The 144,179-nt window shown below is 41.5% G+C and overlaps 3 protein-coding genes across 3 annotated transcripts in view; 1 reads left to right on the forward strand and 2 right to left on the reverse strand.

Moving 5' to 3' along the window:
• Window positions 1-41,127: 41,127 nt before the first annotated feature.
• PTER (phosphotriesterase related) lies at window positions 41,128-69,898 on the forward strand. The gene is given in 7 exon segments (XM_065871804.1): window positions 41,128-41,466; window positions 41,469-41,561; window positions 43,032-43,272; window positions 44,170-44,255; window positions 47,869-47,954; window positions 63,244-63,384; window positions 69,688-69,898. Coding segments are annotated over 7 exon segments (1,197 nt in total).
• A 2,321-nt stretch (window positions 69,899-72,219) lies between these two features.
• C1QL3 (complement C1q like 3) lies at window positions 72,220-79,899 on the reverse strand. Its single transcript, XM_065872294.1, has 2 exons — window positions 79,289-79,899; window positions 72,220-73,308 (listed from the first exon to the last, which is right to left on the reverse strand). The coding sequence occupies exons 1-2, from the start codon at window positions 79,874-79,876 to the stop codon at window positions 73,129-73,131; spliced, it is 768 nt and encodes a 255-aa protein (XP_065728366.1). The 5' UTR covers window positions 79,877-79,899; the 3' UTR covers window positions 72,220-73,128.
• A 64,048-nt stretch (window positions 79,900-143,947) lies between these two features.
• RSU1 (Ras suppressor protein 1) overlaps window positions 143,948-144,179 on the reverse strand; it is a 208,856-nt gene continuing 208,624 nt past the window's right edge. Inside the window, exon 9 of the mRNA XM_065871300.1 lies at window positions 143,948-144,179. This exon is cut by the window's right edge and continues 359 nt beyond it. The gene's annotated coding sequence lies outside the window, so the exon portion shown is untranslated.

Raw genomic sequence — 144,179 nt, forward strand, 5'->3', positions numbered from 1 at the left:
TCTGGAGATGCGTTCCAACAGAAGGCGCTCATTCCCCCTCTTATTCTAGAAGATGGAAGTAAACTCTTCTCTTCAGTTATTTTAGCCACAACGTGATTTTTACATACCCTAGTATATTGTTACTTCTCTTAACAATATTTACTAAGATTTTGCCAAGTACTCACAGGAAAGAGTTCTTCAGCGCAAGGTTGCACAGGCTGTGTTCCTTACATAGCACAAAGTATTTAAAACCAGTATTTAAACAAGGTTTCTAGAAAGCAATTTTAACTAACTCTGTGGCAAAAAAACTACACACACAGACACACAAAATTTTAAAAGATCCTGAAATAAAAACACAGAAATTATTCATATTACTTAAAGGGGAAAAAAAATGTCGAGTTATTTGAATTATACATTCAAGTCATCCTTTTAATGTTTGCTTCAAACCCACATTGTTCTGTTTTTCAACACTGAGAAAACTACCATTTGGCGTTCTTCACAGACACACATGCCTGGACTTCGAGTTAATGAAGAGCTTCCGTGCTGAGGTTTTTGTTTTTTTTTTTTGAGCTGGGGGAGTGGGGTTTAATATCATTCTGTTTCTCTCAAGGCTGTATTTAATATTAGAGATCAATAATCACATTATCCTGTGCTGATAGATGCCTCTAACACAAATAATTCTCTAAAGGATTTGGAAACCATCATGGAAGGCATTTCATAAATGGCTGGCTAAATGAGGGTGCTTTTCAATTTGCATATGGAATCTCCTCTTACCAGGACAAATACTGCATTAATCAGGGTGGGCTATCTGCTAAACAAATAAACCAATCTCAGTGGTTTAAGACATCAAAAGGACACTTTTCACTCACATTTCCTCATAGTTAAGGGTGGTAGGAGGGCTCTGCTTCACATGGCCATTCAGATACAGCCCCCTTCTCGCCTGGGGCTCCACTCTGCAGGTTCCAGAAATTCTCTCCATCCTGCCCATGAGTGGAGAAAGAGTGGAGGATGTTGGGTAGGTGGGAGGTTTTTGAGAGGCCACTTCTAGAAGGCATGCCACATCCTATTGGCTGGCACTCAGTGGCAGGACCGCATCTAACTGCAGGGGAGCTTGGGAAATGTAGTGTAGTGATGTGTCCAGCAGGTAGAGGATTAGAAGGAAATGGGTTTAGTGAGCACCTAACCACCAAACATCACTGAGACTCTGTCACAAATACCAAAAGAAATTGCTAGGCGAGGAAAAAGAAAAAAAACCCAACCTCCCTCCCACAAAAAAAAAAAAAAAAAACCTAAAGAAACCCCCAGGCAGTTCACTTTAAAAGTTTTATTTTTTTAACTAATGATGATACAATTAAAAATTATGACCTTTTATTTATACTAGCAAATTGAGTGAGAGTAACAGGTGTTCTAAATTCAAGTCAACTTTTATAAGTTATTTACAAACAGCTGTCTGAAATCAAGTCTTTTTCTGCTGTGGTAAAATATTCACAACATAAAATTTACCATTTTAACCATTTTTAAGTGTACAGTTCAGTGGCATTAAGTACGCTCACATTGTTGAGCAACTATTACCACTATCCATCGCCACAATTTTTACATCTTCCCAAGTTGAAACTCCGTACCCATCGAACACTGACTCCCCGTTCCCCCTTCCTCAGCCCCTGGCAACCACTATTCTACTTCCTGTCTCTATGAATGACACTAGTCTAGGCGCCTCATATAAGTGAAATCATACAGTGTTTGTCCTTTTCTGTCCAGCTTGCTTCACTTAGCGTAATGTCTTCAGGTTCATCCAAGTTGTAGCACTGTCAGAATTTCATTCCTTTTCAAGGCTGAATAATATTCTATTGTACGTATAGACCACATTTTGTGTATCCACTCATCAGTGAACATGTGGATTGTTTCCACCTTTTGGCTATTGTGAATAAGACTGCTATGAACATAGGGGTACAAATATCTGTTTGGTTTTTTGCTTTCACTTCTTCTGGATCTATACCCAGAAGTGGGGCTGCTGGATCATTTGCTAACACTAGTTTTTGATGACCTGATCTACTGTTTTCCACAGGGGCTGTAAAGTCATAATAGTTTTTGAAGACAAATTTGTGATTGGCTTCTACAAATGGTTGTAATGACTCCTTTGTAAAGGTATAGTCCCTATTAAAAAGTTCCTTGGATGGGGGGGGGTTACGTGTTTTCAACTTAGCTCTTTAAGAACTAGAATATTTTAATTTCACTTTTCCTTTTGCCACTAAGTAATAAAATACATTGAATAGTTAGTTGTATTCTCTGGGAGGTATAAAGAATAGGAATTTGATACAAAAATGTGTGTTGAAAGCTCTGTCCTACCTCTATTGTGACACTGGTATCTAATAGATTTCCCAGAAATGATGGGACTAGTTTGTCACACCATGACTAAAAATTAATCTGAGAAAATCTCTGGAGCACCGTAAATTTTAACTTCCAATTAACAGTTAAAACCTGACAGCAACACCATTTAAGACTTGATATCATCAGCTGTGTTCTTCCCCTGCTGCCCCTCGGACAAGCATCTGGATAACTTTATATTTTGTCTTCTCCAGATTTTTTTCTATAGTTCATTTCTGCATAAGTATTTAAAAAATTAACTAGGGTGATGAAAACCTGAGCGCCTTCCAGGAGTTTAACCCAAACAGCAAGGGGTACTGGATGTTTGGGTTTGATTTTATTCTCTCTGCCAATTTGGTGTTTCTGAGTACAGGTACTGTCAAAATTCAAAGATACTATGAAAATGAAAAGCAGGTACTGTGGAAATGAGAGTGCATTTGAACTAAACCCTTAACAGGGAGATTGATTTGGAAATCTTTCAGATGATGGTACGGTAATATTCTAGGTTTCAAAAAATATCTGCAAGTTAAGCTTTTCCAGGAAGAAAGGCTGGAAAATGACACTGGGTACAAGGTTTGTTGGCAGATTATTATATTTGACGGCAGGACATAGTAAAAGATGTCTTTTACCCCTTCGTGTCTACCTACCGTCAGGGCTAGTAGATTTCCGGGCCAGTTCTGAAGCATGTTTATTTTAATTATTTTTATTTATTTTTTTAAGTTTTTGGCCTCACTGCCCAGCATGTGGGAATCTCAGTTCCCCGACCAGGGATCGAACCTGTGACCCCTGCATTGGAAGTGCAGAGTCTTAACCACTGGACCGCCAGGGAAGTCCCTATTTTAATTATTTTTAAATAGGATAGCATTTGGTGCTTAACCAACAGGAGTGCTTACATCACGTATGATGTGAAATGGAATTATAGTCTATACTCAAATGCCATACACTATCAAGGTTTTTCAATGTTGTACCTTGAATTTGCATGGATTTCTCTCCCTGTGTTTGAACACACGTATTCACAATAGTTTGATAAAGTTCCTGAAATAAAACTCCTACCTATTAATTTGACGTTTCCTTGAAGCTACTTCTTTCAAAGAGAAATAAAATCTAGAGTAGTTTCTCTTTGACACTATCTGTTTAAGGTGTAAAGCCCTAGAAAGAAGAGCCTGCGTGTGAAATCCATCACAAACCTTGCACAATGGGTGTAATGTGGACAGTGGAGAATTTAGTAACTTCCATAAAGGAAAACTGAAGTCATTTTTTTTTTTTTTTTTTTGTGGTACGCGGGCCTCTCACTACTGTGGCCTCTCCCGTTGCGGAGCACAGGCTCCAGACGCGCAGGCTCATTGGCCATGGCTCACGGGCCCAGCTGCTCTGCAGCATGTGGGATCTTCCGGGACCGGGGCACGAACCCGTATCCCCTGCATCAGCAGGCGGACTCTCAACCACTGCGCCACCAGGAAAGCCCAGAAGTCATTTTTTAACATGAATCTTGTGTATAATTTCATGTCTGGCAGCATGGACTAGTAAAATATGTAACATTGTAAATAATGGACTTTTAGGCCTCACCTTAACAACCATTGTCAGGTACACATTTATATGGCTTCAGGGTTGCCGTACAGGCAATCAAAGTAGCAGGCAGCACTGAAATCACTTTAGAAGCTTCCCTTGACCCATCTATTCATTATACAATCTCAGTATGAGCCCCAGTCACTCTTAGGAATATTCAACTGTCCCAATACTCATGCCCCTGGAGTTCTTAACCTGTACATTTATTCTTGTCTCTCCCACTCCTGGGTGCTATTTTTATCCCCTTCCCTGTTCTTAGGATTAAAGCAGCCACCATCTTTAAGGACCACTGCTTTCCTAGTATTTTCTCCCTGCCTATCCCTTACCAACCAACTTCTGATACTTTTACCCTCCTTGTAAAACAAAAACAACCCCCCCCATTATTTCCTTTTCTCCTCTTTTTCTCACTTAAATATATTACTGTATTTCCTGGCATCCTATGGAAGTCCCCTGCTCTCTGCTAGGGGACTGGGTTCTAGCCCCGGCCTTGCACAAGGCACTTCTCTGTTTTCTTATCTGTAATCAGAGGAGAAATTGATCCTAACACATATAGATTGTTCTAAAAATTAAGATAACAGAGGCAGGTATCTAGAGCAGCAGAGGAGGCCTCAGGAAACATCTTCTATTATTTTTATTACTCTTCTTAAATGACTTCCTTTCAAATGACACCTGGAGGTTCTTCCCATCTGACTACTCAACTTTTTTCTCAGAATTCAGGATAACATTAATGAAATACACTTAAACACTTAAATTCTGTCCTGCGGCAACGGCTCCTAGCACTGTTTCCTAGGCTGACTCACAGGTATTCAAATAGGCTATTTGTCACATGAATTGCTGGGGCCAGTGCTTATAGTATAGACTCTAATTTTAAAGATGAGAAGCCTCAGGCCCAAGAGTATGAAACAACGAAGCAATAAACTGACGCCAAATATTGTGAATTTACTAAGTACCACCTAACTGTACACCTTAATATGTATAAAATGGTAAATGTTACGTGTATTTTACCACAATTAAAAAAAAATCATCTGGGAGGGAAAAAAGAAAGGCATAAACCGAGAGTTGCCTGTATTCAATCCAAATCCTGTTCGTGCCACCGAATTGGCAGTGCACGCCCTCTGACTTGTTATCCCCGAAGGAAACTAAAATAGCTGCTAAAGCCTCCACGTTGCAGGCTTTTCCATGGAGAACTGAGATCTGGGGAAAAGGCAGCGGCTTCCTTTCTCCCTGGGGGGATCCAGCCCCTAGTCCTTTTGACTCAGCCGCACTCGAAAGAGAAGAGAAACCTCTCCTGCCGGGATATTTGGCGGCTACCTACAACAGACCTGCGCCCAGGAAGTGGGTTCTCAGCCCAGCCGCTGAGTGGATCCTGAGGCTACACGCCTTCTGCCCGCTCAAGTGTAGGGCCAGGCCGCCGGGGCCTGGAGCTCAGACAGCCCGGAGGCGGGCGGGGCGGGGCAGGGGCAGGGGCAGGGGCCCGCTGGGCGTGGCCTAGGGCCGGAGGCGGAGCCTGGCAGGAACCTTCTGGGCGCGGCCGAGTCTAGAGGGATCCGACTGGCGCCTGGCTTGCGCGGCCTAAGGAAGGGGTGGGGCGTGGCCGGGGCCCATGGAGTGTGGCCCTGGGGCCCTAGGGCGCGGAGAACACTAGACCGAAAGGTGAAGTGGGCGGAGACTGGGGAGACGTCAAAGGCCCAGTTCCTGCGGAGGGTCCCCGGGGAGAAGGCGGCGCGCAACGAGTGGAGGGAAGGAGCCCGGGAGCCGGAGCGGGCGCGGGAGCTGTGGGCCCGGTAGGAAGAATGGGGTCGCTGGCGAGCTGGGCGCGTTAACTCCTGCAGGGACCCCGGCGGAGGTCCGCCCTGGGAAGGAGTCTTAAAGCAGTCCCTAAGGCTTTGGCTAGTTGCTGCCTTTCTCCTGGCGCTCGGGGGGAGTTGCAAAGACGGGGATCGTGAGGCTGCGAGGCCTGGGAGGCTGGCCTGGGCCTGCAGCTGGAGGGTTGCCCCGAAGTCTAAGTCCTGCAAAGGCTGACTTGAAGCCCGAGGCTCAGAGTCCGGCGCGGAGCGAGGCCCGAGGGCCCCGCGTGGCTCGAGCTCGGGGTTGCTCGACAGAAATGCTCCGGGGTCGTCGTTGGGCCGCTGTGCTGGGATGACGGGTCGGGGGTGGCACCTACTCCACGCTTGTTCTCCTCTAATAAGCTTTGAAATCAGACCTCTAAGCCTTGGGCCTCAGCTTTCGCCTTGATTTTACCGTCATGGTCCTTCTATTGTAAAGATATTCCAAATACACTTGGGTGCGGATATGATCATGGTATTTACAGCCACGATGTGACATTTGTGAAGACACCTCAGGTGCAGTGACACCTGGGGCGGGGGCTGCGTTTAGAGAACTAACTCCTTGGTTGGACATACGAGTTTATTCGTCCTTAAATCACCTCTCCAGTGGAGGAAACTGGAGATAGGAAGCATTGACTCCTATCCTAAAGGATCGTCACATTCACTGTCATATAGAGTGAACGTCAGTAAGAAAAGAGCCCTAAGACTTAGGACTTGGCCGGTTACATTTTATTTTACATGGGCAGTAGGAGTGTACAGCCATTATCCTGAAGGTCTGATGTAATTCCAGAAATAACCAACCCCCTCTCAAAAAGAAACAGTGCACAGGGCAAAGAGAAAGCGATCAACTTGCTGACTGTTGATAATAAGATAGCAACTTAATTTTAAAGAGGATAATTTGAACAAAGAACTCAGAGTGCTACTTTGTGAAATTCTGTATTCATTCGTGGAGACTAGATGTTGCTTTATTGTTATAAAAGTGACTAAAATGTATGCAATGTAGATTTTTGGAATAGAATAGCAAAATACATTTTATTTCCATTCCTTGATCTTAGAATCATAATAGAAAGCCCCAAGCCTATATTTTTGACAGTTAGTAAAAGCTAATCACCAGGGGTCTTCTCTGAGCTCTGTACATGATAATACTAACTTAAGACAATTTGCAGTGTGCATAGTTAAATTTTGACCCAGACAGGAGCAAAGAGCAACAGATCATTTAGAGTCTTGAAAAGTCTGTGCCAGTGTACTTGCTGCCTTCTCAGTCGGGGGCTTGGCCCTGAGATCCCTGGGATTATAGTAGGTAGAGGACCCCTATGTAAGGCTTACAGAGGTTGCTCTCAGAATTAAGCCTGAAGACAAAATAATGAACTACAGAGAATGGGAGGAGCTACTGAAAATAGAATGGAAAATATCCATTCTTGCTTCCATATGCTTTAAAGTGTTCCTATCTGAGGAATCTTTCATCCTTCTCAAACATCTTAAATACCCCAGTGAACCATACAGTAACATTGCTGAGAAGTCCTTAAGCTGTGTTCTGCTCTATGAACTTCATTGTTAATAGGAGAACCTGAGATGATTGTTGAATATGTTTTTCATATGCCAAACATGACCTCGTTCTTCTGTACTCAGTGGTTCATGTTTTTCTAAAAAAAAGTTTCATTTAAAAAAGCCTTCTCATTCATAGACGTCTCTCCCTCACTTAAATAAAAAAAGGAAGAAGAAAAATAAAATATCTGCTCCCACCTAGTCACCTGGCTCCCACCTCTGTCCCCTTCCAATGAGGCATGGCCATGTGACTTTCTCTGGTCAATGAAATTTAAGTGGAGTGACCTGTGTCACTTCCAGGTGGAAGCTTTAAAACCCAATGAGAGGTGCACCCCACTCTCTTTCCCTCTGCCAGGGTGACCACCAATTGTCTAGGTAGTGGTGTTCTGTTGGCCTGGGTCATGGAATGAAGACGATCGGAAGAGCCCCCATCACTCTGTGTTAGACACATAGTGCAATCCAGAAATCAGCCTCTGTTGTGTTTGGACCCCAGGATTTGGGGACTTGTTTGTTAAAGCAACATAACCTAGCCTATCCTGACTAAGACACTCAGGGTCTGAGCCACACGTCTCCAAGAATTACTGGTCTCCTTGGTAGCCTAAAAGAGGGAGGATGCTCTAAGAAGTGTGCTGTTGTGACCACTGTCCCTCTTACTGTGTGGACTTGTTTCCAGAATGCTCTGGAACATCGCGATTTTAATCAAAGGTGGAAAAAATGGCATTTAGATGTTTAATTATATTCTGTAAGGGCAGCCAGTATTAAAGTGTAAAGTACATAAAGGTTCAATGTCCACAAGGGATAGGAATTAAGGCTCTCATTTTCATTTTGAAAAACACTATCTATCTGTCTGTCTGTCTGCCTGTCTACCTATATTTAAAATTTTCCAACTTCCCTGGTGGTGCAGTGGTTAAGAATCTGCCTGCCAATGCAGGGGACACGGGCTCGAGCCCTGGTCCCGGAAGATCCCACATGCCGCGGAGCAACTAAGCTTGTGCGCCACAACTACCGAGCCTGCGCTCTAGAGCCCGTGAGCCACAAATACTGAGCCCATGTGCCACAACTACTGAAGCCCACATGTCTAGAGCCTGTGCTCTGCAACAAGAGAAGCCACCGTGATGAGAAGCCCGTGCACCGCAACGAAGAGTAGCCCCTGCTCGTCGCAACTAGAGAAAGCCTGCGCGCAGCAATGAAGACCCAATGCAGCCAAAAATAAATAAAATTTAAAAAATAAAACAAAATTTTTGGCATCCTTCCAAGTTTTCCAATATAAAGGAATGTTTATGGATTCATCGTTAAGACACACAATTCTTTCCAGGTGTAGTTATATCAGTGGATGCATTTCAGAAATTACTTTGTCATCAAGGGACACTTGAATCATCCAAACTTACCATTGACTAATATCTAATTTTTTTGGAAAGCAGCTTCGAAGAGTAATTTAAGTATGATTTCTTGGCTTTCTTATTTTGGATCTAAGAGGATCAGACCTAGGTTTTGCTCCACATCCTGGAAGCAATGTGTTCTCTCTTTTCCTCTGACTTAAACAAAAGTGAAGCCACAGCACTTTGCTTAGGGCAGAGCCATGCTGCATTCTTAGGGTTGTTGGCTATAAATCCACTCTCCCTAGAGGTTAACAATCAAAGTTCTCCCCCTCTTACTCAGACGAGTGATATGATAATGATAAATTGCTTGGACATGACTGCCCCGAGCTCTGGTGTGATGAATTATGTTGTTCAGGGCACAACCAAAGATTCTCCATTGTCTGTCGACAACATTGAATGTTGGCAGTTTTCATAAGTAGCTTTCTGCCAATTTTGGTCTCTGCTTTGCATATTAAATTCTCCGTTTTCACAGGTCATGGTTCTTAATTCTTAATCATCTCTGTCTTCCCCTGAATTCACTTAGCGAATCAACCTTTTGTTTTTTCCTGTTCCTACTCACTAAAAGGCTGAGCTGTTCTCACAGTTGTGTTCCGTAAACATTGAGTCTTTCTTCACGGAAACTGTTAAAATAATAATTATTAGTCCTTTCCACTAAATCCAGAGTAATAACAGCTTATCTTGCAATGGCTTAATTGGGTAATTATTTAGTGTTTGAAAGCACTTTGAAAAGACTATTGGTAAATATTATGAATTTAATGCTCTGTTGTATAATTGAAAGTCCACTGCAACCACAAAATCCTTAGTATTATTGTGTACCAACAAAGGTGTGTTTGTTAATATTGCTTACTATTTTCAAAACTGTATATGTATTGATTTTTGAAATATTTAAAGTATTTTCATACACTCTCAAAGTTATCAGGTTTATACTGTCACATTTCTAGGTCTTATGTACTACATTCCTTATGTCTCTGAAAGGTTAGATGTCATTAGTCTTCGACTCTAAAAGTTTGGAGGAAATATAAAGTGGATTCCCCAGTTCAGGGGTATTTCACATCATACAGCTGCCACATCTGTTGTGTGTGGTATCTGCTTACCTTTTCAGCAAGCTTTCCTATCAAGCCCTGACAAATCACTGCAATAATCATTTATTTACTCAGAGTCCATACACTGAGCTGTCACCTCATTGGCATCAACATTTGTCAAAAAGGATTAGATTATATTGCATATGCCCAGCCAGACCCTTCGACAGATTTTCTACTCACTTTATGGACCCAGAGCCCCCTGGTTTAATTAAAGGCCACTTCCGTGGCTTGGACTACACAACCTCTATTACTGACTGTATTAGTTTGCTAGGGCCGCATAACGAAATATCACAGGCTGGGTGACTTAAACACCAGAAATTGATTTTTTTCATCATTCTGGAGGCTAGAAGTCCAAGATCAAGGTGTTGGTAGATTTTGTTTCTTTTGAAGCCTCTCTTTTTGGCTTGCTGATGACCTCCTTCTCCCTGTATCCTCATGTGGTCTTCCCTCTGTGTCCTAATCTTTTCTTATAACTACACAAAATAGTCATGTTAGATTAGGACCTACCCTAACAAACCCATTTTAATATAATTACCTCTTTAAAGATCCTATCTCCAAATACTGTCACATTCTGAGATACGGAGGGTTAGGACATCAACATAAGAATGTTTGGAGGGGGTACAATTCAGCCCATCATACTAGCCTACAATAATAATGGCCTCTAGAAACTATCATTTTGGCAGGGTTTTTTTTTTTTAATCAAATTTGAGCAATCAAGTGATAACTACAAATCTTTTGGAAGGTCTACTCAGTTCAGGAACTTCTTAACATTACTTGGAGAGTTTTATGCTTATGACTTAAAAGATTGAACTAATTAGATTAAAATCAAAGCAACATTATTAAATGAATTCTCTTGGGTTGGCCAAAAAGTTCATTCGGGTTTTCCAAAAGATGTTATTGACAAGCCCGAACGAACTTTTTGGCCAACCCAAATATAAGGTTTATTAGGCTGTTAACCATAAAATGCACATAAGCAAGTTTACCTTGCTGTCTGAACTACAATCGTCCAAATATTTATGATGACAACTCACAAATGTTTCTCACCTAAAATCAAGAAAGTGCCATGACCAGTCTGCATACTTACGCCATCAAAAAGGGCAACAGGATATAAAATACACTCTGGTCCTGTCGCACATCTTCTCCCGAGAGGGTGATACCTTGTGCTCCTGCTGTTCGACGTGTTCTGAATTCCTGCCTCAATATTATCAACTGAAAATGTCTATGAAAGCCAAAGAGTCTCTGAAGAAAGATGATGAGCCCAAGAGGAAGCCAGATAAGCTCTTAAATTTGCAGAAATATTGGGAACGTGAAAGCCTCAAAGACCTCAGTGTGACCTGCCCGTATCTACCATGCAGACTAGAACTGATTCTGGAGAACTTTACAATATTCAGCTTTGGAATAGAATAGTAGTCTTTTTTTTTTTTTTTAACATCTTTATCGGAATATAGTTGCTTTAAAATGATGTGTTAGTTTCTGCTGTATAACAAAGTGAATCAGCTATATGTATACATATATCCCCATATCCCCTCCCTCTTGAGTCTCCGTCCCCACCTCCCTATCCCACCCCTCTAGGGGGTCACAAATCACTGAGCTGATCTCCCTGTGCTATGCAGCTGCTTCCCATATCCACCTCAATACAAGTAACTTAATTTTGTTTCTTTTTATGGCTGAGTAATATTCCATTGTATATATGTGCCACATCTTCTTTATCCATTCATCTCTCGATGGACACTTAGGTTGCTTCCATGTCCTGGCTATCATAAATAGAGCTGCAATGAACATTGTGGTACATGACTCTTTTTGAATTATGGTTTCCTCAGGGTATATGCCCAGTAGTGGGATTGCTGGGTTGTATGGTAGTTCTATTTTTAGTTTTTTAAGGAACCTCCATACTGTTCTCCATAGTGGCTGTATCAATTTCCATTCCCACCAACAGTGCAAGAGGGTTCCCTTTTCTCCACACCCTCTCCAGCATTTGTTGTTTGTAGATTTTTTGATGATGGCCATTCTGACTGGTGTGAGGTGATACCTCATTGTAGTTTTGATTTGCATTTCTCTAATGATTAGTGATGTTGAGCATCTTTTCATGTGTTTGTTGGCAATCTGTTTATCTTCTTTGGAGAAATGTCTATTTAGGTCTCCTGCCCATTTTTGGATTGGGTTGTTTGTTTTTTTGATACTGAGCTGCATGAGCTGCTGGTATATTTTGGAGATTAATCCTTTGTCAGTTGCTTCATTTGCAAATATTTTCTCCCATTCTGAGGGCTGTTTTTCATCTTGTTTACGGTTTCCTTTGCTGTGCAAAAGATTTTCAGTTTCATTAGGTCCCATTTATTTATTTTTGTTTTTATTTCCATTTCTCTAGGAGGTGGGTCAAAAAGGATCTTGCTGTGATTGATGTCATAGAGTGTTCTGCCTATGTTTTTCTCTGAGTTTGATAGTGTCTGGCCTTACATTTAGGTCTTTAATCCATTTTGAGTTTATTTTTGTGTATGGCGTTAGGGAGTGTTCTAATTTCATTCTTCTACATGTAGCTGTCCAGTTTTCCCAGCACCACTTATTGAAGAGGCTGTCTTTTCTCCCTTGTATATTCTTGCCTCCTTTATCAAAGATAAGGTGACCATATGTGCATGGGTTTATCTCTGGGCTTTCTATCCTCTTCCATTGATCTATATTCCTGTTTTTGTGCCAGTACATACTGTCTTGATTACTGTAGCTTTGAAGTACAGTCTGAAGTAGCCTTTTTTAAAAATTATTTTTTAAAATGTCTTTTGCAGTAAACTGAGAGCCAGAAATCCTTAGAGGATTGTTATGTGGGTTTATAAGAGTATGTTCATAATATATGGGATAATTGGCTGATGGCTTGGAATGAACTGCGAAACATTTTTCCCTTCAAAAACTGTTTTTAGTTGGAATTATTGTGGAAGCTGGGTGATGGATACATAGGGGTTCACTATACTACTCTTGACATTTGTGAACATTTTTAGAATGTCCATATTAAAAAAATTAAATAAAAGAATTGATTTTTACAAAGAGAACTGAATTATATATATAATTAGACAAATACAATTATGTAATATAATTATAAATATATATAAAATCCATTTCTTCTTTATATATATAATTTTATATATATACTTCTGTGATGCAAAATTTGATACCATCAGATTTTCAGGGACAGATTAAATGTGAATAATAAGCAAATAAATTTGCATGCATATGTAAGATAATTCACATGTAAGTAGGATGTGGTTTTTCACTCCCAGTCACTCCACAGAAAAGTATTGTTGAAACCTTTCTCTGGGAAAGGCTACAAGGGTGTCTTTGCTATTTTTAACCTAGGTTATTTGACATGATTTTATTTATTGCTCCCTGGTCTACGGCACGTCTATCATTTCATGAGTCAGTGCTTTTCTGCGAGTTATTGAGTTTCCCAGGCGGAGGTTTCTCCAAGTTCAGTCTTTATTTAATTAATTTATTTTTGGCCGCTTTGGGTCTTCATTGTTGCACGTGGGCTTTCTCTAGTTGTGGCGAGCAGGGGCTACTCTTCATTGCAGTGCATGGTCTTCTCATTGCGGTGGCTTCTCTTGTTGTGGAGCACGGGCTCTAGGTGAGTGGGCTTCAGTAGTTGTGGCTCACGGGCTCTAGAGCACAGGCTCAGCAGTTGTGGCGTACGGGCTTAGTTGCTCCATGGCATGTAGCATCTTCCTGGACTGGGGCTCGAACCCGTGTCCCCTGCATCAGCAGGTGGATTCTTAACCACTGTGCCACCAGGGAAGTCCCCAGTCTTTAACTTTAGAGACTTTCCATTTGCCACTGCACAAATCCATTTAACACAGGAATTCCGGAAGAGGCCACTGGCTTCCAAAGCAAATCTAAGGCCTTACATTGATTCCCCTCTGCTTCTGTTGCTTTGAACTTGCCCCCTTATCATCCAGAAAAGAACAAATTCCAAGGGTTCCTGTTTCTGCTGTGGAACTAAATATTTCGGAGCAGCTGAGTGCATACGTAGCAAAGATTCTGCTGTTTTAAATAAGACTGAGACTTTGACCTTACAGCCATATTTGACCTGTTAGGCGTCCAGGGAGAGAGAAGGTTCCGGCAAATTCAGTTGCAGTGCTCCTTTTTGACTTTCTTCATTCCTCCCAGACACTGTCTTTTCACTTTTTGTCTATCAGGATATTTCAGTAGATAAATTAAAATATTTCAGGCTAAGAGATGCGAGTTTAAAATGGTCTCTGTAAAGATTCTGTATAGTTCTATATATTCTTGTCCATTGAATGTCATTTGGTTGTTAGGTTTAAGATATGTAAAAGAATATATATAGTTTCTAGCATTAGGGATACTTCATGGGCCTTTGCTATTACTTATTCTTGCTACAGTGAGGTCAAAAACCATTAGTTTCTAAATTCCTTTGCTTTCTAATAGACCAAATCAGAATTGCAAAAGATTTTTTTGTTTTAATGTGGAGTTTTCATAATGCATTAGGTAGGGATACTGTGTTTTTTTGTGAACCTGTTTCTACTTATTTATTTTTATTTTTGTGTCAGTAATACCTTGGCTAAAATAAGTTTTCATTAGTTATTCCTATATAATGTGGTGATTTTACAACATTGGCACTAAAGGAGAGTTTATTTATATTTTGTTTCTCTAAAAAGAATGATGTATTAAACTTCAGAGTTTTATTCTATAAAAATTTGAAAGCTTACTAAGTAGTTGTACTATGTCCGACCACACTGTCTCAATCCATATTCTTTTACATCATATAATATCATATTTATATTTTTAATCAACATCCTTTAAAATAATGTCAGCAATTATAGTTGTCAGTAAAAAGGTCTGAGAGTTAAAATTGGATAATAGCTTTCTTTGCCTAACTAGAAGTCAAGATTATATTTCTGATGAGTTGGGGATGTTATCCCCAGAACAGGAGTTAGTTCCTTAATAGGCCAGAAAAAATAAATTGTTACAAGACATTGCAGAGATGTTAAATGCCTTTTAGTTTTCATAAACTCAATGTAATATTCATCAGAGTGGATGAATACATTTATCATTCGTTAGTATTCCTCAAATTTGTCAAATTTGATTCATTCTCGTATCATCTTGAAGAGTGTTTGCTATGCCTATGTACTGCCGTCACTACTAATTACTTAATATATTTTCTTAAACCAACCCACTGATTTCCTTCAGCCTCATCCTAAGCAAAACCATTCATGAAATCACAGGCTTGCAATGTTTACTAGTTTTTCTCTGAGACACATTAAAATAAATACTTGTTTAAAACATTTTTAAATGCCCATATATCACCTAAAATCAGTGTGAACACCAGTGGACTATATATCACACCTTCTGAAAACACTGACCAAAAAGAACCAGATCGACTTTTTCTACTTACCTCACTGCCCACTAAAAAATAAAATAGTTCTTGGTTGTAAAGCTGGCACAGACTCATTTTCAGAATAGTTTCTGTACTTGTACTGTGATGATTAGAAACTGTGAAAACACTAGAAAATGCATATACATATATATGTATATGTATCTAAGTACACATATACACAGGTAATGTATCATTTCAGCTTTTATTTAGGAAAGAGGCAAAAGTTTTCAGTTGCTTAGACAATCAGCGTCATGTATTTGAGGCCTAATCACCACCATTATTTTATCCTAGTGCCTCTACTTTGCTTTTAGTCATAAGCAGTATAAAGGGTGATCATAGAAAAGTAATAATCCGGGTAGTGAAATATTTTTCATTCATCTGCTAGTAATAATTTGAAGTTAATAGTAAATACTGTAAGGGACTTCCCTGCTGGTCTAGGGGTTAAGACTCCACGCTCCCAATGCAGGAGGCCGGGGTTCGATCCCTGGTCAGGGAGCTAGATCCCACATGCACACCGCAACTAGGAGTCTGCCTGCCGCAACAAAAGATCCTGCGCGCTGCAACTAAGACCCAGCTGCAGCCAAATAAATAAATAAATAAATATTTTTAAAAGATAGTAAATACTGTAATGTGGTTTGTTAAGGATGGTTTGCCTTGATGGGAGATCAGAATAGAATTAGAAAGATATCAATAGTTTTTACATTCCTTGTATAGCGCCTAATTTTCTACTACGCGTATATCCCCATTTGTTTAGTGTCTAAACTCCTGGGAGTGACTGCAAAACCAGTTGAGAGGTCATTTGATGCCTCTTCCCATAGAATCAGAGAAGTTGTATCTGGAAAGAACGTTACAAATCACCTTGCTTGTTAATTCCTTTGTTTTATTAATGAGAAAACAGGCCCACAGACTAAGTGATTTATGCAAAGACACACTTTGAGCATATCAACTTTTTTTTTTGGTAACGTTTAAGTAGTTGGTAAACTTGTAGCTTTTCCTCCTTTTGGGGAAATAGTGATATTTTCATAAAGTAGGATGCTGTCCCATCTGTGTGCATAATTCCATTTTTAAAACAGTAACTTAACATTAATTTTTGGCGGCACTTAAGGTATTTTATAGCTTCTAGATTTTTTTTTCTTTTTTCTTGCGGTACGCGGGCCTCTCACTGTTGTGGTCTCTCCCGTTGCGGAGCACAGGCTCCGGACGCGCAGGCTCAGCGGCCATGGCTCACGGGCCCAGCCGCTCCACGGCATGTGGGATCTTCCCAGACCGGGGCACGAACCCGCATCCCCTGCATCGGCAGGCGGACTCTCAACCACTGCGCCACCAGGGAAGCCCTAGCTTTTTTTAAAATTGAAGTCTAGCTGATTTACAACGTCGTGTTAATTTCTGCTGTACAGCAAAGTGACTCAGTTATACAGATAGATACATTCTTTTTCACATCCTTTTCCATGATGGTGTATCCCAGGATATTGAATACAATTCCCTGTGCTCTACAGTAGGACCTTGTTGTTTATCCATCCTATAGATACTAGTTTGCATCTGCTCATCCCACACTCCCAGTCCATCCCCCCGCTGCACCCCTCCCCCTTGGCAACCACAAGTCCGTTCTCTATGTCTGTGAGTGTGTTTCTGCTTCGCAGAAATGTTCATTTTTGTCATATTTTAGATTCCACATATAAGTGATATATAGCTTCTAACTTTTGTTTGTATCAAATGAAAGATTAACCTATTGCATATTATCAGGAACGATATCTGTTGCCTTCGGTACATTGGAACAAGAGAGGGAAACTGATATATTTTTAAGCAGCGTCAAGGTCTATTTTCCGTAATAGATAAAACTTCTGTTCTGATGGTTGGTGCTCTTGGATTCAAACCTCCCTGAGTTCTTGATTTTTAATCTATGTCTAATAACAACAAAATAATAGAAAACTCATCATCAGATGTAATAAAAGTAAGTTTTGATATGAATCCATAATGAAAAATGTATGAAGTGAGTTACTGTGAAGAATAGGGCTAAGAAGTGGAAGTTTAATTTCATGTGACGCCCAAGCAAGAACTGGCAGAAGAGTAGGGTAGCAAGGGCCACAGCATTTACTTATGAAATTAAAAATCACTTCTAAAGGAGGAACAGCTAATTTTGTTTATGGAATAAGTTTCTGTCGCTCCACAGCTTGTCGGTAAAAGCATCTTTGAGCACTTAGAAAGCACATCTGTATCCGCATTGTGTTCCAATTAAAAAAGTGTTATTAGTTCTTCTTGGAAACTGAGTCACGGCGTAGTTCTGAGATCTCCCAGGCACACATAATTCGAGAAAGGAAAAATTAGTGACCATTACCCGCTGAATGCCGTGATGTGCCATCACCAAGAACGCAGGCAAGTCTTGATAATACAAGAGACATTTGCCAATTGGTAATTCCTCTGCTGTGAATGCTACCGGAGAGTCCATATTCCAGATCTGCTCCCTGTGGCTTCAGACCTACAGCAGCTCTGAAGCCTGTGCCTTCTCTCCAGTCACGTTAATTGACTTCTCATCCATAAACGTTTCTGGAACGCCCGCCACGGGTCAGTCACGATGCTAAATGCTGGCTGTGACGCGGTTCTCACTTAACACTGAGCAGACAGGAGGCTTCCTTGAGAGTTAGGATAATCCGTTTGCAGTTCTGCTGTGGTGTCTCTAGAGAGTATCAGAGGATTAGAGGGCTCTCCAATGATCACAGCGCCTGGCCAGGCTCTGCAGCATGTGCCATTTGTCACTGACACAACATACTCACTTTACACCACGGCTTCAAACCAAGGAGAGTGTCGGGGGCTGGGCGGTGCTCTTCTGAGCCTTACTCTGACGCTTGCAGAGAGCATCTCCACTCATTCCTCTCTCAGCGATAAAGACCAAGGTGCATGGACATATAGACACTGCATATGTATATGTATAACTGATACACTTTGTTATAAAGCAGAAACTAACACTCCATTGTAAAGCAATTATACTCCAATAGAGATGTTAAAAAAAAAAAAAAAAAAAAGACCAAGGTGCAGCTTCCATGCTCTGCTCAGATCCGAGCAGAGGAGAGGTTTCCTGCCCACAACCTCTTTTTGCTTCGTCCCTGTGTGGGACTCTGGCTGTGTCCCCTACTAGTGTCTTTGGTGGCCTTCCTTCTTCCCAGAGTTAGTGACTACAAAGATGCCAGGCAGACTCTTATGAATACTGATAACCTGGACTCCATTCCTGCCATACAGTCTTTGTTTGGCCCTTTATTAACTGGCAAACATTTTCTTTTCAGGAGCACCTTGTTTGCTTGCTGTCATAGCTATGTAACGCCAGTTACTTCAAAATTTAGCATAAGAGTATTAATTGCGTTTTACCTACATGTTGCATATAATTTGTCGTAAACCTGACTAAATTATAAACTCCTTAAAGACAGGAACCACGTCTGCTTTTCCTTTCTACACCACAGAGAGGGAACTGACCTCCTTTATTACTGCTGTATGAGTCCCAAACAAACAGAAAGAAAAACAAACCACAACAAAAACCTCACATCTTGTGAAAGGACATCTCTTCGATTAAGAGTCGCAAGGCAAACCTTACTGCACGATGCACTGACCTTCTGAGAAGGGAAACGTTTCACTGCTGAGCATCACTTTTTTAAAAAAATATTTTTTAAGCTTTCCTATTACAACAACATGTCTCCATCGCAATTCATCTTATATGGTAATGCAGTGACAATGAGATGATTTCTCTGGAGAATCTATGCTAATACTATTAAAATGCCCTTACAATGTCAAAATGATTGCAGTGGAAGCATGTGGGGACTGTGCTTATGTGATTATGATATTCTAGTGATGGGTGATTACCATAGGAAACTACTAATTCAACTCTGCAGGGACTTGCATTATGAAGCCATTATAACATGAGATTATAATGACACAATAACTTGGATGCACATTAATGATGTGAAAACTAAAAGCTAATTTGAATGCAAGTAGTGTTTCCATTAAATTGTAATTAAACACTGAAAGCAATGCTTGTTTAAATTTAAGACAGAGACATACAATCCAGAAATGAAAATGGTGGGAAAGAAGGCATGCTTAGGAGTGGTTAGAACCATTTACAACTCTGTCCTTTGGTACTTACTTGGGGTGAAAGCTCACCTCAAAGTGGCCTCCCCAGACTTTCTCCCCCTCTTCTGGTCCCCTAAAGTAACCAAAAACTGCATCAGGACACAAGAACCCTGGACCCAACTCCCATTTCTATCACTGCCATCACTTAGCATTTTAAGTGTTCTGGTTTCATTTTTGAAGTGGGCATGATAGTACATTACCTCCCTCAAAACAAGAGACTAAAGCAATTTTTCTTCCATTAAAAGTCATCTTTTTAAATATATGACAAAATTATCTATGTTCAAAATCCAACAAAACAGATAAGCACAGAGGAGAAAAAGAAAAAACAACTAAAAAAAAATTCTGGGCTTCCCTGGTGGCGCAGTGGTTGAGAGTCCGCCTGCCGATGCAGGGGACACGGGTTCGTGCCCCGGTCTGGGAGGATCCCACATGCCGCGGAGCGGCTGGGCCCGTGAGCCATGGCCGCTGAGCCTGCGCGTCCGGAGCCTGTCCTCCGCAACGGGAGAGGCCACGACAGTGAGAGCCCCGCGTAACGCATAAAAAAAAAAAAAAAAAAAAAAAAAAAAAATTCTACCCCTCAAAATGGCCTCTATTAGCATCCCTGGGTATTTTCCTTATTTTCAGACTATTTCCTATGCATAGGGTACACATTTTTTTCCATTAAAACGTTGTATTATACAGTAATAAGTACTATATTATACAGTAATAAGTAAAATCTACTTATTAATTCTCCGCCTCCCTCCAAGTTGAAAGATCTTTCTTTTTTTTTCTAACATCTTTTAGTTTTATTTTTAACAAGCTTTTAGTTTTACTGATCTTTGCTATTGTTTCCTTCATTTCTTTTTCATTTATTTCTGATCTGATCTTTATGATTTCTTTTCTTCTGCTAACTTTGGGGGTTTTTTGTTCTTCTTTCTCTAATTGCTTCAGGTGTAAGGTTAGGTTGTTTATTTGAGATGTTTCTTGTTTCTTGAGGTAGGATTGTACTGCTGTAAACTTCCCTCTTAGAACTGCTTTTGCTGCCTCCCATAGGTTTTGGGTCGTCGTGTTTTCATTGTCATTTGTTTCCAGGTATTTTTTGATTTCCTCTTTGATTTCCTCAGTGATCTCTTGGTTATTTAGTAACGTATTGTTTAGCCTCCACATGTTTGTATTTTTTACAGTTTTTTCCCTGTAATTGATATCTAGTCTCATAGTGTTGTGGTCGGAAAAGATACTTGATATGATTTCAATTTTCTTAAATTTACCAAGGCTTGATTTGTGACCCAAGATATGATCTATCCTGGAGAATGTCCATGAGCACTTGAAAAGAAAGTGTATTCTGTTGTTTTTGGATGGACTGTCCTATAAATATCAATTAAGTCCATCTTGTTTAATGTGTCATTTAAAGCTTGTGTTTCCTTATTTTCATTTTGGGTGATCTGTCCATTGGTGAAAGTGGGGTGTTAAAGTCCCCTACTAGGATTGTGTTACTGTCAATTTCCCCTTTTGTGGCTGTTAGTATTTGCCTTATGTACTGAGGTGCTCCTATGTTGGGTGCATAAATATTTACAATTGTTATCTCTTCTTGGATTGATCCCTTGATCATTATGTAGTGTCCTTCTTTGTCTCTTCTAATAGTCTTTATTTTAAAGTCTAATTTTGTCTGATATGAGAATTGCTACTCCAGCTTTCTTTTGATTTCCATTTGCATGGAATATCTTTTTCCATCCCCTCACTTTCAGTCTGTATGTGTCCCTAGGTCTGAAGTGGGTCTCTTGTAGACAGCATATATATGGGTCTTGTTTTCGTATCCATTCAGCCAGTCTATGTCTTTTGGTTGGAGCATTTCATCCATTTACATTTAAGGTAATTATTGACATGTATGTTCCTATTACCATTTTCTTAATTGTTTTGCATTTGTTTTTGTTAAGTCTTTTTCTTCTCTTGTGTTTCCTGCCTAGAGAAGTTCCTTTAGCATTTGTTGTAAAGCTGGTTTGCTGATGCTGAATTCTCTTAGCTTTTGCTTGTCTGTAAAGGTTTTAATTTCTCCGTCAAATCTGAATGAGATCATTGCTGGGTAGAGTAATTTTGGTTGTAGGTTTTTCCCTTTCATCACTTTAAATATGTCCATCGAGTCCCTTCTGGCTTGCAGAATTTCTGCTGAAAGATCAGCTGTTAACCTTATGGGGTTAACAGGCGGTTCTCTGAATCCCCTCTCTTCACACACCCCAAAACAATGGTCTCTTGCCTCTTAGGCAGTTCCAGACTTTTCCCCGGACTCCCTCCCGGCCAGCCGTGGCGCACTAACCCCCTGCAGGCTGTGTTCACACCGCCAACCCCAGTCCCCTCCCTGCGCTCCGACCGAAGCCCGAGCCTCAGCTCGCAGCCCCACCCGCCCCGGCGGGTGAGCAGACGAGCCTCTCGGCCTGGTGAGTGCCGGTCGGCCCTGAGCCGCTGTGCGGGAATCTCCCCGCTTTGCCCTCCGCACCCCTGTTGCTGTGCTCTCCTCCGTGGCTCCGAAGCTCCCCCCTCCGCCACCCGCAGTCTCCGCCCGCGAAGGGGCTCCTAGTGTGTGGAAACCTTTCCTCCTTCATGGCTCCCTCCCACTGGTGCAGGTCCCGTCCCTATTCTTTTGTCTCTGTTTTTCCTTTTTTGTTTTGCCCTACCCAGGTACGTGGGGAGTTTCTTGCCTTTTGGGAGGTCTGAGGTCTTCTGCCAGCATCCAGTAGGTGTTGTGTAGCAGTTGTTGCATATGTAGATGTATTTTTGATGTATTTGTGGGGAGGAAGGTGATCTCCACGTTCTACCCCTCCGCCATCTTGAAGGTTCCCCCCCTGCAAGATCTGTTTCTTATCCAAGAGAATCCAGTTGATAAGTTTTTGTTTTTTAAAGGTCAGCTCAAGCTGGATGATTTTACATGTCACCCAGGAAACTATATTTTGTTATTAGGGAATAGTATTTGGCAGGGTTTATGCTCTGCACATGTTACAGGATGGTTCTACAGTGTTAACACTACAAATGCTTCATTAACTCTTACGTCTGTTTAGTAACGAGGAGTGCATTTGATAAGCCATGGAGTGCTAGTTTGTTCTTGATTGATAATTACTATATGGCTTAGGTCAACATAAAGACCGATTATGTCTGTTTAGTAACGAGGAGTGCATTTGATAAGTCATGGAGTGCTAGTTTGTTCTTGATTGATAATTACTATATGGCTTAGGTCAACATAAAGACCGATTATGGAAAACTAGGAAAGTTTAGGAGCTGCTGAACTTGTTAGATAAACCCCTGCATTAGCTTGTTCGGATGGCATAAGGACATGCAATAGCTAATATACACTCCCTCCTAATAGTGACTCAAAGTGGTTATTACTGTTTGGTTTAAATATAATTAAGATGAGTTTTTTGTTATTAAGTATTTAGTTCACACTTAGAGATTCTGTATGCTTTGTCATTATTTTTATTACCACTTCTTGCGACAACCAATTTAGGTAGATACATTTAAATTACTCCAGTCCTTTTTTTTTTTTCCAGTTCTTTTTTTATTATTTAGGAAAAGGGAAGCAGAGTGCACTTAAATGGCTTGCTTCATGCCATGCAGTCTACAGTGGAGTTGGGATTCGATTTTCTGGTCCTGGATAATTGTAGCTTCTTCCTTAGGCCAATGAGTGATGTTCCCTCTGAATACTGTTCCCATATAAATGGACACCAGGATAACTTAGTGTGGTGTTTATAGCAAATATCTACGTGGTTAAATAAAGTGAGCACTGGACTAACAAGTTGGGAGACTGCGTTCTGGTCTAGGTTATCTGGCCTTCAAAAAGTAAGGATTCAGTTTTTGCATCTAAAAATGAAGTCTTTGTATTAAGTGAGCTCTGTAGTCCCTTCCAGCTCAAAACGCATATATGTGGAACCTAGAAAAATGGTACAGATGAACCGGTTTGCAGGGGAGAAATTGAGACACAGATGTAGAGAACAAACGTATGGACACCAAGGGGGGAAAACCGCGGTGGGGTGGGGATGGTGGTGTGCTGAATTGGGCGATTGGGTTTGACATGTATGCACTGATGTGTATAAAATTGATGACTAATAAGTACCTGCTGTATAAAAAAATAAAATAAAATTCAAAAACAATATATACATATATCCACTCTTTTTTAGATTCTTTGCCCATATAGGCCATTACAGAGTATTGAGTAGAGTTCCCTGTGCTAAACAGTAGGTCCTTATTTTCTTAAAAAAAAAAAATCTGCAAACAAATAGTATTTAACATTAATTGAAACTTTCATATTTTAATTACAAATGTGCATTTTAATATTTAATATTAATAAAAAAATTTATGTTACCTGCTTCGAAACCATTAACCTAAATTCAAAACCATACCTTATTTAGATGTCTCTAATAATTTGACATGTTCCAGCAGACTTGTAATTTGAGTTAAAATGTTTTTTTATTTAGGAAATTGATGAAAATTATTAAAGTTGCAGATATAAATCTAATCCAAAGAAGAGATTAAAATTATAGTGCTTTGGTATACCTATACTTGTTAAAGTACAGTTAGAACTACAGTGAAAGGAAACTTCTGCTTTCATAATTGTACGAGTACATAGATTAATACTGTGTTGAATAGTACTTCAAATATACAGCTTTCTGTGAATTCTTACGAAGCAAGTAATAGCAGTGACTGAAGTACCAAATTAAAATATAATGTTAGATAACCTTTCTAAATCTTTTAGGGTACCTTATTTTTATGAGGAAAATAAATAAGCATTACATTCCCTTTATATTTAAATACATATATATGACTAGGGACTAGTTAACTAAAACTTTGTTAGTTGGCTGTAGGGAATCTTCCTAATTTTGTGAGGCTTGTTATCTTGAGAATTTAGAATTCCTTTAGAGCATTTTTTTTCTGCCATCTCAAAGACTGGGAGAGAGTGATTATTGCTCTATGACACATGTATTTATTACAGACTTGCCCTTGGTGCCTCTGTCGGAAATCAGTTTTCAGGAGTAGAAATAAGCTGTTTGTTACTTTATTTTTAGTACATCAAATACCTGTCTTTCCCCAAAAGAGGTTTCTGTGTCAGGTGCCACAGTCTCTCAGGACGAGGCAAAATTTGTTACCTTGCCTTCTTTCCTAGACCCATCAGTAAAAATTATCTCTAAAGCAATTTTTCTCAAACTTGAGGAGCCACAAATTCTCAACAAAAATGCTTGATTTTGTGTTTTCATTTTTATGATAATCTAAACAATTGTAAGCATAGTCTGGATCACTATAAGCATCTTACAACCAAATATTGCCATAAAGTTTCATTATTTGTATCCCCATTTGTTTTTCAGACTTCAATGATAAGAAATTACTACCTAAAACCAAGACAGCATCTATCTCTTTTTCTGATTTTTTTCCCCCCAAACTGGGATCTCTGTTTCTCTGGGAGCCATGCCTGTGTTTTGTAGGATGTCAGGAGGTGGTAAGATTGAGACAGTGGTGTCATAGTCTGGTTAAAATGGTTTGGGCCCTTTAATTTCCTTCCTAAGAAGTGGATTTGGTTTATAAACTATATCATGTATGATAACTGCATGTCTGTTTCTTTTTCAGAGCCTCACTTTAGAATCTATACCACTATCCTAAGTATAGAACCAAGAGTCAGGAGTTACCGTTTTCTAGTCTTCTTTTTTCCTAGCTCTTGCAGTTTGTACCGTGTCTTTAACACAATCAACCCCCTTAAGACTGGTACCCACTCATCTCTCTGTTGCTGTGGGAAGGACACGGATACAGGGAAGGCAGCTGTGAGACAACTCAGCCAAGCTCCTGATAAACCAGCCAATGAAAGCTAAGAGATTACATATCATGACACATTGGGATTCTCATCCTGTGTTCTTTTGCAAGAAAAGGGGGATGTCTATTTTCTTTGGTGCGCATTTAGGTGTTCATTAATAAGTGCAGGTTGACTATATGGGAAAAGCATCTAAGAAAGAGTGGATACATGTATATGTATAGCCGACTCACTTTGCTGTACAGCAGAAGCTATCACGACATTGTAAATCTACTCCAATACATAAATAAATAAAGAAAAAAGAAAAAAAGAGTACTGGCTGAATCTCAAAGGAGAAACCTCAGAGATCTTATACTATTTTTAAAGGCCTCCCAAGGGATGCTTACAGAGCCTAGAACGGTGTATTCTGCCTTCAGTGAAAATGGAAGATCCTTGTCTGAATAAACCCTACTTCCTCATTGGTGAAATGGGAACAATAATAGTAATAGCAGATTTCATCTAGAAGTATGTCCCATGGTCCAAAGTCTAGTTGGGTACTTTTCGGTGACTCACATTCACTGGTCCCTTGCTTATTTCACCAGGACATTAGGAGATTTAATTAAAGTGTAAAGAGCGTCCTGAGCTCTTCAGAGAAACACACGATGTTATTATTGTAGATCACACTTTTGATATTCCATAATCTCTTGAAAGTAATGAAACCAGCAATATAGAAAGCTGGGGCTTCAATGCAGTTAGAGTTTTATGAAGACACATTCATACCATGTGATATTCATAGTGGTCATCACTGTGGGGTTTGAGAGTTCAATTACTGTGAACTTTCTAATTGTTCTAAGTATTTTGATTTAATTTTTCCCATCAATAAGTAACATGTTTGAGAGATCAATGAGTATTCAAGTCATGCTATGTTCAGTCAACATTTAAGACTTTCCAATTGTGCTTTCAAACTATGATTGGGAAAAGTACTTTACACAGCTATCATTTTAACACTTCTGTAAGTGAGAGGAGAAAAAAAGAGAATACTCATCCAGGATTCCTTTCCCCTGAGACGCACTCCTGCTCTTAAAATCCCTGAGGAACAATGAAAATACCCTTTTGTTTCCTAACTCATCCTAGCCTCCAGTCTCCAGCATTCAGCCTATACTCACACTGCCCATTTAATTATCATCCTAATACAGGTCTCATCCTTTGGGGCCAGCCCATGCATCAGTATTTTCTACTACGGACCTGCCATGCAATCCATGCATGAGCCTCTAAAGACTGCTTACAAACCCCAAAACATTGCTCATTGCTCCTGCCACCCGAATGCCTCCTTGCGAAAATCCTCTTAATGTTCTGCAGCACTGCCTAAATGTCACCTCCTCCAGGAAGCCCTCGCAGCCCCTCCAGTACTGATGAATGTTGTCAAGACAATACTCCCCAGAGCACTTGCTTTGTACTTCTTTTCAGACATTTACTGCACTCTGCTTTATATCATAGCTGTCCCACCAATACACAGAAAATATCAGTTTGACATTGGAAGCTCACCCTATGTCAGGCACTTGTGTTGGAACGCTTCAGCTTCCTAAGGCAGGAGTGCTCCTTTTTCATCTTTGTTTACCATAGTATCCTCCTCCAAAGGAGATCAGCAGATCCTCAGCAAACGTTTGTAACACCGAATTGAAATGTACTCAGGTGAAATCTGTGGATGCCTGGGAGGCAGGCTCCCTTATGTTGCCTTCCTACGCTCTGAGAATCCAAGGACCAAGTTATCCCCTCAAACCTACAAATCAAAGTTACTTTTCTTAATATTTCAAAAAGAATAACAGTAGCTGGTCACAAGCCTAGAACGAGGCCACGATGCCAATGAGAACATCAGATTGCTTCCGGCTGAAATTACGTTCCATCAGTGTGGAATTGAAGGGTGGCTGGAACTCAAGCTGTTCATTGGTTGAACAGACACTTTCTGAGCATCTGCTTCTTGCCCATAACTAATATAGCTCAGAGGTGGTACCTACTTCTGCATGTGTGGGAAGTAGTGTTCAAAGCAAAAGTAGTTATATGTATAAATCCTCTTCCTCAAGCCTGGGTGGCATTTCTCATATAGGCATCTGGGTAGAAAACAGATCATGTTCTGGAAGTCTCTAGAACAAGACAAGGAGGGCTACAATCAGGTGAAGAGTCCTCTGGCTCTCCTTGACCTTTTTCTGCAGGAGAACTGGCAGGCCTACCACTTTTTACACCGAACAGGCTAAATGTGACAATCTAAAAGCACATACGTGGTACTGATTCTTTTTAAGCTGAGCTAATCCAGCTAAGCAGGATGGTGAAAGTCAAGACTTTTCGAAGACAGGCTACTGTGTGGTCTTCAAAATAAATAACCTGAGATGATTTTGTGGGAAATGCCTTTTAGATAGTAGCTACTCGTGCAGTAGAAAGGCTTTCTGGGATTCCAGGAAAATTATTTTGAAATTAAACTCTCTTAAAAAGAAATTAGGGGGGGATGGTCTATACATTTAAAAAATTAGCTGTAAGAGTCATTATCCAGTTTTACTCCTTATAAAGGAATGGTTACTGCTATGAATCACCTGCAGTAATTTTACTGAGTATTTTTAGTTTCTGGATTTATATTTGGTGGCTACGAATTCAGGTAGGAACTTCCTTGAAGATGAAATCACTTGACATTGTTTCTATATGCTCAAGAGTCTTGCTCTTATTTCGTAAGGGAAAGTTTTTTTGTTTTTGTTTTTAAAGAGCATATGTGGGCTTCCCTGGTGGCGCAGTGGTTGAGAGTCCGCCTGCCGATGCAGGGGACACGGGTTCGTGCCCCGGTCCGGGAAGATCCCACATGCCGCGGAGCGGCTGGGCCCGTGAGCCATGGCCACTGAGCCTGCGCGTCCGGAGCCTGTGCTCCGCAACGGGAGAGGCCACAACAGTGATAGGCCCGCGTACGGCAAAAAAAACACACAAAAAAACAAAAAGAGCATATGTATTCCCATGTAGTACTGCGTTGGGTGCAGAAGGATAAGCTACAATGGCATGTTTACTGTCTTCTGAGAGTTTAGAGTGCAAAGATACAGGAAAGTTGAAAAAACAAACATGGCCTCAAAATCCGTAACCCCAAAACTTTTGGGAAAACAGTTTTCCATGCTTTTAAATAAGTTTTAGTTGTTTTGATTTAGGGAAATAATCTGATGTGCCATAAATGGGACATGCTATGATCTTAGAATTATTTATTGTTAGATGCATATGAATAAATATTCCAGGAAAAATTTTTTAGCCCTTTTCTAACAACCATGAACCTGTTCTTCTTTTCTGGTCCTGATTCTACTTCCGTTTACAATTTCCTTGCTTCCGCTTTAATATTTGTTTGCTTTATGTGTCTTTTGTGTGAGTTACCTCAAATCCTGCGTTGAATAGGGCTGGACTCAAACAAGCAAGCATATAGCTCTTAATTAAGGACTGCTATGTGCCAGGCACTGCCAGGGGCTGAGGACTGAGAGCCAGGACATGGGCTCTGCCCTCAAGGAGCTCAAAGTCTGATGGACAGACATTAACACAAGATGTGAGTTTCAAGGGTAAACTCAGACTATGAGAGCACCTAGAGTGGGCATCTTATCCAGAATGCTTGAGCAACAAGGAGGAACATCATGAAAACCTTCCAGTTAGAAATGACGCCAAGGAACTTCCCTGGCGGTGCAGTGGTAAAGAATCCTCCTTCCAGTGCAGGGGATGCGGGTTCGACCCCTGGTCAGAGAACTAAGGTCCCACAGGCCGCAGGGCAACTAAGCCCGCGCGCCACAACTACTGAGCTCGTGCGCCTCAAGTAGAGCCCGTGTGACGCAAACAACAGAACCCACGTGCCCTGGAGCCTGAGCGCCACAACTAGAGAAGAGAACACCTGCATGCCACAACTAGAGAGAAGCCCGTGCGCCGCAACGAAAGATCCCGCATGCCTCAACAAAGGTCCTGCATGCCGCAACTAAGACCCAAGGCAGCCAAAAATAAATTTAAAAAATTTTTAAATACTTAAAAAAAAAAGGTTGTTATTTTCAGCATTTCAATGTCCTTTTTTTTAGAAAAAAAGAAATGATGCCAAAGCCTCATCCTGAAGGCCTAGTACAAGTTAGCCAGGATAGGAAAAGGCTTGAGGAAATAGAGTGGGAGTAGGTGGGATTTGTTAGCTCAGAAAAAAAGAGGCAGAAACACATTCAGAGACTTGAGACAGGTGCAAGCATGTTGAGTATCTCCCATAGGCTCTACCTGCCAAGCACAGGATCTTACACTTAAGGGATGCTCAAGAAATATTTATGGCTTTTTTTAAAAGGATGGAGAAGCTTTTTTTAAAAGGATGGAGAAGCTGGATGTGAAAGGGTTAATTTGTGGAGGTTTCTGCAGAGAGGCAGATGGGGCTATGGCAGAAGGTACCTGAAGTGCATTGTGACAAGTGGGGAGGGGCGGGCAAGGAGAATGTACTTAGAATCAAGTCTCAGGTGCCCTCAGGACCACACAAGCTTGAAAATAGAGAAAGCTTCTAAGGAAATGGCACTGAGTTGAGAATTTAGCCACAAAATCAGTGGGGCAGAAAACAACACAAACTTTAGAGTCTGTAGGAAGATCGTGAGTTGAAGAGTCTGGCATTTTTGAGTAACTGAAAGGCCAGGGAGGAGAGGGGTCAGGGAGAAAGGGTAGAGTGGAGTGAAATGATAGGAGAAGGAACCAGATCATGCCATGCTTTATAGCTTATGCCAAGTATTTTGGGCTGTATCCCAAGGGCAATGGGAAACTTCTAGGGGATTTTGAAGGAGGGACAGAAATGATCAAATCTATGTTTTATCAGGATCCCTAGTCTATGGAGAACAAGTTGGAGGGGGACCCAGTGGATAGATAACTATGTTTATTTCATCTTTTTGTTTTTCTGCTAACCTGTCAAAGGCTGTTAACCTTCCTTGAAAAAAGATTATTTTATGGTTTTGTCCTTATATGGTTTATCTTTACTTAAAATTTATATCGTTTGATCCCTCTTTTTCACTTATAAATAAATGATGACCCATACTTCATCATTTCTGACATTTCCTATGAAATGACTCATTGACTACCGCCCCCCCCCCCATCTGCATCCCTAACCACAAACAGGAGTGTATTGCATAGTGGGATTTGTGGTCCTTGAGTGGCTTGACTGTGATAACGTTTATTCAGGCTGCTGAAGCTTTTCCAAAACTCTCGTTGGGCTCCAGGACTTCAACGAGAGTCAAGTTCAATCCATGAAGGGCTCGGTCAAAGAGCTTGAATGTAATCAAAGCGAACCATAGCCACTGCAACGGCATGTAATTTGATCAGAAGTATTTGCACATGAATAATATCAAATCTCAGGCTCGACTGGCAGTTAGCAATTCTGTGATAATAAAGAAGAAGCTAAAATCGCTCTTGAGTTAATAAATCTTTGTGTGTCTTAGCTGAGGATTCAAACTCTACATTCTATGAAATAAAGCCATTTGCAGCAACACGGATGGACCCAGAGGTTATCATACTAAGTGAAGTAAGTCAGACAGAGAAAGACAAATACCATATGATATGACTTATACGTGGAATATAAAATATGACACGGATGAACAAATGAACTTACCTACAAAACAGACTCACAGACATAGAGACTTGTGGTTGCCAAGAGGGAGGGGGAAAGGGGGAGGGATGGATTGGGAGTTTAGGATCAGCAAATGCAAACTATTATATATAGAATGGATAAACAACAAGGTCCTACTGTAGAGCACCTGGAACTATATTCAATATCCTGTAATAAACCATAATGGAAAAGATATGAAAAAGAGTATACATATATATGTATAACTGAATCACTTTGCTGTACACCAGGAACTACTACAATCTTGTAAATCAACTATACTTCAATAAAAATAAATACATAAATAAACCAAAATCTATACCCTATTTTTTTTTTTTTTTTTTTTTTTTTTTTTTGCGGTACACGGGCCTCTCACTGTTGCGGCCTCTCCCGTTGCGGAGCACAGGCTCCGGACGCGCAGGCTCAGTGGCCATGGCTCACGGGCCCAGCCGCTCCACGGCATGTGGGATCCTCCCGGACCGGGGCATGAACCCGCGTCCCCTGCATCGGCAGGCGGACTCTCAACCACTGCGCCACCAGGGAAGCCCTATACCCTATTATTTTACAGGTGACAATAGTATAGGCATACGGTAGTATAGGTTTACACTGGTAAGGTTGACCTTTTCTCATTTTACTCCCTTTTAATGATATAAATGAAACAGATATACATTAAAAAACTGGAACATAACATTAAATTGTAATGGAGAAAAAAATTATCTATCTTTACTGTCTATTGCCCAAGATACACAATACATTTTAAGTTCTACTCATATGTAGCCATATACATTCACCATAAATTTACAGTTTTGTATTTTCTTTCACATGTTATGAGAGCATTTTCTTCTATCCCTAAATATTTTTTGAAACTATAACTTGAATGTTTGCATAATGTTCCATCATAGAGGGAAACATTCCTGTATTACTGGATATTTTGGTCACTATTCTAAATAATGCCGAAAAGAAAACTTCGGGCATAAATATTTTTTACAGGTATCTAAATATTTCCTGAAGACAGATCCCCAGCAGCACTAAAACACTGAAAACCTCTAGCTACATATTGCTAAACTGCTTTTCAGAAACGTTGGGCAAGTCGGCACTTTGCTAGGGTTACGTATAGGAGAGCCACATGTCACCATGTTCACTATGCTGTTACCCATCTCTCACAAGCCAGACAGTGAATGAGCCATCTGTGTTTTAACCATCTCCCAACTCATACTTTCTACTGGATCCCCCAAAATGTGCCCACTTCTGCTAACTTTTAGGACTCAGTTGCCATTTAGAATGGAAAGCTTTTTTTTTTTTTTAATGGGAAGCTAGATTTCTATCTATGACAAATTCCAAATGGTTAGCTGTGTTTCAAGTGTAAGTTAAGTTCCTTAAATGTGGTATACGTTTTAAGTACTTTTATTATTAAGCATTGTTTACACAAAATTGAAACCAAGCTCCCCTCTCTGCCACCATGTTTTAGAGCTTACCCGGCAGCAGCAATTCCAAATAAGTATCTTATTTGAAATTTGGACAGTTTTCCATTATGTTGTATCCATTGGCAATTATTTTTAAAAAATACATCATGCTTGAGGTTTAGTTTGTAGGCTTGAGAATTTTATATGTGTGGCCACTTCTGTCTTCATTTCTCACTAAGAAGGCATAATTTAAACTAGACTGTCACATTTGTTTGTATATAAAAGAAGAAGTAACTATTTGTGGGATAATCCATTGGGATTTGGAGTATAGTTGTACATATTATGTGCCCTTTCCACTTGCAAACTTCAACAAAAAGGGGGGGATTTTAATCTTATTGGAATGATAGAGTTATAGTAAATTTTCCTTTTTTCATTTTAGGATGAAACTTTTTGCTCTTTCACTCATTAGGGCATAAACAAATGACTCTATTTAGTTCAGTCCAGTTTCACAGGTGCAAACCAAATGCTAGATACTATGTAAGCATAGGGGAGAAAAGAGAGATTTCCCCCTTTCCCCTCCTACACACACACACACACACACACACACACACAGCACCTAGTCAAATGGAGACAAATCCCTTAATAGATCAATTCAGTACAAAGTGACATTTGCTGGGATATACGTTTAAATTTCACTCTATGATATACTCACTATGAGTGCCCGTCCCCACCATTAAGAGGCTTAGATAAACCAAATCTATGCACTAATGAACTGACCATTCAAAAACTAGTTCCCATTTTAGCATTCCTGTTTCCTTAATCCTAATTTCTGTTCCTGCCTAGCATCTGAGTATCTTTCTCTTCAACTCTGCTGACTGCTGTAAATAGTCATCAGTATCAAGGGATATGATGCAAATAGACTGCAAAGTAAAATTGAAAATTAAAAAAAAAAAAAGATGCAGTTCGTCATGATTGAGAAAAGTGATATTGGAGAAATGCTACAATACATACAAACCCCAAATAAGGATGTGACAGAATTAGACCTTTAACAACCCAAGAGGAGAAATTAACATGGATAGTATCAGGATTAGTGCTTCAAAAGAGAATACGCAGCATAAAACTGGTTAATAGGGGACCTGGGTAAAAAGACAATGATAAAGTCTTCAGAAATATTTTGGCAAAAATAACCTTTTCCATAACTGGGGTGCGAAAGTCAAGTAAAGGATGTCATATCATCTAATTTCATCACAAAAATTATACATTCAGTTAATTTTTAAAAATCCAACATTCAATTAATTTTTTGTTCCAACAATTACGGCACACTGATAATTATGACTTATTTTATAATATTTTATTTTTCTAATTTGAAATTTTAATCAAGTCCTTTAAATATGACTTACTATTCAGCTTTGGTCTCTGTACATTTTGATTACCCACTGCTGTGTAACAAACCATCCCCCCAAACCACAGGTTTCAGATAACAGCCATTTTATTATCTCCCATAATCATAATCCTGTGGGTTGGCCAGACTCTGCTAGGTTAGCTGTAGCTAGGCCTGCAGTCATGTGGGATCTTGGCTGGGTTCAGATGTTCAAGATGACTTACTTGTCTGGTACCTTCCCAGGGACGGCCACAAGGCTGAGCTCAGTGGGGTGACTCGGGAGCCTCTCCCACTATCCATGTAGTCCTAGGGTCCCTCCTTCTCCACATGAGAGGGTAGCCAGACTTCTTACATTGCAGCTCAAGGTTCCCCAAAGCACAAAAGCAGAAGCTACTTCCAAAAATCTGGGTCCCCAACTGACACAGCATCACTACTGGTTAAAGCCAGTCACAGGCTAGCTCAGTCTGGAAAGAGGCTGCTGCCCCAGGACAGGAATATTGGAAAGCACAGTTCACCGAAAGCCAGCTATGGAGACCAGCTAATACACTGTTTGAAGTCCCTTCATTTAAAAAGGCGTTTCCAGTACCAGTTCTCCGTGGATAATGAAGGCCTCCTGTAGCTGTAGTCACTTCAGTGGGTCATTTCCAAAAGTCCAGTGAGTTGTGATGTCAATTGAAACAGTCAATCTGCTTCTAAAAGTCATGGGCCTCAAGTGAAGGAATTCCTTTCTAAGCAAATTAGAGCCTCAGTTTGATTCATCAACTCCAACCCCTTATTGTTAGTTTTTTTTTAGAGTACAAGTTTAGGTTCATTTGCCTAAGGATACTCAGCAAATATTTGGAAAAGAATTCAAAGTTTGGCAAATAATAATAATTCAGGACATTTGTCTGGGGCTTTATAATTTAGGTAACGCTTTTAGGTACTATCTTATTTGCTTTTCGTTTCAAATCTAAAGCAGTAGATCAGGCAGATCTATTGCAGTTTTCAAGTGAGGAAATCAGCTCAACTCACTTAAGCTTTAAAATTTTCCACAATTACACAGGTAGGAAACATTAGAGCCAGAACTTCAAGTTCAGGGTTCTTTCAAACCATCTGTCCCTCCTAGCCTCTTGGAGAGTTCTCTTTTAAGCTTAGAAATAGCTGAAAGTGAAATTCATTCATTCATTCATTCATTCTCTCTTTCTCTGTCTCTCTCTCCATGTATGTAAGTATTCACATGTACATAAAATGTACTTTTTTTTTTTTTTTTTTTTTTTTTGCGGTATGTGGGCCTCTCGCTGTCGTGGTCTCTCCCGTTGCGGAGCACAGGCCTTGGACGCGCAGGCTCAGCGGCCATGGCTCACGGACCCAGCCGCTCTGCGGCATGTGGGATCCTCCCAGACAGGGGCACGAACCCGTGTCCCCTGCATCAGCAGGCGGACTCTCAACCACTGTGCCACCGGGGAAGCCCCAGTTTTTGTTTTTGTTTTTTGTTTTTTTGGCTGCGTGGTTTGCAGGATCTTACTTCCCTGACCAGGGACTGAACCCGGGCCCGCGGCAGTGAAAGCACCAAGTCCTAACCTCTGGACCAGCAGGGAACTCCCTAAAATAGACATTTTAAAAAACATTCTTAAAGTACAGCCTTTATTCATAGTTAATAAGTGAAATTGATATTTAATGGATGAAATTCATTCTGTCTCTCTTATTATATGTACGTATGCATATCTATATAAAATACACATTTTAAAAACTGTTCTTAAAGTACAACCTCCATTGATAATGATTTCTAGAAAGTCAATAATATCCATTTCAAGTTAAAGGCTATCACAGAAGCATGGATGTCATCCAGAAGTCATCTGGTCAACCCCTTCATTTCACAGATGGGAAAACAGCCTCAGAGTGTTAAGTTATTTGCCCAGAGTCACACAGCTGTTTAGAGGAAAAGCCAAGAGCTTTGACTCTGACCGGACCATTCTTCCAACTAAACCAGGCCACCTCAAGAATAGCCTCCCAAATGAAACTGTGTGAGGAATATAGATATTTTGTGGATAAGACATTAATTTGATTTGCCAAGAATTAAAATTAGCACAAAATTTAAGATTCTTAATGACTAAATATAGTTAAGGACCAGCTGTGCAATTTGCTCAAAATATTGTTGTTTCCAGGAGACAACCTATTGCTAGGAATCCATGGAAGAAAAAAAAAACAAAAAAACGCCCTCTATAATAAGCTGAGAACTAACTTCACCTCAGAGAGTTCTTTACGAAGAAAAAGAAGTTTTAATTATTGTATTCAGTAACTTGGTGTATGTTTCTCTTCCAGGACTGCATGTTAGCAAAATCAAAAAGTCTCATCAAACATCCTCAAAGCACTGAGTATGGAACCTTCTTCTGAGAATAAGAAAGGCTAAGATGAGCTAAGATCTTAGCTTTTCAAATGACGGAAAACACGAAGGTCCGTTCAGTTCTGCAGACAGCAGCATTTTGCCAACATTGCACAACGATTACTTATGTTACTATGATAAGTAGCAAGCAGTATTGTATTTTGACCTCCATAGAAAGAAATGTTGCTTTTTCCCCCTCTCTTTTCCCCCTACACCCACATCCTTCCTCTCTTTCTTTTATTGAGGAGAAAATATTTACCGTTTGTTGACTAAACACGTAATGGATTCAAGAAGCCAGCAGTACGATTTACCAAAGTTACAGTGTGTATGACTTGAAGGGTTGACTAGTTAGCACATGGTTGACTAAATTAAAGAGTCAACGAAGCCACAAGCTCCATCCCTTCAGTCAAGAGCCCGGTGTAATTTCTGAGTTTAATAAACACTTGAATGACTTGACCTGGCGGTTTAGATGAACCGTTCTCATCAAGGAGCACAGGATGGGGAAGCGCCGAGCTGAGCCAGAGGAGGCGGGGCATTTTCCCAAGCACACCTGCCTGTGACCGCATTTTTCTAGGAATGTCACTTCCTGTGTACATCTCTGCCACCATCTTCATATTTGCTGTTTGAGATTTAGAAATATCCCAAGTTTGTCTCTCTTGCTTCCTTAGTCAAATAGCAAACAAAAAACAAAAAAAAAACAAAAAAACTTGGGGATGAAACCCACCATTTTCCTCTGAATTCCAGATACAAGTTGCTCATTTGTATCTCTGAGTAGTTTTGTTTTATTTATGTCACAGTTTGAAGAGCTTGCTGGGTCCCCATATTGTTCTGTGTACTGAGGTGGCTGGATTTCTTTCTGTTTATTCCGACATGGCTTTTGATCTTTGGACAGTGTTTAATATGAAAAGTTATAAATCTCCACGCAGGAGAACCACTTAGCCATAAATATCTGGGCAAGTGGACATGTGGGGACGTGTGTGAGGAGAAATTCCTTGTGTCACTGTTGTTCGGCCACCGGACGGATGCTGTTGGAGAGAAGGCATGTCAAAGGCTTGAACCTGCACATGACGGAAGTATTCAAACAAGCTTCCAAAAGTATTATGTGGTGTTTAAAATATTTTAGTCACAAATCAAATGTCAGCTTTAAGTGCGGCGTTTATGGAGTACTGGCTGCTCCGTATGATGTAACCCATAAAAAAATAGAAGTGCCCACACATTTCCATGAGACAGCACTTTTTTCTAAGGAGCCCATTTATTTGGGGGATACTACTTTTATAGCACCAGCAAGGCCAGTGAGAAACTTCCATCTGTTGTACTTCTTTCTGCTTCTGCTGTCTCACCATCTCCACTGGCGTCAGGCTCAGACTAAGCCACCACTGGATTTCGTCCAGATTCTAGCAACACCCCGCTGGTCTCTGCAGGCACACTGGCCCCGCTTCTGTCCATTCTCCGCACAGTTGCCAGGTTATTCAGATCATATCTTCTCCTGCATAAAACTCTGAAATGCTTTCCCATTTTTTAATCTGTCAGGGTTTGATTAGGGAAAGGAAACAACCATAAGTGAAATGGACCAAGGGATTTATTGCAGAGCTTAGAACTTACACAGTTGTTGAACAAGTGAACTGAAAATCAATTCATCCAACATCAACTTGCCAATTTCACCATTGCTTCTAAAATTATAAATTGTGTATCTCCAATCTGGTCTAGGACCTGGTACAGCAGATGTAGGGGCAGGAAGAGGGCTTATGTCTATGAAATTGGACAGTATATTGCTGTTAAAGAAATTCCACACATTCATATGTAGAATATTCAGAGGTTCAGAAGTCCTACTCTCTGAAATATAATTGAGATGGATCTCCACCCTAGGTAGACAGAAAAAACTCTTAAGAGTAATGGCTAGGGTGAAATAGCTGTGGCACAATTTCAGTGAAATGAAACTAAAATTGCTCCCAAACTACCTACTCACCACCCAACTCCAGTAATTTATCCAATTTGCTAAACTTTTTTTTCTTTGCGGTACGCGGGCCTCTCACTGTGTGGCCTCTCCCGTTGCGGAGCACAGGCTCCTGACGCGCAGGCCCAGCGGCCATGGCTCATGGGCCCAGCCGCTCTGCAGCATGTGGGATCCTCCCGGACCGGGGCACGAACCCGCGTCCCCTGCATCAGCAGGCGGACTCTCAACCACTGCGCCAGCAGGGAAGCCCTGCTATACATTTTATAAAAGTTCATTTATGCATATTTTTTCCGAAAAGACCAATCCTGCATATTGTCTCTTGTTGCCAGCTCAGTGGTATAGTAGTGCTGTTCTCTGATTCTGTTCCTCTTTTTTTCTTTAAATTTCTATGTTCTTTTTTTTTTTTAAATTCCATACCCATTGGAATTGGAAGAGTTGTTTCCCCTGGTCAGGCTGTCATAGTAATTGAAGATTGTCCTCAGTCTCTCTGACTGCTGAGATTTCATACCTGAAGTACAACAAAGCTTGTGGCCGATGTGTTTACAGCTCTGGCTAACCCTCTTCCTGCTACCTTCTGTGCAGGTGTACACAGTGTGCAGGTTGCCACAGATGCTCTGTAAAATGCCTGAAGCCTCCTTTTTGCATGGGGTGGGGGGTCACTCCTGCTTGCAAAGCTGTGCACTGCAGCTTTCACTGCCCACTTACTGTCTGTATTCTGTGCACTCTCTCTATGGAGGAGGGCCATTAATAGCCCCTTGCCTGCTGACTGAGAAGAGAACAAGTTCCAGGGTGAATATAGACCCAAAAGGGCTCCCTCACTGCAGAGGAACCAGGAAATCTACCTGCATATTTTAATCCACTAAAAGATACATTCTAGCATAGAGTGGTGTTGGCTATAGTTTGTTCTTTAATCTTTTATCTTTCAAGTGTGGGTTACATTGTATATGATCACAGAAAGCACCAACTAGCTGTGCCTGAGAGTGTTAGAGGAATTTCCCAGAGGAGATGACATTTCCTAGGTGATGTTTTTTTCACGAAGACTCACAGCTTGTGAGTTTGAAACTTACCAACATTGCTCTTTCAAATCTATATCAATTAAATATGCAGTGTGGTGCTTTTCTAGTAAAAGTGATAGTGTTTGGTCAGTTTATCCAAGTTTCTGGCCCCTGGCGATTCTCTAGGAACACACCGGTGAGGCCATCAGCCAGAAGGAGGGAAAGAACAAATGAACCCACATGGGATATTGAGTCTATTATTAATGGTACTTTGATTTCAGAACTAGCTACAGTAGCAAGGAATAAGGCATCGAACACTGAGTCCTTAGACATCATCCATGGAAAATATTGCTGTCTGTAGTGACTGGTAGCTACAGATTGATTCTCTAAATAGATACGATCTTCTTCTGCTATGCCCGCCACGTGAAATATTTAGCTTTTGGAAGCCTGGCTTGCAGACGAGCACTCTCAAACAGAAATTAATGGCCATGCTAGCCACAAGTCCTAAAGTTCTCTGTCAAACAGTCTAAATCAATCATCTATGCATTGCACCCTAGTATATATCAAACACCTGCATTCCAGATAATCGTAGTGGCTTGATGTAAAGTGGCCCCATAACTCAGTATTCCTCTTTCTCCACCCTTGATTTATTTTCACCTTGTCTTATGTATGCGCTACACCCATTACAAACTTGTGCTATACCCATTGCTTCTCTAGTCAACCACTTCCTCTAGAAAGAAATAACCCAGGACATATATAATAGTTTCCAGAAGGAGCATAACAAAGCTACTATTTTCTTGAAGGTGTGTGCTGGGTGCCAGACACTTTTACAGGTCTTTTTACCTGTGCTATGTAATTTAATTCCTATGGCAGCCTATGAAATGTGCATTGTTGTTCTAATTTACAGATGGGAAAACTGATTCTCAGAAAGTCAGAGAAGGCCATCAGAGGGATGTGCCTCCCCCATCAAAGGGGGAAAATGGTCACAGAATGTCTTTTAAAGGAACAACGTGAAAGAACAAATATTTAATGAAATATCTAAAAGAGGTAAATTCATAGGGACAGAAAGTAAATTGGTAGTTACCAGAGCCTTGGGGAAAGAGAGAATGGAGAATCATTGCTTAATGTTTACAGAGTTTCTGTCTGGAGTGATGAAAAAAGTTTTGGAAACAGATACTGGTGATGGTTGCATAACACCGTGAATGTAATTAATGCCACTGAATTGTACATTTAAAAATTGTTAAAATGGCAAATTGTATGCTATGTATATCTTACCACAATTAAAAAGAGGGGAGAGGAGGAAAAAAGAAAAAGGAACAATGTGAGAGCTTCGAAAGACACTGTTTTACTCAGTTCCCAGCAGACTGTTTTCCACTGTCCGTTTGGGTGTGTCTGATTGGTGCTCCAGTGGGACACTGTCTCTGGCCGTGGTTTTGCCCTTGACTATGTACCTTCACCACTTTCAGGATCGTCTTTTTTCTTTCCAAGCCAAATCCCTTCATTTAGGAAATGAAAAGCACTGGAATCGGGTCCTTGCTGTCACTGATAGACACTTGATGCACACTTAACTTGTGTCACAAATGAAAGTAAACAGAGGATAAACAGAGAGGTATTTGCTCTTTTTAGAGACAACAGACTTCAGTTTCAGTAACTCAGAGTCGCTCATTACGCCTAAGAATTTTTGCTTTTCAGTATTTTTGAAGTGTATTTCTGAGGTGTGCCCTAGGCAAAATAAAACATCTAGAATGGAGAGGTTTGTTTTTCTTTTTCATTATTCAACCTAGATGTAGTCCCTCCAGCTGTTTTGGGGGGAATAATCTGTGAAATCGTCATAGTCAGAGATTTTGTCGTATTTCTCTTTATATATCCTATTTCTACATGGTGGACCTTCAAGAGAAATTTGTTCACGTGGATAGTGAATGAGTCATGGAATGATCAGTAGCTTCAGTACATTTAATTTAGCCGAAAAATGACAAATGAAACAGTTCTGATACATGGCTGCTTTTGAGACAAGTTATTGATTATGAAGTTTTTTTTTTTTAACGGAGATTATTTTTGAATTATCCAAGGCAGCATAGCTATGACCAATGAGGTAAAATTAAGCGAAAGAAAAATGTGAACTGAATACCAAGAGATACTTCCAGTAGATGAGTTTGGGGCAGAGGAGTCCCAGTGGAAGTGGTTGGGGGACATTTAACGCCACGCATGTCACTTAGAGCTGCAGTGAACGCAAGCAATTTACAAGCAGCAGACTCTGACTTTGGCAGGATGATAAGTGAGATCGTATCTCTAGTCTCATTGATTCTCTCTCTTATACCGGTATACGTTCACAGCTTCACATCCCCTATGGACAGAATTTATGTGTGTGTTAAATTTTCTGATTACAGTTTTCTTTTTTCCGGAAAACACTCTTTTTAGAGCATCTCCTGGTCCCATCAGAAATGTCTTCCTTAAGTGGGAAAGTGCAAACTGTTCTGGGCCTTGCGGGGCCAAGCAAACTGGGCCGCACCCTGACCCACGAACACTTGACAATGACTTTTGCCTGCTCTTACTACCCACCTCCTCCGTGCCGTAAAGTGATCTCCAATGAACCTATTACAATGAAAAATTTATTTTGGATCCAGAAAAACCCTTATTCCCATAAAGAGAATCTGCAGTTGAATCAGGAGACGGAAGCCATCAAGGAAGAACTGTTGGATTTTAAAGCCCAAGGTGGAGGAGCTTTGGTGGAAAACACAACCACTGGGATCAGCTGAGATGTGCAGACCTTGAAGCGGATTTTGCAGAAGAGACTGGCGTCCACATCACATCCGGAACTGGGTTTTATGTGGATGGAACTCACTCTTCAGAGACCAGAGCCATGTCAGTGGAGCAGGTAAAAAGCCCTAATTTCTTGGACAATATTTGCGTGTAAATTCAGAATCATCAGAACTTCAGACCGTGGATTATCCCTACGTGTCATCTACATTTGGAAATGTCACTGGCTCAGAGGCACGCTGTAGAAATTTGCTAGCTAGCAAAGGCATCCGTCAATGGGACCTAAATTAGGAACATTTCACTTCATAAAGAAAAAGCATCCAGGAAGGAGATCTTAACGCACTGGTCACCGGAAGACCCAATGGGTTAATACTTAGATTCATGTATATCATGGTGTGCAGTAGCGGTGGCACAGTCTGTGTGTAAACCTCAGTTTTCCATTAGAAGCTTCAGTTATGCAACCTCAATTTTCTTTCTGGATTTTATAATAACCAGCAATAAAAATTCACTGTCGGGTGAAACCTGGCAGGCAGAGACTTGGCACAGTTGTGAATATGTTTCCTTCTCCTTTTACAAACCAGGAGGGGTAGAAGAAAATCCATTTTCCTGTTTTTGTCATAATATGATCTTAAGCAAGAATGGGCAGAAGGAAAAGTAAATCTTTCAGGGACAAAAAGAAAGGATAAGCCACGAAGCTTTTTTGTATGTGTGTGTGCTCTCCTTCTATATATACGTATAATATACATTTAGATGTGTGTTTACACACATATGTATATATTTATACGTATCTTCCATTGCCTGTTTCATAGGCATAGAACGTCAGCTGCAGCCTTTGCAAAGAGTCAGTTAATCTTTAAAATACTTAATATCTCAAAACTTTATCTGCATTTTTTTTCCAGTCAGGCCTTTCCCTTTTACACATTTATATTACTTGAAGACTATCCTGATATCAGGGATTACACATTCTTCTAAGCACTCAATATAAGTATTATTGTGTGTGCTGTGAATTTGCTTTGCTGTATAGGATAAAGGACAGAATGAATAAGAGAAAATTAAAGAATTACTTGCTACAGTTGACATAGATTCAGAGGCAGTCTTTTTACATTCTGGGTGCCCCTTAGGTTAAAATACAGATTTTTATCTCAATGAACGAATGTACAATGAATGTACTTCTCATTAAGTCACTTTTTCCCCTGCAGCCTCCTAAAGCCATGAATTTCTTGGTAAATAATCACAGTAAGTTCTATGGACTCTTTGATTTAGAGTAACTTGTGTTTTTGATTTAAAAAACTTTTTGTATTTTATATTGGAGTAGAGTTGATTAACAACGTTGTGTTCGTTTCAGGTGTACAGCAAAGTGACTCAGTTATACATATACATTTATCGATTCTTTTTCCAATTCTTTTACGGTAACTTGCTGAATTTAAGATTTGGTCAGTAAAATGCCTTTCCCATTGACCAATACTAACTGAATGAATGTTGGATACAGTTTTAAAAGGATGAGTGACTGAATGACTAGTTCATTCACATACTGTGGTGACTCGATGTTGATAAAATCCAACCTATCAATTTTCATTCTCTTCCTCAGCTTACCGATGTCCTTGTTCGTGAAATTCTCCATGGAGCTGATGGAACCAGTATCAAGTGTGGCGTTAATGGGGAAACTGGTTGCTCCTGGCCTCTGACTGAGGGTGAAAGAAGGGTTCTACAGGCAACAGCTCACGCCCAGGCTCAGCTTGGCCGTCCTGTTATTATTCACCCGGGAAGGAATCCCACCTCCAAACAAGTTATGTCACACCTCCAAAACAAGTTACGTCACACCTTGACAGGTAAGCAGACCATCTACCAATTAGTGCGAACCATCGCAAGATTCATGAATGATCCAATAAATAAAATCATCAGATCAATAAAGCACTAGAAAAAAACTACGAACTACTTGGAAGATAGTATTTATAAAGTTTTACCATAGACGTTAATAAAAATCACCAGTGCCATTTTTGTGTCCCTACCCCGTGTCAGTATCCTAGGTATTTTGCACAAGGCATTTCTTTTAATTTACTTAATCCTTCCTAATGCTTCACAGTTGGTGTCCCCACTTTGTCTCAGGGTATGATGTCACAGGGGGTGCTAACTCCACATGCTCAGTGTTTGCCAGTAGTTGAGAGTGATACATTTATCTGCAAATATAAAGGGAAGGGGAATTGAATGGCTTTCACCCTGAGAATAAACACACGCATAGAAGTGCTGAGGTGTGTTGTTGTGACTGGTGGTTTGAATCATCTTAATTTTGGAAGATGCACGGCTAAAAAAATAATAGTAATACGTACATTATTTGTTTGGCGGTATTATGTCTTAGTTTCCTATGGCTTCTGTAACAAATTATAAGAAACTGGGAGGCCTCCAACAATAGAAGTGTACTCTCTGACAGCTCTGGAGGCCAGAAGTCTGGAATCAAGGTGTTGGCAGGGCTGCTTCCTCCAGGGATCTACAGGAGGAGGGTCCCTTGCCTCTTCTAGTGTCTGGTTGTTCCAGGTTTTCCTTGGCTTGTAGCCTAACTTCAATTTCTGCTGTCTTCACATGGCCTCCTTCTGCTCGTCTGTGTCTCCTGTCGTGCTTCTTATGAGGACACTTGTCATTAGATTTAGTGCCCACCCAGATCATCCAGAATGAGCTCATCTCAAGACCCTTAACACAATTACGTCTGCAAAGACCCTTTTTCCAAATAGGGTCACTTTCAGAGATTCAGACGGCTGAAACATGGACATGTCTTTCTGAGGTCCACCACTCAACCCTCTCATATTGTATTAGACCCGTAGGGCTCAGCAAAACAACTGACTATATAAATAGACATTGGCTGCAGTTATTTGTATGAAGAAGCCTAACAATGCCGCAAAGGCTAGACATCGGCCTTTACGTTGAATTGATGAAAGAATTAACACGGTACCGACGGGACTGATAATACGTTACAATTAATTCTGTCTTGCAAAGTGGAATACAGCCATGTTAGCAGACTGATAAATCCTGATCATCAGACCCGACAGTCTGTTATTTAATAAACGAATGCTCCTACAGAACGTATTGGTAAAACGCTTCATCTTAATAAAAATACTGTAAAATCCTGTGCAGAAAAAAAATAAAACATATTATAATTGTGGCAGAACAGAGACGCCAGTGTTAACGGGGAACCTGAGGGACCTCAAGGTAAAGGCAGGTGTCCTGGCAGCTGGGTTGCTCTTGAGATCAATACTTGGCTATCTTCAGGAATCTTCTGGTTGTACTGATACAACAGAGGGATGTTTCTGGATACTGGTCACAGAGGTAGTGCACTGTAGTGTGAAGAATAGAATCTTTGGACCCAGAGACATGTGCTTTTAAATCTTGCCTCTGCCATTTGCTATGCAATCCTGGGTAGCTTCATTTGAATTTAAAATAATGTATTTGATAATATACTCCTGTATGATATGGAATATATATAGCACCTTTAATCAATAAGGATGATTCTTTTTAAACAGTGTGAAGTGTATCAGGCATACAAAAGAGTATAGATAATATATATTTTAAAATTTTTTAAATATTTATTAAGTTCTTGAAAACATTGCATTCTGCTGTTATTATATAAATCCTCTCTATATGCCCCTTAGACTACAGTTGTTAATCATGGTGTTCAAATATTCTATATTCCTACTGATTTTTTGACTGCCTGATCTATTGGTTACTATGAGAAGTATGTTAAAATCTCTCATGGTGGATTTTTAGTTTCTGATTGTACATATTTCAGTTTTCGCTTCATATATTTTGAAGCTATGTTATCACATGCATACAAATGATTATATCTTCCTGATGAATTGAAACTTATATCAACATATATGGAGCTGCTTTATCTTGTAATGTAAGTACTAGTGTTTTATTTTATTTTATTTTTTTTTTAAATAAATTTATTCTATTTATTTTTGGCTGCATTGGGTCTTCATTGCTGCATGTGAGCTTTCTCTATCGAGGTGAGCGGGGGCTACTCTTTGTTGAGGTGCGCGGGCTTCTCATTGCGGTGGCTTCTCTTCTTGCAGAGCGCGGACTCTAGGCACGTGGGCTTCAGTAGTTGTGGCACACAGGCTCAGTAGCTGTGGCTCACGGGCTCTAGAGCACAGGCTCAGTAGCTGTGGCACACAGGCTTAGTTGCTCCGCGGCATGTGGGATCTTCCCGGACCAGGGCTCAAACCCGTGTCCCCTGCATTGGCAGGTGCATTCTTAACCACTGCGCCAGCTGGGAAGCCCAGTACTAGAGTTTTGAAAGCTGTTTTATCTGATGTTAATGTGACTGTACCAGTCTTTTTGTGTTTGTCTTTATAATTTACATGTGTCTTGTATAAAAAGCATATGGCTGGGTTTGGAGTTTTACCCATTCTCTTTTTTTATACGCTAAATTCAGTTTATTTGCATTGACTATGTTTACTGATATGCTTATTTCATTTTTTTGTCATAGTTATCATTAAAATTTCTTGATTTCTTTTTATTGGTTTTTTTTTTTTTCACCTCCATATTCTATTTATCCTCTTTACTTCTTTGGAAGGTATGTGTACGATTTATATCCTATTAGTTATAGCAGAAAATTTAACATGTATATTTAACACATCAAATTTAAACATTTTAAAATATAGTAAACAGGGCTTCCCTGGTGGCACAGTGGTTGAGAGTCCGCCTGCCAATGCAGGGGACACGGGTTAGTGCCCCGGTCCGAGAAGATCCCACATGCCACGGAGCGGCTGGGCCCATGAGCCATGGCCGCTGAGCCTGCGCGTCCAAGGCCTGTGCTCCGCAACGGGAGAGGCCACAACAGTGAGAGGCCCGTGTTACTGCAAAAAAAAAAAAAAAAAAAAAAAGTAAACAATTTTACCTTCCTTCCTTCCGAGTAATACAAGAACTTTAGAAACCTCAGTTACTCACCATCTAAGTCTTAGGCTCTATTTTCCAGGATGTGGGGTCTACCTGATTTTTTTTTCTTTTTTTCTTTTTTTGGTCACACTGCACGGCTCGTGGGATCCTAGTTCCCCGACTGGGGACCGAACCCAGGCCCTTGGCAGTGAAAGCGTGGAGTCCTAACCACTGGACCACCAGGGAATTCCCTACTTGATTTTTTTTAATCCCAGTGATAAGAGATTATTTTATTATTAAAAAGCATGGTTAATGTAGATTTAGATTAACTTTTTTGCTTTTTTTCTTGGCTTATCATTTCCTCTCCCATCTCAGACCTTTATCCTTAAATTATTACTTATTTCCTGAGGTCCATCATTTGAAGTTCCTTTACTGAGGGTCTGTTTTGGTAATAAATGCTTAGATTTCATGTGTCTGCAAATGCATTTATTCCTTCATTCATAAGAGATCATTTAATATAATAGATAATTTATAATAGTGAATTAGAATAAATAATTCTATTTAAAAGCTATTCTTTCCAAGCCCTTTCCATTTTTATCTGACATGTATTATTGCTGTTATATCAGTTCAAAGTAATTGTGCTTCCTCTGAAGTAACCTTTTTTTTTTCTGATGACTTGTAGCATCTTTTTCTCTGGTATTCTGTATTTTCCCTATGATCTATCTCAGTGTGAATTTCTTTTTTATTTTGTATGCTTGGAATTCCTCAGTAGAAGGGTATTTTTCATTGTTTCTGGAAAATCTCAGCCATTGTCTCTTCAAATATTGCTTCACCCATATTTCCAGATTATTTACATTGTAAACTATAAGTTGATATAGGTAGGATCTTAATACCTGCACTTCATACTTCCATCCATTTGCATCTTTGAGCTGTAATTTCTTCAGTGCCATCTTCCTATTTACTCCTTCTCTCTCCAGTGGAATCAATCTGCTACTTAGTCTATCAATTTGGTCTATAATATTAAGAACTATAGTTTTTATTTTTTTTTCTGTAAGTTCTATTTGGTTACTTTTCAAATCTCCTTGGTTAATTTTGATAATTTCTTTTTCCTTCAACATGCTTTCAGCTTCATCTTTAAAAAAAAATTAAGCATACAATGTTAACCTTGCACTTAATAAATCTAATTCCCACTGTCTTTTTATTCTGAGTGGATAGTTTGTTGGTTCTTCTGGCCCTCATTCATTATTTCCTTGTAAAATATTACTGTGATCTTAGATTCCTTGGAAATTATTACAAATCCTGGGTGGGAGGGTCTTTTCCTGGCCTTTTGTTTGTTTGCTATGTTTGTTTCTTATAGGCAGTCGGGGGGCATTACCAACCTGAGACTACTTTAAATTTTTAAAAATTAAAAGACAATTTTTACTGTGGTAAAATACACATAAAATTTACCATCTTAGCCATTCCGAAGTGTCAAGTTTGGTTGTGTTCAGTACATTCACGTTGTTGGGCAACTGATATCTAGAACTCTCTTCATTTGCACAACTGAAACTCTATAGCCACTGAACATCAACTCCCCATCCCCCCGACCCCTGGCCCACGGCAACCGCCATTCGATTGTCTGTCTCTACGAATGTGACGACAGGTACGTCATACAAGTGGAATCCTACCGTATTTATCTTTCTGTGACTGTTTAAGCATTTGAGGGTTTTAGAACCACTCAGGTGCTATGAATTCTGGCCCCTAAACTCAGTAAGTGCAGGTTTGTGGTTATAGATTCTCATGGAAGACTTTTTTCCCAACTGCCTCCCCTCCACCAGAAGACAAGACTGAGGAAGACATATAATCTCCAAAGACTCCTCCTGTGGGCCAGATTTGCACTGAGTCCACCCACATGGGTGTTGTTTTGGGTGAGAGGAGTACTCCCTTCATGTGCTGGCAGAGGCTATGTCTCTGACTTATTTCTATTCAGCCCCAGTTCGTTCCCACTTTGTCCTTTAAAACCCCCCAGGCATCAAAAAAACAAACAACCCACTTACAAAATGGCCAGAAGACCTGAACAGACATTTTTCCAAAGAAGACATACAGATGGTCATGAAAAGATGCTCAGTATCGTTAATCATCAGGAAAATGCAAATTACAACCACAATGAGATCTCACCTCACACCTGTCAGAATGGCCACCATCAAAAAGAACACAAATAACAAATGCTGGTGAGGGTGTGGAGAAAAGGGATCCCTTGTGCGCTGTTGGCGGGAGTGTAAGTCGGTTCAGTCATGTGGAAAACAGTACGGAGGTTTCTCAAAAAACTAAAAATAGAACTAGTATATGACCCAGCAATTTCACTCCTAGATATATATCCAAAAAAGCCAAAAACACTGATTCAAAAAGATACATGCAGCATCATTTACAATTGCCGAGATACGGAAGCAACCTAAGTGCCCATCAACAGGTGGGTAAATGGATAAAGAAGATGTGATGTCCAGGCCTACTAGAGAATGGACTTGAGGACACAGGGAGGGGGGAAGGGGAAGCTGGGACAAAGCGAGAGAGTGGCATGGACATGTATACACTACCAAATGTAAAATAGATAGCTAGTGGGAGGCAGCCTCATAGCACAGGGAGATCAGCTCGGTGCTTTGTGACCCCCTAGAGGGGTGGGATAGGGAGGGTGGGAGGGAGACACAAGAGGGAGGGGACATATGTATATGTATAACTGATTCACTCTGTTATAAAGCAGAAAGTAACACACCATTGTAAAGCAATTATACTCCAACAAAGATGTAAAAAAAAAATTTAAAAATTTAAAAAAAAAGATGTGATGTCTATAAACAATGGAATACTACTCAACTGTAAAAAAGAATGAAATTTTGCCATTTGCAACAATATGAATAGATTTGGAGGGTATTATGCTAATGAAATAGAGAAAGACAAATACTGTATGATATCAGTTATATGTGGAACCTAAAAAATACAACAAACTAGTGAATATAACAAAAGAGGAAAGAGACTCACAGATACAGAGAACAAACGAGTGGTTACCAGTGAGGAGAGGGAGCGGGGAGGGGCAAGACAGCAGAAGGGGATTAAGAGGCACAAACTACTATGTATAAAATACATAAACCACAAGGATATATTGTACAACACAGGGAATATAGTCAATATTTTATAATAACTAAAAATGGAATATACGCTTTAAAAATTGTGAATCACTATGCCGTATACCAGAAACTTACATAATATTGTATACCAATTACCTCAATAAAAAACAAACAAACATGCAAATGGCTGCTCTAGGTCACCCCTTACTCCTTATTTTCTCTGCTCTCTCTTTTGTTTCTGCCCCCTGAACAAGTCCTTTACTTTCCTACCAGCTTAGCCAGGCATTTAAAAATAGGATATTTTGTCCCCTTTCATTTTGTTCATTATTTTACATGTACTATGTTGGCAAGGTATCCTGTGAACGTTTAGCCTGCCCTACTGCTTGGACTGGCTCATACTAACTCTTAAAGAAGAATCTTTCTAACTCTATTTGTTTATACTTAGACATGTAGGTAAGTGAGAAAATGAGGCCTGGCATTAATAGAACATAAGCTTTCATTGAAAATTGTGAAATAAACGTTAACTTCTACAACAGTAGGACTTCCTTGTTCATAAAATCAAACTCTACGTGTGTGTGTGTGTGTGTGTGTGTATATATGTTTACTCCTTGCTCATAAAATCAAACATGTATAGGTACATAAAATGTATATACACATATGTATATGTATTTTCTTTTAAACAACAAAGCTACAGTATCTGAGATTCATTGGCTGCCATTTCAATGCCTCCTTTTTTTTTTTTTTTTTTTTTTTTTTTATGCGTTACGCGGGCCTCTCACTGTTGTGGCCTCTCCCGTTGCGGAGGACAGGCTCCGGACGCGCAGGCTCAGCGGCCATGGCTCACGGGCCCAGCCGCTCCGCGGCATGTGGGATCTTCCCAGACCGGGGCACGAACCCGCGTCCCCTGCATCGGCAGGCGGACTCACAACCACTGCGCCACCAGGGAAGCCCCAATGCCTCCTTTTAAAATGGCCCAGGATGGAATGGAGAGCTTGAAGTGACATGAGACAAACTCAGAGCATCCTAGAAAATCCTGAGACCAATCCTAGGACAGCCAGCCATTCTGTCCCTATATTATGGATTATTCAGGGTTCCAGGCCGGAAATACTATACCTAGAAGTATGAACATTTCAGAGGACAGGCGACTAGGGAAAATGGCCTTAGAAAAAGGAGTGCATTTGGAAACACAAACCAAATAAAGTAACAGAAAAAAAAAATTCAGGGAGGCAGAGGCAGGCAACTTTAGCTTTCTGATGTGAGTGTTCACAGCAAGACAGTTGCCAGGCTGGCGTTTGACTAGGTCAGCCTTTCACAGACTCTCTGAGGTCTGCTGGGCTGTACACGCAATCTGGCCTGTACTGAAAGGGCAAGGACTTCAGCTTCTATAATGGGGACAAATCACAAAAGAACATGTATTTCATGCAGCAAAATGCACATACAACACACAAAAAGAAGAGCATCCTGAAAACAAGGCCTCCCGGAAAACAACAGGAAGTTCTAGGCTTGAAAGAGAAGGTTCTGAACCCACAGGCTGCTGTGACTGTGGGTAGCAAGGTAAGATGCTGGCTCTGTCCTGCAACTCTTTTTAGGACACCGTGCTTTCTAGCCGGACTGCCGCTCAGCCTTGACTACCTGTAAAACTGTTCATTCATCCCCCTAAAGGTAGGATTTCTATCATTTGAGAATACAAAATAAAATATCTCCAGGTGTCCACAATCCACTGATGCAATTAAATTTTTTTAAAGTTTTTCTAATCTTTTTTTTTAATTTAATTATTTGGTTGCACCGGTTCTTAGTTGTGACAGGTGGGCTCCTTAGTTGCGGCACGCGGGCTCCTTAGTTGTGGCGTGTGAACTCTCAGTTGCGGCATGCACGTGGGGTCTGGTTTCCTGACCAGGGATTGAACCCAGGCCCCCTGCATCATTGGGAGCATGGAGTCTTATCCACTGCGCCACCAGGGAAGTACCAACAATTAAATATTTTTAAAGATATATAAATCTTCACTAGCATTCATAATAAGGCGTTTTACCTTAAAATAGATGCACACACACGGAAAACAACAACAACAGAACTGCTCTGTGCCTATCCAAAAGAAGCAGGTGAGACCCCGAGAGGGAAGAGTTAAGGAATGGCCAGCGCCTTAGGACACCTCTGAACCACACTGCTGTCATGTGACCACTAGTGACCTGCTTCAGGTCATTTGCCTGGAGAGAACAGCCTGACAAGAGAAATCTGCTTCTGTGTCTGGGCCCCTCCCCTAACCATCTGTTCTCTTTAAGAAATACAGGCCTGTGGAAGTGCCTGTGGACTGCGGTGGATGTAACCCTGGGGAACATTGTAGGGGGCTGCCCTTGACAGTTACAGCCGCCCAAAGTCAACATTTGTCGAAAAATAACACCAGCACTTATGTGTTCCCGTTTGGGCTTTTAATCCACAAAGGCTTTATGCCTTTTAATCACGTATTAAAACTTGACTACCTGTTAAAACTCTAGCCACATTTCCAGGTGGCATATGATCACAGCACTGCCTCTGCCCCTGGTTTGATACAGGGTATATGGGATTGAAGAAGATAACCCATAGAGAGTCTTTTTGCCATCCGCCTCCGAGGAATTTTCTCTGCAATGTACTATAGAGTAGCTGTAGGTATTTTTACGACAGCAAAATTCTGTCATCACCAAGGCAAGCTGGGTAGAGCAACATGGCTGGAAGGTACTTGGGTACTAACTATTTACTGATCAAAGTCGGAGCCACTGGGACGGCCAAAGACAGGTGCCATGCCTCAGTCTTTCTTCTACTTATCGATTTAACAAACCAAAGGGCTTTCATGGAAATCCAGGGCCTAGAGTTTGATTAGAGGCACAATGATAATTAAGTGCAGGGACATAGCACATCTCTCTCTTTGAAAATTTCTCCCCGTGGAAGGGAGAGGAATTTGACCCAAGGGTTTCTGAAAGAGGAGAAGGCAGATTGCAGTGGATGGGCTCTTTACCCCTGATTATTCAGGCCAAATTCGTCCACCTCCTTAAAGGACACAATTTAGATACATTTTTTTTCATGCTCTTAATTAGATAAAGTGAGTGAGTGGAAAATCACTTCATTTATTCATTCATTCAACAAATATTTGTTAAGTGCCTAATTACCATATACCTGACACTAGGATGTAGCAGGGGACAAGACCCATTTTCTGCCTTCAACATGCTTACTTCATTATAATTATGGTGACTTAACCTTAAGGGTGTCTTTGTAAAGGCACCAAAAAATAATCATCTGGTATCCTTTGAACTGTACAGTTTTAATTCCCGTGAATACTAGTGAATTAATGTGAAACCATCCAAAAACAATTCCAGGCAAAAGTTCGGCAAACTTAAAACTGACCAAAATATTTTTATATATTTAAATAGCATGGAGGTACTTTTTTTTTTTTAAAAAAAAAAAAAGAACAATTGGGATGTTTTGCGCATGACATGGTTTATAACACGTAGAATCCTCTGTGTACGGTGCTGTATTTCTTAATAGTTTATTGTCAGGATCGTGTGTATCCATGCATTACGTGCAAAATGCACAGTATGTGGTGAGAGGACTGAGTATGCCTTGTAGAGTATATACTTTGTACATGTTATATACAGTAAAGACAACTTACTTAGTCATATCAGCTCAGATCTAACTACGGAGTGAGAAATTAAAGACATCAATTCAGGCAACAAAGCAGGGGACTGATAAGCACATGAGAATTGTTAAGAGAAAATATTTACTAGTAACACTGCCCTGTTCTCATTTCCTAATATCCACTGACATTTCTTCTGTTACCCGTATGGCATGAGACAGGAAAATGTAAGAAAAACGAGATGTCTTTAAACATACAGTCATGGCTACTGGCATAGAATTAGGTATGACTGTAGCTAAAGTTTACATAAAAGTCTACACTGCAGCCCACAGAACGGGAGAAAATATTTGCAAATGAATGGACAGACAAGGCATTAATTTACAAAATATACAAACAGCTCATGATCAATATCAAAAAACCAACCCAATCAAATATCAAAAAAACACAATCAAAAAATGGGTGAAAGATCTAAACAGACATTTCTTCAAAGAAGACATACAGGTAGCCAAGAGGCACATGAAAAGATGCTCAACGTCACTAATTATTAGAGAAATGCAAATCAAAACTACAATGAGGTATCACCTCACAATAGTCAGAATGGCCATCATCAAAAAAGCTACGAACAACAAATGCTGGAGAGGGTGTGGAGAAAAGGGAACCCTCTTGCACTGTTGGTGGGAATGGAAATTGATACAACCGTTATGCAGGACAGTATGGACGTTCCTTAAAAAACTAAAAACAGAGCTACCATATGATCCAGCAATCCCACTTTTGGGCATATATCCAGAGAAAATCATAAATCGAAAAGATACATGCTCTCCAATGTTCAACGCAGCACTATTCACAATAGCCAGGACACAGAAGCAACCTAAATGCCCATCGACAGAAGAATGGATAAAGAAGATGCGGTACATATATACAATGGAATAGTACTCAGCCATAGAAAGAATGAAATAATGCCACTTGTCGCAACATGGATGGACCTAGAGACTGTCATACCGAGTGAAGTAAGTCAGACAGAGAAAGACAAATACCGTATGATATCACTTATATGTGGGATCTAAAAAAATGGTACAAATGAACTTATTTACAAAACAGAAATAGAGTCACAAATGTGAAAAACAAACTTGTGGTTATGGGGGGAAGGGGGAGAGGGATAAATTGGGGTTGACATATACAAACTACTGTATATAAAACAGATAACTAATAAGGACCTACTGTATAGCACAGGGAACTCTACTCAGTGCTCTATAATGACCTATATGGGAAAAGAATCTCAAAACGAGTGGATATATGTATATGTATAACTGATTCACTTTGCTGTACGGCAGAAACGAACACAACATTGTAAATCAATTATACTCCAATAAAAAAAATTTTTTTTTTAAGTCTACATCGGTTTGTAGAGAGCACTCAGTGACAAAGAAACACAAACCTTAAACACATTTCTGTGTGACGTCGTGTGGTGACATTGGCCACAGCTACTCTTTCATGAATGCAGTGCCTATTCTATGTCTGCCTGGGACAATGGAGAAGGAGGGAGTGCTGGGGTCACAGTGTCTGATTCTATTTCTGACACCAGCACTTACTTGCTAAGTGACCGTCAGCAAGTCATTTAAGCCTCCAGTCTTTTGCTCATCTGTCAAAAGGCATTAAGAAAAATTACTTTTTAACCCTTAATGTGTTAGGCAAATTTCCCCGATTATCGTTTATCATGGTTTTCCTTTCATTGCAAGACTTATTTTAAAAGAAATAGAAAATCCAGGCAAATACTGGACAAACTGAAATGGAGCAAAACTACTTAATATACCTAAAAGTGCCGAATAAAATGCGATTAAGTTATGCTGGTAATTGGTATGTGTTGAGTATCCTAAATCGGACTCTTTAACAAAGACACTTGGGCAAATCAGCCCAATGTCAAGAGCAAACGAAGGCACTAGTCCTGTATTCTCTCTGATCCATTATACCCACCAAAAGCTTCCACAAGTAATTTTTTTCTTCTAGAGACATTTTTCATGACTCTGACACCATTCCCGTGAAATGTGACATTATAACAAAAAGGATTGCCATGTCTATGAGATTTATCTTCACTCTCCTCAATACCGTCATTCCTTGAACTGTGTATCGCTTACATGAAAAACGCAACCTCTTTTGTGCTCTGTGGTAGCTGGAAAGTTCATATGGTAAAAAGCTCTTCCTAGGGCGGATAAACTGTGAAATCCATTTTAAAATGAGGTTTTAATTACATTTCTCAATTCAGAGCCAACTTCTGGTTTTGGTGTAATTTAAACAAGAGTTTTTTTCTCTTGCAGCCATCTGTTCCTTTTCCTCAAGCCTACACTTATGTCATAATATTGAAAATGTGACGTCATTCCCTCCTATGACATCATTAAACATGTCTGTACGATAAAGACCCAAGGAGAGAACTGAATCACGTGGGAGGAAGACGCCTGTTCAAATATAGATAATGAGGAATATGTAAAATAAGTACATTGCAATCGGAATTATTTTTCTATTGCTTTTCATTCCCAGTTACTCTCTACAGTTGAAAAGACTGTGCCATACAAGTAATGCTTTATCACAAAAAAATCCTCTAAAAAAGACAAAAGAATCTTTAAAATACCTACATATATGGGAATAAACTAGTATATTAATGTGAATGCACCATCTGAATTGATGGCTTTGAGTTTGTGTGAAACCAGAGTTCCTGGTAAATATTTAATTGAAATAATAAATTATACTTTCTAGCCACAGACGATGTTTAGGCCGTACATTATAAACTTACTTCATTCTATTCCGTTTCTATTTTTGACATTAAAAAATAAATTAAGTGAAATTCATCAATTAAGAATTTTTCAGATTTTGCAGGTAAGTTGCAACTGCCGTTAATGGTATAGAAATATACGTAGTGTCGTAAAATTATATTAACATTGAATTTCTTAGGTTATAGTAGTTTATATATTAATTTCTTTTAAACATTGTATTACAACTGTTTTAAAAGTTATTTTAGGTTGTTACATCAACAATTCTAGGTGAGTTTAATAATTCTTTTAAGTAGTTGTTGAAGAACTCTCATAAAATTATAAAGAATCCCGCATGACACTATCTGTACAAATACTCATTGGTTTTAAATTAAGAAATTCAGTGAAGAGGGAGACAGGACTTTTTTGGAGTTCTTTTGTGGTAAACAATTTTTATAACAATCAGTCATTGAAATTAAACATTGTTTTAAATAAATCGGTTATATATAAACATCTCGTTATCGTATTTTTAAGTTAAAAAATTTTTTTTAATTACTTGGTCGAGTTCATAAGTTTTGGCACTGAAGATATTCTGTGCTTCTGTATGTGTCAGGCCCTGAGCTAGTCCAGTCTCAGAATACAGCAACACTCACAGCGCTTACCCTCCAGGCCCTGGAATTCACAGACTGGAGTAGCTGATCAATTCCAACAAAGTCACTGCACAGTATAATGGAAAGTGCACTAGCCTAGGAGTTCCTGGAATTCCTGGGTTCTTGATCACTTAAAAGACCCAAGCTTTAGTTTCTTCATTTCTGCAATCGTGTTAATATGCAGCATCAGTATTTCACCGGTTCATTATGAGTTTCAGAACCTGCCCTTTCCATGCTCGTGGTAGCATTTAATGATGCCAACATCTAATGAACTGCCCGTGGCAGGCCCTTGATTCTCCTTCTACACTTCTGTCACTATGGAGACCGTGTCCCACCACTTACTCTTCCTTCTTGCCCTATTCTGGTCAATGACAGTATTATTCGCCCAGATGTTAGTCTAAAGTCCCCTCCCCTCTGCAGCCCCACATGTTAAAACCTGTCTACCACACTAAGATCTCCAAATACAGCCCCTCTGATCTATTCCTCACTTAATTCAGGTCCTCATTGTCACCTGAACTACTATAATTGTCTCCAAACAGGAACCACCCCCTTAGCTTTGCTCCCTAATCTAGCCTCCAAATTGCCATCATTTGGATCTTTGCAAACACAAATCTGATTACATTCCCCCACCCCGATTTACGATCCTTCAGTGGTTCTGTGTCACCTTCAGCACAAAATCCAAACATCTTGGTCATCTGGTCCCCACCCATCTCTCCATCTCATCTCCCACCCTCTCTAGTGCATAGGCAAAATCTGGGCTAAAGCCACACTGCCCGTGACTTTGAGTAACCTATTTCCAACCTAGTCCGTCTGGTGGAAATACCCTATTCTCTGATCTACTAGGCAGAGTCTTTCTTCAATATACAACTCATCAGAGATTTTGTTCTCTACGAAGCTTTTCCTGGATGAGCCAAGCAGTGTTTGATATCTCCTTCTTTGTGTCAACCCAGTTCCTAGTAGTACTTTCTTAGACTTGGTAAGGTCTGAAAAGCCATTCTGTGTTTCCATGTCTCTTTTCCCTAATAGACACTGATCTTCTTGAAGGATGAGACCCTGTATTATTTGTCTTTTTTTCCCAGCTCATACTTCATAGTAAGTAGATGATCAACAATTTCTTATTAGATGGATGGGTGGGTGGGTGGATGGATGGATGGATGGATGGATAGATGTGTCTCCCCTCATGCACTTTAGCTCTGATAAATTACAGCCTTATCTTCTAGAAACGACAAGCTCTTTTACCTCTCAATAGGTGTTCTCCTGGATTATCCATCTGTCACCGGACACTTAAACCCCACCAACCTACATATGAATAGTTTTCTTCAAGACTCAACTCAAAGGAATCACCTCTCTCATTACTCTTTCATAATACTTTGTATGTATTTGTACTATAAAAAGCTTTCAACACATTTAATTGTAATTATTAATTTAGATATCTATCTCCTTCCCTAGACTTTCAGTTCTTTGAGACAGCAGCTTAAATTTCTTATTCATAGGAGTATCCCCAGCACAAAGGCTAGCACGGGGTAGGTGATAGCACAAGACGGTAAATGTTGGCTGAATTAATTCATGAAGGTGTGCCTGAATGTATGAGACGAAATCATGCATTTGCGAGTATCCTGAAACTGTAAAAACCCAAGACAGATGTTAGGTAATGTCATCATCTTGATTGCACCACGTGTTATATCCTTTCCTCTGCTTCTTAGTTCTTGCTTCCCAGAGAGCACAAAGCTCCTTGTCTAAATTATCTCTTCACACAGACTTCCTTGTTCCCACTCAGAGTGCATTTTGACATTAAACTACACCCCTCAGATCTAGAAGATAAAGAGGTTTGAAAAACAGAATCAACTGTCTTGCGTTTTAATACTGGCCTTAAAACATGTATGTACGTGATAACCGTATTCTGAAAATGAAGATAGCCAAATGGCATCAGAGAACCATTTTCTTAGTTAATAGCAATATATTTGTCATAAATATAATAAGCCCGTTCCTTACATAGAGAGAATCTGTTTACTGGTTGAAGAGCAAAAGTGTCAAACATGCAACAAAAGAAATGATATAGTATGAATAACAAGAACAAATACTTGATTCAAACACCTCGTCTTCCTCTTGGGAAATCTCAGGACATTTTACAAACGACATTGCAATCAACTTCATTCACCTGGAAGAAGGGACTTTCTCCAGTGTGAAATGCAGTAGCTCTTCTGCATCTCAAAGTCACCTCATTGACTATTTAGGGCAAGAGGTGAAAGATATGTACCTTAAAGGCTGGGGAAGACTGGAATAAGAGAGAATATAATTATTCATGGCTGTAGAATATGGAATGAGGAAAACTGGCTGCGGTTGGCACCTTCGCTCTTATAAGAAGTGCTATGAGATCACTGAGGGGCAGGACCTCCGTTTAATCCTCTTCTGACAGACGTCAAGCAGAGTACATTTTCCCCTGGTACCATTTTGACATCTGGGGTCAATCCGTTCTCCAAGTGAAAAAAAAGTCACATGCATAAATGCAACTTCAGTAGCACCTTGACAATCCCTGGAAGTCATCCAGCTGAATGTCAGTTTAATGTAGTTAAGTCACCTTGTTAGACATTCACGGTGCAAGGTGAGATGCTTTTGTGATGGGGTGTATTTCTCCATAGGTAAGTGCTGACGTAAGGAATGGAGCAGCTGAGGCGGGTGAATGCTGTCATCACAAAAGGGGCAGCAGGGTCTAAGAACATGGCTTCTGAAGATGAACGCAATTTGCATTTATTCACCACCTCCTCCTTTGGGGAGTTGAGACTTACAAGCTTTTCTGAGACTTAGTTTCCTCATCTATAGAATGGGGATGATCATACTTTTCTCATGTAGTTTTTGTAAAGATTAAATGAGAAAGGGCCGTTTATTTTGCCTGAGGATCATTGTTTTATTTTCTTGCTTCACCTACTTCTCCATCCTACCGCCTCATTAACACCTAATACCAAACTCATTTTATTTTCAGGGCTGTCTTCTGAAAAGTATGTCTGATCATTGACCTACTTTTTCCCGTGGATTTTATACTATGTTTCCTCCTTCAATAGGGAGAATTTAAGTGCACTCATGTCTTAGTTGCCTTCACACTAATGTTTAGTTATCTAGGATGTGTCACATCATCAAATGTCACTACTAATAATAATATGTATATATGTATGTACATACACATATGTATATGTATGTGTATGTGTGTGTGTGTGTGTGTGTGTGAGTGTGTGTGTGTGTGTGTGTATTTATCCTGGCTTTCTAATGACAGCAAGTTTGTCTGCCTCCTTTTTAAACAGCATTCTCCTGATGGTCAAAATCAGCTTAATTGCTTCTTTTCTGAAATCTTCTCGCCTACATATGACTGTGAAATTTTTAAGAGTGTTTTACAGAGGGACCATTTCCCTCAAAGACACACTCCTTTCTACGTGCTGTTCTACAGGGTAAGAATTCCCAGGGATTACATTTGAAACTTCCATGTGTAGATGAATCTTACTGAACATGTCCGTCTTCCTATAGAAAGTGAACCCTGCCTATGGTGCCATTCTTCCGATAACATTTCCAATACAGGCAGGATTTATATATAATTGACATCTGGAGATCTAGATGCCTACGTTCCCCAGCCCTCTCTGAGATGAGGTTTTTGGAAGACCACATCCATGAAGATCACTCAGGGCCTCGTGGGCCACTGTTAAGGCCCTGGCTTTTTCTCGGAGGGAAATGGGGAGCTATTGGTGGGTTGTGAGCGGAGGAGAGACCTGATCTGACTTAGGTGTGTAGATAGATTTTGGTTGCTGTATTGGAATAGACTGTAACAGAGGAAAGGTAGAGAAGTAGGGAGAGTACTTGGGAATCTATTGCAGGGATCCTGCAAGAGAAGATGGTGTTTTGGACCAGGAGGGTAGCAGGGGAGGTGGTGACATATTTGGATTCTGGTCCTGTTTTGAAAGTCAAACCAAAAGTCTATCTTGATGGGCTAGATGTAGAGTGATTCAGAGGAAGAAAGAGGAGAAAGCTCCAAGATTTTTGGCCTGAGCACTGGATGGATGGAGTTGCCATCGACTTAGCTGGAGCAGCTGGTTTGGGGCAGGACATGAGGGGTTTAGTTCAAGTTGCCTATTAGACATCCAAGTAGAGACGGCAATTAGGCATGCAAGTCTGAACTTCAGGAGAGAGGACCTCAGTATAGAAGACCCTTAATATGTGCCACTTAGTATTTGTAAGAGGCTTAGAGCAACATAAGGCTCCTAGTAAGAAAGTAAGCAATGGTCACAATTAATATAGTTCCTTCTCCTCCTCTGACCATATTATTAGAAATATCCAAAATACCTGTAATGGTCAAATCCTGTCTATTACATGTCGTTATGCTTTGAGCTACTGATTGAAGACCTCCACAAACTAAGCCTTTCTTACTTTTTTGGATAACTTCCATTTTTCAAGTGCAGTTTTTGAGGGTACTGCGGGGAGGGAACTACATTTCAAAATAAAAATTAAAACACACAATGTGCACACAAAGTCAACGTAATGCTGGAAAATGTCCTTAGAGGATAAAATATGTAGCACTGGGACTTCCCTGGTGGCACAGTGGTTAAGAAGCACCTGCCAATGCAGGGGACACGGGTTCGATCCCTGGTCCGGGAAGATCCCACATGCCGCGGAGCAACTAAGCCCGTGGGCCACAGCTACTGAGCCTGCGCTCTAGAGCCCACGAGCCACAACTACTGAAGCCCGCGCACCCTAGAGCCCGTGCTCTGCAACAAAGAGAAGCCACCGCAATGAGAAGCCCGCGCACCTCAACGAAGAGTAGCCCCCCCCTCGCCACAACTAGAGAAAGCCCGCGCGCAGCAGTGAAGACCCAACACAGAAAAAAATAATAAAAAATTTTAGAAAAGGAAAAAAATACTAAACTTATCTCTTCCCCCTTATGTTATTTTAATTGTGTATATTTCATTTTTAAGCATGGTTCTTTGGGGAAAACAGAATATGTTTACTATAGTAAAACACATATTCTTTTAGCCTAGTAATTTTGGAAGCAAAAATGGTCTCCATGGTAAGAAGATAGAAAAGGAGTGGTATTAATAGAAGGTAGCACAGAGCTAATGTACATTTTATAGCATAAAGGAAAGACGTTTTTAGCCTCCCTGCCTTAAACAACATCGTGAACTCTAAGTTACGCTAAACTGGTGAACAGAATAAAAAGGAGCCAGCTACGATAGGATGGCTGAGTGAAAGTCAAGACCAACTCTCCGGCAGCAGCCCGGGACAGCAGAGTCCTCTCACACCCGGACACAGAGGCTTAATTGGTCCTCCTAGGGTTTGGAAGAGAGGCTTTGAAAATACTTCTGACCTCTTAGAAGCAGATTTATAGACATACAATAGTGCTTTAATCCTTGCATCCTGGCATTGCCAAAGTAATAGGATATCAGAATGGATAAAACCCTAATAAGACAAGGATTATCTGATGTTGCAACTCCTCTCCAAGCCCATCTCGGATCCCAAACAATCACTTCCTTCCTCTAGGTCGTTAACTCCCTTCACACAATGTTTAATGAGGTGTATTTTTTCCTTCACATTTTTTCCATATTGCCTCCTGGTAGGATTTTTTCTTTCTTTCTTTCCTATTTCTCTCTGTGCTTGAATCTCTACGATGGCATTTTGGGAGTTAATTTTAGGCATCCTTTTTACTTGTTAGAGTCTCAATTTCTTGAGATAATCTACTCATTCCAGACTCAACTCTTCTGTCTGTAGCCTGCACTCATCCTATATTTTTCTCCTTTTCCCATTCATTTACACAGTCTTACAAAGAGTGATATTTTTACTATGATCTCTACTGAAGTGAGAAGATAGCCGTAAAATTATCATAAAATAATAAATTCTGTTTAAAAAATAAACACACCAGAACATAAATATCTGTAGGAGTATTGCCCCTCCTTTTTCTAAAAAAAATTGCAATGATATTCACATACGCTTTGGAATTAATTTTAGAACAGCTGTATGATCCTCACAAGAAAATCGCCCTGTTACCTTACCTTGGCTTCCTGTTTTATCCAGATCAGTATTACTCACCTAATTCTCCAGTCCTGATGCCAAATTTCCTCTGATAGTTACCACAGTTCACAGCAGTCCCACTAAGGATTTTCAAAGGAATACGGAGCATATCCTGAAGACAATTCTGAAAAAGAATTACAAAATTGTTTTGGAGATGACAGCATAATTAAAATGTCTGTAGTTCCCAAGTCCTTGAGATGGGAAAACTCCCTTTTGGATGGGAATTTTCCCTAATTTCTGGTAACAAATTGAACTATTTTATAGTCACATCATAAAAGCCAACTTAAAAGTTCTTTTACTTGATTTCAACTACATTCCAGTACATAGTGTGCTTAAAACTTTGAATCTGTGTATGTGAAAACTATGCTCTTGTTTTTTTGTTTGTTTTTGGCCACACCACGTGGCATGTGGGATCTTAGCTCCCCGACCGACCAGGGATCAAATTGGCGTCCCTGCATTTGGAAGCTTGGAGTCTTAACCCCCCGGGCCACCAGAGAAGCACCTGGAAAATATGCTCTTAAGAGTAACAATATGGGGCTTCCCTGGTGGCGTAGTGGTTGGGAGTCCGCCTGCCGATGCAGGGGACACGGGTTCGTGCCCCGGTCTGGGAAGATCCCACATGCCGCGGAGCGGCTGGACCCGTGAGCCATGGCCGCTGAGCCTGCGCGTCTGGAGCCTGTGCTCCGCGACAGGAGAGGCCACAACAGTGAGAGGCCCGCGTACCGCAAACAAACAAATAAACAAACAAACAAACAAAAAAAGAGTAACAATATGTCTGTCTTATTGTCTCTAGGACTCTCCTTGGCAAGAGGGAACTACTGGAGTTTGCTCAACTTGGCTGTTACTTGGAACATGATCTCTTTAGTTCTGAACTTTTCCATTATCAGTTCAACCCGGAAATTGACATGCCCCATGATAATAAAAGAATTGAAAGGTAAACATGATGAAATCTCTCATGGTATTCCCTTTTACCATCTCTTTTGGATTTTCTTATCTGGGTGGGTATGAGCAAAGATTCAGAAAACAGTAAGCAGGCAGAACCAGGGACTTGCAGAGAAAAATATATCAATGCTGTTTCAGGAAGGCAAATCTCTATATATTATTTTGAGGAGAAAATGAATCAGCCTAAGTAGGCAGAAGCTTCGCAAAGCCTTAGTTCAGTGCAGACGGGCAGCTGATAAGAAATACAGACAATACTCAATCTCTGCTCTGACAATAAAAGAACAAAAGACATTTCCCCCTTTTTTACTCTTAACGAAGTAAGCTGTTTCTTTCTCAGGTTGACCACACCTGAGGTCCTAACCTCCTATAATTAATTTTTGAAATGCTTTACTTAAAATATTCACTAAAGAAGTGACTGCAACGTACAGGCTATAAGTATAATGTCTAAAGGTCAAACAGTATATAAAATCCAACCTCTCAAAATTGTCCAATATTCTGGGGGTGAAAGCAAATAATTGTACAAGTCATTCTCTGCAACCAAGTGGAAAATTTCCGGAGTCAAGGCTGGATGCTACGTGGTTTGTCTTGGTTACATGGTGATATGAAGACTGAATGCACCAAGTTAGGGAATGTGGGAGGAGAAATCGATTGGGGATTGACAGGATGACTTTATCTTGGGAACACCGCGTTGCTATCTGGTGGGGCCCTGGGATAAGGGTGTGAAGCTCAGGACAGAGGCTTGGACATAAATCTAGACATTGTTGGCTTGCCTGTGACAGTTGGAAGCGTGGGAATGAATGAGATCACTCAGAGAAGAGAATGAGGACAGAGCCCTGGTGACCACCAACACTTAAGGGATGAACTCAGGAACAGACCCTCAGAGACAGGTTGAGAAATTTTCAAAGCGTTAAGAATATCAGGGAAATGCATTTTTATGAAAGTTGTTGGAGAAGAATACTTTAAGCAGAAGGGCTTGAACACTTTTAATATGTGGCAGATATCAAGTGAGATAAAGACTGAAAAGTATCCATTGGATTTCACAATCAGGAAGTTGCTTGTTTTTTTTTAATTTTATTTTTGGCTGTGTTGGGTCTTCGTTGCTGGCTGCGGGCTTTCTCTAGTTGCTGCGAGCGGGGGCTACTCTTTGTTGTGGTGCACGGGCTTCTCATTGCGGTGGCTTCTCTTGTTGCGAAGCACAGGCTCTAGGCGCGCAGGCTTCAGTAGTCGTGGCTCGTGGGCTCTAGAGCGTAGGCTCAGTAGTTGTGGCGCACGGGCTTAGTTGCTTGGTGGCACGTGGGATCTTCCTGGACCAGGGCTCGGACCCGTGTCCCCTGCATTGGCAGATGGATTCTTAACCACTGCGCCACCAGGGAAGCCCAGGAAGTTTTTATTTCAGTCAATAAGTGCAGTCTTGGCAGAAAAGGCTTGAGGAACGAGGAGAAGGTGACGAAGAGGACAGAGGCTACTCTTTCAAGAAGCTTGATAGTAAAGGGAAGCAGGGCTGGAGCACTGGAGCTAGAAGTCCAGACAGGACCAAAGGAAGGTTTTGCCAGGGAAGTGGTGCCTAATCTACAGGGTTATTATAGAATTTATATGAAATAAAATATGCGGTTTGTAGCTGAGTGTCTGGGGTAGACTATGGAAGTGGTCAGTCAATGTTAACCTAAAAAAAATCTGGACAGCTAAGAGATATAGAGGAAGGCTCCTAAGGGACAAAGAGATGGAATCTGGGCAGCAAATAGGAAGTTGGTTGAAAGGAGGTATACTTTCTCCATGGAAATGAGAGCAGGTGAGGCAGGTAATGGAGTGAGTGCAGAACGGTGTTTTGGTGAGAGGAACAGGAAACTGAGGACAGATGATCCCGTGTGATCTCTAGGGCGCCTGTGAAGGAGACATGGTCATCTCCTGAGAAGGAAGGAATGGATTCAGGGCAGGACCTTGTAGAGGAGGATAAAGGCTGGGAGTGGATGGTGAATGAATGAGAGAGATACCGCTGTGTGGAAGACCCAGTGGAGGCCAGAGATCATGACTACATGACTGTCTATTGGCACCAATGTCCATGATTTGGTGATTATTTTCCTAAAAAATGTTTTGTGTTTTGGTAATAGGACCAAAGAAATTTTGTGAGTAGAAGTACAAGATGGAGACAGAGAGCTTGAGGGTTGGGGTTCTGTCTGAAAAACGTGGTTGATATTGGGGGGACCATGGAGGGGTTGAGATGAGGGTCACGAGGTCCAAGCTGGAGGGAAGAAAGTGTAGAGAGAGATGGAGAGATGTCCAGGAATAAACATAGCAGGGGAAAATCCCCGGATGCTTGAAGCAAATGGGTGAGTACGGATAGTGGAAGAAGGTGAGCGAAAAAGTAGAAGGATGGAACTCCTGGTCAGAGTGGGGAAAGGAAGGTTGAGTGGAAGTAGTTCTCCATGGCGACACGGAGCAGAACAGGGTTCTGACTGTAGAAAACTGGTTGGAATGGGAGTAAAAGCCAAACTGCAGCAGAGAAGTGATGTCCAGAAACCGTGAGGCTCAAGCAGCAGGAGTTGAACACATGTACATTGGGTTTGAGGGGGAGGTCTTGAGCCAGGGGCCACAGCTGAGACAGCCTTAGGGTCTTTCCCCCGGGAAGTCTATCCTTACATGTATGCCTTCTACTGTCCCTGTGTACTGGCAGACCTCCTTGACGAGCTTATTAACAGTAAAATAGGCTTCAAGTTTAATATCATCACACAGAGTTGACTGACGTTACAGTAGTTTTGTATATAAATATGGAGACACTCAGCTCTACACGAGCAAACTGCTTTGACTGTTCTGACCAGAATCGCTAGGGCTTTTTTTTTTTTTTTTTCCTACTACTCAAACCAGTTCTTTGATAAACAGATTTATTGGTTTGTTTGTTTTGTTTTATGATTTTAATTTCCTTGCCCAGGAGTACCACTCAATACAGGCAAACAGGTTTCCTAAGAGTCCTACTAGCTTGGACCATACTCAGAGGTGAATATTCTCTGGAATTTGAAATGGGGTGCTGTGTAGACCTTCCTCATCTTTCATGACCTCAAAACCATGATTTCCTGATGAATGCCCTCAACACACGTTTTACAATTCATCTCGGAAATAGGAAGTTTGCTCCCAGGACCTGCTTTGTTTCTCTAAGCCCGTTTACGGCAGTGAGCTGTATCTTCTCCGCCCCTATGCTTTCCACGACACTCCTAGACCTGAAATAAAAGAGGGAATCTGCAGAGGGAGGTCTATGGGGATATGAGCTTTCACTGAGCTAAATGTAAACATTCTAGATGTACGGAAATACATCAAAAAGTGTATATGTGTGCGTGTGTGTTTGTGTATATCTATGTATCTGTGGATATATGCATCCTTAATCTTTGTAAATTAAAACCACGCATTAAGTCCCTGGACTCAAGTACAGCTCACGGTAATTACTAAGTGACTTTTGGGTTGTGTGTGGATCCCCTTGTCCCTACCTCCTGGGCACCTGATTTTCATCATTCATCAGCAGTCCTTCTCTGAGCCTCAGTAATCTCAAAGCTTTCAAGTGCAGGAACAGAGAAGCACGCTTCTGCCCACCTCTGGTTTTCAGCACCGGAAATTCTGTGTCTAACACCTGTTTTCAATCTTATGCTCCATTTCTCAATCTTATTATATCTCTGCCTTTTCACACTTTGTCGTCTCTCTCTAATATTTGTTTGCAAAACACGAACTCATTTGTATTTCTATAATTACTGTGATTTTTTGTCTTCTCATCTGTATTGGTTCCTTCCTTCTGGCGGTCTCTCTCTAAATACTGTTCTTCTACACAATGGCGCAGCATATGAGACGATCTCTTATTTTAGGAGTGACCCGGCAGTCTTCCTGATAGTCAGGGTATAATTATGTTTCTAGAGCCAGGACATTCTCTTTTTCATGAAATAACTAGTCTCCAGATTCTTGACTTAATGAGCTCGAAGGGCTCCCATTCTGAAACGAGTATCTTTCCATACTACTGCACTATTCAGCGGCTCTGTGCTTCAGGGTCTGACACAGGCCGCTTACAGGAATCTGTTTACCCCAATGTGCCTCTGTCGTAATAAGATATCTCTTTTTCTCAGACAAGGAAAAGAGACAAAAATGCTCAGAAGAGACACAGGGGAAAGCGTACCCTAAGATTTCCTGTAAGGTGACACTCCTTTCCAGTTGTGGATCAAGGTCTGTCACACTATGTTTCAGCACTGTACATGCATCTGACAAATCTTTCTCTCTTTTCATAAACGATCGCGTAACTGCCTTAAATAATTCCCTTAAAGAGAGTTCGTTCCACAAGTAACTTCAGATCAGGTCTTTTGGACATTATACAAATCTTAGAGAGGCGGGTAGTGCCCTACCCCTAGAGAGGGGTAGGTAGGGATATAGGGAATTCAGAGGTAGGGGATTAAGAGGTATAAACTATTATGTATGAAATAAGCTCCAAGGATCTATTGTACAACATAGGGAATATAGCCAATATTTTATAATAACTATAAATGGAGTATAACCTTTAAAACTTGTGAATCACTATACTGTACATCTGTAACATATACTATCGTACGTCAACTATACTTCAATAAAAAGAAAGAAGCAAATAATGATGGTGGCACAGCTAGCACTCTATTCTTAGGACACACATGAGGTTCGTGTGACGTGAACGCAGATTCCTAGACAAAACACCCAGGTTGGCTCTTTTCTGGCATTCCTTTGGCCTGCACACATAAGATCTAATCTTTAAGTATAATTTCTTTTAAAATGTATGTTCTCAGAGGGCAAGGCTTTGTGCTCGAGGTTTTTGATGCAGTGGCCCACATTTTGCTTGCTGTAGTAGCTATTAAATCTGACTCATGCACTAGAAGGCCGAGAAATGCTACCGAAACAAAAAAGATACCTTTCAAATAATTAGTCCTTGGCAGAAGGCGCTACCCATCCACCTAGATCCATTTGGAAATCTAGGGATCGACAAGACAAGACAGAAAATGCCAGAGAACAGCCATGGTCTCCAACCTGCATCTCCTGCCACCAGAGACCCATGGAAGTCACGGCAGACAATGCCCAGGGTCCAGACCTATACAGATGGTGGCTGTCAGAGGTGACTGACTCACATTACAGATTACAGCACTTAACAAAGCCAAGAGGATTAGATGTTTAGACAATAGGCAGGAAGCCATTCTGTAGTCAACTGACTATAAATTTAAAGGAACAGCTCATTATTTATAGCAATCTTAATGAAATGGAAGGAAGAAAGAGTAAATTTTTATTGGCCAATTTAATCCAATGCTCCCAGACTACTACTAAGTCAAAATTCCCATCGGCTTCAAAAGGACTAGCGCAGAGGGACCGTAACTGACCTTTTAAAAATGACTAGCAATCTAAAATATGACACAAATGAACCTATCTACGAAACGGAAACAGACTCACAGACATAGAGAACAGACTTGTGGTTGCCAAGGGGGTGGCGGGTGGGGGAGGGATGGATTGGGAGTTTGGGGTCAGCAGATGCAAACTATTACACAGAGAATGGATAAACAACAAGGTCCTTCTGTATAGCACAGGGAACTGTATTCAATATCCTGTGATAAACCATAATGGAAAAGAATATGAAAAAGAATATATATATGTATAATGGGGTCACTTTGCTGTACAGCAGAAATTAACACAACACTGTAAACCAACTGTACTTCAATAATAGTTAGTTAAAAATAATTTTTAACTTGATAGTTAAAAATAACTATCAAGCTCATCATATGCCCTTCATTTTCAAACCAACTGATTTTACTTTCAGAATGTTTTACGCGTACAAAGATTCCTTTTGTTTCCCTATTTTAATCACAAACAGTCGCTGATTTTATTTGCTAGGAGAAAAAGGAGAGACAGAGAGAATGAAATCTGAAAAATGGGTCGACTAAGCGAGGCATTTTAGAATGGAGAGCTGGCTACAAATCCAGAATAAAGTTATTTAATAAAATGCTGAAGTGGCCACTTACGCAAACTGGCACATCCTATCAGAAGCTGTCTCTAATGCAGGACTGCCAGGCATCGTCATAAATATCACAGGCTAGGGATTTCTGTGTGCAGGGAATAAGGATCACGTTCCTACTAGGATGCGGTAATATCTTTGTCATCACCACACAGTATTTATTAAGGGTCTCCCGGGACACGTGCCGCAAGGGAAGACGGTATCTTTATGACAACACAATAGGTTTATGAGTAAAAAGTTAAATTGTGAAAACTGTAAACGTGAGACCGGTGCCATATAATGAGTTAACATTTTTCACAGGGTACGTCTTCTGGTGGATGAGGGCTATGAAGATCGAATTCTGATGGCACATGACATACATACGAAGCATCGGCTGACGAAATACGGAGGTCGCGGCTATTCTCATATACTTACCAACATTGTTCCTAAAATGTTGTTTAGAGGTATAACTGAGGCTGCACTTGATAAGATACTGATAGAGAACCCCAAGCAATGGCTAACTTTCAAATAGGACGGTTGTTCTGAATTCATACCTTGAGTATAAAGCTTGCAGGGAACAGACAGGGATTTCAAACCCACTGTGAGATATTAATCAGAGCTACACTGGACTGACAGAGCGTTTCCTTTTTAGGAGAATTAGAAGACTTCTGCCTTCTCAGAAACTGGCTATTACATCTGTACCTTCAGGGAGTTACTGAGCCTAATTAAGCCCTATTGTTTTTCCTTAACGAAGTAAAGACAAAAGTACCCATATCCAAACAACGATTTACAGTCTACATCCCCTTAATGGAGTTTTGCTTCCTTTTGTTTTGTTTTCTTAATCTATCACCAGCACTGCATGAGAAAATTTAAAGTGTTTCTAGTTAAATTACCCCTTTCTGGAGCAATCTAATGTTTCCTGTAATATTGATGACTCTACTAATTATCCTGCTGTCCTTTAATTAATGCTTAATGAATAATATGGCACCTCAAGATAGTTTCTGCAGCGAGGGAAGTTAAATTTTGAGACTTTTTTCTCAAAAGATACTGTAATATAATTACCAATTCACAATGGTAAAAATATTGTGGAAGGTTAATTATATGCTGTTCACCTATCTATATATACTGATAATAAATCAGTTTTGTTGCCTGTGGCTTTCTGGTATCCAGTTTTCCTATAAATTTTGTTGTGTTTTGAAAAATTTGTACAAGGGGACATGAACACATAACATAGTACTCAATTAGAAAAATTCAATCATAAAAGTCAAAATATATTACATAATATAGTTTAATGAATCATTACATTTATAGTAACAAAGGCCACAATTTAATTAATAATATAGAATGCAAAAAAAAAAAAAGAGAAATGTTTGCCTTATATATATTCTCTTTATTTCCTTTACCTTTTATTTGTCTTTCCGTGGGCCTGAACAGAGAAAATAACGCTTACTTATCTGAAGAAAATGTCAGATCTATTGGAAGTGACAGTCTGATTCTAGAGCCAACTCTTTAAAAGACACCCAGCCCTGATGTTTTGTGTAAATAAAGCCTTTTTAAAACTCTCAGTTGACGTGTTCTGCTGTTTATAAGCTAATCTTTTGGTCGAATCCTTTACTATGATTTGTTACCTAAACAAAAATCTCCAAACCCTTACTGCTAATTCCTCTTTGATAAATACATATTGTTAAATGGAAATAAAATCCACTGCAATTCCTTTATGAGTTATCTTACATATTAGAAAGGCCAAATAGAATTAGTCATTATTCTTGATAAACGGGCTTACATGTTTTTAATCATATAAATCACGAGAGTTACTCAGACCAAGGCATTTAAACCAAGCAAACAGCACATTCAGATGGGAACACCAGGCATAACTCTTTTGGAAAGCTGAGGTTGGCTAAATAAAAGATATTTCTGTGGATCAACGATGGTCAAGCTTTCTGTGTATTAGAACAGAAAGTATCCAAGAGAAATGAGCCGAACAGAACAAACTAACTCCTTTAAATGAAAAAAATGCAAATGTCCTTCGCCAGTAAAACAGGCAGATTTTTCAATCTCTGTTTTTGAAATCTACTTCTCAAAGAGTCTTCAAAGGCACCTGAGAGCGGAACAGATTTTTCATTGTAATAGTGGAAGCTGTCTGATAGTTAGGACGTATCAACACGCATTTTAAATCTTTTTCTTAGATTAAAGAGATGGCTTTTGGCAGTGTACTTTAACCAGAGAGGAAGGATTTGCACTACTCTCAAAATCTACTTTACTGTCAGCTTCGGTCCACCTGAGAAAAAAGAAAAACATCGCTCACTCAAATGTATATATTTCATAAACACTGCAAAGGAGAGCTACTTCATCTCTGCAGTCCTAACAGTAACAGTCGGCCACAGAACGCAGTGAAAGTATTGATTGGCATATGGTAATAAAGAAGCCACAGACCTAATTTACAGACACATGATTTCCGGGGCATTTTAACCTAATAAAATTTAATTTTCTGGATAACTCTTAGAAGTCATCTAAATTATTTTGCTACTTCATATATTTTTGTCTTCCAAAATATATTTCAATCCAAGATAAGTCAAATAACTTATACACGTTTGTGTGTGTGCCTACACGTACACTTCTTTAAATTAAATTTTTGGGGCTATACAGCCATTGTGCCTACGGTCTGAAGCCATATATATTTTTCATCTAACATATATATATGTACACATACATATATATATGTAGCAGGTTATTTGTATAAAATATATACACTTTATTGTCGTATTGGTTATATGTGAAATTGTTCACGTCGAAATAACCTCAGGCCATGACTTGTAGGTAACTATTTGAAGGCCTTACTTAGTGTCCCCTTGGTGACGCATGCACCAGCGCAAATTAAACCTATATGCGTTGGGTTACGAATAATCTTTTGTTCCAAAGAAGGCAAAAGCCTCAGTCTGATTTAACACCAAAGAATAAATTTCTCTGACTTTCCAAGTAAACCTAAATGCATTCTATCGACAAACTGGACACAGGGGGATTTTTCTAAATACCATACGTAATTACACATTTACACACTTAGAGGGTAATCCTATGATACAAGTTCAATCTCTACTTTTAAAGACTATCACCCGAAAAGAGAGGAAAGAAGATTCCTAAGAAAAAGAATGTGAAACGTGATCACAGGCTTGGGAATTCCCTCAAATCCAGAAAATTCCAGGTTAAGGCTTAAAGTTGAATCATTCCCAGGTCTAGCTCTAAAGTTAACAGGAGTACAAGGCAGACAATTTCTTTGGGGACAAAGCAGCATTATGTCAACGAGACCTCCTCCTGCGGGGTAAAAATCATTCTTCCCCACGCTATGAATGGACCCCGAGTATCAATAATAAGCAGGTAAACTCACAAGAACCAAAGCTGACATATGGATAAAAGCAGCAAGATCACAGTACACCAAAGTATCGTATATATGGAAGAAATAATTCAGTGTCTTAGATTTTTCTATAAAAATGTGTGATCTATATAGGACTTCATTCACATGGACACGAACAATAGGAATATTTGCTTTGGCGGTAGTGGATCAACATCTGCTTATCTTGCTTTTAATATTTTTTTTTACATAATGTTTCTGAGTATACAGATGTGAGTCAGGTAGCATTTGAATTCCCCACATACACACAGCTGAGGCGCCCCGCATCCGGCATCCCCTGGGGTCCTCGATTCACTGACGTTAGCCATACGAATCCAGTGTCCAAACTCAGAGTAATAAGCTTAGTTTTTGCATGATCAGTCAGCATAGATAATAAATCCAGAAAATGTGCTGTATTTGTTGTTGTTTCCTCCGTGGGCTTTCCCACCGTCTAATTTGATGTAGACTTCGTCTCCTGGCTCCAAATGAAGAACGACGCTATTGCTCGCATAGTCGTAATTCTGATCAGCGTCTTGGGCGATCGCGCTAGCACGCACCTGCGTGAAACAGACAAGAATTAGAATTTGTAAGAGAGAATTCTCAGGCTTTCTTTCTTTTAAAAATATCTTTATTGGAGTATAACTGCTTTACGACGGTGTGTTAGTTTCTGCTTTATAACAAAGTGAAGCAGCTATACATATACATATGTTCCCATATCTCTTCCCTCTTGCGTCTCCCTCCCTCCCACCCTCCCTATCCCACCCCTCTAGGTGGTCACAAAGCTCAGGCTTTCTTTTCTTTCTTTTTTTTTTTGGCATTCACACAGCATCATAAGCAGACTGGCTGCCATGGCACTGAATTTAGCACAGCCAAGTCCACCTTGGCCTTGGGGCTTTATGAGGATATCTTTGTAACAGTTTCGACTATGTTATTGGAAAGGAGAAAATAGTGCTTTCGTGAAGGTGATTCTAACAGTCTTTGTTTCTCTTTTTACTATACGCGGTAAACAATGCATACCACTCTATTCTCTTCCTAAATCATGACTTTTTCTAATTCCTTGTGACTCTGTACCCAATCACTTCTTGAAATGGCCACTTTTTTGCATTTTAATTAAAGCCAGGCAGCGATATCCTAACCAGCTGTTGGAGGACAGAAGTTCAATCCAAACTTCTGTTGGTCCCCATGATTATTAGAAAATTGAGATCCACAGTACGTACAGACTCAAAGAAATCCCACTCCCGTAACTCTACTATACAGGAAGAAAAAAAGAAAAATCATTTTGATTTTGGGCTTTTGAAATCTAATTCAAGGAAAAGCCCCTGTACCCAAAGCTTAACTCAATGAAACATCTTTGGTTTAAAAGTCTTCAGAGTTCTTTTTTCTATTTGTGCCTTTTTATCACTTAATTGTGATGTGTGTACGTAAATAAGCTATTTAATTTCTACACATCTAAAAGTTATAGAAGGAACTACATTTCTATAATTTGAAGTCTCTAAAATTTCTAAATTCTTTTGAATGATCTCATTGAATACCCTTTTATATTGAGGTGATTCTGAATGTGTGGTTTGCTTTGAGGATGGAGGTTTGCTTCTAATCCACTCAGGTTGAGCCTGTGATCTCATTAGTGAGCTGACAGACATTTGCAAACAGTCCAATTGCCCACCCATCATATCAAGTAATATGGACACTCTGTCACATCCTCAACTCCAATTAGGCTTCATATCCGTTTAGCTATATTTTGATTCTGACTTGGAAAAAATTTTTTCAATAGGCAGACGTGTACTTGATTTATTTCAGTAAAACATCTACTTTGTGGCTTGTTTCTCTTCCACTGTAATGATATTTCTCCGAATAACACAGCAAGTGATTTAGTGGTTTTGTAAACCTGCACTACGTAATAATGCGTGACTTGGGGTGCAATATGTGAGATTTTATCACTTGGCAAAATGAGAGAAATGAGACATCAAAATTTAAATGATTGGTTTTCAAATTAAATTTTCATGTGGTATGTTCTCACATTAATGCTGAAATGTTAAAAAAGGAGAAGACTCTTTGACACTGCTGAACTTGTAAAGTAATTTGAGTAGTATTTAAAAAAATTATTCCTGGGTATCATATAGCAAAAGGAGAAAAGGGCTTAAAAGATTCAGAATTTCTTAACATTGCGCTGACACTAATAAAATGAAAGCAAAATATAATTATGCTCACAAGCACTGACTTAAATGTATACACCAACTTGGTGAGTTGATCCGTTTTGACCATTAAGTAATAATACAATTTAATGTCATAATATTTCCTAGGAATTAATCACTAGTTTATAGGAGTTGGATGCTTTGATTCATTTATTTCATCTAGTCATTAGTCCCCAGGGGAAAAAAAAAAATCTACAAGGAGAAAGAACCGTACTCTTAGGACCTGATTTTTTTTTTAATGTGTGGATTTTTAATGGGTGAGAAAAATTAAAATATAAAATACTAATTAGCTATATTAGTAATATATTAATTAATTATCAATCTATGATATACTTCTCACCTATGATTAATAACCAGACACACATTTTTATTTAGTGCTTTAGGTATTTAGTATTAAGTTCTATGGGTATTATGCTTTAACACTGTTTTCTACATGAGGGCATTTGGGAACTGGGGTTCATTAAAATCCCTTGATTTAGAGACAACAGTCTTAAATAAATAAATATAACATGCCATTTTTATTCCGTGGGATATAACCACAAGCCCACAAAATTGTTACCATCTTTATTCAGTAGGTGTTACCACAAAACCCTGCAAATGCATTATTATGATCCCACAGACTGGAAGGTTACCCTTATGGTTTTCACTTCCTTTGTTGGATAAAGCCAGTGTGATTGCTTTTTAATGAAAGTGATTCTCTAAGATTTGAACCATAAGACTCTCCCAATTAAATACCTGCCATACTCCAGAGTGCTTTGCGTGATTCTAGTATGCCCGCTCACCTGATCACACTCTAAAGGTATAATGGGACTTGACATTTCAAGCTGTAGTATCCAGCCCAGTAACTTCCAACAATTCTTCCTTTAAGCCATCAGACTATTGAGGAAAGTAATGCGTCCACCCTGGCGGCTATTTTCAGGTTCCTAAATGTACACAGATTTCAGCATTTTCTCTGACGATATGATGCATCCTTTCCTTAGCCCGATATACCCATTTCTACCTAAATGTACTCTAATACCTTTCCATCTCGTTAAGTTAACTATTTAGATTCTGCTGATCTTTGGTGCACGTTTCACAGCCCCTAAAAAGATAATTCATTTGACATTTCATTAATCTTGCTAATAAATGAATAACAGCCCACAAACTGTCTTGTTTCCAATATATGTCATGTTCAATGGTGCCATAACTAATAAATTCTTAGAGTAAAAACTAGTCTTTAATTATTTTATAGTTCTAACCTTAAGCCAGTTTTAGTTTTTACTAGAGTGGCTTATTAGAGTGGTACTACAGTGACTGGATTCAAATAGCAATATTTTTTATTCAGGTTTCCTGCTAAATGTATACAAACATTTAAAAAAATATTTCCAGTCTCTATGGAAAGCTAGTTGAGTCCAACTTTTGCCTTTAATATGCACTGTCATGGGCTTTTTAGACAGGGTAAGATTAAATTTAGGTTGATGGTTTTCTGGGGAACATGAGAACCGTGATCCTTTTAGTGCTGTGTTTGTGAGGATGTAATAGGCTATTCTGCCTCAGCATTATCTTATTAGGGAGGGTTTATCATTAGAGACAATATTTATGGTAACATTTGCTAATTTAATTAATCGCTACTGATGCTCTCATAATTTCATTTTCATTGTACTTCTGTGGAATCATAAACAAAAGGTTAAGTGGCGCATCAGGTTAATTTACTGGCCTTTGATGTTTCCATCTGTGATCCTGCATTCAAACACAAAGCATAAATAAAATGGTTCTCATGTGGTTAGCGTCCAGAGGCGTTCCTCTATCCTAGAGTGAACTGCATTTTTAGTTTAATTTTTCTGTGCTTCCCAAATCCACTTAATCCATAGAACATTACGCTGACATGGATCTCTGAGTTTCTGTTTTATGAAAACAAATTAGGTCAGCTCAGAGGGGGGAACTGCCTGCCAACTAAGAAGTGATCAGACAAGAGCAAAACTGAAAATCAAGGAAAAACTCTTTCTTTAATATTAATTAGAAAAGGATTTTTAAAGATTTCTCATTTGCAACGCCTGCAGACCAGACTTTACAAAACAGTTCTATTCTAGATATAGAATTCCTTAACAGTAATATTGCAATAACCATTTTGCAAAACAGTCCGTGCTGAACTCGAAAATATATCGTTTTCTACTAGATTTGTTTTTCTGAATAACTTGCTGCTCACCTTTTGTAGAAGTATCGGCTTAATAATGCCAATGCAAAGCATTAGACATTTTAAGGTCAGCTGTTGTGCCTTTTTTTTTTTCTTCCCCCTCCATCCTCATAGAATGTACATGCTAGGATGATACAAAAAAGCATGCTACACTCCAAACAATGAAAAAATTTTTTAAAAAACCAAAATGCACATAGAACACATACTATGGAATGGTTTTCTTGGAATCTTGACCTGGGCCTCAGCATCAACATTTAAACTAATTTAAATGTACTGTTCCCTAGCTTTTCATGCAGTTGCAATTTCCAGATACTTAAAGAAGTGTGTTTTTATACATTGATAAAACTTGAATCTTATTCTATTTGAATTAATACCTCTGAAAACAATCTCTCCAGCCTGATAGTATCTGCCAGACCTAACCTTTGAGTCAGAAGACAGCCAATTTGTAAATAAACGGGTGCCTCATCCCTGCCTGCTGAGGGGCTGCTCACAAGTCCTTTTGTGAGGGTGACACGACAGCTCTATTTTGGTACAATGCGTCATGGCATTTTTAGCCATTTACCTATAACTATCCCACTGCTCGGTGAATAATTTTTATTTATCTTAATATTATCTTCGTGTATAAGAACTACAATAAACAACCCTGTCAGTGCCTCCTGGTGGCCATTTTTCCTCTTTTTGTTCTATGTGACCTTAGGGTCCCTTAAGCTACTTACTTCTGAATTCCTTTAGAAGTGAGGGGTGGTAGGTAGCGGGAGGGACAGGATATTCTGTCCTTCCTCTTATACGTTTAGGGTATTTGTCTTCCACTTTGGAAGAATTCTGACACTGTGAATTAGGACTTTGGAATAAATTCTGCTTTTAATGTTGCTAATAGAAACCTGGGTTACAGCTAGAAAGGTCTGAATTCGAGGGAGAAGTGACCTGAAGCCGGAGAGCCCTTGTAAAATCACAACTGGCCACGGCAGGGTAGCGGGGGCCACTCCCTGGACCACCCAATAAGCAAAGTTGAAGCCCAGGCATTCAACCCAGACTGCAGGCTGCAAGGTCTCCCCCAGCGGCTGCTGATTCAGACCTGCAGAGGGTCTGATTACACTTTGAGGTAATTACAGATATTATTTTCCTCCCCCCATGAAGAGATGGGACACACTTTGGTTTTGCAATGACCGCGAATTTCTCAAGCAAACGGGGAAGTGGCCCCAGCATAACACTGCAGACCAGTGGCCCTTGTGGCAGCGCCGGTCATCTCGGCTCAGGAGAGCAGGTCGTCTGGCCGAGGGCTGATCTGAGGCTATTTCACAGCCAAGGCCAAGGCCACTGCCGCCTGTGAGCAAAAGGCTGGGTTGGAAAGACCCTCACGCAGGCGCCCTGGGGCTCGCTGGCACTGAGGCCCAGAGCCCCGGGGCTGGGCTCTTCCGCCCGGCCTCCCGACCACCTGCCCGTGCGCCCTCCGCCTCCAGCCAGTGGAGTTTGGGTTCTGTGTCTGCGAGCGTGCTTTACGGCACAGACCCAGAGTCTCAACTTTTCCTTTTGTTAGCAGCACTCATTACATCTCCCCCTTCTTCAGCTGAAATCTAAAGCAGAGTTTTTGCATCTCGAATCTGACCATCTGTGAGTTTCCCGGGTCTGGGACGCCGCAGGGACCTTGCGACCGCCGGCCCCGTGGTTCTGCCTCGGCCTTGGACGCGCCCGGCTTGGACTCACTCCGCGCCCCTTCTTTCTCCCTTGGGCCCCGGTCTTTCTCCCCCGGGTTTGTCACCCTGGCACGCCCACTCCTGGCTCCCCCAGCCCTCCCATCCCCGCCAGGGCCTGACAGTGACCCCGCACGGCTGAGAACCCCGCAGCCGGGGGTCGCTCGCTGCTCCGGGACTCCCCGCGGTGCACAAACTGCCCCGGGGACCGAACCCCGGCTTCCACCCCTCGGGGGTCGCGCGCACCAAGTGCAGGTCCCGGGCTCGGGAACCACAGTCTCCAGGCCGCCGGGCGCTCTTTGGCGTACGACCCCAGCCTTCCCGGGGTAGAACGGCGTTGCCCCTCGCTCTCGGCTCCCGGGAGCTGGGCTGCCGCGCCCTTCCTCCGCGGGCTCCCACCCCCGCGCCCGGGGTCTCCTCCCTCTCGCCTGCACCTTCCCGCGCTCCCTCCCCGCCCTCCCCGCCGCCTGCCCGCGCTCACCTGGTTGTTTTTGCAGAGATCGGCCCACATGCTGGTGCCATCCCCTCCGCGCATCAGGACGTGGTAGGTGAAGAAGTAGATGCCCGGGATGGAGCAGGTGAACTTGCCCGTGGTGGGATCGTAGTGGTTACCGAGGTTGGTGACCACGTCGTCGAACTTGAGCACCTCGTAGCCTTCGTGCTGCCGCTTGAGGCCGGCGTAGAAGGCGATCTTGGGCACCGTGCTGTAGGTGGCGGCGCTGATGGCCCCGGCCGCGTTCAGGCCGGGCGCCCCGGGAGGGCCCGGCAGGCCTTGGCGGCCGGGCTCGCCCTTCTCGCCCGGCGGGCCCGCGGGGCCCGGCGGCCCGGGCTCACCGGGGGGCCCCCGCGGGCCCGCCTTCCCGGGCCTGCCTGCCTCGCCTTTGGGGCCCTGGATGAAGGTGGGCAGGGACTGCATGAGGCCGCGGTCGGGCGTGGCGGCCGTGCTGGGCGCCTTGGTGCCCCCGTAAGGGTCGCAGACCATGCGGCAGGTGCCCAGCATCTCGTAGTGCGCCGACGTGCCGGCCGAGCTCACCAGCACCGGGATGAGAACGACCAGCAGAAGCACCATCACCACCCCCAGCGCCCCGGCGGCGATCAGGCGCCTCCTGCTGCCCACCAGCCGGCTCAGCGCGGGGCGATCCTCTTGTCTGCTTTTGGACAAAATTTTGAAGGTTGGGCGGGGACCTCCTCAGAGCCGAAAACAGCCCCCTGCGAACCCCGAGTCCCCTGGGCGGGCGCGCGCGCCGGCCGCTCCTCGCCTGCTCTCGCTCCCCCCCAGCCGAGGCTGCGGCTGGGGAGGGAGCTCGGACGCCCGGCGACTTGCGCGCAAGTCCCCGAGCAGGGGGTGGGGTGCGCGGGGCGCCCTCTCGCCGCCCGCGAGCCCCTTCGCACCTGTGGCTGCCGCCGGCGCCGGCGCGGCCCCCGGGAGGGCAGAGCCGCCGCAGCCCCTCGCGCTCGCCGGGGCCGCTCACACTTTTCCGCCGCCGCCCGCGATCGACTTTGCCGGTTTTGCCGACTGCGCCAGTTCGCACCAACTTTCCGTCTGAAGTTGCCTTTTTCTGCCTCCTCTTCTTTCGCTCGCTGGGATCGCCCTCCTCCTGCCTTTTTTGTTTTTGTTTTCTTCTTTTCCTCCTTGGCAACCACCAGAACTCTAATAGATGCGCATCCCCCAAACCCCGCGCCGGCCGCGCGAGCTCAGGCCAGGCGCCCCCCGGGGGCGCGGAGCGGCGGCGCTGGGCACCGGCGGCTCGGGGAGGCTCCGGGCTGGAGCGGAGGGGCTGGCGGGCAGCGGCGAGCGCCTCACCGCCGGGAGCGGAGCGAGAGAGAGACTGAACGCAGAATTCTGCCTGGGTACCACCTGCCAGGAGAAGAGGAGGCTGACAAACGCGCGCCGGAGCAATTTATAGGCACCCAAGGCGCAGAGGAAGGGGAGCCGCTTTGGCATCTCATTGCGGCATCTGCTCTTCTCATCCCACTCAAAGGGAGTTTGGCATTACTCTGACAATGTGGGATTTTTCCCCCCCTCGGCCTCTCTTCCCCCCCCACCCTCTGCACATGGATGAACAGTGAGATTCTGAATACTCCCTTGCTGAGCCCAGCCGATGGCGGCGCTCTCGCTGGACAGATGGGGGTGGGGAGTGAGACAGACGTGCTGTAGCCTTCAGCACTCAAGAGTCACAGCTAAGTCCCCTGTTTCCCCACTGCAGCCCCAGTCGGAGGGTGCAGCTGGAGGTTGAAAGGAGGATGGCTGGGTCGACAGTATTTCTCTAATGGCTCACCCACCATCAGCGTTTCAGGTGTTTTTTCAAAATGCCACTTTTAACATAAGGAGAGCCCTCTAGAATTTTCCAGATGGTAGATGTGATTTTTTTTTTTTAACCTTATGGTTTTCCTCACCAGCCTTCCAAAATGAAATAAGATGTTTCCCAGAGAACAGTAAGGTGTGTTGAAGAGACAAAGGCCGTTTCTCAATGATTTTAAATGAACGTGCCCACCGCATCAAAGCGGGGGAGGGTTGCTTCTTTTTACTAACGCTGCAGATGGTGGGTGTATACATACGAACTCTTATTTACAGACGTACAATTCCAGCAGCCTTTCGGGAGATTCAGCCACTGACCTAAGCTGCATTTACTTAAAGGTGCCACAGGCATGAGAAATAAGCACTTGTCAAGATGCCTTCAAAAGTCTTCAGATAAAGCAAGCAGCTTTCACCAAAGTACTGAGCAAGATATTTTCCTAAGGTATAGAAAGAGTCCTGTAAGTTTCGGAGCATATCTCCTGCATGTGTCTTGGGGGAGGGGGGAACAGAAGCAAAGTATGAGAGAGGAGAGCTCCCATTTGCCGTGGCAAACAGGAGAAGGAACAGCCTGGATTTATGATATTAACGGAAAGCCCCCGGAGTAGCTGTGAGGCAAGGTATCCCACCAACAAATATATAAGACACACAAGAAGGGCTTTAAATAAACAAGTAGAATTGATTCGTACATCATACTTTTGCATATTCAGGAGCAACGGATGTCAGTCAAATGTGGGTGACATTTGCTTGTCAATACGGGGATGATGGCTGGGAAGATGGTGACTTATTACACACCAGGGCGAGAATTGAAATGAGAAGCAGAAACAAATAAGACTACACAGTAAGCAAACAATAACATCCCCGGCGCCGATCAGGGGCCTGTGGTCTGGTCCGTGGGCTCCACAGCACGGACGGACCTCCCCTCCGCTCAGCCTTCGGCCTAGACCCCTTATCCCCATCCCACCAGTTCAGTTCTTTCTTTCCTCCTTCTCTGTTTCAGAACAAAATAAGGTCAAATGAGGAGGGAGAAGGAAACAAAGATTCATTGATTCTTCTAAGAGAAATGTCAGCAGCTCGTCAGGTCTTTCCTGGGAGAATCACCACTGAGGCGTTGGGCTGTGAGGCACAGCCCAGCCCTGGTCTCCCCCGTCTCCATTCTCCCTCGCTCTGGATGCTGACACAGGCCCTGCTCCTGCTACTGGGACGCAGTCCTTCTCACTTCTCAAACCTTTCACTTTTATTCGAGGGGGGTGCTTTTATAAACATGTGTCTTTACCTTGGGCATAATGACACGTACATTTCACACTATTTTTGTTCACACGAGCTGCATCGTTTTCATGTGTTTAAGCAGCAAACACATAATAAGTTCTCTCCTGGCTACAACACCTGTTTTCCTAAAATCTCTTCCGGGTTGCTTCTCAAAGTCACCTTTCTTTAGGGGGGTACAAAATGGTAACACATGGTGTCAGTGGAGGGTAATATATTAATGAAACGGGCTCTTCCCTGATACACCAAATGATCAAACGTCATAAGACTTCTCTATCGCTAAGGAGAGTTGAGTGGGGATAAAAGGAAAGGTTTTTGAAAGGTAGAATTGTATAAATAAATTCTCATCAAAACCCTCAAGATTCATGGACGAAGAGAGGAACCCATCAAGGCTGAAATAGTTGAGTTAGAATGGACCCTGGAAAGCAAGTCTCTACCTGCTCGCTTGGCAGATGGTGAGACTGAGACCCATACGCCTCGAGTAGAATCAGGGTCATCCCATGCGCTTGCTGGTACACCTTCCTCTACAACACAGTATCAGTACACCGCAGCCCAGCCCAGCCCAAGACCTGCGGTACTGTTCCTAGTAATTCAGGCTCTCCTCCTCCTACTTTCTCTAATGCCAAAGCAGAGCTTGATTTTTCCAAGTGAGGCCTCTAACATCTCAAAGTTCTGCTGAGATTTGGACTTGGTGCTCAATCGTCATCCTTCACAGTGAGGACACCATCCCCCATGTCCCATGGCTGACCCTAGTCTTTCCGTCGAGCGTACACACCTCGACAGCGCATGGGCATTTGGCTTTTTAGTGAAGGAAGTTTAAATGATCCGTCTCCTTCCTTTCCTCTAGAAATGTCCCACCAAGTATTTGTACTCTGGGAGAAACTTCCTTTGTTCCCCCAAGATCTTCAGGGATGCCTGGGTTGTAGATGAACTCATGGCTGGTTCCTGCCACTTTTCACTGCTTGAATTTCCCAGAAGGTTCTTTGGAAAGTTACTCACGCTTCAGCCCTTATTCTGACAGTTTGAATAAACCATCTGATATGGCATATTACTCATCATCTTTATATGTATATAATAATAGAAAATGTGTCAATTAAAAAAATATTTGGTTCTTTTCAGTCCTCATCAGAGGACCAAGTTTTCTCTCACGGTTGATGTTAGCTTTGGAAGCAGGCCCTGGAGTCTAATTTTCACAGAACTTCCCAATCATTTCTCAAGAAAACACCAGGCTCCATCTTCCCATTCCTTCTGCCCCTGGGCCTTTGGGACCATTAAATAATAAAGTCAAATACAGAAACCCAGGGGTTTCCCTGGGTTTACCGCAGTGGTTAAGAATCCGCTTGCCAACGCAGGGGACACAGGTTGGAGCCCTGGTCCGGGAAGATCCCACATGCCGCGGAGCAGCTAAGCCCGTGCGCCACAACTACTGAGCCTGCGCTCTAGAGCCCGCGAGCCACAACTACTGAAGCCCGCGTGCTGCAACTACTGAAGCCTGTGCGCCTACAGCCCGTGCTCCACAACAAGAGAAGCCACCGCAATGAGAAGCCCGCGCACCACAACGAAGAGTAGCCCCCGCTCGCTGCAACTAGAGAAAGCCCGCGCGCAGCAACAAAGACCCAACACAGCCAAAAATAAATAAATAAAAATAAATAAATTTAATAAAAAAAAAACAACAGAAACGCATGATCTGGTTTGGGTGATGCCCCTGTGATTTTCACCTTTCCCACATCATTTCTGTCTCTTTCGCAGAACTGAGCAGATCCTAAACACACGACTTCCACAAAGACGTGCGTGGCCACCCATTAATCTTTATTGAGCACCCACTGGCAGCCCTACACCGGGCTCTTCCAAGGCAAACAAATATTTAGTCATGAGAATGATTTCCAAATCCAGCAGCACTTCAACAGAAATAGTATTTCTTATAACAGGAAAAAAAATAATGAATTCACAGACCCAAGGGCTATCTAAAGAAATAGACATTAAGAATGTAAAAAAAAAAAAAAAAATGGGGGCCGGATCAGCTATTGATCTTTAATTTCTGGGTCTCAAAATTGTATTTCAGGACACACACTCGTTTGACTGAAGAATTGGAGGTTTCCAGCCATACAGGGTCTGCTTGGAGTTATGTAGGGAAGCTTTGGAATCAGAGGAGTCTTAACTTGAATCTTAGTTTCCTGATTTAGTAGCTGGGGAAGTTACTTGTAAACTTCCTGAGGCTTAATTTCCTTTTCTGTGAAATACCTAAATCAGGATTGTTGCGAGGACTGAGTTAGTGCATATAATTACAATGATACTCAATGCCCAAGAAAAGCCCAGTAAATGTCAGCTTTCATCTTAGTATACTGTAGGTCTACTGAGTAGTGTATGTCTACGAACTTGATGGTAGAACACAAGGCTCTCAAGGAAGTTAAAGCAAAGAGTCAGACTTCAAACAAATGACATCCAATGGGCAATAAGTATTACAGACTTAGACAAAACGAGAAAGCACACAGAAGTTCTCCAGGAGAGCAGCCTTCTGTGCTATAAAACAAAGCAAGACACAACTCAAAATAAAGATCACTTTACCCTTCTCCAAAGGAAGAAAACGTTTCATAGCCAGGTCATTTGAATTCACAGCAGTCTGCTAGACCAAGGTTTTAGACTTAGAACCTAGTAGGGAAGCATTAGAACGTGCTTTTTGTCCTCTGGAAAGTTCTCCAAATCCCAAGTGGCAAGTGTATGTAAAAATCACTGAGGCAGTTATTCAGGACCTGAGCCTCTGGAGGGTGACTCTCAACAAAGCAAACATACCCGAGAGGGCGGCTTTGTACAGGCAGCCAGAAGAGCGATCACACTGCTGGGGACCTAAGTCATAAACATACTCAGGAGAGAATTCTCAACACAAAACTCTCCACTGAAGATGGTGAGCTGAACAGCTAGCTTGGCAGATCTACTGTCAGAAAACGGGAGGTAACCAGCACATGACGTAAGACTCCGTTACAATATATGGCTTCAACTTGGTCTCCAATTCTTGCTATATCATTCCATAGAAGGATGAGATATCTAGTATGGATATGATATTTTCGACTTGCCATGGATCAAATATTATGGTCCCTATGACTCTACTTAATGTAGAATTGAAATGTTACAAAGAATGAAATCTAAGAGATCAGCAAGTCCTCCTAAGCTATGCTCAGGACAACTCAGTCATACAAGGTAGATGGATGAACTCAAGAAACTAATAGCACTTATTTACAAAACAGAAACAGACTTACAGATACTGAAAACAAACGTACGGTTACCAAAGGGGAAGCATGGAGGGGGGAAGAGATAAATTAGGAGCTTGGGATGAACATTCACACACTATTATATATAAGATAGATAACCAACAAGGACCTACTACAGGGAATTCTACACAGTATTCTGTGATAGCCTATATGAGAAAAGAATCTGAAACAGAATGAATACATGTATACGTATAACTGAATCACTTTGCTGTACACCTGAAACTAACACAACATTGTAAATCAACTAGACTCCAGTAAAATTTTTAAGAAAAGAAACTAAAAGTGGCTGCCGTTAGACTGCGGGGAACTTTCCAGCAGAAGATACATCCTAGGGACACAGCTCAGAAGCTGTGCACCAGACAGATGAACCGGTCAGGCAGCGATAAGAATTGAGGCAGTCTTGCTGTTTTGTTTTTAAAAATCTAAAGCATCATGCATTCTGAGAGGAGAGCTTCGGATGGAACCAGACCCTGCTGAGAGCAGCCAGTATTCCAGAAACCAGCTCTAAGAGTAATTAGGCTGCAGGGGGCGTGACCATCAAGTGAGGGTGCGCTTGGGCCCACTCCCCACTGCTACTCCTCCCAGGGCAACTGACCTTCAAATATGAACAATGTGTCCTATGAAGAAATACTGTGTCCCTTGGGTATCTGTATGTGAACAGACATATCAGCTTTTCCTTAATGCAGGCAATCTCTTGGGAATAGTTTTAAACGGTGTAAAAATAGAATTTCAAACCGTAATCCTAAAAATAAATTGTGAAGGTAGTTTAGATTTGTAATAAGCTGGAAGGGGAAGAAAAACCAAAATTAACCTATCGGAGGTAGCTGCATGTTCAATAGAAGTAGGTGAATACGCCAATATCTCCCATTGAAAGAACCTGTAATGATTCATAATGCAATTAATTACTTTATCTTTCGCTCTGGAAAGTGGAAAAAGGCAGCAAAAGTCGATCCTACGTAGACCAGGGTTTTGTGATTTTCTTTTTCCTGTATCCACAAAGGCTCTCTGGTTTCGCTCAGGCCCTTCTGACACACACCAGCAGGCAGGAAGGTTCTGAGTGTGATGTTAATCATTCTGGGTGTGTTAGCCGTTTATTGCCCACTGCTGCCTTGTTGGGACCATTCCAGAAAGCCAGTAACTTCACAGAGGTGGGAACACAGACAAGATTGTTCATTTTACTACCAATGGCTGCTTTTGTGAATTTCTGGTAAATTTTCGTGGCGGAAAATTTAAAATTATTGGCTGAATTAGAGGGATTAACTGAAAATGTCTATTATCCAATAGATGCCATTATGTATTTATATTTCTATATATATAAAATCGCAAATATATATATTAAATATGGCACATTTATTATATTATCGTAATACAGGTACATATATTATATATATACATAATACATATATGTATATATATATGATTTATATATCAATATATTTGTGTGTATGTAAATATATATATATATATGATTTTTTTACATTTACTCTTTTTTTTTTTTTTTTTTTTTTTTGCGGTACGCGAGCCCCTCACTGTCGTGGCCTCTGCCGTTGCGGAGCACAGGCTCCGGATGCGCAGGCTCAGCGGCCACGGCTCACGGGCCCAGCCGCTCTGCAGCGTGTGGGATCTTCCCGGACCGGGGCACGAACCCGTGTCCCCTGCATCGGCAGGTGGACTCTCAACCACTGCGCCACCAGGGAAGCCCTACATTTACTCTTAAGGAATTGTTTTCGTGGGTGGGCAGAAGGTCTTCACGGTCAGATAATGAGAGCTAGCTATGGACCACCCATGGTGGTTTCTCTTTGTTGAAAGCCCCAGAACATGACCTTGACACCCCGGGACACATGAGCATTTGTCCTTGTATTACACAGACCACTGGTTGGACCTCTTTACCCATTTCCCTGAGGGTTGAAGGAGGCATCCACATGGTCCTTTTTTTACAAAGGCCTTGGGCAGAAAAGAGAAGAAGAAAAAAGTAGGAGCTAATTAGAAGGAATTTTAGGACAAGTGTGGTCTTTCAGAGAAAATCATGCATTGGGTCTAAGCTACATAATTAACTTTTTCCTCAGAAATTCAGAGCAAGCTCAGAAGGGGCTAATCTAATGTTTTATCTGGTGTTTGATGGCACTAGTTAGAATGAAGTCTCTGGATAAGCCGCTTCTATTATCTTCTCATTAATGTGTTCCATTTAATTCAATTTAATCTAATTGAAAACAAGCCAGAAGAGAGCCGGACTTGGCTGTCCCCTTCCTATGCCTCCAGCCTCTCCCACCTGCAAACTGTTTCACGCACGGCATCTGCAGGCACCTTCCTTCGGCACCTGCTGCGGACCCCACTGCAGAGCCACCTCTGTTCTCCCGACGGCTCCACCACCCACCTCCCCTCCTGCCACGGCATCATTCTCCCAAGCTCCATGAGTCTCCTTCTTCCTGCAGCACTGATCTCATTCTGCTTTGCCAAAGGCCCGTGTCCTTTCTCCCGTGACGGCGAGAGAGTCCAGGTCTTTCATCTTCGGCCTCCCACCCCTCCCCTCCCCCTACCCACATGCACCACAGACACGTTTACTAGGGGCTAAATACATGTTTGTTGATGGGAATTGCTGAATTGGGAATCAGCAGCAGGGTTTGCAAAAGAACTTTTTAAGACTGAGGAAATCTGGATGTACCGAACACGCCTGGACTGGAAATGAGACATTTCCAAGGACTGAACATTCTTTAAACTGCCCAAAATGTTAGATTAAGAACCAGATTAGTATCCATTATGAAAAAAAAAGAAACGACAGAACTGAGAAATAATCTGTACAAGAATTGGGATTCGAAACTCATTAGGGCCTTAGATGTCAGACCTAATATGTGTTTTCTCTGCAGGAAGTGATAATGGTGGACTCACTGACACTTAGCACCAGTTGCAATAGTTTAAAAACACTATTAGGTTTGTTTAACCATCGTATTTTCAAAACACTTTATAACATGTGTATGGTGGGAGCAAAAATTCTCCTGTGATTACCAAAGGGGAACATGCACTCCCCAGGGATTTCTGTCTGAGAGCATGGCCATATGAATCACCTACGCTAAATCCTCCAGTGTATCTTTTTTTTTTTTTTTTTTTTTTTTTTGCGGTACGCAGGCCTCTCACTGCTGCGGCCTCTCCCGTTGCGGAGCACAGGCTCCTGACGCGCAGGCTCAGCGGCCATGGCTCACGGGCCCAGCTGCTCAGCGGCACGTGGGATCTTCCCGGACCGGGGCACGAACCCGCGTCCCCTGCATCGGCAGGCAGACTCTCAACCACTGCGCCACCAGGGAAGCCCCTCCAGTGTATCTTTTATGGGGTTCATCCCCTCCTTTCTTTAAGATGTGTTGAAACATTTTCTGCCTATACCCTGTTTGCTGTCAACAAATAGAGACATACAAAAGAACAAAATAATGCCATTTGCAGCAAGCTGGATGGACCTAGAGATGGTCAATCTGAATGAAGGAAGTCAGACAGAGACAAATCACATGATATCGCTTATATGCGGCATCTAAAAAAATGGTACAAATGAACTTCTTTACAAAACAAAAATAGGCTCAACGGACGTAGAAAACAAACTTACAGTTACTGGGGGTGGGGGGGGGAAAGCAGGGGGAATAAATTGGGAGATTGGGATTGACATATACACACTACTATATAAAAAATAGATAGGTAATAAGGGCCCACTGTATAGCACAGTACTCAATACTCTGTAATGGCCTATCCATAGGGAAAAGAATCTAAAAACGAGTGGATATGTGGATATGTGTAACCGATCCACTTTGCTGTACAGCAGAAACTAACCCGACAATGTAAGTCAACTACAATACAATAAAATTTTTTTAAAAAGAGACAATATATTTCTTCTAAAATACAGATGATCATATCAATTCTTTTAAACTTCAACTGTTTCCAAAGAAGTATTTGAAGTTTCTGACAAGGAAAAAAAAAGACATACAAAATAGTTCCTTTACAATAAAAATATGAGAACTAGAGCTATGTGACTGAAAGAAGGGCTAGGCAAGGGAGAAAAAAACTGCAGCAGAAGTATTACATCCAGGACAGTAGATGCTCTATAGAAAATCAAATACTTCTGTGTTCCCCAATAGCCAAGGCAAAAAGGGAAACACCATGAGTTACCTTTAGCTCATGATTTGTTAAAAGAAACATCAGTCTTTCAGGAGAAAGAGAATGTTTCCTCTCACAGAATTCTAAGAAGAGTTTATCAAGAAGGGGGTATGAACTAATATTATAGATAACAGTCAAGGTGGTTGAAGAACTATTCCCCAAAGAGGAACTAAAGTAGCCCAAATCTTATTCAGCTTACTAGAACATCTTGAAATCCATTCAAAGAAAGCTGACATGTTGAATAAGAGGCAAATACCGCTCCCAGAAAACACATAATTAGCAAGAACAGAATGAATGGGAGAAAGAGCAGAGAGTGGAGTTTCAACCAAAAGAGGTGACGACTTATTTTCAAATAGAAATCAAAAGTGCAGTAAACGTTATCCCTGGAGTGACAAAACTCAGCGAAAACAAACGCAAATAAATTCGACATTTCTGTTTCCTTTTAGTGTGTAATTTGAAAAGATCAGTCAAATGTGATTAGCTACAGAAAAAAAAAAAAAAAGTTAAACCATTTGGCAGATTTGTTCCCAAGCCATGACTACAATATTTTGACCTGTGAATTATGACAGATATAAAAGTGTTACTCGTATTATAAAAACAACTTTGAGCAGATAGGAATTTAACGGAATCACACGTAAATCTCCAATTCTGTAAATAGAAAACGCCCGCATATACTATTTGATAATGATATTCATAAACACCAGGAACTACCCATATAAAAAATTAACAGCTGTATGCACTTGTGAACTGCAAACACTGATCTACTTGCTGCAGATGAAAAAATCACTTTTCTCCCTTCACATTCAACGGGTCATTTTTAAGTAAGCATATTTATTTCAATCCCAACACCTCCTTAATTTAGCCTAGAGTAAGTCACTGGATGTTTACTCACAATCTCTAAGATATGGACAAGTCTACGCAAGGTAAAAGCATCCCAGTACTCCTGAGACAGCCAATGAATTTTCTGAAGATTTTCGAGCATGCAGTATAGTGTGAATTTTAATGATTTTCAGCTCCTCTTAGATCCACACACAAATATAGAAATATGTATCGGGCAATGCAAATGAACTTGAAATGGGTTCAGTGGATGGGAAAGCCAGCCCTGTGCTGAGTGCTTTAATACCCGGGGTTCAGAAACCACTCAGAAGGCAACATTCTCCCATCAGCAAAAGATAAAAGGCAAAAGGCAAACTGCTCTTACAAAGCAATAAACACTATGTAATACAAAGGGGGAGAGTAAATACTCTTCCACAACACAAAAGGGAATGGAGCCAGGGAGATAAAAATGACAGAATAAATACAGGTGGTTTAAACTAGTAAAGGAGAATCTGAACAAGAGAGAAAAATCACTTGCTGGCTTTCTTTCTTGGAGGGCTTTACAAACCAAGCTTTCTTCAGATAACTCAAGTTTCAAATATGGCAGCACGGTTAAGTTCCGCGTTTACCTTTCGTCGTGGTCATGCAAAGCTCTGAAGCAATGTGAGCATTTCCAAAGAACTGGGAACCCTTGGGAAAAGACAATTACGGTATTTATCAGTGCAACTGGAAATAAGGAATTAGAGAGGAGTCAGGAACGGTGGCGATTCGCCATACAGGTGTCTGTTATCTCCTTTACCAAGTCAAAATCCGTTGATGCGCTTAGCACTCTGCCCTCGTGATAAACTGTGGTCCCTCGCATTCATCAGGGACTCGACAGCTGGGAGTGGGCAACTCCAGATTAAAATCTCCCCTGTTTTGTTGGCCAGGAGATTCATTTTTGCTGTCATCAACTCCATATACTCCTCCCTTTGTTTGCTGATTATTAATTTTGGACTCATTAGTGATTTAATTTTTCAACTACAAATGCAATTACTGTAATGATTCATTCGTGTAACGTTTTTTAATTTCAAGTAGGAGAGAATTCAATCTCAACTGAGTTCTTCAAAACGAAGGGGCCTCTTTATGGTAGGAAGCATATTTTAAAGGGGTTTGAAATCTTTGTGTGGAATTTAGCTTCAATGATAGAGCTCAGCGTTGCAGGATGGTTGGGGGATATATATACGATGACTTAAATAAAACATACAGGATTCAAGTCGGAAAACTCTTTTGGAGTAAACTATTCATGAAAATGGAAAATTACAGGATTTTTCTCACTCACATAAAATGTTGGGCTTTGGCAAGATGTCATTACAGCTGATCTTGGCAATGTGAGCTAGTGAAAGTAGATGAGATGGTTGCTTTGGAAGGGAGAGCCTTTGCTTTGAAGGCTGTTTGTTTTGTATGATTTTTCATACTGGTGAAGCCAAAAAAGGATAAAAGTATTTCTTCAGGTTGGTGAAGTAAGAGACCGAGAATCCAGTGAAACCTGCCTCCTTTCAGTTCTCTCACATTACCCAGTTTTGTACAGACGAGTTTGTATTAAGGGACTAGATGTATTTTTAACAAAATATATCCTATTCCTTTTTATATCTCCCATAGCATCCACACCAGCACCTGGGTACCAAGTGAGTCTCCGATAATTGTCAAAACAGGTAAAGAGAACCATCTTATTTGCTGGTTGTGACTTACTGTAAGATCAAAGCATATGCAAGGCTTACTATGCCATGGAAGGTTCTGAATCAACAACTAAAGAGATACCTTTATCCAGAGGACTGGACCCTGATTGGGGTGGTGGTCCCACTCACACTGACTCCTTGTTCCCTGAGATCAAGGGGAAGAAACCAGGGTGGACATCATGTGACCATTGTTTTCCTTAAGGAGCCATCTCTTTACCACCCATGTTTGGCTGAGTAGAACCTTGTCTCAAAATTGGCCACTGAAATGCTTCCCTTTCCTGATTTTTGAGACGTGGAATAGAAAGACATGGAAATTGACAGCACCACTGAAGAAAGGCCCACAAAGGCCTCTTGCAAAACTTGTTAGAGCTGCCCTTGGTTCTTTTATCTGTCCTAGTAATCCTGTGGGATATTTTATATCTTCCAAGAAGGCCCACCACTACCTTCCTATCCCTCTACTCTTTTTTTTTTTTTTTTAACTTATTCTACCTCAAGTGGGATTATTTTGCTCACAATGGAGAGAGTCATAACAAACGCAACCTGGCTGGGGCTTTAAGGGAGGGTTAAGCTCTCTTCTGTACCAGCACTGCTCCAATAGAGCTTACTGTGATGCTAGGAATGTTTGATCTACGTGCTGTCACGTGTGGCCACTGAGCATCTCAAATATGGCTAGTGCAACAGAAAAACTGAATTTTTAAATTTCACTGAATTTTAATTAAGTTGAAATAACCACAGGTGACTAGTGCCTATGGATTGGATGGGTCGGTGTGATGAGAATGTCAGGAATCCTTTTTCTCTATTTAAGGACAGAACAAGTGAAATGGATTTCATTGAAGCAATGAGGCTACACGTGGGCTGTGAGCCAAACCTGAGAAAAAGATGATCCAAGAAGGTCCCTGGAACTCTCGGGCATACTCAGAAGTGGCCACCAGAATAGAATGGTGGATCAGCTCGCTGGGCTACTGTAACCAAGTACCACAGACTGGGTGGCTTAAACAACAGACATTCATTGTCTCCCAGTTCTGGAGGCTGGAAGTCCAAGACCGAGGTGTCAGCAGGGTTGGTTTTTTCTCAGGCCTCTCTCCTTGGCTTGTAGACGGCCGTCTTCTCCCTGTGTCTTCACGTGGTCTTCCCTCTGTGTGTGACTATGCACTGATCTCCTTTACAGGATACCAGTCACACTGGATTAGGGCCCACCCATACGGTCTTATGTTATGTTATTTAGCCCTTTAAAGGCTCTATCTCCAAATACGGTCACATTCTGAGATACTAGGGATTAGGGCTTGGACATATGGATTTTGTGGGGGACGCAGTTCAGTCCATAACTAATGGTCTAGTGCGGATATGCCTAAAAGACAAAGGAACACTGAGAATTCCAATTGTTAGCACAGCCGGGGAACTGCCGTCCCTTGAGACTGGAGACCTATTCAGCATTTCCAATCCAAGCGTGGCTGCATTTTCTTCATTTTAATTGCAGCAACAGATGAACTACAGACATGGGCATAGCTTGACTCTAGGTTACCATTTCCAGGGAGTTTAATGAGTACGACTTCTTTCAAGTAACTATGAGATTTGAATGTCGATTCTGACTCAGTTGATTCTTCTTTAGAAACCATCTCTAATTTTGATTTTTTCTTCCCCCAGTTGCTATCAAAAGCAGGTCTTGATGATCACATACCAGGACCCTCATCACAGCTTCCTGCACGATCTCCTGGCCTTCAGCTTGCCCGGTTCTTGTTCACTGTATGTACCGAGCTTAGATTTTTCTTCCCAAGAGACACCGTTCATTGTTCCTCCCATTGCTTGGAACCTTCAAAGGACTCTCTCTCAGCTTAGCTGTCTCAAGATAAATCCTAAATTCCTAACTTCATGCTAACTGCATGCTTGTGACTTTCATTCCTATTGCTACCAAACCAAACCAAACCAAACCAAACCAAACACCTCTTGTGAATCCCCGCAGATCAATTTCCTCAACTTTCCCCTCACATATCTCACACACATTTCCAAGCCCAAGTCCTTGCTTACATTACTTCATCTGGAATATCTCCAAAGGCCCCAGGTCTCAAGAGACTCATCATTCATTAAAAGAAAACTTGTCAGACAGAGAAAGACAAACATGACATGACATCGCTTATATGCGGAATCTAAAAAAATGGTACAAATGAACTTATTTACAAAACAGAAATAGAGTCACAGATGTAGAAAACAAACTTATGGTTACGGGGGGTGGAAGGCGAAGGGGGAGGATAAATTGGGAGATTAAGGTTCACATATACACACTTCTATATACAAGACAGATAACCAACAAGGACTGTATAGCACAGGGAACTCGACTCAGTACTCTGTAATGACCTATACGGGAAAAGAATTGAAAAAAGAGTCGATATATGTATATGTATAACTAATTCACTTTACTGTATACCTGAAACTAACACAACATTGTAAATCAACTATATTCCAATACAATTTTTTTTTTTTTTTTTTTTTTTTTGCGGTACGCGGGCCTCTCACCGCTGTGGCCTCTCCCGCTGCGGAGCACAGGCCCCGGACGCGCAGGCCCAGCGGCCATGGCCCACGGGTCCAGCCGCTCCGCGGCATGTGGGATCCTCCCGGACCGGGGCACGAACCCGTGTCCCCTGCATCGGCAGGCGGACTCTCAACCACTGCGCCACCAGGGAAGCCCCCAATACAATTTTTTTACAAAAAGAGAGAAAACTTGTATTCAAGTTTTACTTCCTTAGAAATGTTTTCCCTGACCATTCTGTCTACAATGATGTTCCATCCACTGGCATTCTATCATGCTCCTTTGTTTTTCATTACTGGCTGAATTATGTCCCCCCTCAAAAATTCCTGTGTTGAAGTCTTAACCCTCAGTACCTCCAGATGTGGCTGTATTTGGACACTGGGTCTTTACAGATGTGCTAAGGTTAAAATGAGGTCATTAATGTGGGCCCTAATCCAATGTGACAGGTGCCCTTACAGGAAGAAATCAGGACACAGACACACACAGAGGAAAGACTAAGTGAAGACAGAGGGAGAAGACGGCCATTAACAAGCCAAGGGGAGAAGGCCTGAAACAAATTCTCCCCTCATGCCTCTCAGAAGAAACCACCCCTGCAGACACCTTGATTGCAGACTTCCAGCCTCCAGAGCTGTCAGAAAATTTGTTTCTGTTGTTGAAGCCGCCCAGTCCGTAATACTTTGTAATGGCGGCACTGACAATACAGGTGTATACATTACTACCTACTGTTTTGGATCTGTTTCCCTCTACTCGAAAGCCAAGTTCATAAGGGCAGAAACTTAAATTTTGTTCACCACTGTACCTTCATTATCTAGAGCCTAGGGCCTGGCATATAGTAGGTGTTCACATAAATGAAGTTTAGAACTCCATTCTATATGCCCAGCTACACCATCTCTGCCTAATTCTGGGGAAGTCCATTGGCTGGCAGATAACAACTATACCTCCCCAAAACCTAGCCTTTATTGGTAATAAAGGTAGTATTTCAGTCTCTGTTTTCTTTATATTATTTCTCAGTTGGTTTTGAACTTGGGCAGGGAGGAGGGGGTTTAGTACCCTCACTCCCTAACATTCTGTAGCATCTTACAAGTGCAAGTACTCAATGAATATTTTACCCCTACACATGTTTAGTCCTCTTTACATGTTTCCTGACAACTTCCGTACATGTATATTTTGATTCCCGGCTAGATTCCCAGCTTCTAGAGGGCAGGGATTGTTCTCAGTACCTGCAAGTCTGCCCTCTTATAGTAGCAGCTCAATAAATCTTCAATGACTGAATGACCAATATACATGTGCTGTGGAACCCTGGGGGAGTATTAGTCCGGCTCCCAACGACTCCCTTCTCTGAGGATTTTCTCACTTCCCTACCTACCTCTCATCCCTCCCTCACAATGTACAGAGCACGGAGGTGGAAGGAGGCGAGTTTGTACCGTGAGTCTCTGCCCTGTTCCCCTCGGCCACAGATACTGGACCAGAGATGGACACTGTACCACTGAGATGACTTCTCCCAGGAATCTGGATTGAGACTGAGAGACTCATGCTGGCCTCTTGCAGCTGCTAGACTTATTTTTGTCCATTTAGATAACAGAAAGAGGGCAAGTGGTGCCCACCTTGTGACACAGAGAAGGAAAGGCAGTTCGCAGAGAAAGCTAAGGCACAGGCAGCCAGGCAGAGGGGAAGGGAGACAGGGAGCCTTCGGGTACCAGATTCCGTTTCTGCCCATCATTTCCAGGAGACTCCCCCGTGTCTCTGTTACCAACTCCCCCCTCCCCTGCCCCATCTTGGCTAAAATTGTTTTGTTTCTGTTGTTTGTAAAACAAAGCAAAACACACAAGGATAAAACGAAGCAAACAAAAAATAAAACCATTGACGCATTCACCCCGTGATGGTTTTTTGAGATGTAGGGGTAGTTCCCTTCCGAGAATGAGGCATAAAAGTCCCTGAGCCCTCTCCTGTACCTCTTAAATCATCCATTAAAGCCCATTTACTTCCAGGTAATTGAGGAGCTGCTGCCATGCATCAGCTCATCTACAGTGTTGGACAGTATTGCTTTGCAATTCTTTCCAAATAGAAGAAGGTACACCTGTGCTCCAAAGTCTACCAGGAACACTCTGTGTTTTTCAAACGATCTTTTTTTAAATTGCCTCATAAATTCTTGCTGTTCTCAGGATCACCTTTCTCAACTATACCACCTGAGATCAACTCAGGTGGTTACCCTAAGAGTTCCAAGATGTTAAATCTGAAATGCTAAACAAAGATCTTTATGGGAAGAAGGGAATTTATTTATTTATTTATTTTCTTCATGTGTTTCCAGCTACACTGTCCAAGAGAAAACGGTCGGGGGGCGGGAAAATCCTTGTGTGTGAAATTAAATCCAGATCGGACTGAAAGGACAAAATTGTTGGAATCATTTTCAAGGACTCCCACCCATCTTCATTTGTATCTTTTTTTTTTTTTTTTTTTTTTTTTTTGCGGTATGCGGGCCTCTCACTGTTGCGGCCTCTCCCGTCGCGGAGCACAGGCTCAGCGGCCATGGCTCACGGGCCCAGCCGCTCCGCGGCACGTGGGATCTTCCCGGACCGGGACACAAACCCGTGTCCCCTGCATCGGCAGGCGGACTCCCAACCACTGCGCCACCAGGGAAGCCCCATTTGTATCTTATTGATAACCAGTTAGGAGGCTGCTGGAATAGATCAGGTCAGATGGAGGATTGGACCAGGAGGTCTCAGGGTGATAAGAAGTCAGCGAGGGCTCAGTGAGAACCAGAACCTGGGGGCCAAAAAGGAAGGAACAGAGCATAGACACAAGAATATAATGAACCGGGCAAGGATAAATTCTGTGAAGAAGATAAAAGCAGGGAGGTGGGACAGTGCCCTGTGGGCTACCTTAGACGTAGTCTCGGAGGACCTCCCTGAGGAGAAGACAGATAAACTGAGACCGGGAAAATCTGGGGAGAAAAAAAGTTAATCCAGGCTGAGGAGACAACTAGCAAAACACCCTCCCTTGTGAACAAGACTGACAGGCTTGAGAACCACAAGGAAGGTCAGTATGGCTGGAACAGAGGGAAAGGAGGGGAAGAAGGTGGGGGGAAGGGGCAGCGCCCCAAGATCTCTGGTAATTCAAAGGGTCTTTTTCTTGGCTGTTTATATAGGATTTGTCTTTTTTTAAAAAACTGATATTTTTAAGAGCAGTTTTAGGTGTACAGAAAATTAGAGCAGAAAGTACAGAGTTGCTATATATCCTGTCTGTCCTCCATACATGGTTTTGCCTTTTATTAATATCCTTGCATTCGTGTGGTGCATTTGTTACAACTGACGAACCAATACCGATACGTTATTAATAACTGGTCTGCAGTTTACATTAGGATTCACTGTTTCATTAAAGGGGTCTTAGCACAGGCAGGGGGATGGGACTGACATGATCCGATTTACAATTCTGAAAGACTCAGGATCACAAAAGTGTTGTTACTGGTCGTACTGTTTCTCTCCCCAAGATTCATATGCTGAAGTCCTAACACCCAGTGCCTCAGAATGTGACTGTATTTGGAAATCGGCTCTTCATAGAGATAATTAAGGTAAAATGAGGTCACTGGAGTGGGCTTTAATGCAATGTAACTAGTGTCCTTACAAGAGGAGGAGATGAGGACACAGACACAGAGGGAAGACCATGTGAAGACACAGGGAGAAGACGGCCGTCTACAAGCCAAGGAGAGAGGCCTCTTCCTGCCCACATTTGATCTTGGACTTCCAGCCTCCAGAACTATGAGACGATAGATTGCTGTTGTTTAAGCCCCCAGTCTGTGGTAATTTGTTATGGCAGCCCTAACAAACCAATACAGTGGTAAAGACCTGCTATAAGAAAATCTACCTGATTTCATTCAACCAAGTATTTTCCAACATTTAAAATCAGAGGACCCCCTTTCTACTATAGACCACTGACCCTCCACAGACTAGCAGTTTGTAAGTCACACTTCGGGATGCCCTGAACTAGAATATAAGCCCCACGAGGGAAGGGACTTTGTTCTTGTCACTGCTATATCCCCAGCACCTGAAATAATGTCTGGAATTCCGTAAATACTTGTTGAATAAGTGAACTATACCTGTGGCTTTTGGCTGTTCCATGTATGTCTACCTCCTGTCCATTTTCTACTCCCAGTCCCTTTACAAATCTCAGTACCACTTGTCCGCAGGTGAACGGTGAGAATTACCTCATAACTTTCCTTTATTTTTTATGAACAATTCACAGGGAATGGAGGTCAACACCGACCAAAAACAGTCCTACCTAGGTGCCTGTATCTTCCAGTTTTGAAAAATGTCCCATTCTCCCTGAGGTTTCCTTTTCATTGAAATTTTATAATTTTTCTACTTTTATTTTCTCCAATGTTATTTTTTAAAAAACAACACCTAAATAAAAGGAACACCCGTAAGCAAACTGATATTCACTTTTTCTCACCATTCCAAGTATCTATAGGGGCAGCTGGTTGACTAGGTGGTATGTGCCAGGGACCTATATTCTCTGGAGAACTGTTTAATTGTCTGTAGAGGGCAGACAGATTCTACATACAGAAATCAAGTCTACATAGTACCATGTGAAAGTGAAGAGCAGTCATCTTTGTTCTATATAGGTTTAAGAGTATATTTATGAGATATTTAAGAATAACAATAATATCTGTCCTAGGGATTAAACTAGGCTATTTATAATAGTCTGTAGTAGTAGTATCTGTAGTAGTACCTCTCATACTAGGATTATTCTGAAAGAAGGAACTAAGGCTCACCTTAGAAACGGAAGCAAAAGGGCGTATATTATAAAAACATTCATGCACAAGAGCAAAACCCATCAGGAACTAAGATGCCTTCTAAGACTGGCTTGATTTTCTAGTGTCTATGTTCTCTCTTAAGTATCCCTTCTTGTTTTCCTTGTTCTGTGTGTGTGGGCTCAGTTCTCCTCTAGGTCCTAACTGATCATTCTTTTGTGTGTTCTCAGACTCTGGAAGGACCTGGTCTTCTTTGCTTAGTTCATTACTATAGTAACTTTGGGCAGAGTCCTTTGTATGAGGCCATCTCCGGTCATTGGACCCTCTCACAGAGACTCTGGGGCTGCCAGTGGACCACGTGCACACCACTGGTCCAGTCAGAGCCCACTCTTCCATAAGGAGTCATTGGAGAGCCTGTGACCGTGACAGGTATGTCGGGTTGCTTTGCTTTTGCATTCCATTCACGTGAATCTCAGTTGCCACCGAAGTTCTACTTTAAGGCTCACAGTCTGAAATGGTATAAAAGGGTTTGGCCGTACACTTACGATAACAATGGTGATCTCTTTATTGGCTATTTTCATATCTACTAACTGTATTTCATTTACTTTGCCAATTATATATTTGCACATGAGCTAGTATATGTAAAACCCAATCCTGTGTAAAATCTTCAGATGTATCTTGATAGCGATTTTTCAATATTCACCTTAACTTGTAAACTAAAGCCTGACAGCAGATATAAAATGTGACAGCAAATACATGGCTAAAACATTGTCAGGTACACGATGTTTAAGAAACTGACATTGAAAACTGATGTCTCTATTTCCCTTGCCACGTGGGTGAGAGCGTGAAGTTGGCTCATGTGATCTGAGGAAAATGGAAAGTTTCCAGCAACAGTAAGTTTAACTCCCTGCACCTCCAAGCCCTTTTGACTGAAGAAGGATGAATTTGTCGCTACACCTCAGACAAATGCCCTCGTCCCAATTCCTTGGCTTCATCTGAAGGTAGACAAGGAGGAAAGAGTCTGTCTCCTGAAAAACAAATTCTGAAGGTTCCAAAAGTCATCTCAAAGAACCTAATTTATTTTCCAGCAACTTCTTAAAAACCCAAGGGCTACATGGATCTCAGTAAAAAAAGATGTACAAGCCAAAGCATCGGGATAAAAAAAATTATAAAAATATTTAGCCATTAAGGGACTTCCCTGGTGGCGCAGAGGTTAAGAATCCGCCTGCCAGTGCAGGGGACACGGGTTCGAGCCCTGGTCCAGGAAGATCCCACATGCCACGGAGCAACTAAGCCCACGCACCACAACTACTGAGCCTGTGCTCTGGAGCCCACGAGCCACAACTACTGAGCCCGTGTGCCGCAACTACTGAAGCCCACGCACCGCAACGAAGAGTAGCCCCCGCTCGCCACAACTTGAGAAAGCCCACGCTCAGCAGTGAAGACCCAACGCAGACAAAAATAAATAAATAAAAACAAATTACTTAAAAAAAAATTCAGCCATTAAAAAAACCCATACAGATAGTATTTTATAGGTGTACAAACATCTTACATAAAATCTTCTTGCTTATTGGAAAAGAAAGAGGCGCCAAACCTGAGAAATGGCAGCTTCCACCAAACGCGTGAACAGGGAGAAAAGCTGGTTTGTTTCTCACTGTCTTTGGGAATCCTGTTTTCACTGGGAAAAGACTGCCCCGTTTTTCTTTTCACTACACACTTAGCAGCTCTGCAGCCAGATTTCTTTCAGAGGAAGGAGGAGGAAAATTGGTGAGAAGCAAAGTACGAGTTTTCCAGCCATGTGGCTGGCACCATGCTTTTTAAAATGGGTCATATCGCTTCATATTTCCCAAGAACCCCAAATCATTTAAAAAGGAAGATAAAGACAGAGATAAAGCTTTTTTTCCCTCCCCCAAAGGATAACAATAACAAATAGTTGTTTTACATTTTATCTTGAACTTTGACAGTTGAACTTTGATCTTGGATGTCCACCTTAAATTTTGTTTAAAAACACATGGTATATAAACTAGGAATCACGTTGTTTCCTCCTTTCTTTTCTGCTCAGCCTGGATCCCCCTGGCAAAGCATTTTTCTCTTTTCTATTGGCTTGGGTGACAGCATATGCCATCTACGAGGCTTCCTCCCTATTTCCTGGTTGTCAGAAGCCGTGCTGGTGGACTGCATCTTCAAGCATCGGTGTTGTATTAAGGGACAGGGTTGTTGACGGCAAAAAGGAGGCTCCCTCTGCTGGCTGTTTCTCCCTCTGCAGAAACAAATGTCTGAATATCCATTTAGAGGGCGGATTCTTTCATTCCCCTGCCCAGCCAGGAGAGTCTTTCCCACAATGGAGGTAAGGTGAGCCCATGAACGTGAGACCCTGGACAGCCCAACAGGCAAATGCTGGAGTTGATTTCTCTGAGGATGCTCTCTGAGGTTTTACATGCAAAACCTGGGCTTCTGGACAGAGTTAAATTATAAGATTTATAACTCTGAAAGGGACAGATGGCAGACCTACCCTGAAATAGCTTTTCTGGAAGAGTAACACACGGTAAATTGCATTAATTGTAATAATTGCTTTTTATGCCTTGATAAAAACTGGCAAAGACCTTCAAACGTTTTCTAATCATGGCAAATTAGCACAGCTCCCCGTCGCAGTGACAGAGCTAAAGTGCTATGGCTTTGGCTTCAGCTTAGAAGCTACAGGATTAAAAAGAGCATAGGAAACACTGACTCTGGAAAGAGATGCACAGTAGAGGTCCTGGATATGCACAAGCTAGAGAAGTATCTAGTCCCAATGGGGGCCAGATTGTAGGTATTTCTTGTAGGTACATATTTGGTTAATTTCACAGTCATGGTCCATAAGGATTTAGAAAAGCTCCTCCCTTACTATACACTGTGGGTGAAGGTTATGTTGGTGTCACAACTTCCTTCCTTTCAAACCCAACAGAATAGAGGAGGGCAAGCTTTCCTACAACATTTCTATATTTTTCTTCTGTTAAAAAACTACGTAACACACGGAGAATTTCTATTATTTAACAAAAGGTTTCCAGTTGTTCCTTTTCTCTTTCTTCTGTGAAGGCTTTTATGTCTTTGCTTTATTGCCCCTCCTTTAAGTACACTGAGTTATACTTTGGCTTTGTGCGTGGAATCAGTCTACAACTTTGGGTATTTTCTCTTATTTTAAGTCTCCAGGAATATTTATGTTTTTTTTCCCCTTCATTTACTCTTTCAACAAATGCAAGAAACCTTTATGGAGAGAGCACTAGATTTCAGGCACTCTAACAATGAGAGGCATTTGAATGGCATGTGAGATACAAAGATGACTTACAGGTGAACGTTTTTTGTTGCAGACACTATTCAGAGCACTTTTGTAATATCTCATTTAATCCTCATGGCAACCCTGTGAGATTATTATTATTATTATTATTATCCCTGTTCTACCCATGAGAAACCTGAGGATCCAGACAGATGAAGTAATTTTCTCAAGGTCACACGTTTAGGGGCAGAGCTAAAACTTAAAATCAGGCAGTCCATCTCCAGAGCCCCTGTACTTCATGGTCTGTACCTTGAAGGACTAAGACAAAGATGATGTGGGTGAGCAAGCAGGTAAATAAGCAAACAATTTCTGTCCAAGATGGCAAGGACCCTGCTCTATATATGCAAATGTTTTAGGGCAGGGCCAAAGGCCAGATAATGAATATTTAAGCTTTGCGGGTCATACAGTCCCTGTTAGCAATGACTCAACTCTAACACAGTAGCAGGAAAGCAGCCATTGATAATTCAGAAACAAATGAGGTGGCTGTGTTCCAATAAAACTTTATTTATAAAAAAATAGGTGACAGGCTGAATTTGACCCACAGGACTGTAGTTTGCCAACCTCTGTGCTCTGTGTTCGGGGATTACAAGGAATCAGGCACCGACTCCTCTGTCTACAGGTCAGAGGGAGACATTTGAATTAAGTCTTGGCTATCGGGCAATGACAGAGAATGGCATTCGAAGAGGACAGAAACATCTTTGAGAACTGGGGGCATCTGATAGAAAACGGATATTTGGGAAAGATGTGAAATTGTGAGTGTCAAGAGATGTATACGAGGATGGCAGAGAAGAAGCTTGAAAAGAAGGATTTGTGTCTATGGTAACAAAAAGTTTCTTGTGAAATAACCGCTTTCTAAGTGTGTTTTATTTATTTTGTGATGGGCTTTTGCTTTCCTGGGTGAAGAACTTGCTTCTCTTCCCCGATACAACTTTGATATTTTCCATCTTAACTTGTAGCATGGAAAACGTCTTCATTTGTAATTTTATCAGCAAAACAGGAAGAAAAAAAATCACAGAGGGTCTACGTAGATAAACATTGTCACATGGTGTCACAGAACACATGGTGTTCTGGAGATGCTGGACTTAAACATTCTGGGAGAATACTCAGATAGACGATGAGGACAAATTTTTGTCTTTTGTAAAACCCCGTGGGTGTAGTTCTGCCATTGGTCGAGATGGATGTTTCAATGTTGAGATGTGAGAAATCACTGAAACACCAACGGCAGAACAAGAGAGCTGCAGGGAAACAAAGTTGATTCCGTTCCTTTTCTTGGGCTGTAAGTCACCTCAAGTTGCTTCTGACAGCTTGCTGATGAACGATGACTCGTAATGTTCACAGACACTTGTCCAAGTTAATAAGTTTATTAGAATTACTCCATAGTCTGAAAGCTGTTGAGGATGAGGCTGGATTCTCAGCTCTGAAATCAAATGATCTTCCCAGGTGTGTATCTGGGACAGCTTCTCACGATAGTTGAGTCCCTCTATGGGAGAAAAAAGTGGAGGCTGGAAGATAGATCAGTTTCCCTTGAAACATGGGTATGTCCTCTCTATGCAATCTGGGCATTCCCTTGATTTTAAGATTCCCCATCTGGAAAAATAAAGTTTCAAATGAAGCACTGAGTTAATTAGATAATATTCCTAAGTCGGGTGCCAGGCCAAGATGCAAGTTTTCTCAAAAGAGAAAACCAAAAATTGTTACATGATTCTTAAGCCCCTACCCACATCTAAGGAATGAAAGGGTGGAAAAGAGAGCTATTAGGGTGCTTTAAACTCCACTTCACCACACCAACCCAAGGGAGCAGGGGGGCGAGACTGTGCCCTGCACTTCAAGCCTAGTGGGGCTCCATCCAGAACTCCATGGTTAGAATGACATGGTGGGGCTCAGTGGACTTGACTCCGATTCCTCCCCCTGAAGGGTGGAAAGCAGGCTGGCTGGTTCAAGGAAGGGTGGCTGAGCTGAGGATCGCCCTGCCTGTGAGAATCTCTGAGAGCAAAGGATCCACCAGCGTCTCTTGTAACTGGAGAAGGGTCATGTGGGGGGGAGCTGACAAGAGATGGTCTTAATCTAGTCTAAGATGGCCAGATAGCCGGCGAAGGGACTTCAGCACAGAGAGGCTGGAGATGAGTCCAGACTCACAGGGGTTGAGGAAAGAGCCATTAGGGACCAGTGGGAAGAGAGGTCCATCCTCCTTCATTAAGGAACCTGTAGGTGGGACAGTCCTGAAGACGTCTCCACAGAAGCATTCACAAGAGGGAGAAAGTGTTCAACCTCTGTCAGGCCCAGAAAGCGTGAAGCCGACGTTTGACAGCCCCAGACACAGGAGGACATTCCTGCCCGCCTTCCACCCTCACCCTGTGGGCCTCTCTCTCCCCTCTGCTCCAATGGTGGCGGTCTCAGAACCTGCCCTTGGCAACACGGGGAAGAGAAGATGAGCAGAGTAAGGAAACAGAGCAAAGAATGATCCCACCATCTTCCCCAACAGCAGCTTCCAAGCTCCACTGGGCCCAAGTTGGGAGAAGGAAGAGAAGCATCAACTTTGATCAGTTTGAAAAGTACCGACTCTCACTCACAACCGGACCTTCCCATACCCTGAAGTGCCTCGGTGTGTTGACTTCAGAGCGATCCGGGAAGTTACCAGGTCTGCTAACATTGTCACCCCAGGTAAGGAATTCAGGAGTCTCACTAAAAGGAAACTGAAGCGATACGGAAATAAAGTTGCTTTGATTTTTGCATTTGTGCTGGCCCTGGGCGTGGCTTCCCCCAGATCCATTTTCTTGCCCCCTTCCCACTCTGTTTATTATCTCAGGGCTGTGGTAGCAGAATTCTAGAGTGGCCCCCAAATTTCTAACTGCTGGTATATATGCTCTGCACAAAGTCCTCCCCTTGAATGGGGGCAGGATTTGTGAAAGTAATGGGACAGTCGCCTCCTTGATTAGGCCACGTGGTATAAGACTCTGCCTTAGCAGAGTGGAGAGGGAAGAAGGCTGCCATGTCGTGAGAGGACCGGGGAGCTAGGATCTGAGTACGACCTCTAGGGGCCTCTCTAGACCCCACAGCCAGCAAGGAAATTCAGTCCTGCAACCACAAGGAGATTACTTCTGTCAACAACCTGAACAAGCATGGAAGAGAACCAGAGCTTCACATAAGACCACAGCCCTGGCCAACACCATGATTTCAACGTGTGAGCCCATGAGTAGAAGACCCACTCTCCCTATGCCCAGGGAAAGTATGGAATGATAAATGTGTTGTTTGAAGCCTCTAGCTTTGTGGTAATCTGTTACACAGGTATGGAAAATTAATACAAGAGATCTGATTCTGAGAGGCCATTGTCCCAGGTTCCCATGTCAGCTGAGATCTAGCTGGGTTCAGCCAGTGACAGGTGCTGCCGAGAGATGGAAGATCTGAGGGGGAAGAAACCAGGGCACGTTCCTTGTCCCTCTGCCATGGATGGACTCTGAGATAGTCGTTTTGTTTCCTTGGTGGTTCCAGCTGCCAACAGGTGACTTGTCGGGTAAGAACTGTCTTCCCCCACCCATTCCATCCCCTTCTTTCTTTTCCCTTCTAATGGTTAGAGATATCAGAAACTGCTATCAGAAGAGCGGTAGAAAAACAAAGGCGGGGGAATAGAGAAAGATCTCATCACACTTTTCCCTGACTGCAGACTCCGGGAATTCCACTTCCCCTACTGTCCCTCTCACTCCCTGAGGTTGCCAATTTCTCACTCATCTCACCCCCTACCCCGTGGTTTAGCTTCTCCGCCATTCCACGCTTGGATAACCCACTCCCTGCATTAAAGTCCCTCTTTTTAAAAAACTCAAATGGTTTCTGATTCCTGGTGAGACCCTAACTGATAAACCGTCCCATGAGTCATGTGTGTCTGCCTATTTAGCTACCTACTCATGCATGTGTATAGGTATATATATTTATGTATCTGTGTGTATACATATATATGAATACACACATATACATATGAATTTTTTTTAGTAAAAGAATGAGCCAAAGCAGATTCAATGGACTACGCTGGTTAATAAACTTCCTAAAAAACCACATTTGCTTGCATTTAGTAAAATGACACGTTGAGAGCTTTCACAGACAGCTCTTTGATCTAACTGGGAATGCACACTCTAGCCTTGTGGTCTAATTTGTGACATCACACATCTCTGGGTGTCCTTAGTCTTCTGTACTAGAAGCTGAGCCAGTTAAAGGGACTACGAAGAAAAAGTCTACCTCCTCTTCCTCCCCCACCAGCCTCTCATGGCTCCGATACGGACTGACAGCACTGGCCTAAATTCACAAAGCCCAGACTCAGCAAGCACTGGAAGCAAGGTGCAGTCCCCAGGGTGTCCTGGTCATCCAACAACGTAGTTCATCCATAATCACATAAGACATTTCAGAAACCCGCTCATTTTTCGTCATGCTGGCAGATTCTGCTATAAAGTGTAGACACTTTCTCAAAGAGGTGACTTCCTAGACTTTTACAGAATTTCAACTTTCTTGCCCCTTTTATGGCATGCTATGTATGGCTTAAATTCACACACACACACACGTTAAGAGGAAGGGACGCTCGCACAGATGGAGAAAACAAACTTATGGTTACCAAGGGGGAAAGGGCAGAAGAGGGATAAATTGGGAGATTGGGATGGACATATACACACTACTGTATATAAAACAGACAACTAATAAGACCTACTGTAGAGCACAGGGAACTCTACTCACTGCTCTATGACCTATATGGGAAAAGAATCTAAAAAAGAGTGGATACATGTACAACTGATTCACTTTGCTGTACAGCAGAAACTAACACAACACTACGTCAACTATGCTCCAATAAAAAAAAAATTAAAAAAAGAGGAAGAAACACTTAGGTGCAAAGGCTCAAAAACCCAACAAAAGTGAAGCTGCTGCACCACCCCTTTATTTAACATTTGTGTAAGCTTTAAAGAGCCAGTGGGGGCTTCCCTGGTGGCGCAGTGGTTGAGAGTCCGCCTGCCGATGCAGGGGACGCGGGTTCGCGCCCCGGTCCGGGAAGATCCCACATGCCGTGGAGCAGCTGGGCCCGTGAGCCATGGCCGCTGAGCCTGCGCGTCCGGAGCCTGTGCTCCGCAATGGGAGAGGCCGCAACACTGAGAGGCCCACGTACCGCAAAAAAAAAAAAAAAAAAAAAAAAAGAGTCAGTGGGCGGCTGGACTGTGGATTAGGGCTCCATATGGGCTCTCCATCTCTCACAGAGGTAAAGCTGTAATATAAATGCTGACTCAATCACGGGACGTAGTCAGATGTCTCACCCATCAGCAGTCAGCGTTAGCATTAGGCAGACAGAGAAGCGGAGAACGATTCACTGGGATCTAACGTATAATGGAGGATCAGTACAACCACCCCCTGATACGCAAGCTTTATCTTTTTTTAAATTATTTTTATTTTTTAATTTTTTGGTCACGCCTCGTGGCATGTGGGACCTTAGCTCCCCAACCAGGGATCGAACCTGCACCCCCTGCAGTGGAAGCGTGGGGTCTTAACCACTGGACCGCCAGGAGAGTCCCTGCAAGCTTTGTTTTATACTGGCTGGCTACTCAGTGTTGCTACAGAGACTCATTAACACTATTGCATCAATTGGTTTTGCCATTCCCCACCTCGGGCCACGATGATGGAGATGCCCACATGAGAAGATGGTTGGTTACAAATCAACAGGCAACACAGAGCATTTACCTTTCTGACCTTTGATTTTCATGATGCTGTGTATGGAAACAACAAGAATGGATTCAAAAGTGAGGCGACTGTTTGTAGAGAATGCTTTTGTTGACTTCTGATGAATTCTTGTACCTGTAGACAAGCTATGGCCCCAAATGACAAATGAGCAGAGTTCTGACATGAATGTTAGTCGATCTTTTCGTTTATAGTTAATGAGTAAGAAAAACCTGAAATGACGAAGAAGACATACGTTGGAATTTCACTCATTTATCAGTGACATAAGTGACTTCTTTGCTGAATCAGGTAATAATTTTTGAATGTGAGAATACTACCTCCATTTTTTGTGCTATTCACAGTGTAGTAGCTGCAAATATAACAAACCCTTAAGTTCCATCTGCATGGTTGACATTTTCTCCATCACTTAAGTGCAGAAAACCAAGAGAACAATACGTCAAGCTCAGATTGGTTGTGCTTGCCAGTTTCTGTGGTGTAAATCTTACCATGTGATCCTCAAATGTTAATCCCTAAACCAGAAGCTTGATGAGGGCAAGACAGAACCTTATCCACTATGCTAAATGCTGCACCCCCAGAACTTTGTACAGTTCATGGTGCCTGGCAGATGCTCAAAAGATACTTATTGAAAGAATGAGTAAGCCCTCTCCGTGCACGTTATTCTGAAATAAATAGAAAATAGAAGCTCTTCACCTTTGGGGAGCTGTCTTATAAAAATTCCTTGCTCTACAGAGTTTCCTGTTACTTTTTATTCCCAATTTGTGACTGAGGTCTGGCAATTTCAATAGAAGCCTAAAGGTGCCTTCTAACACCTTTCCCTTCCGTGGTCAAGCACAGGGATGGTGGAAGGGAAAAAGTGAATCAGAAAATCGAAACTACATTTCTGCAACTTAGTTCAGTACAAATTCCTGATTGAACACAGACTTGTGTAACGAGGGAGAGATTAGCAATTCATTCTAAACTTGACTTCTTCCTCCTCATATTTTTATCAGTTACAGTTTTTCTTTCCCCCTTTACCATCTTCATCCTGCTCCTAAGTGAATACTGCCTCCTCCAGATCTTTTCCTAAATATCACTGTGATGATATGGCTTTCCTTGGCCAATACATTTCAGCACCCCTTATCTCAGATCACCATAAGCTCTACCTCTTTCTTTATTTTTCTCTGCAATGCTCTACACACTATATTTTTTATATATAAATTATCTACATAAAAATTTATATATATATATTTTTTTTTTCTCTACAATGCTCTAAATACTATATACATTGACTTCCTCATTTTCTGCCTCTCCCCTCCCCCAACATAATGTAAGTTCCATGAGGGTAGGGATTTTTAAATATTTTTAGTCTATTTTACTTACTGCTATATTTCCAGCTCCTCAAAAAATAAACATTTGTTAACTACAATAAAAGAACAAACATACTGAGCACCTATTCTGAGCCATAAAAACTGTGCTAGGAGATATGTCACCACTACCATAAGGCAGACATGAATTTTACCCTTACGATTTACATTGTCTAGGCAGACCATTAAACGAAAATCACACACTTGATTAATTTTAATTTAATTAACTACATTGAATTTAAAGGAAAAGTACAAGGGTATTAACCTCATCTTAAAGTCATGGAAGACCTCACTTAAAAGACACTGAGTTTTAGGCAGGCAGACACAACCAATGACCAAGAACAGTGACGGAAAGCTATGACCAAGCACACAAGAACTCAGGGAGCACATGCCATCAGCCCTTTCAGATCAAAGTTGCTTGCTAACAAGACCCAGCCAGTAATAAATTAATAAAAGTGAAAACTTTAGGACTCAGCCATAAAAAAGAACAAAATAATGCCATGTGCAGTGACATGGATGGACCTAGAGACTGTCATACTGAGTGAAGGAAGTCAAAGACAAGTATCATATGAGATCACTTATACGTAGAATCTAAAAAAAAGCTACAAGTGAACTTATTTACAAAACAGAAATAGAGTCACAGATGTAGAAAACAAACTTATGGTTACCAAAGGGGAAACATGGGGTGAGGGAAGGGATAAATCAGAAGCTTGGGATTAACATACACACACTACTATACATAAAATAGGTAACTAATAAGGACCTACTGTCTAGCACAGGGAACTCTACTCAATACTCTGTCGTGGGAAAAGAATCTAAAAGAGAGTGGATACATGTATGTGTATAACTGAATCACTTTGGTGTACCCCTGAAACGAATACAACATTGTATATCAACTAAACTCCAACAAAAATTAATAATAATAAAAAAACTAGGGAGCCACGGTGGAAGAATTAACCATGAGAATTGAATCTATTTAGATAAAGGACTAAGAATATGTATAGTGGGGATTATGGCTACAGGCCAGAACAAAAATTTTATAAACCTTGACAACATAAAAAATACGAATATAACCACAAAAATAGGAAGAGGAGTGAGAAATCCCAGGAGGAAGTATAAGTGCTAATTTCCTCATCTTTTGTAGGAAGGAGTCAGAAGATTCTGTTAAAATCAAAATATGTTGTTTAAATAATTATAACAAATTGCTTGTTTTCTTGAGTTTTGAGTTGTCTTTCTAGATCCTGGACAAAAGTCCTTTATCAGATATGTGCTTTGCAAATACCTTCTCCTCATCTGTAGCTTTTCTTTTCAGTCTCTTAACATGTCTTTTGAAGAGCAGAAGTTTTACATTGTGATGAAGTCCAATTTACCTTTGTAATAGCCTCAAGTTGGAAACAGCCCTACTGCCTATCACAGGCAGTGATAAACAAACTGCAGTATGTACATACGATGGAATAATAGGCAGTAATAAAAAGTAATACACTGCTGATGTACACAGCAACACAGATGAATCTCAGAATAATTATGCAGAGTGAAAGATGCCAGACAAAAACAGAATACATACTGTAGGATTCCATTTATATAAAACTCTGGAAAATTCAAACTATGACAGAAAGCATATCGTTTTGACTGGGTAAGGAAGTCAGAGAGAGGCAAAAGGAAGGGGCTTGCAAAGGGGCGTGATGAAACTTTTGGGGGTGAAGAACATGTTCACTGTCATGAGTGTGGTCATGGTTTGATGGGTGTGCATACAGGCAAAACTTACCAAATGGTACATTTTAAGTATGTGCGGTTTCTCATCTGTCAATTATACCTCAATAAAGCTGTTTCAAAGCAGCACGATTCTATTACTATTTTGTGCTTTTATTAACTTTAGAAACGTTTTCTAGGAAGTAATATTCCTTATGGGGAAGAAGCCTGTATCTGAAGTTTTGCTCTCCTTTCAGCTTCCTTTTTATGTTTTTAGAAATTCAAATAAATGTAAAAGTCTCAACTTAAAATACTATGGATAATATAATCCCATTTTAATAAAGTTTTAAGACTCTATGCTGTCATTCATGTAAAAAAAATACACGAAGTACATTTTATTTGTGTATATGTATGTATGATATTATAATATTATAGCATATATTATAATATATAGCATACATTATATAATATGCTATATATTATATATAATGTATTATGTTATATATAATACATATTATGTGTATATGATACATGTTTTATAACATAATTACATATTATAACATACCTATTATACACATGTATGTGTATATGTGAACATATATATAGACATATAAAATATGTATTTGTATATATGTGTATATATATAAACAAGGTTTTCAGTAATGTTAAAAGTGAGTAGGTTAGTGGTAGGTTAATTTTTTTTTAATTATATTTTGAACTTCTCTGTATTGCTTGAGTTTATTTCAAGCGTGTATGCTTTTTTGTAAAGACACATAGTTATTATGAAGATGAAGGAGGGTGAGGAGAAGGGTAGGAGGAGGGCCAACTGGATGGAGGTGGGGAGAAACTCTGACACACAGTGGAGAATTCCAGGGAACAGCCTGCAGTAGGAGGGGCTTAGCCTGGAAAGAAAGAAAGAAACAAACGAAAACAATGGACATGAGGGAGTAGCCAGAGATGAGCTGAGGACCAGAGATCGTAATTATATAGGACACTGCCGGCCGCTTTAAGGTTGAGTACTTCATCCAAGTTTGAAGCAGAGAAATACAATGAGATTTCTATAATAAAAAGACCACTCCTCGAAAAGTAAAAAAAATTAAAAATAAAATTAAAAGGGAGGACAGAGTTTAAAAAAAAAAAATCACTCCTTTAAAAATTGACCCCGGTGGCTGCTGTGTTACAGAGGCTTAGTGATAGGAATATAATCATTGTGAGTAAACTTAATTTAAAAGGTAAGTCACAACAAAACCAAAAAGACTACTATATATAAAATAGATAACTAATAAGGACCTAGTGTAGGACCTACCTAGTGTAGGTCCTAGTGTAGGACCTAGGCAACTCTACTCAATACTCTGTAATGGCCTGTATGGGAGAAGAATCTAAAAAAGAGTGAATATAGGTATAACTGGTTCACTCTGCTGTCCAGCAGAAGCTAACACAACACTGTAAATTGACTATACTCCAATAAAAAACCAAAAACCCAAAAAGAACATATCAGCGCTTTCACCTGCAACAAGGTGAATTTCTGCCCCCCCCCACTTGATTCATCTGTGCAGTCAGCATTTCCGCCCTTTGGAAATCGGGCTTTGGTTAGTTATAAAAGATGAGTTCTTCCTTTAAGACAGGCAGAGAGAGAGAGAGGCAGGGAGGGAGGAAGTGGGGAAGGAAGGAAGGAGCAGAAGACAGAGAGGGAGAGAAAGAGGAAGACCGACCTGCAAAAGTAAGCAGAGCTGAAGGAAGCACATATGAAGCTGAAGCCGGAAGAAAAGAGAGAGAAAGTGGAAAAAGAAAGAAGAAAAGGGAAGAAGGAAGGGAGGGAGGGTGGGGAAAGACAAGAAACAAAACAAGATGAAAAGGATCAATACCAGCAGACAGGCGTGGATCCCTTCAGGCCTCGCCGGCTGTAATTATTTAGCTCAATGGTCTGAGGCACCAGGCGATGGCCCCCGAAGGGCTTGGATTAGACCCATCACTGTGGCCAATTAGCTTCACCCCCTTTTCTGCTCTGCCTCAGCCACTTTTCACCACCTCAGGTCACGTACTTCAGTTTTTCAGCTTTTCACACCTCAGATAATTCTTCTATAAAATGGGAGCAGCAATATTTTTTTTTTTCTGCCTTGAAGATTGCTTAAAAAATTTGCATAACTTACTTGATGGAAGCCAGAATGTCAATATTTAAAATAGAATTCTCAATTCAGAGCTAACGTTTTTGCTTTTCCCACTTTGTCAATAAACAAAGGTTCACTAAGGGTCTACTTTTGTGTCCAAAATGCTCTATTCAAAGTTCAAAGTGGTGACAGAGAACAGGCAGGTATTAAAAAGAGTCCCTTTTCATCAAAATTCACAACTTCTGGTCTTCAAATGACAATGTTAAGAAAATGAAAAGGCAAGCCACAGACTGGAGAAAATATCTATATCTAAAAATATAAAGTATAAAAATACAAAATATAAAAAACTTTTACAAGATGAACAACCCCATTTTAAAAAATAAGCTAAAGATATGAATAGACACTTCACAAGTGGAGATATATGCATGGCCAGTAAGCATATGAAATGATGCTCAACATCATTAGTCATCATCCACAATGAGATTTCACTACATACCCATTAGAATGACCAAAATTAAACAGACTTGACAATACCAAGTGTTGGCAAATATATAGAACAACTGGTGGTGGGAGTATAAAATTGTTCAACCCCTTTTGAAAACAGTTTGACAGTTTCTTATAAAGTTAAATATACACCTACTAGGCAACCAGCACATACTACTACCGCATATTTACCCAAGAGAAATAAAAACATATGTTCACACAAAGACTTATTCATGAACGTATAAAGCAGCTTCATTTATCATAGCCAAAAAGTGGAAACAAACCAAATGTCCATCATCAAGTGTATGGAGAATGGATACACACATATGCTAACTTCATAGACTAGAATAATAACAAGCCCCCCCAAAAATGAATGGATTACTGATATATGCAACAATGTAGATGAATTTCAAGAGCATTATGCTGAAAGAAGTCAGACTCAGAATACCATACTCTATAAGATTTGATTTATATGAAATTCTAGAAAACACAAATCCAGTCTATAGTGACAGAAAATAGTTTAGCAGCTGCCTAGGGCTGAGGAGGAGTGCAGGATGACTGGAAAGAGATAACAGAGAATTTTTAGGGCGATGAAAATGTCTCAGACCTTGATGAGACTGTATACGTTTGTCAAAACTTATTGAAATGTATTCTTAAAATGGGTGCATTTTATTATATATAAAGTACACCTCTAAAAATTGATTTACCTTTCTAAAAAATAAAAATAAAGTAAGAATCTCTATATCAAAGGGCTTGCAGTCTAAGAAGCATTGCGTCGGGCTTCCCTGGAGGCGCAGTGGTTAAGAATCTGCCTGCCAATGCAGGGGACGCAGGTTCGAGCCCTGGTCCGGGAAGATCCCACATGCCACGGAGCAACTAAGCCCGCGTGCCACAGCTACTGAGCCTGCGCTCTAGAGCCCGCAAGCCACAACTACTGAGCCCACGTGCCACAACTACTGAAGCCCGCATGCCTAGAGCCCGTGCTCCGCAACAAGAGAAGCCACCGCAGTGAGAAGCCCGCGCACCGCAACAAAGAGGAGCCACCGCTCGCCGCAACTAGAGAAAGTCCGCACGCAGCAACGAAGACCCAAGGCAGCCAAAAATAAATAAGTTTACTGAAATAAAAAAAGAAGCATTGCATCCTTAGGGTACTTTGTTCCAAATTATATCAATTTGAGGAGGGGGAGAATTTTCTAGTAGGGGGTCTTAAAGCCTGTTCTAATATTAACATACTTTCTATATTAATGTAACCATCAATCATATCTCAATCTATAAAGTGACAGAGATGCTAAAGTAAATCAAGCAGGATACCAACCCCTCTACTGACATCTTGACTATCCTTTATAATGTCATCTGCCTTTAAACAAATCAAATTTTGTCCTAAGAGGTACCATTCATAATATTTGCGCTATCAGTTTTACATTTACTGTGCGTACTGGTTAATAGCAAGGTTTTTGAAGCTTCAGAGACTTAAGTGACATTTGAAAAATATCTGAGATGAAAAATATAGTAGACGAATAATTTCCTTAATCTGTATAATCTCCAAGAAATTGATTATCATGGTTTATAACTGGTTCATGGGAATATCTTTAAAGTCTTAGACTACTGTCAAAATAAATGTGTTACAAATGATCATTTATATTATAAAAAGAGAATTAATAATAAAAAGCTACTTTTTCATCTCCCTTCTACTCAAATTATTTCCAATTACTGTCACTCATTCTTTTGTGGAATTTCTTGCCATTACCTTTTCATGACAAGTTTGAGCTCTAGTGTATCCACAGGGAAAAAGAATTGTTTCGCTACTACAGAGTGTGTTGGTTACAGCAAAATAACAGACTCCAGTTAGCCAAGAATGACGACATTCCCTTGCTGCCTTAATCCTTGTGGAATGTTCCTGGTCTGGCTCATCCTAAAGGTGCTGATTATAAATAACCCTGTCAACCAACATGTGGTGGAAAGATTCCCTTTGGACCCAAGATACAACAGGTTGCAGTCCTGAGGACCTCCTTTTCCCTTTTGTTTTTATTTGCAGCAATTAGGGAAACTCAATGATAAGGATGAATTGAAATTCTTCTAGAATTGACTATGGCCGAGACCCCGCTTGATGTAGAAAGCAGGATTTCTGTTCTGGCATTTACCTCCTGGCATTTCTCCTTGGATCATATTCAGTAAAAGAATTCATTCTTACTTGATTCACATCCATCCCTTCCTTAAAAATGAACCAACATGGGGCTTCCCTGGTGGCGCAGTGGTTGAGAGTCCGCCTGCCGGTGCAGGGGACACGGGTTCGTGCCCCGGTCCGGGAAGATCCCACATGCCGTGGAGCGGCTGGGCCCGTGAGCCATGGCCACTGAGGCTGCGCGTCCGGAGCCTGTGCTCCGCAACGGGAGAGGCCACAAGAGTGAGACGCCCGCGTACCGCAACAACAACAAAAAGAACCAACAAGTACTAGGCACTGTAGAAAGAGTTTTAACTTAATCCTCTGAACCTCTCTACAAAGTAGTCTCTATTGCTATCTTTCCATTTTGCAGAAAAGAAAACTGAGACTCAGTGCAGTTATGTAATTTCCCCAAGGACACACAACTAACAATCAGAAGAGGTAGGAATCAAGTGTGATCTGACTGACTCCAAAGCCACCAAGGCATTCTGCTTTCTTATTGGGAAACTCAGCGCCTGCTTAATGAGACATCAATAGCTTATTGAGACATCAAGGATGGTCTCACCGCATTCAACAGGAGAGAGATTCTGTACAAAAAATAAGCAACAGGCTCTTACTAAATCTAAAAGTTATTCTGGGGGACCTCCCTGGCGGTCCAGTGGTTAGGACTCTGCACTCCCAACGCAGGGGACGCGGGTTCAATCCCTGGTCAGGGAACTAAGATTTCACGTGCAGTGTGGCCAAAAAATTAAAAAATTAAAATAAAAAAACAAAAGTCAATCCGGTATGTAATTTTGACCTTGCAATATATTGCAAAGCTATTGATATAAGAATATCGGTTATATATGCTCATCCTCTACCAAAACTCTACGAATTTTTAATAAGGTTGACCAATAAATTCATTTCTAAGAGCCAATTAGCAAATATTTTGGAGGGGAGATTGGCAGCATCTAATAAAGTTTGGATTGCGCATAGTTTGGACCCAGCATTTCCACGTTCAGGATCTGTCTTGCAGTAAACTTGCGCAAGTATCAAAACACAAATAGTCAAAAACATTCTTTGCAAACATTCTTACAGGAGCAAAATTTGAAACAACCCAAGGAGCATCACTGAAGGATGGTTTAAAAAGTTTTGCTACGTTTTAAAAATAACCTTACTACGTAGATTTCAAAGAAAGAGGGAGATTTACATGATATGGGAAGTTATCCAAAAAATATCTGGTGGAAACATAGGTTGCACAACAATATGTGTATTATTTTTTGCAAAAAGAAAAAGATGAATAGAAAAATCTGGAAGGATACATGCTAACTGTTAACAGTGGTTATCCCTGTGGTAAAATATTGATGAGATAAGGAGGAGAGGAAACTTTTGCCATCTTAGGTACTCCTAGATGTTTGCAATGAGAATGTCTCTGTGTTTAAGTAAAAGCAAAGTATTTGAATTTCCATTGCTCTTTACTTTTTACAATATATTCATATAGACGTATACATATTCATTAAAAAATACATGTAAATACATCAAAATGTAACAATGATTATCTCTGGATGGTGGGACTACGATTTCTTTTTAGCTTTCTGTTGCATAGATCTTTACATTTTATAACTTTCCTTAATGAATACGTATTACTTTTATAATCACCACAAATGATGTGACTCCCTGGAGAAACATCCTTCTCTCTGGAATTTGGCTCTATTCAGCCATCCCCAAAGGGACAGACTGCAGGAACAGGATGTTCTTTTACCTCATTAGGCCAAACAACACATTCTCAACCTAAAACATTTGGCTTGACCAAACACAATGGAGTGTTTGGTTTTCTGAATATACATAGGCATATTCTTATGTCTCAGATGACTCGGGCGTATTTGTTTGGGAATGTGCTCAGCCAATCAGTCAACACAGACTTCGTGGGCTTTTGTTTTGCTCAGTAGGCAAGGTGCTGTGGGGAGAATACAAGAACGAGACACGGTCCTCTCCTTCAGGGTGAAGGTTAGGATCTAACCGAGCAGAGAAATATCCATTCATGGAACATGAGACAACACCCAACGTGACATCTGAAGGGTTAAAGTATTTGTTACCAATGAAAGAGCATTATAGGCACTAAGCAGAGTCAGAAGAAAGAAGAGGGTTGGACAGAGTTCATGGCATCACGGCCCTCTTGCCTCATCTGAAACAGGAGATGCATCAGCCTTAGGGGGATAACTGAAGCTACCCAGCAGAGCTGGGATTAACTCCTGTTTCTCGTACCCATTCTACTAGGCTAGATTTTCTTAATTTCGGCACTACTGATACTTTGACGTGAAAGGCTGTCCCAACCATTGTAGAACATTTAGCAGCATCCCTGGTCCCCACCTGCTACATGCAAGTAATACTCCCCTGCCCGGCTGTAACAATCAAAAATGTCACTGCCAAGAATCACTTTCAGTTGAGAACACTGTACTAGACCAGGCTGACTTTTGACAGATTATGAGAAAAGAGGGAAGAATTAAGATGGTAAGGTAAAGGAGGTAAAACACACTGTCCACATGGCGGCACGGGGAGGAAACCAGCCAGTCTGAGGGAACCAGTGTCTATTAGTGAATGGTGGAAAATACAGTCACATAGGCAAAGTAGGACAGGACTCTAGAAATACAGATGTACTGAGACATAAAAGGAAATATGGGGCCATTGTGAGGTCTGAATAGGGAAATGTCATGGTGAAATAATGTTTTAGGGAGACTGGCTTTGTGCAACATAAGGAAAGGTTTTATGGGGGTCTGACTGGATTCAGGGAAACAAGTTGGGAAGAAATATCAATAACAGACTCACTGGCAGCTAAGAGAGTGGAAGGGGTGGTGACAATGGGAACAGAAAGAAGTGATAATAGATTAGATATACTTTTAGGGAACATGGACTGGACGGGGCTTGATATGGGAGGGGAAGGAGAAAAATGAACAAAAGAAGACAGTCTCAGATCCTGGGTGCCCACAAGGATGGGGTAAAAAAACTGACAGGAATGGAAATGTCAAGAAAGGAAGCCAATTTTCATTCATAGGTGATCACGGGTTTCTTCATTACACGTTGAATTTGAGGTCACAATGAGATATCCAAAGAGTAATGACCAGGCAATTAGAGCTAAAGACCAGAGTGGTTTAAGAGAATCATTTCACGTTTACCAGTCCCAGGAGTAGAGATATGACCTCAAACTGGTGAGGCCAAGTTTGTGGATGGCTTTTGAGTTTGCGAATCTCTCTTCCTCTTTACAAACACAGCTTGTATAAAGAATTTGACCTCACGAACTTAAAAACAAAAACAAAACACCTATGTGGTCCAGACCACAGGTACAAAGTGTCTCCAGTTCTATTAATTTCTTATTGAGCCATTCCCTCCTGAAAAGCATATAAGATACAGGTTGAGAAGATTATTTCTCTGAGGAGTTCATTCTATGTTTTCAGATATCATCACCACCCAGAGGAATTTATTTATTGCCAAATTAAACTCGAGCTATATCAGGTACCACACAAAGATAACAGCACAGATGTAGTTCCTGACTTTTAGATTCATACTTATACAGACAGGTAAAGCATTTACAGATAGAATAAAAAATTCTAAACAGTGCACATCATGTACAAGTTGAAAGTATGGGGGAAGACAGCCGTACTCGGGAGAAAATTCCATAATCACACAAAATGGCACTGAGGGCAAAGCAATGTGAAAATGAGGGAGGGGGTCAAGGGATCCCCCTCCCCCCTCACTGAATCACTGAATGTTCTTTAGCAAGTCAGTTCAATTCGTGGGGTTTGCATCTCTCCATCTGTTAAATGCCACTGATATTATCTGTTTGAGGATACACTCATCTGTTTACTTATTCAACAAACACTGAATTTTACCTCCATATGCTGGTCTCTGTGGGTGGGTGGAGAAATGTAAAACTGAGAGCACCATAACCCTTACCTCTGGAGGAAGTTGGCAAAAAAACAAAACAAAATACAACCTTAACTGGAGGGAACTGTATCTGCTAGGATGCTCTTGATTATAAGTAACAAAAGATCCAACAAAATGTGGCTTACATAATAAAGATATTATGATCTCACATCAAAAAAAGGCTTAGGATAGACGATCCTAGGGTTGATTAATTCAGTGGCCCCATGTTGTCATGAAAGACCCAGGTATTTTCTGTCTTTCTGACATCCTCAGTTTGTAGGCTTCATGGATACAGATGACTGCCATAGCTCCAGATATCACATCCTGAGGCAACCACAGGTTGAAACTGTGAGGATTAAGAGAAGTAATGCATATATAAAGCATAGGTCCTGGCACATAGAAATGGCTCAACGGATATTCGTTTTTATTACTTTGTGACATTATGTGATACTATTTTGCTCCAGAGAAACTGTTTGTATTAGTTTGCTAGAGCTTCTATAACAAAGTATCACACACTGGGTGGCTTAAACAACAGAAATGTATTGTGTCACAGTTCTGAAGGCTAGCAGTCCAAAATCAAGGTGTCAGCAGGACTGGTTCCTTCTGAGGGCTGTGAAGTAGGATCTGTTCTAACCTCTCTTCTTGGCTTGCAGATGGCTGTCTTCTCCTTCTGTTTCTTCACGTTATCTTCTCTCTCCTTATCGTTTTCTCTTCAGTGGTGTTCTTTTTATAAGGACACCAGTCATAGTGGATTAGGGGCTCATTCTATTCCAGTATGACCTCTTCTTAACTAATTGTATCTATAATGACCCTGTTTCCAAACAAGTTCACATTCTGAGGTGGTGGAGGTTAGGACTTCAACATACAAATTTTGGGGTGGAGACAAATTTCAACCCATAACATTGCTCATAAGTGTGCTTTAGTGCGAGCATCTCTATTTTAACAATGCTTTTTAAAGGACCTATCCAGAGATAGAAAATAGGTGGGGAAATAAGACCTTGGCCAAGTGTTCATGTACTAGATCTCCCTTCTAGGTTGCAAATTCCGTTTTTCTGACTGTGGGCTGATTTATGATGCACTTGGCGGTGAAAGCCTTCGTGGGGAATTTTGCATATACTGAGCTCTTTATGTAATGGTGTTGTCTTCTCCAGGCTTTATTTCCTTTACTCTTTCCCCCTCCAACTTCATCTCATTTGTTTCCTTGCTCTTTTTAAGAAAAGCCAAAAGTTCCTATTGTATTCATTTGCACTTCTTCCCAATATGGGGGAGAAAACCAATGGCCAAGAGTCTACCAGAATGTATTCTTATTTGCTGCCGTCCTTCTCCTCTGGTAGAGACTGTACCTGGAATTTGGCCATGGTTTATGTAGACCACAGAGTAAAACAAAGCATAATACTTTTTTACCAAGTTACACGTTCTCCTGGGTGCAGGAAGAGTTTGTACGCTACTAAAGGTTGAGTGAGTGCCCTGGGCTGCTCAAGGGAAACACCAAGACCATCTGGACAGTCGCCCTTCTTTCACCTGGGGCCACAGTCACTCTGTCCTGGGCCTGGAGGGAAGTTGGATGGAGGAGAGTGCTGGGTCTCATTTCTGGAAAGAGAGGGAAGCTGAGAGGGGACCTAGTAGGGACTCTCCCTTCTGTTCCTCGTCAGGACTGCAGGCTTCTTCGTTATGACAAGCCGAGAAGCAGTCTGCCATCAGCGCCCTCACCCAGCTCCTGTCTCCCTCCCACTTCCCTCATCTTTCCTTTCCACCGGATCTACTAGTGTTGGGGAACTAGAGCTTTTTAATTTTGCAAACCTGGACCTTCCATTCCAGAGCTGCTGCCACTACTGCACTCTGGCACGTTCCCCGCACCCACTCGGTGAGATGGAGACATGGCACTTGCCCTGCCATTCAATTAAGATGATCAAGTTCGTTCCTTGTGATTACTCGCAGATGCCTTATTCAGCTGTAGGTACGATTTTTAATTTCAAGTCAAGCTTTCTGAAAAACCAAATTAAAGACTCTTCCTTTCTCTTTTTAATGCTTACCATTAATATTTTTTTAAGGAGAAATGAAAAAAGTTTTAGCATCTCCAGCAGTGTGTTCCATGAGTTTCCTGGTGGGAGGTGATAAAGGCATTTTTTTAACTGACTAAAAATGGTTAGCCACAACACCATGAAAATATCTCAGAATGTTTTAAAATGAAAAAAAAAATTCTGTGACATGGAAATAGCAATTTAGAGGGGGGTCCAGGGGTTACCAGCAGTTCTGAATGGCTGATTTTAGCTGTCTCTGGACCTCCCTCATGATTTCCACACCAATTTCCATCTACTTCAAAAAAGCAAGCCACCTGAGATACAGAGGGGGGAAAGTATGGGTTCATTTGTTATTTTGGACACAGATGATTCCAACGGAGGGAGGACATTAAAATGTTTCAAGAAACACAGCCTTTGAAATACAGCAACAGATTCACATCTATAACAGACTCTTCCGTAATATAAACACCTCCATCGAGCACAGAACCCTTTTGTGACTCTGTAGGCTTCAGATCCCACCCCCTAGGAACCTTTTTAACTCGTGGAATTTAGCTATAGCCTCTACTGATGCTTAAAAACTGCTTGCGCCATATACAGATCTAAGCATAAAATTATGATGGACAACACCACCCTAAAAACTTCCACCATTTTAAACTTTGCTGTCAAAAAGAGGATAGAAGTACACTGCAGTGCTACATACTCCTGGAGGAGAACTAATACCACGCTTATAAAGTGCCGTGTGTCCCTTAACAAGAGGATTTCACTTGAGACGGCTGGAAACTGATACTAATTTATCCTTATTTGCATGTCCAAAATGGAGGTGTGATGAAGACCTAATTATTATTTATTGTTACTTTGAATAATACTAAATGAAAATACGAATCCCATCATTCCAGGTGTTAATGACCCCAATTATTTTACTGTTATGCAGATTTTTTCTGCATAACATCTTTCTGCTACCTTTTTTTTCCCCCCTTCAATCTTATTCTAGTTCTAAGGCTTTTGATGTCCAAGAACGAGCCTACTCAAGGGCCCTCACTTGAACATTTTCTAGACACTTATTTATTCTGATCACTCCTTGTTTTTTGTTTACTCAGCCTCCTTCTTACTTAGGGTGCGCCGCCTAGGGCTTGTAACCGTCTCTTAGAGGAGATGGAGGGTGCTAAGGGCTGGAAGAGAGAGCAAAGGAGGCAAAGCTATGGACAGATGCTTCTGCACATTTCAACTGGGTTTGACATTTAAGCCATCTTACCTAGAGACTGTCATACTGAGTGAAGGAAGTCAGGCAGAGAAAGACAGATATATCGCTTATACGTGGAATCTAAAAAAGGGTACAAATGAACTTATTTACAAAACAGAAATAGAGTCACAGATGTAGAAAACAAACTTATGGTCACTGGGGGAATGAGGGGTGGGAAGGGATAAACTGGGAGATTGGGATGGACATAGACACACTACTATATATACAATAGATAGCTAATAAGGACCTACCATATAGCACAGGGAACTCTACTCAACACCCTGTAATGACCTATATGGGAAAAGAATCTAAAAGAGTGGATATATGTATACGTATTTAAGTGAATCACTTTGCTGTACACCTGAAACTAACACATCATAAATCAACTATATTCCAGTAAAATTTAAAAAAAAATTTAAGCCTTCTTGGAACAGTGAAACAGAGCAGTGAACTGACATACGCAAACCTACTATTTAACATTATCATATTATGCTGGGATTATTTAAATGTAGGTGAAACACACACCAAGATCCAGGCACATTTTCGAAGTCAGGTAAAAAGAGAGATGGTGGGCTTCCCTGGTGGCGCAGTGGTTGAGAGTCCGCCTGCCGATGCAGGGGACACGGGTTCGTGCCCCGGTCTGGGAAAATCCCACATGCCGCGGAGCGGCTGGGCCCGTGAGCCATGGCCGCTGAGCCTGCGCGTCCGGAGCCTGTCCTCCGCAACGGGAGAGGCCACAACAGTGAGAGGCCCGCGTAACGCATAAAAAAAAAAAAAAAAAAAAAAAAAAGAGAGATGGTTCCTTTCCTTTACCTTTACCTCTTTGCTACTTTGGGAGGGGAATCTAGTCCTGATACGAACATATTGGCCCAGAGGGACCTGCTGACAGTTTAGGTTTCTGTTAAATTCGGCTAGATGGATATTTTTACTCAAATATAGTTCTTCAAAACATGGATGAAACCACCAGTTCCATTTCACTAGCCCTTGATCATACTTGATCTTTCTCTAGGTTTTTCCAACAATGCTCATCCTTGGAAGTGTTTCTGCTCTGGTTTTCTCAAATAACTAGTGAAGAGTATTTGTTTTGGCTCTTTGGGGCTGTGTTTCCCCCGACTCCAAACAAAACTCTGGGATTATCCACATAACATCCTGTTACATCTCATTACAGCTATAGGTGGGAGCTTTGCCGTGTGGCCTTTGAGCCACATCTGTGACTTGATCTGGGTGGTCTGGCCCCACATGTGGTCGTGGAGCTGAGGGCTTTGAACTATGGTAGAGTCACTGTGATGCCATGTTCTCAGCCTTCTGATGAAGCCTTTGGTGACTACAAGCACCCCCCGGACATCAGATCTCCTCAATCACTCAACTCCTCCTGGAAGAGACAGAAGATACGGGTGTCGTCATTCTCACTTTTCGAAAGAGTGAAGTGAGATGCACTGACGTGTGAGGATGATGCAAGTCTCAAGGACAGACCACGTTGGCCTACACTTCGTTGGTTCGCTTCTATTCTCTCCTTTAGCATTCTACGAAATGATCCCTGGATCGTGTCTGGACATCCGGATTCTTGTCCTGATCGTGCCACTACTTTGCTGTGAGACTTGAATTTCTGGGATCGCTTGACTTCTCTGGGCTTCAGTTTTCTTATCTGCCAGATGCTGGCGTTGGATGAGATGGTCTCCAAAAACCTTGCCTGAATGACCCCTCCAAGGTTCCCTGGCATCTTGCTTTCATACCTCAATCTTTAAGGGGAGGAGGAATGTGGATTAGATGGCAATATTTTCTTTCCCAAAGCTTTGATGAAACAAAATTGGCTGAGTAGGGAGCTTACATCCCTCTACTCTTTGCTCCATATGTAACGGCATGCGTTGCTGTGTGCAAGGAAGCATTCCTTGGGAAAATGTGAAAAACGTAAATGTGGTTAGAACTCCTTTATAACGCACATATGTGACCGCCACTTTATAAAGCTGATGACCCCTGCTCTCTTGCAGTCAGAAATTATCAAGAAAAAAACCAGAGAGCTGCTGGGAGGGCTGTGTTTAGTGCTTTTGAAGAGTAAAATGGCAAAATAAAAGTTATAACAGAAATATTCATTGACTTAGTGTGACGATTTGGTGCTGAGTTTTATGCTGGTGCCTTTATATAGCCCTGAGTTCACGACAGTTCGCTAAATGACGGTGCAATGGGGAACTTAATTTGTGCTCATTGCTCTTCATGGGGAAATGAAGCTTATTACCTTTTTGAAAAGTTAGTGGTCAAAACAAATAACCAGATTAAATACCACCCTCTCAGTTTCTGGTGTCCTTCAGAGACTTTTTCAGAATGGGCACTCCATTGCCGCGGAAGTGAACGGCCGCCATCTTGCTACCTGAGGTAGGTAAAATAAATATTGTACTGTTATCCTGGCATCCATGCAGCCTAGTAACCCGACAAAGCTCATTACCCGGGTGCTACTGCACCAAGGGAGTCTGGTACCTGTATTCTCCTCTCCTCCAAAGTGGTCTTCTAAGTATCTGCATCAGATCATATACATTCTCTTCTTCAAATACTTCGGTGGAATCCCTTTCGACTCTCGAGGAAATCCAAATTCCATAAACGGCTGAGAAAGCCCTCTGTTTGTTTACTGCTGTGTTTCTAGTGCTGGGACGGTACCGGGCAGGAAGTAGGCACTTGGTAACTTGTTGCATGAATGAAAATCCTGCGTCATCTGGTCACTGCTCACCCCACCCATCTCTTCATCTTCCCCAGCCACTCTGGCCGCGTCCAAGTTCAAGAAATGGCATATGCCAAGCTCCTGTTCCACTCCAGGCTTCAGCTTGAGCTGTTTCCTTCTTCTTAGCCAGTGAACTCTATCTTCCTTCCGGTAAACCATCATCCCCTCAGGTGTTCAATGATGCCCCAATCTTATTTGGTCCCTCATATTATTCTTTCTTACAGTACCGAATTCTTCTCTCTCAGAGGATTACCAATTTTGTAATTATCTAATTATTTGTGTGAATATTAGGTCACAGATGGTTTCTCCCATTACACTATTAAGTTCCATGGGGGCAGTGATTGTGTCTGCTTTGTTTAAAACTGTATGCTTCATAATTAGTACAGCGTCTGTATGTCATGAGCACTCAATAAATATTTTAAACGTGTTTTAGAAGAACCAACGGCATGCTAAAATTAAATTTTTATTTATTTATTCCAAATACTCAATACACGTAGATAAAAAAGGTAGACGGTGAAGAGTAGGTCCCCAGTTTCCATCACCTGAAGCAACTTTTGCTGTTACTTATACGTCCTTCCAGAGAGAATTTCTGGGAATCAACACATCTTTCAGATATGGCCAATAAATGTTCTTTGATGAATGAATGAATGAATCACTTCCATCATCACGAACCCACTGTGAGACTTTTCATTCGGTGTATAAAACCATATAAAGTAAGCCTTACCTAAGCAACAAAGAAAAAGTAATATAATTGAGCCGGCTCGGAAGAAAAACCTCGTCATAGTGATTCTGTCTTTGTTTATAGCTCTGGATCAGAAAATAAGTATGAGTACAGAATGTCACCCAGTGCCAACAAAGAGACAAGATTTCTTTCATGAGGTAACCAAAAAGAGTTTCTTTCCTCAAGAGAGATAATTCCATTTTCAGCCTTTTCTGCAGCAACAGAAGTCACCTGATGAAATAGGAATCATTCGGGTTCTTAACTGGAGAACCTGATACACAGCCGGAGATGGGGAAAGGCATCTCCTTAGGCAATCCTGGCACTCACAGCCCAGGCTGATATGCTGGCTCCTAAGCTGTTGGCCACATGTAGTTCTGGGCTCGCCAACAAGGGACAAAAGCCGCAGATGGCGCTGGTCTGCTCTCTTCTGATCAGCGGGGCAATCACTGCTGGCCGTGCATTATGTTCTCTGGTCCTCGCTGGCATCGCCCAGGAAGCAGCCCGGGGTTGTTCTGAGCTGATTATAGATGCCTGTATTCATTTCCTAGGGCTGCTGTAGCAGAGTCCCGCCAACTTAAACCAAGAGAACTATATTCTCTCACAGTTCTGGATGTGAGAAGTGTACAGTCAAGGTGTCAGCAGGGCTATGTTCCCTCTGAGGGCTCCAGGGAAGGACCCTTCCTTGCCTCTTCCAGCTTTTGATGTTGCCAGCACCCCTGGGTGCCCCTTGGCTTGTAGCTGCAATACTCCAATCTTGGCCTCCGTTGTCACATACCCTCCCCCACGTGTCCCTCTGCCATCACATGGCTTTCTTTATTTTATTTATTTTTGGCTGCATTGGGTCTTCGCTTCTGTGCACGGGCTTTCTCTAGTTGCAGCGAGCGGCGGCTACTCTTGGTTACAGTGCGCGGGTTTCTCATTGCAGTGGCTTCTCTTGTTGCAGAGCATGGGTTCTAGGCACGCGGGCTTCAGTAGTTGTGGCATGTTGGCTCAGTAATTGTGGCTCGCGGGCTCTAGAGCACAGGCTCAGTAGTTGTGGCGCACGGGCTTAGTTGCTCCGTGGCATGTGGGATCTTCCCGGACCAGGGCTCAAAACCGTGTCCCCTGCATTGGCAGCCGGATTCTTAACCACTGTGCCACCAGGGAAGTCCCACATGGCTTTCTTATAAGGCCACCAGTCAGTGGATTTAGGGCACACCTAATCCAGTATGACTTCATTTTAACTTAAATAATTACATCTGCAAAGACTCTATTTCCAAATAAGGTCACATTCCGAAGTTCCAAGGTAGATGTGAATCTTGGCAGGGGGGACACTATTCAACCCAGCCTGGTACCCGAGGCAGGCAGATGACCAGTGTCCAAGAACAGCCAAAGCCTGCGCCCATCTGAACACCTCCATCAACGAGGACGGTTCCCGCCGACTGCGGTTTCTTCCTGGTTCACAGGAACTTAGGCATCTTCATGTGTGTCCTCCACACACCTGCAACTTAGACCATCTTTCTCATCCCGTTTGTTTTTAGGTCAAGTGTGATTTTGATTGCCTTACAAAACAGCAACAGCAAAGCTCCAGCCCACACTGGAGCTGCTAAATGGTGAGACAATCTCGGAGCCCGGACCTAGCGTTCAAAAGGGGTCTCTTCCCTAACGGAAACTTTGGTTTCGTAGTTGCATTGTTTAAGAAATGGCTCTTTGTTAAAATCCTGGTTGCACGGTGACAATTACAGCAGCCCACACGAGCAGCCAGACCACCCGCCTGGAGTGGCAGGGATATTTTAGGTGGCACATCGGGGGAGTTATGAATGGATGAGGCTTCTTTCCCTGCTTTCAGCTGTCAGCCAGCAATCAGTGGAAGCTGCTTTCCTCCTGAGGCAGGAATGAGCCAGTTTTGCTGACAACATCTGTACACAGAAAATGCCAATCTCAGAGCGGGCCGGGCAGCAAAAGCAACAAGACGACGGTGCCTCCAGAGACCAAGTTGGTCCTGTGATTGCGGAAACTCAGATATTTCCCGGGGTGGAAGAGCAAAATTCTTTTCTTTTTTAATATCTATTTATTTATTTATTTTTGGCTGCGTTGGGTCTTTGTTGCTGCATGCAGGCTTTCTCTAGTTGTGGTGAGCAGGGGCTACTCTTCATTGTGGTGTGTGGGCTTCTCATTACGGTGGCTTCTCCTGTTGCCAAGCATGGGCTCTAGGTGTGTGGGCTTCAGTAGTTGTGGCACACGGGCTCAGTAGTTGTGGCTCGTGGGCTCTAGAGCACAGGCTCAGTAGTTGTGGCTCGCGGGCTTAGCTGCTCCGCGGCATGTGGGATCTTCCTGGACCAGGGCTCGAACACGTGTCCCCTGCATTGGCAGGCGGATTCTTAACCACTGTGCCACCAGGGAAGCCCAAGAGCAGAATTCTTGACCTCAGGGAACTGTGTGTACTGTCACCTGTGTGACCAATGGCTTGTTTGCTTCTCACATGACGGGCTGACACACCCTGTAAGTAGCAGGTGATGGGCCATTTTCCTAAGTAAACACTAACATTTCTGATAACACTACCTTCTCACCCAATCCTGTTTACTTAGTTCACACCCAATTCCTAAGCGTGCAAACTTAGACGTATTGCCTGATTCTTCAGAAAGTCTCCAAATATCCCATTAGGAGACCTGGCCTCTCCGTTTAGAAAGTGAGTATAAAAATAGTAACAAGAGGTTAGAAATGTCCAGTGGAAACAGCATTTATTCATCCAACAATATTCGGGGGGCGATAGACTCTAGGCACTCTGCCCAGAAGGAGGATACCAGGCTATCAGGGTGAATAAGATGGGGTTTCTCTTTGGTCTGTGATCTACTCAAACCAAAGTCACAGGTGGCCTGCATCTGCCCGGCCGGAACTGCTTGGAAATGAAACCTGAAGCCACCTGCTTCAGGAAGGCACTTGCTCTTTGTTGGGTGGGTCATGGGAGAGAATCCCCTTGGGAGTAAAATATTCCCTTGATGGGCTAGTGTGTGAAGGGCTGCATTTCTGGACAAGACAGGAAAAGGGTAGAGCTGTTCTCAGGAGTGGGGTCTACCTGCTTCGGTCAATACATCACTTGGCCATCAGAGAGATGCTGTCACCTTACCAAGCATGGGGAACAGAGACAGACAGTCGACACCAACGGCCCAGCATGTACAGAAGTGGGATGAGGCTTCACTAACCTGGCTGTCATCATGCACCGACTTAAATGTGTTAATAAAAGGAGGATTTCAAGAGATCGAAAGCAGAAACTTCGATCTAAGAGACAGAGGGAAGGGAAACAGCTGCCTTTTGGAGAGACTAAGAAAGTGTTGCTTGACGGAAGAGCGGCAACCTGGGACCAAGGAAAGGACATTTGCTCTAGAACCAAGAGAACCTTCTTTTACATCCTAGCTCTGCCACTCACTAGCTCTGGGCCCTTAGGAAACCTCCTTAATCTGAGGCCAAATTTCCTGTACAATGAAAACAACCACAGAGTAAGAGTGAAAGAAGGCATAACTAAAGTATCTGAGATATGGACGTCCCTCAATAAGCGCTCTTAGTAATATACAATGAATTAAGGACAAAGTTAGGCAATGTCAAACTACCAAATTCTGTGATGTATGAAATGAGCATGCAGTGAGAGGTAATATCACAGCGTATTTACATGCAGTGTTAATAGAACCCTGACTTATTTCTGAAATGCATAGGGATCTCCTCAGGTTACTGACGGGAAGATCAATGACATATATATATAGATATACATACATACACATATGTATATTCGTATGTGTGTGTATATATGTACATATATAGACATACAGATTGTGATTATATGATTAATCATGTACACACAATTAATGTGTAGTAAATGTAGGATGACCTTACGATCATATTCTAGACGGGGAGATATACACATGAACGATTAATGCCTGATTTGAGGTTACAGAGTGTCCAGGTAGAACAGAGACCAGTAGTACTTTAGCTGCCATCCTTAAACATCATTTCCCAGAGGAGTTTATTTTGGTAAAGATCCTTTTCAAATTGACTCACATTGACCAGAGCATTTTGGATTTTCCTCCTGGGCCCTTCCTCTGGACTCATAACAGGTCAACTGAAGCACAGGGCCCTTCAAGTTCAAGCTGCTACAGAAGAAATCAATGCACCATTCTAAGTCCTGGAGATAGAACAGTTAATGGGAAATCAGCCGACTTTTTCTATGAAGGGCCAGATAGCAGCTATGTTTGGCTTTGTGGGCCAAACTAGGTGACAGTCTCTGTCACAACCAGCCAGCCTGGCTGTGGCAGCACGAACACAGCCAGAGACACCAAGTAAATGAACTTGAGTGGCTGTGTTCCAGTAAGACTTTATTTACGAAAAAAGGCATGGACCACACCCGGCCTGTAGCCCACGTTTTGCTGACTCTTTTCCTCACGGAGCCTACATTCTAGGGATGATGGAACCTACATTCTGGGGGTAGGGCACAGGCAATAAACAAAATAAACTGCAGTTTAAAACAGGGTGAGCAGAGTAGGCCTTACTGTGAAAGTGATTTTTGAACAAAGACTTGAAGTTGGTGAGGGAATTCTACGTGGGAGAAGAACATTCTAGGAAAAGGACGGAATGCACAGAAGCCCTGAAGTAGGGAGAACCTGAGGGCCAGGGTGGCTGGAGTAGATCAAGTGAGAAAAGGAGGAGAGGGGGGGGAGGGGGGGAGGGCAGAGCGCACAGGACTGTGGAGGCCATGGTAACTGTGACTTTTACTCGGAGTGAAAGGAGACGCCAGCAGGAGATGGCAAGCAGAAGTGGGTTCTGAGGGCTGTGTTAAAAGGATCGTCTGTTGTTTTTTTCAAGAGTTTTCTTTGATGTGGACCATTTCTAAAGCCTTTATTGAATTTGTTATAGGATTGCTTCTGTTTTATGTTTTGGTTATTTTGGCCATGAGGCATGTGGGATCTTAGCTCCCCGACCAGGGATCAGACCTGCACCCCCTGCATTGGAAGGCAAAGTCTTAACCACTGGACCGCCAGGGAAGTCCCAAAAGGATCACTGTTGGACACAGACTGTAAGAAAGCAAGAAGGACAGCACACAGCCCAACTGGAGGAGGCTGCAGTAACCCAGGTGAGAAGCGAGGGTGGCCGGAAGATGGCATAAAGTCGGCAATTCTGATGATATTTTGAAGGTAGAGCTTAGAAGATTTTCTCAAGGGTCCACGCAGGATAGTAAAACTAGGAAGTTTTGTTAGAAACTTCCCTGTTAGAAACTTAACTTTGCAATGAGCAAGTATTTAGTACATAGTGTATGAGGGTAAGTAAAAGTAAAAACATAGCAAGTTAGAGTCAACTTTGGTTTTATATTTCCAGCAACTGATATTTGAAGCACGATTGAGACAACTCACTTCCTTCTGGATTCGTATGATTTTCGTTCTCTATCTATTCCAACTTACCACAGTGAGGATTCACCTGTGCTAAATGGTTTACAAGTAGTTTCTAGCGCTACAGGATGAAACTGACGTGACTTCAGGCTAGCCGCTCGATCCTATGGAGAACGTATCCCAGTGTGGGTTCCACAGACTACAAGTGTGGTACAGTGGTTAGTGGAAAAGGGATTCTGTGGGCAGATGCCCCTGCATACCACAGCACCTTCTCAGAGATTCCAAATGCACACTAAAATGGCAAAGCGTCTGTGATCTTGAAGCAAAAGAACCACAAAACCCCAACAAACAAACACCAGGAAATTCCCTGGCGGTCCAGTGGTTATGACTCTGCGCTTCCACTGCAGGGGGCAGAGTTTTGATCCCTGGTCAGGGAACTAAAATCCGACAAGCCATGTGGCGTTGCCAAAAGAAAAAGCGTACAAGTCACTGGCATTAAAAAAAAAAATAAACAAACCCAAAAAACAACCAACAAACAAAAAAACCCAAAAGAACAACTCTTTAACCTGAACATCTCTCCCAAGCCCAACTTTTTCCACTTGCTTCCACCTTGCCTACTTGCTTCTAGCTTAACTGAAAAGAAAATCAATACACTCATGATTAACAGAACATTTAACTTCTAGTAAAGGAAGAGAAACATGTCTCTGCTAGGTCTAAGAACCATTAGACAATGAATTCGTACATAATCCTGGCCTGCCTGTCTCACAAGGCAATGGCAAGGACTGAACGCAACTATCTATACAGAAGTATTTTGCACACAACCTCTAAAGTATCCAGCACATGGGCATGATCAGTCTTTTACAGGAAGTTAAGTCCAAGGAAAGATGCCTCAAACAAGGAATGAAAAAGATCATGAGGGCTTCCCTGGTGGCGCAGTGGTTAAGAATCCACCTGCCAATGCAGGAGACATGGGTTCGAGCCCTGGTCCGGGAAGATCCCACATGCCGCGGAGCAGCTAAGCCCGTGCGCCACAACTACTGAGCCTGTGCTCTAGAGCCCAAGAGCCACAACTACTGAAGCCCATGCGCTTAGAAGCCGTGCTCCACAACAAGAGAAGCCACCACAGTGAGAAGCCCGTGCACCGCAAGGAAGAGCAGCCCCCGCTCGCCGCAACTAGAGAAAGCCCGCACGCAGCCACGAACACCCAACACAGCCTAAATAAATAAATTTATTTATTTAAAAAAAAGATCATGGGTTCCTGCATAGGCTTAGAGCCTGGAGTAAAGGCTACCCTGAGAGACTGGAAGGTGTCCTCAGCAACAACCAATCTCACCATTGTGCTAAAATGTTAGGTTATCTTTGTTGTAAAGATACCTTTTTGAAGAGAGCGATGTCACCAAGATGATAACGTAGGTCGTTCCCAACTTCATCCACCTCACAGGAGATACTAAAAGCTATTCATGGACATGATGCCACTGAGAAAATTCTAGAAAATGGGGGTAAGGCTGAAGCACCCCCTTCATCACAGAGACCAAGACAGACTGCATGAGAAGGATAAGAGGGGCAGCTACACGCTGACCACGGTGTCCCTCCCCCAGGCCAGCACACCACCACACAAAAAGGTCTTCCCTGAGCCTACGGTTCTCCAGTGAGAAAAGAGAGCTGGGGGGACATCAGCTCTCCCTGCACTGTAGGTCACTTCCTGGGGGTTCGCACTCTGGTCTTACCTCATGGAGAACTCAGGGGAATCTGCAGGGCTCCACCACTGGGAATGTGACTGTGATCGAGCAAGGGGAGGGGCTTTCAACAACCAGCACTTGGATCTTGGCAAACAAAGTTCCTACCTGCAGAGCCCGAGCAGTAGTACCAACCTGTGGTTTTGCTCATCTGCAGACCCAAGGTGGGTGCACGGCATGGCCAGGGGACTCGGCAGGGTGCCAGTCTGCCTCGTTCAGGTCCTCAAATGATGACTTTACAGGCCGTACAGCCTGCTTGGCCCATGTGCAGGCAGGGAGCTGAATCACAGTCCCCCCTGCCTCGTGGAGAGTGTCATCTGGCCCCATCTGACCAGAAGGGCTAGGGACAACTCCTGGAAGCTGCATGACTCAGTGGCACTTGAGCCCAGAGAAGGACAGGCAGAACCAGTAGTTTGCAGAATAAAGCCAGTGGCTCTGTTCGGCCAGGGAACTTGGGGTGCGGGTTGGCTTGAGTTAAGACAACAAATGAACAGCTTTCCTGGCTAAAGAGCTGCTTCTCTTGCGGTGCCCAGTCAGCGGATCTAATTTGTAGCCCCTTCTTTGCTGAATATAGTCTTCAGCCTGTCTCACCAGGGAAGCTGACCAGAACACACGGGGAGCTGTGCAACCCATTCAACAGCCCTGCTTCTACTGATAGCGGAGCAGCAAGCACAGCCTGTGGCTCCCTCCGTCTGCGGAGCAAAACTGGTAGCCTCACCGACCAGGCTATTCAGTGTACACTCTGGCCTCATCTGAGCCCCCAAACAATGAGCTGTACAGACTCTGGGTCCCATCCTGCTGCACAGCCAGGGCAGGGGAACTATTCATAATTCATAGCCCTGCCTACCGCTCAGTACAGGACCCAATCCAGACCAACTAGTAAGCCTGACCAGAGACTCCAGGCCCCCAGGGACCCCCTCCTATGGCTTAACTTGAGCAGGGAAACAAGTCAGCAGTTCTATCCATCTGTTCTCAACCAGTGTCACACGCCCCCTGTCCCTATCTCCAGAGCTTGAGCAGCTGCCTCGTACCAAAAAAGACCGTAACAGCAGGCCCCACCTGTCCAAGGATATTACGAGAAGACACACCCAGAAGCCCAGACTGAGCTGCCTGGTGAAGATCTTCCTCTGCCCAAGCAAACCCATAAAGTCTAGAAGAGGGGCCGGATTACTCAAATGCACAGATGCCAATGTAAGGAGTCAAGGATCACAAGAAAAGGAGGTAAATGTGACACCCCCAAAGGAAACTAATAAAGCTCTAATGACTGACCCTCTGTGAACAGTCAAAGAATTCAGAATAATCCGCTGAAAGAAGTTCAGTGAACTGCAAGGACACTCAGACAGCTGAACAGAATTAAGAATACAATACATGAACAAAATGAGAAGCTCAATAAAGAAACAGAAACCATCAAAAAACCTGAACAGAACTCCTAGGGTTGAAAGATACAATGACTGAACTGAAGGATTCAATAGAAAGTCTCAAAAACAGACTTAACCATGCGGAAGAAAGAATCAATGACCTAGAAGACAGGACATTTGAAATTATCTAGTCAGAGGAGCAATAAGAAAAAAGAATTAAAGAGTGAAGAAAGCCTACAAGACTTACGGGACACAGTCAAGAGAAACTATCCACATTATGGGAATTCCAAGAAGACAAGAGAAAGAGAAAGGGACAGCAAGTGTATTTAAAGCAACAGTGGCTGAAAACATGCCAAACCTGGGGAAAGAAGTGAACATTCAGATCCATGAGACCCAACTCCAAACAGACTGCATCCAAGTGAGGTTACATCAAAATACATTATAGTTAAACTGTCAAAAGTCAAAAACAAATAATTTTGAAAGCAGCAAGAGAAAAGAGCAAAGTTCCATACAAGGACACCCATGTGAGACTACTGGTAGATGTCTCAATGAAAAATTTTCTGTTCCTGGAGAATGGAATAATATAAATCAAAATAATGAAATTAAAAAAAAACCTGTCAACCAAGAATTCTATACCTGGTGAAGCTGTCCTTCACAAATGAAGGAAGGATAAAGACTCCCAAACAAAAGCTGAGGGAGTTCATCACCACTAGACCTACTTCACAAGAAATGCTAAAGGGAGTCTTTGAGAGGAAGTAAAAAGGTGCTAATTAATTAACATCATAAAAATTTAAGAAGATAGCATAAAACTCACAGGTAATGGTAAATATACCAAAGTTCAATTGTGTAATATGAAAATAGTGGTGAATAGTTCACTCACAAGTCTTGTTTAAAACTTAGGAAGCAAATGCAGTAAAAATAAACGTAACTACCATAATCTGTTACTGGATATACAATACAAAAATATGTAAACCGTAACATCAATAACCTAAAATGTGAAGGAGAGGAGAAGTAAAAGTATAAAGTTTAGGAATGCTATAAAAGTTAACTTGTTATCAGTTTAAAATAGTGTTATAAGCTTAAAATATTTTATGTAAGCCTCATGGTAACCAAAAGGGGAAAAAAAAAACCCTGTAGTAATTACGAAAATGAACATGATAAAGATGTCAAAGCATATTCACACCAAAAGACATCAAAACACACACACACACACACACACACACACACACACACACACACACACCAGACAGCAGGAGAAGCAGCAAGGAGCAATGGATCTACAAAACAGTTGAAAAACAATGAACAAAACAGGAATAATGAGTCCTGACTTATCAATAATTACTTTAAAAGTAAACTGATTAAATTCTTTAATCAAAAGACATAGAATGAATAGATTAAAAAAATACACTGCACACAGGAGATTCACTTTAGCCTTAATGACACACATAGATTGAGAGTGAAGGGATGGAAAAAAATATTTCATGCAGATGGTAACACACACACAAAACCATGGGTAGCTACACTTACATCACACAAAATAGACGTTAAACTAAAAACGGTAAAAAGAGACAAAGCAGGCTATTATACAATGATAAGGGGGGGTCAATCCCTCAAGACTACATGATAATTGTAAATATTTAGGCACTCAACATCAGAGCAATTACAAATATAAAGCAAAAACAGAACTGAAAAGAGAAATAAACAGCAATACAACAATAGCTGGAGACTTTAATATGGCACTCTCAACAATGGATAGATGAGACTCAATAAGGAAACAGTGAATTTGAACAAACTACGGACTAAATGGACCTAGAAATATAGAGACCATCCTATCCAACAACAGCAGAATACAGATTCTTCCCAAGGGTACATGGAACATTTTCTAGAATAGACCATATGCTAGGCCACAAAACAAGTGTTAACAAATTCAGAAAGACTGAATCCATACCAAGTATCTTTGATCACAATGAAACTAGAAATCAATAACAGGTGGAAAACTGGAAAACTCATTAACACATGGAAATTAAACAACACTCTCCTGAACAACTAATGGATCAAAGAAGAAATTAAAGAGAAAATTTAAAAAAGTATCTCGAGACAAATGAAAATGGAAACACCGCACGCCAAAACTTATGGAATGCAGCAAACGCAGTCTAACCAGGTGGCTCCCAGCAATAATCGTCTACATTAAGAAACAAGAAACATCTCAAGTAAACAATCTAACCCTATGCCTCACGGAACTAGAAGAAGAAAAACAAACTGAAACCAAAGTTAGCAAAAGGAAGGAAATAATAAAGATTAGAGCAGAAATAAATGAAACAGAGAGGAGGGAAACAATAATTTACGAAACTAAGAGTTGGTTCTTTGAAAACATAAACAAAATTGACAAACCTTTAGCTAGGCTAACTTAGGAAATAAGAGAGGACTCAAATCAAAATAATTATAAATAAAAGATGAGACATTACAATGGGTATCACAGAAACAGAAAATATGAACAGAACTGGTCGTCCTCGAATATCTGTGGGGAATTCATTCCAGGACCCCACACAGATACTAAATCCTCAGATGCTCTAGTCCCTTATATCAAATGGCAGAGTATTTGCATATAACTTACGCAGCCTTCCCATATACTTTAAATCATCTCAAGAGTACGTATAATACCTAATACAATGTAAATACTATGTAGATAGTTGTAAATGCAATTTAAATGCTTTGTAAACAGTTGTTGCCATGTGGCAGATTCAAGTTTTGCTTTGTGGGATTTTCTGGAATTTAAAAAAATATAGTTTTGCTCCACAGTTGGGTGAATCCATAGATGTGGAGCTCACAGATAGGGAGGGCTGACTGTCCTAGTAAGGAGATTGAATCAGTAATCAAAAACCTCCCAACAAAGAAAAGCCCAGGACTAGATGACTTCACTGGTGAATTCTGCCAAACAATTAAACAAGAATTCACACCATGTTGTATATATATGCACAATGGAATGTTACTGAACCATGAAAATAATGAAATTCTGCCATTTGCAACAACATGGATGGGCCTGGAGGGTGTTATGCTCAGTGAAATAAGTCGGACAGAGAAAGATAGATACTGTACGTTATCACTTACACGTGGTATCTAAAAAATAAAATGAATGAATATAACAAAATAGAAACAGACTCACAGATATAGAGAACAAACTGGTGGTTACCAGTGGCAAGAGGGAAGGTGGGAGGGGCAAAGGAGGGGTAGGTGATTAAGAGATACAAGCTACTGTGTATCAAATAAATAAGCAACAAGGGTATATTCTTCACAGTGAATATAGCCAATATTTTATAATAATTTTAAATGGAGTATAAGCTATAAAAATACTGAGTCACTATGTTGTAAAGTACTGTAAATCAACTATACTTACTGATAATAAAAAGAATTAACACCAATCTTCTTCAAACTCTTCCAAAAAATCCAAGAGAAGGGAACATTCCCAAACTCATTTTATGAGGCCACCAGTACCCTGATACCAAAGCCTGAAAAGGACACAAGAAAAGGAAACTGCAGGCCAATATCCCTGATGAATATAGATGTAAATATTCTCAATAAAATATTAGCAAACTGCATTTAGCAGCACACTGAAAGGATCATTCACCATGATCAAATGGGATTCATTTCTGACATGCAAGAACGGTTCAACATACACAAATCAATAAATGTCATATATGACACTAATAGCCTGAAAGAAAAAAATCAGATGATCAACTCAACAGATGCAGAAAAAACATCTGACAAAATTCAACATCCATTCATGATAAAAACTCTTAAAAAGTTAGGTACAGAAGGAACAAATCTCAGCATAATAAAGACCACATATGACAAACCCACAGCTAACATCATACTCAACAGTAAAAGGTTGAACGATTTTTCTCAAAGATCAAATACAAGAAACGGGTGCCCACTGTCACCACATGTATTCATAATAATACAAGAAGTCTCAGCCAGAGCAATCAGGCAAGAAAAAGAAACAAAGGCATCATAACTGTAAAGGAACAAATGGAATTGTCTCTTTGTAGATGATAGGATTTTATATAGAGAAAATCCTCAAGACTCCAAAAAAAGTGTTAGATCTAATCAATGAATTCTATAAAGCTGCAGGATACAAAATTCACATACAAAACTCAGTAGAGGGCTTCCCTGGTGGCGCAGTGGTTAAGAATCCACCTGCCAATGCAGGGGACACAGGTTCGAGCCCTGGTCCAGGAAGATCCCACATGCTGCGGAGCAACTAAGCCTGTGCGCCACAACTACTGAGCCTGCGCTCTAGAGCCCGCAAGTCATAACTACTGGAGCCCGCGAGCCACAACTACTGAAGCCCGCGCGCCTAGAGCCCGTGCTCCACAACAAGAGAAGCCACCGCAAGGAGAAGCCCATGCACCACAACAAAGAGTAGCCCCCACTTGCCACAACTAGAGAAAGCCCGTGTGCAGCAACGAAGACCTAACGCAGCCAAAAATAAATAAATAAAATTTTTAAAGTATCACTAAAATTTCTATATAATAATAATGGATTATCTGAATAAGAAGTAAAGGAAATAATCCCATTTACAACAGCATCAAAAACAATTAAATACTTAGGCATAAGTTTCACTAAGGAAGTGAAAGATCTCTACACTGAAAACAGGACATTGATAAAAGAAACTGAGGAACACAAAAAAACATGGAAAGGTATCCTGTGTTAACGGGCTGGAAGAATTAATGTTAAAATGTCCATACTACCCAAAGCCATACATAGATTAAAAGCAATCTATATCAAGATTCCAATGACATTTTTTTTTTACAGAGGTAGAAAAACAATCATAAAGTTTACATGGAACCACAAAAGACTCCAAATAGCCAAAGCAATCCTGAGAAAGAACAAAGCAGGAGGCATCGTATTTCCTGATTTCAACCTTTATTATAAAGCTACAATAATTAAACCAGTATGGTGCTAGCATGAAAACAGACACATTGAACAATGGAACTGAATCAAGAGTCCAGAAAGAAACCCATGCATATACAGTCAACTAAAATTTGACAAGGGAGCCAAGAATACTCAGTGGAGAAAAGACAGTCTCTTCAATGAATGGTGCTGGGAAAACTAACATTCCTGTGTAAAATAATGAAGTGATACAAGCTCTAACTTATACCACTGACCAAATTTAACTCAAAATGTATAAACTTAAATATAAGACCAGAAACTCTAAAACTTTTGGGAGAAAACACAGGAAAATAGCTCTATGACATAGGTCTTGGCAATAATTTTTTAGATATAACAACTAAAGCACCAAGCAACAAAATAAACAAGTTGCACTAAATCAAAACTAAAAAGCTTCTGCACAGCAAAGGAAACCGTCAACAAAATGAAGACAACCTATGGAACGGGCAAAAAAGTCTGCAAACCATATACCTGATAAGGGCTTAACATCCACAAGATATAAATAACTCATACAACCCAATAGCAACAAATAATCCAATTAAACAACTGGCAAAACACCTGAATAGATATTTTCCCAAGGATACATGAATGGCCAACCGTACACGAAAATATGCTCAATATCAGCAGGGAAATGCAAATCAAATCCACAATCAGTGGGCTTCCCTGGTGGCGCAGTGGTTGAGAGTCCGCCTGCCGATGCAGGGGACACAGGTTCGTGCCCCGGTCCGGGAGGATCCCACGTGCTGCAGAGCGGCTGAGCCCGTGAGCCATGGCCGCTGAGCCTGCACGTCCGGAGCCTGTGCTCCGCAACGGGAGAGGCCGCAGCAGTGAGAGGCCCGCGTACCACAAAAAAAAAAAAAAAACAAAAACACAACCAGCACACATTGGTTAGAATGGCTATCATCAAAAAGACAAGGGAAAAACTGTTGGCGAGGATGTGGAGAAAAGGGAACCCTTGTGCGCTGTCTGCGGGACTGTAAATTGGTACAGCTACTATGGAGAACACTAGGGAGGTTCCACAAAAATTAAAGCTGGAACTACCATATGATCCAGCAATTCCACTTCTGGGAATATATCCAAAAGATGAAAACACTATGTTAAAGAGATATCTGCACCCTCACATTCACAGCAGCATTATTCATGGCAGCTGAGACATAGAAACAACGTCGAAGGATGACTGGATAAAGAAATTGTGTTATATTTATATAAATGGAATATTATTCAGCCATAAAAAGAAGGAAATCCTGCCGTTTGTGGCAACATGGACGGACCTTGAGGACATTATGCGAAGCGAGTTAAGGCAGACAGAGAAAGATAAATACTGTATGATCACTTACTTGTGGGAATCTAAAAAACAAAATATAGGAAAAGAGATCAGATTTGCAGTTACCAGAGGCAGGGAGTGGGGCTGGAGGAACTGGATGACGGTGGTCAAAAGGTATAACCTGCCAGTTATAACTAAGTACTGAGGATACCACGTAACACTGCTGTATTGCATATTTAAAAGTTGTTGAGAGAATGGATGCTAAGAGGTTTCATCACAAGAAAACAAACTTTCTTTTTGGGGGGTACTAATACGAGATGATGGACGTTAACTAAACTTACCATGGTCATCATTTCACAACATGCCTAAGTCAGGTCATTTATAATGTATACCTTAAAGTTATACAGTGTTTGTCAATTATATCACAGTAAGACTGGGAGAAAAAAAGTGCTACCTTTTGAAAAGTAGATGTTTTGTAAATCCAGTTATCAAGTAACCAAAAAGACTGTATGAAAAGACGTGAAAACACACTGGTGGCAAAAGAAAAAGCAGAAAACCCCCCTGAGATTTTACATTACGCCTTGCACTTACATACATGATATTTTCCAATTCTATTTTGAAAAGATATATATTTAATATTTTCTGATTATAAAAATATACATGCCGATTACAGAGAATTTAAAGTACAGAATAAGTATAAAAAGGAATTAAAAAATTTTTAACCTACCATACAGAAATAATTTATCAGCCATAAAATCCAAGTCCATTTCCATTTTTCTGTGCATACATATTATAAACACAATTTCCTTTTTCCACAATTGGGACCACTCATATAGTTTTTTAAGTGTGACTTTTTTTTTTACTTAACTGGATATGATTATCTCCCTTTGCCCCTAGATATCGTTCAATAATTTTTAATGTCTTCATAAAAGTTTATCATGTGGATACACCATTAACCCTCCTTTCCCATCTTAAAGTTTTGCTAGTTATCATTAAATTCCTACCACCTTTCTGGAGAGAAATTTATATTCCCAACAGCAGCGTATAAGAATGTTTATCTCATATGACTCCCTCTAGCACTTAACACTAGCTTAAAAAATATATGCACATTTCTCATTGTTACAAGCTGTCTTATTTTTGCTTTGATTTATATCTTTCTGACTACTAGTAAGGCTGGACCTTTTTTTTCCCCATGGTTCTTGGGGATATTTCCTCCCGGTGAATTTTCGTGTATTGCCCATATGTCTATCTAGAGTGTTCATCTTTAAAAAAAAAATTATTCAGAAGACTATATTGTGGTAGTTTTACTAAAGCTTTGTTGCTAGTTTAATTTTAGATGAAGTCTTTCCAATCACCCATAGTAGAGGTATTGTTCTTCCTCCTGTAATTTCACAAGCTAAAAAAAATTTAACAAAATTCAGGCTGAGGCAAAGACTGCACCTAGAAAAATTACATCAACTAAATTCCCAAACAGGTGATGGCACCTGGGAATTCTTCTTCCCATGGTGAATGTTTTATCAGGAAGTTATCCAGAAAGAAGAAGTACAGACCTTCAGTAGTGATCTCTGTGATTCGAATGCATCCATTTCCTAAGTAACTCAGGATTTTTGGCTGTGTTTTGATTCTGGTTTTTTCTGTGTTCCAGTGGTCTTGGTCTCAGGGTTTCAGCTGTGAGATGGAGAAAAGAAGACGCAGGGGTGGATACAGACAATCCATCTGAGACAATGTTACATCTTCACACACCTTTTAAGACATTCCAGGGTTGGCAGTCCCTTTAGCACAAACATTCTGCTTGGATGTGTTTCCACTGACATACATATTACTGTAGATAAGAGCAAAGCTGCCTATCACAGAGGTAAACAATTACTTGTTTAATGATTCTGCCGCTGCAGTTTCTACACTGGGTGTGGTATAGAGTGTGCACATTTACACAACTTCTTTGGCATCATCACAGTCACTTAGGAGGATGCTCTGATATGAGCAGATTTTCTGCAGTGACAAGAAACACACTTGAGTATTTTTCTCTCTGTTTCACAGCTCTTGTCGACCAGCCACTGGCAGAAGTCACCATTCCTTCAGCTAAGCAATGCTGCTTTCCAAAATCCTTTGGCAAAATCTCCTAGAGATTTGTTTTTCTGCTCCTTCCTAATTTAGAAACAGTCCTCAAAGGAAAAAAAAAAAAACTGACAAATCGATGTGAGAAGAAACTAACTCTGATTTAATGCTGCATTTCTTTCATGGAAAGTTTCAGAGTTTATCATCGACAACCAATAAAAGTAGATAAGATCATTTTGGGGGAAAAAGTAAACGAAAATGGGTATACCCAAGGTCAGATATTTTTTTATTCAAGAAGCAACATGTGACACGAAGTCAAGATTTTATTAAAATCATCTGGAAGTTGACATAAAATCTCAGTGGTGAAGGAGAACTGTTAATAAAGCAAAAATAATGAGTTATGTGAATAAACAGTGTTAACTGTGGCATTTAAATGATTACATGGTTTTAATTATTCTTTTCATAATAAGCAACTCTGTGAACATCTATTCAAGGAGCT

This window comes from Phocoena phocoena, chromosome 2 (assembly GCF_963924675.1).
Source record: "Phocoena phocoena chromosome 2, mPhoPho1.1, whole genome shotgun sequence".
Taxonomy (NCBI): domain Eukaryota; kingdom Metazoa; phylum Chordata; class Mammalia; order Artiodactyla; family Phocoenidae; genus Phocoena; species Phocoena phocoena.

Excerpts from the sequence above, each read along its gene's own strand:
- C1QL3 (XM_065872294.1), bottom strand. The coding sequence starts at position 79,876 with ATGGTGCTTCTGCTGGTCGTTCTCATCCCGGTGCTGGTGAGCTCGGCC. Across the intron at positions 73,309-79,288 it reads ATCTCTGCAAAAACAACCAG|GTGCGTGCTAGCGCGATCGC; the intron begins GTGAGCGCGGGC and ends TGTTTCACGCAG.